Below are 144,179 nucleotides of genomic sequence, written 5' to 3' on the forward strand. Positions count from 1 at the left end.
TCAACGTGTGAAATTTTTTGTGAGGGCCCACAAGCCTTATTACACAACATATTTCTTAAAGGAGATATACAATACTTAAACCATGTAATAAGAATTAAGTTTTAGAAGCTGGGGGCAGGTCCACTTGAAGCCTTATAGTGGCTCTGCCCCTGGTTCTAAGGTCACGTTTACTAACATGGAATTGGAGAGAAAAGGAATTAGAGTGAGAATGAATGGGTGACAGAAGGAATTGGAGCGGGAAAAAGTCATTCTCATTAAGTTGTTTACTAATTAACCATCTTGAATAAGAATTAAAATGAAGTTGATTCACACTCCTATGTTACTAATGATCATGAATTTGAATAAAAACTTTTTAATTATGTTTGTACCCAAAAATGACATTTGGGTTATTATTGGCCATTTCTCATGTTGGCCATTTTTCATATTGGTCATTTCTCATATTGGCCATTTCTCATGTTGGCCATTTCTCATGTTGGTCGTTTTTTATATTGGTCATTTCTCATGTTGGCCATTTCTGATATTGGCCATTTCTCGTGTTGGTCATTTCTCATGTTGGCCATTTATTATATTGGTCATTTCTCATATTGGTCATTTCTATTGTTGGCCATTTTTTATGTTAGCCATTTTTTATGTTGGTCATTTCTTCATTGTTGGCCATTTCCGAGTAGTGGCCAAGGAAATTTTCTTGGCCCGTATACTCTTATTTGGTGGCCAACTCACTTTGGGGCCAATGGGTGTTTTAACCCACTCCTCTTTAAATTGTGGTTTAAGGGCCAATAATTGTTTAAGACTACTAGCCAATATAGCCCACGACCCAAAAGAAGTTTTTAAGGCCAGTAATGAGACTATAAAATGGATGAACTCGTCTCAATAAAGGGGCCGGTAGAGATTTCTACGGCCCATTCACATAACCAACTCTGAAAAATGAGTCCAAAATCACTAGGAAGCCAAATCAAGCAATGAGTCCAACTTTGGAAAGAATTCGGAAAGTTTTGCGAATAAGTCACCTAGATGGACAAGGAGTCAATACGATCAAGTAAAAGACTCCTACTATGGAAAGAATTTCAATCCTCATCAATGACAAAACTTGGCCGTCAAGAAGAAATCTCAGAAGTTCGAGTCCTACTAGGAGAAGGAAGATGATTTCGGGCCAGAAAATGGCCCATTATCTAGGGTAGTATCCTAGCACCCTTATAAATAAATGCATTCAAGAGAAGAGAGGAGGACATTCAGCATCCAATACACCCAGATACTCAAATCTCAAGAATCTCTCAAAGTTCTTTTGCTTTCAATTTCTTTTTAGTTGCTACCGTTCGAGGTGCTTTTAGGTTTCTCATAACTTTAGTCTCAAGATTATTAGGTTTGTAGCTCTGCCATTGTCTTCACAAGGATTGTGGTATCGATTTATTTTATGCACTTTAGTTTCATGCAATTGGATCATTTTTATTTTAATTATTGTTCAAGTTCTTTACTCAATACATAGATGTTTATTTTGTTCATTGTTCTTTTTAATATTGAAGTTGATTTAGTTGGCAATAATAGCATTGAGTTTCAGTATAATTTTATCGTCCATAGTTTCTTTTATCTTTTTGGCCAATTTCATCATTGTATTCACGAATTTAACAATACTGTTATAAGGAGGCCGAGACGTGACTCGGACTCTGATTCCGACTAAAGCCTAGCTTGTCCCCGAGGCTAGAAAAGAATCTAGGCCAAGAGTGGTTCCTAGCTTGGCCGCACAATCGTTAGATTGGATTTCAGATTTAGGCGCAAAACCCCAACATTACCATCCCAATTTCTATTGTGGCCTAGTTTGAGGCCCAATAGTGGCACGCCCCGCACACTCACATCCAAATGGACCAAAAATCACTTTTGGTCAACCTTGGCTAAAAAACTAGTGAAGGTATTTTTCACACTTCCGGTGGGACCTTATTTGTTGTCTTTACTAACGTTGCATGGTTGCTAATATTCGTGCATTTCCAAATCGTGATCAGGAGAATCTTTACCGTAACCCGGTTCCTTATCGTGATCCAATGACGAAGAATCAAGCCAACCCAAGCAACCAACCCGCTGGCAAGGCGACCGGTACTGTGAATCCAAGCAATCATCCCAACCTCGATTCTGGAAAAAGGCCTCAAGTTAGCCAACAAAGCGGGAACGATCACGTTCCGACCTTTGTGGACCAAGGAGTGGACCAAAAGAATCAGGATGGATCATATGATGAAGTTACAATTGAAGATGTACCAGAGAAAATCGATCCTCTATTTCAGCCAAATCTGGCTACTATAGAGGATGTCCAACAACTCATCAATTTGGTGAGAGAGGAAAGTCGGGTCACCCAAACTCATCTACAAACCGTGGCCATCCAGGTGAACACTATGTTAGACTGGATTGAACGGACTAATAATGTGATGGCCAACAACATTGCTGGTATGGGTACCCAAATCGGACAACACATTGTCCAAGCTCTTCAAGGGGGTCAGGGCCATAATCCACCCATGGCCAATCAAGTGCAAATCCCTGAATCCTATAGACCGCCACCTTTGGCAAATCAACCACGAGCTCATTTAGGTTTGGGGGGCAATGGTAACGGTCAGAATAATGGCCTGGCCCAAAACCAGGGGGCAACCATCAAGCGGTCAACAACTTTGCTGGGGGCATTCAGGTCGGACTTGGCCAAAACCCGGTGGGAATTGATAGGAATATGATCAAAATGACTTTAAAGTGGTAGGTACGCATTTTATAACAACACACCAACTCAAAGAGAGGAAATCATAGATGGAGACAACAAGGGTTTCAGATTTGGGGGAGTTTTTAAGAAGTAGTCAAAAAGAAAAACAAAAGGTGGGAGAGAACAAAAGGAAATAGAGAAGATAGGAAATAATCACCCATGAGGGTGAGGAAGACTCCATCGACTTTCAAGGGACGTGATCAAAGGTGAGAGTTAGAGCGAAGGAGGAGCTTCTCTCTCTAACCTCTCAAACAATTAGATTGACTACTGTCACTTGGGGAATGGGGTTCACCAATACAATCAACAATATGAGCGTCAAAACATTTCTTGAATTCTTCTTTTGATTTTTCATGTTTACATTTGTTAGCAACCCCTAACTAAGGGTGTAAATGAGCCAAGCCGAATACCACCGTGCTCAAGCTTGGCTTCTTTTAAATTTTTTGAACTTGAGCTTGGCTTGGCTTGTTTCTTATATGAGCCGAGCTCGAACGAGCTAAAAAAAATCGAATTCGATACGAACTCGAGCAGTATCGAGCTTATTCACATAATTTTATCGAAGATATTTTATTAGCTACTATTTTTAAAAAATATTAATTTCTATCGAACATTTTCTTCTTCAAAGCATTATAATATGTTAATTTAACTTAGAGTTAATATATATTTTTAATTAAATTAGATAGGCACCAAAGATTTCTTTAAAACACCATATAGATGAATATGGTTTCTATGAAATACAACTATACCAAATAATTTCATGTAAACATTGATAACTTATAACATTTGCAAAAATTCTCATTAAAAAAGAGACGTAAGGTAGTAAAAGTATAACCAAACAATACAAAAACAAAGTAGGAAATAAAAATAGCAAGTCCTCATATAAGCTATGGAAAATAAGGTATGAAACATATAAACTACAAAATACGAGTTGCTCACGAGCTTTTCGAGCCGAACATACTAAAGTTCAAGCTTGACTTGTTTCTTAAACGAGCGAGCATCGGCTTTGCTTGTTTTTTTTCGAGCTGAGTTTAATCTAACCAAGCTCGAACCGAACTCGATACGAACTCAAGCTGTATCAAGCCAATTTATAGCCCTACCCCTAACACACATTCCAGATTTTTAATATAAATTTGATACTTTATGACGAATTCATGTATATGGTGATAATCTTTTAAATCAATTGAAGAGGGTGAATGAACATGAGATGATAATGAAGGAGAAAGATAGAGAGATGGAGAATCTTCTGCTTGCGATATAACTTGGATGAGAATCATCCATCCCAATATTAACACGATTAGAAATCTCAAATGTCTTTCTTCCATTACTTCTTCACGCACTAATTTTTTTGTTTTTTAAATGTTTGTCATTTGAAAGGTTACTATATACTATACAGTTTTAAGGTACATACCATTTGACACACTTTAATGGGCAAAGAATTTCAAATTAATATAGATTTTTATGTTACTTTTAATTAAGCTTATAAAATTTTATATATATGATATGTTGTTTTAAACAAAGAATGGTATATTGACTTATAATATGTAGATTAAATATAAATTCAAAAGTTTTTTCAGCAAAACAATGCATGGTCACTTTTTTTTTAATGAAATTGAGAACATTATTCACCGATCAATCGACATTTTTACAGATCTTTCCGTAGTGTTTTGGTATATTGTAGTGTGACTGCCCTAGTGTACGTTAGGGTTGTTACTACATGAAATTCCTAAAATTTTAGGGTTTGTCAAGGGTTTAGGGCTTCAGTTTATAGTTAAAGGCAAAAACCCTAATTTAGTGAGTAGACACTAAAGTCTAAATAAACCTTAAAACATAATTAAAAAACTAGAAAAGAACAAATTAAACAAGTTGTGGTTGTAACTAAGTCAAAATATAGTGATTGTTATGCAATATTCACAATTCAGTTTGTAGATAATATGAAAGTTGTTTAATTGGGTGATTTATCGATCGATGAAACCAAATTTTCTTATTGGTATGCAAACTAATTAATATAACATAAACTTTTGGTATTTAAGATAAAAAAGTGGAGATGACCCAAATGACATCCTAAGTGAAGCGATAGGAAGGGAAGCTTATGCACAAGAAGAAGATGGTCAGGTAGCACAAGAATTGGAGGCACTGAGGAATAATATTGTTGCAAGTTTAATGAGTGCATCATCTATTAGACATTTTAATATATATTTATGTAGGAGTAGTTTAATTATTTTTATAAATAAATTTGCCCAAGATTATTTAATATTGATGCAGTATGTAGGATTTAGCATACAACATGGGTACGGTAAGCATTCAAGTTTCATTACTTATTCAATTAAAATTATGGTACTTCAATGTGCCATTGAAATTATGGCATTGTATTTGTACTATTAAATTTTAATTTTTTTTTGTTGAGAAATAAAATTATAATGGTTTCTTGCAATTATTTTTTCCAAAATTTTTTTGAAATGATGTGCCAAACATAATAAGTTCATTTGTGTATGGTTGATATATATATCTATATATATTTCTATATTTCTATATTTCTATAATTTTTTTTTTTCTTGCAAAGTGAAAGTTATGAAAAAATTTAGAAAAAAAATGTATAAACGTAAGTGGAAGTGGTTTTTTAACCAAACAAGTAATTGTAAAAAACTTTCAGCATTTTGTCCATTTTAGTCATTACATACAATCAAAACATTTTTAATAATAATATTTACCAAACATATCATAAGAAATCACTTTTTGTATCCACAGCACTTTTCATAATATAGTTTTAACAGTAATTATTTTCATAGAATAGCAATACCAACCAGCCCTTGATATTGTAAACCTGCACCCATACATGTAGGCCCCATCGTTTTAGCTTCGAGTAATATCATATTGCAAACAATGTTGAGCATTTGAGCAGGGGGTGACCTGTGAACAAAGGACGAGGGCGTCCTGGCTGCTCCTTATTCTAAACAAAGGAAAAGTTGATCGTTTGTTATATACTTATATCCACTCCTGATTTTAGTAGTCCTTCAAAATCCATAACCTCATTATCTTCTTATTCTGTTGCTTGTCACTAATTAGAGCCACACATCCACCCACTTCAGCTAGTTGTTCCCTATGGCCAAAATTATTGTAATTATATATAATCTTCCAGTAGATCGGGATAACTCTGAATCTCTCATCGATCTCCAACATCAAAAGCCAATATAATATTCTTCTGTACGTTTGCCACACAATATCCAATGTATGGGCCGTATGGCCCCATTTACGCACACACTAGCAGTATGGTAAAACAACCAACACTTTGAAGGTTCAAGAGGGAGATGATCATTAAGATTGTCTACCTCTATAAGCCTCCATGAATTAGTAGTACTACTTGAACCCAGTAATGTGAAAATCTTGAACATAAACATCAGATTCATACCCACTTCCGAAAACATTTGCACTTGGAGAACCTTATACTCATTTGTAAGAGGATTGAACCCAAAGTGGTGTGTAGGTGGAGCATGGGGAAGAATACTTTTCTCTCGAGTGGAGGAACGGAGCGGCCATCCAGTACGATTGATTGCAATCGAGGTATAACGGAGGTGAAAAACAGATCAAGTCATCGACAGTTTGTGCTTTGTAGAGGCTTTAACGGGGCGCAGGGGCATTGATACGAGGTGGGTGGCACTGCCTGCAGGTTTTGGACTAATTCCCTTCTTGGTTGATTTGGACAGAGAGGAAGTGTTGCTTCCTTGTGAATTTGTTACAAGTGTTGAGGAGGAGGCCATGGTGAGTGTGCTACTGCTTGTTGCACAAGTTTCTGTGGATGCTTAAGAAATAAGGGTTACGATGAGGCGGGACTGTTCCTAAGATTTCAGAGGCTTTGTGCAAAGTTTTAACAAAGGGATCCCCTTAAATTGTCTCATATAAAAAAAAATATATAACTGCACAACACCCAGAAGCCCTAAAATAAAGGGGATAGAAATTGTGTGGATTGTTCCTTGCTATAAAACCCTTAACAAAATCAAGTAAAGGACAAAGACTATAGAATTAGAGTGAATATTTTCGCCTCAAACTATGACTTCAATTTGGACTTGGGCATCATCATCAAGTAATTATACAAAAGAAAATTGTACTGAACTTAAAAAAAAAATAATAATAATAATAATAATTTACGGCCAAGAATATATATATGTTTAACCATCTCAATATATAGGTCTAGATGGCAGCTGGAATACAAGATCGATATTAATTGGCAAACTTGTAGTTTCTAGATAACCATGGCAATTAAACAATTGATCGATCGTGATGATGAATATATGCTATCATCACAGCTAGTAATTGACAACAATTGAGCATGAGCTGTAAGTAACCCAATGGGAAAAATAACTTTGCTCTTCCTGTAACTTTTAGTCTCCATATTGTAAAGAAGCAGCCATCCATGGTCCCTTGATTCTCTTGTATCGCAATGGAGCAGCAGCTCACCTGTGTGGACCATACACAAAACAACAGGGTATCCCAATTTCTTTATGTAATTATATCACTACTACAAAATAGCAATCAGACGACGGATTTTCACCGTTGTGTGAGTTTCTAATTTACCGTCGTCTAATCGATCGATGTCTATTCATACCCCAATAGACAACGGATAAAATCCATTGTCCTGGTGCACCTACACAACGGTTATACATGGACAACCGTTGTATATACACTCTTAAAAATCAATAATTTAGAGGATACCGTTGTTGAGTGCCAATCTACACATCGGTTTATATTTAATAACCGATGTGTGAATATATGTTAAACAACGGTTATCTTATGTAAAACATGAGTTTTACAACTATATTAGATAGAAACACGAAGGGATATACCCATTAAGACAACGGTTTAGGCATAATAATCGTTGTGTAGGCTATTGAAAATAGGTGTATTATCATGTCTATAGGTCTTTTATACTGCGGTGTTTACAAGAAACCGTTGTATAAATGCATTAAGAACATTGAGTTTTAATTATATAACCGTTGTATATACTTATTTGGTACATCGGTTTTATGTTATAAATTGTTGTATGAAGCCATTTAGCACAATGACTTTTTAAGATTTGTGTGGCATGCTTTTAGATTAGATAATGGTTTCTAATATTGAACCATTGTAAGTTAAGAATACAGACCACGCTTTTGATTGAAAAACTGTTGTATTATATGCATGTTTACATCTGTTTTAAGAAGCACCCAATTGTCTTTGCTATAATACCATAATGCAATTATGAACAAAATGCACAACCTGAGATTGGTTTTTTTTGGGTACATTCCTAACAAATATATATTCACAAATAACCATTTGCTCAAGTTTAAACTAATCCACAATATTAAAGGATTTTGGAATTTATAAAGTACCAAATCATATATATAAAGTATTTTAAGGTAATACTTGTATATTCATGGCAAAAAAAAAAAAAGCAGGTAGTAATTGTATATATATATCTAGCTTACTACATTTCTTAACCCAATGCCATATACAAAAAACCAGCCATGCCATACACAAAAACCCTCCATGCCATACAAAAAAACCAACCATAATCTATCTAATCACTAGCAAGCCTATCAATCATTAATATCCCCCAATTAAGCTAATCTAGTTAGCTAAACACATGACCTACAAAATCAAGTTCACAATGTTGTCATGCAAAAATCCAACATGTAAGTTTACATTTACTGCCCCAAAAAGTTTGCCCATTCAGCCCAGACATCGTCGATATCTTCTTGGATATATGTGTTGTCCTTCCTTCTCTTCTACTGAAACAAGGCAAAAATAGATAGAGCACTATATTTCAGAATAAACTAACAGAACAATCTGCCATACACAAAAATCAACAAGCTGAAATCAACAAATTCTGCCATACACAAAACTAAACAAGCTCAAATCAATACAAAATCAGCCAAGTTTGTCAAGCTGCCACAAATCCAACAAGACATGAACTTAATTCCAAAGCAAAATCAGAAAAAACTAGCCAAGATAAGAAACAAAAGCTGCCACAAAATCCAACAAGACATGAACTTCCTAAGAAAAAACAAGCTATGAACTTCCTAAGCAAATGCTTTCAACAATATGCCATATATGATATATATTCTAAATGCCATATTCTGTTGGAGTTTTTCAAATCAATCAAATCAGCAAAGAAACAAAAGCTGCCACAAAATCCAACAAGTCATGAACTTCCTAAGCAAAATCAGCAAAAACCATATGCCCCTAAATTGATAAGCTCAAATCCAGCAAGTTTTCCATGCCTGCACCCAACACCCTCATGCTCACCCAAAACAGAATACCCAAAGTTAATTAATTAGTTTCCTTTTATTCCCTTAGAATTTTCCAATCTTTCAGCCACCAAAATAATAAAAGCACATTATAAATTGCCACAAGACATGAACTTCCCTTACAAAGTGGATAACTTCCTCAATTAAAATAATGATTCAAGTACCATAGTGATCAATTTATGGATTTAAAGAGAACAAATAGAATGACATTTATTACTAATGAATACAAAGAGAAAATGTACAACATATGGGCATATATAGAGACACACACAGTAAAAAAGATCATGAGAAAAAGTACCTGGACAGTGAATCCTGCATAAACTTTATAGTAGTGATACCTTGTACAAGCTACTACAAAAAAAAAAATAAAAAAAAATATTACATCTTGACAAAAAAAATTACATCTTCAAGACTCCTACTCATGTACAAGCCATTTAATAATTTTCTTCAAGAGATTTGTAGATGGTAGCAGCTGTTAGAGGCCCAACAAAAATGTTTCTACAAACATATTTCTACAATATTGTTAAGGAGAAAGCAATTGAGAATTATAACCACCTTGCCAAACCATAATTTAAGAAAGAAAAAAATTACATAACTGCATTATGTATTTAGTTTCCCAATTCTGTAGAAGCAGAAAATTAATAAAAGAGAAAAAAAGTTATAAAATACAAAAAAGCAGAAGACAAAGAATGAATTGCAACCAAGAACAATCTGAAAGAGACCTGTTCAGCCATTCTTTCTCCTTTTTTCCTAGTCATATCACTAATAAAAGACTTGAGGCTTCAAACAGGTCCATTTAAAATTCTAATAGTGACTAATATAAGCTAAATGATTAATTTAGTACTTGGTTGACTAACTAGCTTTTAAATTTTTCTGCATTCAGCTTCCTCTGTGAGTGAAAATCATATGATACTTGAGCATCTATACCTGTACAAAAAAAATTATATTTGTCAGAACCTGGCAATTGGGCTCATGTAATAACTAGTTCTGGCCACTAGTTATTGAACCAAACCAATATTCACTTATAACTGTTGGAAGGACTATGCAAGATACAAAATAAAAAGATGGCTAAAATTTTTCTCAAAAGAAAGATACAAAATAAAATGTACAGCAGAGAACAAGGAATTAAATTATAAATGTGCATGGATTCATGAAGGCTTCAACAGTATTGCATCCATGTATCCTCTTACTGCCATACATGAGGTACATTGCCATTATTTCTCTCAATGCTATCATCCAGAATCCTATTCCCAACACTAAAAAGTGATCGAGTAGATGCATTCTGTAACAATGAATTGCAGCAATAATAGACTTGGGTTTGACTAAGATAAAGCAAGAATCTATGATATATCAAAGTACCCCTAACAAAATGTATAGCAAGAAACAAAATAGGTCAAGAGCTTACATATAAACTGGTTGATCTGATCGATTCCAAAGCCTTAGCATCAGAGAGATTAACATTAGTCCCTTGCTTCAATTGCTGTCCAAGATGATGTAATAAAGCAGCTGATGGATCTAAAAACAAGGAGAGAAAGGAAAACAAATATATTAACAATATCAACAGCTTATATGCTGGAAAAAACATGATAAATTAATTTAGAAGTTCAAACAAAACTTGGGTCCCTCATTCACTCAACACGTTAATATAAGAACAAAAGATAAAGATTAAAAGACTAGGAAAAGACTGTAAAACCTGAGAAACAATATACTTGTCAGCAACCATAAATTAAAAGGAGGGGGGCTGGGGAAAGCAGTGACAACCAACTTACAGTGAATGCATTAATTTCAACTAACACTACTAGGAAATACCCCATTAGATATCACTAAAAATATATCGGTTTTAAAAAAATTGATATTGTCAAAATTTTTTATATCAGTTGGATTTTTAGTTTTCTAAAAATGATGTCTAAATACATTTATATATCGCCAAGTTTTTAAATTCGATATCCAAATTTTTGGTAGAAATTAAAATTCTATAATAACCGATATCTAAACCATAAACTGATATTAATTGTTTCAGCTAAAAATCAAATATACAAATTTTTGCTACAACTTAAATGTTTTGACTTAAGTTAGACCCGACACTCCCCCCCTCTCAAACACAATTAACACAGAAACACTATAGCTCAGACACTCCTCTCACACTCCTCTCACCCTGAGCTCTCTCTCTCTCTCTCTCTCTCTCTCTCTCTCTCTCTCTCTCTCTCTCTCTCTCTCTCTCTCTCTCTCTCTCTCTACCCACGCCCTCATCGTCGCGTCGCCGTTCTCACAGTCCTGGTCATCGTCGCGTAGTTGACCTTAGCCATATCGTCGGCCCTCAAGAGCTTTCTCTGCCTCACTCATCGTCCTGGGTTGCAGCCAAAAGGTAAGATTAGTCATCGTCCTAGGTTCTCTCTTTCTCTCTGTCCTCGATCTTCTCTCTATCTCATCCTGGGTTCTCTCTTTCTCTATGTCCTCTTCTCTCTTTACTGAAATTAGGGTTTCAAAATTGGGCTTTTCTATTGTTTAGGTTTTTCTTCAAATTATGGATTTCTTAGCTAGGTTCGTATGCTTCATGAAATTAGGGATCTGGTGCATTTGTTTCTTCAAATTAGGGTTAATTTTTTGTGGGCTTAATGCTTCATTTGCTTCTTTTAATTAGGGGGTTATTCTGTGGTTTTCTTGGCATGATTGATTCTGTGAATTAACTTAGGAATTTTGGGTTTTTATTTGTGCTGATTATGGCTTTTGGTTTCAGCACCACAGGAGCTTTGGTAGGTGTACAATTTCTTTCGACTTGGGAGCTTGTGAGCCTGAGCGAGCTGCAGCGAGTGTATTGTGATAACGAGCTATATAAGGTTTGCCTTTTCTCTATATAGCTGCATTGTGATAACGAGCTTTTGTATTGTGTTTCTCTAGTAGCTCATTTCATTTCCTCTGCAAGTAATTCCACAGATAGAGTACTACAGTATCAGCAAGATCTCTGCTTTCATGGTTAGACCCTTGACACATAATAATTAATAAATTATAATTTAATTCATTACCCCTCCCAGGTTCAAAAAAAATTAAAACATGCATATATCAGATTCAAAATAAGGTACAACTTGACACAGCTAGCTGCAATATTATTTCATGCGGTTGAATTATGGAGATGTATTGTGGTTCATGTGGTCCTGACCCTTGCTAGCTAACAGTAGTCAACATATATATATTCCCTTGCCTTGTGTACAAGCTAGGATAGATTGATTGCGTGGTGGTGGTTGTATGAAGTAAATGGGTATTTACACTCTGCATTCAAATTTGGGGTCTAAAAAGCACAAGCAGCTAGCATGCACTCAATTAGCTGATCGACCAGCTATATAGCCCAGTTTAATTATATATGTACCTTATTAACAAGTACTGGTAACTGTCCCTCACTTAATGCCTAGCTAGCTTCTATGATCTGATCACATAGTGACTAAAATTAAGTAACTACTCATTCAAATGATCACTTCAATACATCTAGCAATATCATGATCATCTTGTATTCTGTGCACCAGCTAGCTGTTCGAATTTTGTTCAATTTCCAATGGTAATATTCAGCTAGCTTTATGAAACCCATATTTTTGTTTGGGTGCAAATATGCAAATACCAAGAAAACCCAACAATATATATCTACTAGCTAGATGAAATAAAATGAAAATTTGATTCTTTATTTTGCAAAAGTCACTGTAGTTTTGAAGATGAAAGAAGTATGAAACCAATATATATTGCTTCATTCATAATTCATATATGCATCCAATTAAGTTCCCAAAAATTAATCTAAGATTATGTATAGAGGCCAGTATATGGTACATACTACATATATATAGCATGGTCGATCTAAAACAAGCAAAACATATGGAAATTGGATGGTGCATGTTCGATGGGGTATTTCCTTGTAGTGTTACTTAATTTTTTTTTTTTTAAACATATTGAATATATATATATATATACATTTGTATATATTTGGGTTTGTGTTGCTTTTGTTGTACGTTTTACGAATATGGTTGTTTGTGAGGGTATGATTGGTAGCTGAATAGAATGGAGGAAAGAAGAAGAAAGTTAGTGCTCAAGTGTTTTTTGTTATTTCAATATGATGACTATTCTACACGAGGCTTGTTTGACTTCGTTAAAATGATAGACGAATCAAGGAAAGGCATACAAGGAATCGGGGGGGTACTTGGTTGATCAATGTGGGGTGAAGTAAATAATGAGTTTGTGGGGTAAATTAAGATACTAGAGGAAAAGGGTGGGTCTGATTGACTTCAAATTCGTGTTTGGAAGTACTTTGGTCTTTGGTATGATGTGGTTGGCTATTTCTTTTTCAGTTTTATTTTTGGGTTCATAGAATAGTTTTAGAGTCTAAGTGGATGTATCAGATACTGATACTTTCAGAAGGGATTAGAATAGTTTCAAAACATCTTCCCAAGAAAATGTTATGTTTGCAATCTCATATGTGTTTTCCATCTTTGGACTTTTTACAGATATCAGCATGGCGAAGTAGAGGATGTCTTCCTGTCGTGATTGAAGGTACAGCTTCGATTATTGAAATTCAGCAAAAAGATCCTCACTTTATGTACTATACCTTTTATTCTCAAATTTACAAGCTTACATTAGGCCCATTTGGTCTTATTGGTCTTATTGGTTGAGTTTGCTGAGATGGGGTTTTATCTAGGCTAGCTTTTGAATATGATATTGCAGTAAACTATATATTGCTATAACAAGTTTGTACTTGGTTTGATTGGAGATGTTTCTTTCCTTCATTAAGTAGGTAAATATAGCTAATTTTCCTTCATAAGGTATTTAATTCGGATGCTTGCAGTAATATATTGTTAGTTAAGAACTTCATTTTTTCATCATTGTATGGATGCTTCTTTCTTTTTCCCTGTTCTCCTTTCTTAATCTAGAATAAGTTTGATTAGTGAGGAATTTCTCAAAGTTTTTCCTCTTATTTTTTGAAATAGGGTTTTGAAATGTGGAGAGGGAATGGAGAGCTATGAAGCGTTCTCCCAAATCCCATCGACAACAACAACAACCACATGGATCACCATCACCACCACCACCACCACCACCACAATCCTCCTACTCTCAACCAATTCATTCATCCCTTGAAACACCCAGCACCCTTTGTTCTCTCTGTTTCTGTCACTCTCTCACTCCCTCTTTGCCTGATTCATCCTCTTGGTCATTATCAATTTCTGAGGTAAACCCTAACTCCCAATTTCTAAGGTAAACCTTAACTCCCAATTTCTGAGGTAAGTGATTTCTTGAATTCAACATTGTCTTTAATTTTAGGAAACCTAACTCCCAATTTCTCTAACTTCTCTCTCTACATCTCAGATCGAAAAAAATATTATAATCTTTCTCAGGTACTCTCTGACCCATTTTCGTTCTTCATTTTATTTATTTATTTGTTTTTACTTAATTAGGTATTTCCTTGTTTATGCTTTTGCATGTGATCTTAAATAGCTGTGAATGAATTCCTTCATACTATATTTTGAGAAGCCCATGGCAGGGTATCTGAATCTCCCAGTTTCCAGGACCAGGTCCACAATAATTTTGCTAGGAAGAATATATCATTTTCAACATCAACTAGGACTATACATTAAGTAGAATCTAAAGTAAAGCTCCCCACTTTTTGGGTATTTCGTACCTCCCAACATATTTTTGAGGCCATAATTTGTTTGATATTGATAATATATGGTAGAAGCTGAACATAGTTTTGCAAATTTATCTTTTTAAAACCCATCTATAGATCCCAGCAGAGCACCAGTAGCATCAAAACGCGAAACGCCCTAAATTTGCAGGGGAATATCAAATATATATGATTTTCTTTTCCTAGAAGTTTCATATGCAGCCTCCAAATAAAAGAAAAAAAAGTACAATCAGACTTTTCTTATTTGGATGTACTCCTAGTGTCAAAAGTTATGTGCATATTGCAGCCAAATGGAATTTTCCCCTCTCCTCCCTCTTATTAATGCATTAAAGGAGAAAATTGTAGTGGTAAGATTGAAATGGAATTCATTTTAACAAGAACACTAAGGCTTCAAAACCCAAGAAGGACTACAATTAAGTATCGTCATCGGTATGTGCAATTTCATCCTTACTAAATGGGCTATATGGTGTTTAATCAACAGGTTGGGTCAAGATTGAGGGTGCAGGTTCAGCTCTCCTAAAGGCAAGCCTAAAGACAGAGATAAGATATATATAAGTAAGGTGATTTACTTGTACAGTATTTGTTCATTGCTGGTATAAATTAGAGTCTTATCCTTGTTTTGTATCTTTGTTCTTTGTTTTTAATAGACATATGAAGATTAATCATGACAAGGTTAAATGTTTTATATAAAATGTATATAATTCATACGATTGCTTAGAAAGTAATTTTTTGGGTGTTTTTGGTGTTTAATTATTTTAGTTTTTGACATTCTCTCTGTATATGATAATTTTGTGGTATGCATGTTAGGGTAAATTTTTGTTGTTGTCAATTTTCATTAACAAAATGTTATGATGTGCTACTTGTCTTTGTTGATATCTGGAGCTTCTATCATATTTCATTTTTCCCTTATTGCTCAGATTTTCATTGGTGGAATTTCAAAGGCTCTTTCATCGAAAATGGAAATATGGTATGATGTTTATGATGCATTTATTTCTCTTTACTTACCAAAATCGCATCTTCTCTTTTAATTTTTTTTTCCCCTATGTTCATCAACCTCTCTATTGATTAGGCCTTTACATGGTAGGGTGTCAAGTGCACTTGACAGCTACCTTAGAGGACAGGTTGGCGCCACCAGCAGCAATACTCCACTTCCATGAGCCAGCTGATATGATCATAGTAAGAAAGTTATTTCTAGTATTTTGATTGGTATTTTAGTTCAATGAACATCCCCTTGAGGTGAAATTGAGTGAACTTGCTGCTTTATATTTAGGTGATGGTCTTGATATATAACATCAAGTTTGGTTAAAGTGATGTGTTCACTGTTTTGATCTGTCTACTTGGTTCCGTTTGGACCTTTTGTTTAGGGGAATGATTTTTAATATGTGATGTAATGGAGATGGCAGGCTGATAGGTCTAGTATGTTTTGGTCAACAAGTTTGGAACACTTGAGTATTTTATGGTATGTAATGGTTGACTTACAATATATAAATATGCAATTGGTTGTGGTTAGAAGTTTTTTTAGTGTTGCTAGTTGCTTTGGTCCTATGACAATTTTCAACTATGTGTGGATAATGTGCCAATGTGATGAGTTCTTTTAATAATTGCAGACTTTTGAGGAAGTTGAGCTCCCTAGGCTAAAGAAAGAGACCCCAAGTATTACACTCTCAATAAAAGGACATGATATGGAAATTGTGGAAGTAATCTTCAGAATTTTATGGACTAAGGAATATTACTGTATAGTTAGGTAACTTTTATCTATGTAAATGAATCCTTTTAATTTTGCTTATATTAAATCTGTATTGGTTTTGGATAATAATTATCAATTAGTCATAGGTGTGCATAATTTAGAACTAGCCATATATGCCTTATATTTTGTGTAGTTTTTTGAAGTTGCTTAGGGGTTATATATGGATTATGGTTATCCCTACTTGTAGAGGGATTTGTAATTCTTTTTTGTTAACTTGAATATGGGTTGAAATTGGATGTTGGAAATGTATGAGAATGTTGGATGAAATTTATGGAAGCATTTAAATTGCACAAATTGGCAGGAAAAATTAATATCTAACAACCCATTTTATTCTATTTTTTTTAATTCAAAAAAATTTACAATATCAGTTAAACACTGATATCTAATGTGTATTAAATCTGATATTTATATAGGTATATACATCGAAATAACAAATAACACCGATATATAATGTTATTTTTATTTCACATTCTAACTCAAACATGATGTTTAAAAGACTTATAATATCTAAAACAACGAACAAACAGATATCTAATGTGTACATATATATCGGTTTTAATTACAAATTCGATGTGTTAAAAATATTATATATCGCTTTGATAAAAAAAAAGTGATGTAACAACCTACCAAATATAGCTTTTGATGAGTTTATAATATCGAAAAATAGAACCAAACAGATATTTAATATACTTTTTAATGTCAGTTCTTGAAAAAATAATGATATTGAAAGTATATTACATATCGGAATCTGTTCATTTAGATATCGGAAACTTGAAAAATCGATATATATTATTTATTAACAATATCGGATATTTAACAAATAGGATGTCTAATTTGATATAGACATCGGTGTTCCACTGATATCTAATGGGGTATTTCCTAGTAGTGTAATTAAATGAAACACAGGCCCTTGCATGCCCACAAGCTCATCAAAGGGTACATCCTCTGCACGGCCATCTGCATCATCCAAACTATCAAACATCTGTTCAACATGAGTTTCAAGACGAATAGCCTGCATCTCCCACAACAACATTTTCTGCATCCACGTATAACTCATTAATGAAAAACACCTATATACTAATTAATTATTTTTTCTCTTAGATTTGCCTAGAGTGAGATTCAAGTAATGGAAACTTAAAGTAAATTATTAAGCACAAAACTAGTAGAACAAGTATTCAAAAGAATAGATTAGTCATTAGAATTACAAACTACTCTAAAAGCACTAAATAAGCAGAACAAAGAAAATTACCAAGTCCTCTAAAAACATAATTTGATAAAGAGTCTAGCTTAATTTGAGATTTTAGAATGGCATCGTTTTTTCTTTGCTCATAGAAACACATCCTTTATTAATTTCTTAAACATGCAAACTTTGATGGTTATACCACCCTCTCCATTCCCCATCCTCTCTCTCTCTCTCTCGATCTCTCTCTCACAGATACACAGACACAATATTCACCAACTCATGTATTACCACATATTAAAAAAAAAAATCAGAATGGGTATGTAGGTGGGAGGTGGGAGAGATGCATCAAAATGTAAGAAAAGAAATCCCAAACTTGAAAGAAAGAGAAAACTCATCATATAAAAGTGAATATAAGGAAAAATTACAGGTACCCAGTTGAAGAACTCACCGAAATTGAACAAAAGAAAAGAATCGACGAAAAGAGAAATTATGCTTTTCATAGAGGAGCTTCCTAGTATGAAACCCTAAATCCTAAATCAAGAAAATCAAATAAACATTAAAAACCCCCATCAGATAGGGAGGAGCTAGCTTCCTTGTATGAAACCCTAAATCGTATATCAAGAAAATCTAACCGACATTAAAATCATAATTAGATAGGGATGGGCTTTAGAGTTAGAGCGAAACCTTGTATGAGCTTTACTGGTGGGCTCCCAAATCTAGCCGAGAATGGTCAGTAGCAGAAATGGAGAGAGAGCGAGAAAGACACTGATAGATGTAGAGAGAGGAAGAGAGAGAGAGGGAGAAAATTTGGATAGTGCGGAAGGAAAGAGATCAAGCTGTGAGAGACTTCTGCGCGATGAGGAGTTGAGGACGGCGAAGATGGAGATCGAATGGGGCACGAGTATCTGAAAGTAGGTGAAGTCTCAGAGGGCTTTGACCAAATTAGACTTAAAGCGCGAGGACTGTTCATTAGCGCGCCTCCGCTTTTGGCGAAATACAAACACCCGCAAATTCTTTATTTTCTTATAACTTACCCAATACAACAGTTTTATCTAAAACTATTGTGTAATAATTTAAAAAAAATCCTAAGACTAAATACCATTGGATATTATATGATCATATAACGGTTTTTATAAAACCATTGTGTAATAAATTAAGATAACGGACAAAACACGAACCGTTGTCTATTTACCGATGTCTATTTATATTATTGTAGTAGTGTATTGGGAAAGAGGATACTCTCCTTAATCCATACCTGCTTATGATAATCCTTCAACATCCATAACTCAATCGAATTGTGTCCTGGCAACAATGGCATGTTGTAAGCAATTAGAGCCAAACATCCACCCACTTCAATTATGTAGCCACCAAAAGAAATATCATCATCATCAGGAAGTGGGATCACTCTAAATCTCTCGTCTCCCAGGTCAAAAACCACTATGACATTCTCATCCTCATGCATCCAATGTATTGCCCCATTTAGAGGCACAGTTTTTCTATCAAAAGTTAAGTTGCACTTTTGAGGATCAAAAGGGAGATGGTCCATGTCTATCTTTATGTCCCTCCATGAACTTGTACCCAATGTGAAAATCTTCAAGACAAAACCCGAGATCCTAGTCTGGCAAATTTGGAGAACCTTATACTCGTTTGTGAGAGGACTGAAACCAAAGTGGTGAGTAATGTGGCCAGCAGTTGTGTCCACGTCACCCTTTGAATTAGCATTTTCAACGCTAAAAAACTTTCGGGTGCTAGGATTAAGTATAGTAATGCTGGTGAACTTGGGTTCCAAGAAAGAAGATAGGTTACAAAAGACCAAGCCATTTATGCTTTGTGAACTGCACCAAACTTGGTTGGGCAGTCTCCGAAAGCTTAGGAGGGGGGTGGCGGATGCTGGATTAATGATCCCTTCTTGGTTGATTTGCACTGAAAAATAGTGTTGCTCACCTATGGTTTTGTCCATTGTGATGAGGAGGATGTGAGTGTGCCTATTGCAGCGGAATTTTTGGTTGGCGCTGAGAAAGGAAGGGTTGCTCGTGAGAGAGGACCAAGATTTGCAAACGCACTTGAATCGCATGAGGGACTTGGCTGGGAGCCTTGGGAGTATTTTAAGACATATGAGGTCTCTTGGTACCAGTGAATTAGCAGCTTCCATTATCAAAATCAAAGCCACACACAGAGTATTTCCCCGAAAAGATCAGCAGAAGATCTGGACATATAAAGAAAGCAAATAAAAATGGAATATGTTTGGAGAAGAAAGGCAGCAAAGGAAAAAGAAACAGAGAGCAGAGGTGAGCCAAGAGAGATAAAGTCAGTGGGTATATAAGAATAAAACAGAAAATCAGAGAAACAGATCAAATTAAGCAAATAAAATATGTATGTGAGATTTACCAAATCCCTCCTTTGTTGCCACCAGAATATATATACCTCTTCCTCCAGCCTTTGAAGCCAAACAAATTTCAAGATTGTTGAGCAAGATAAATTAAAGTAATGATCAAATTCACAGTGAGAAAACCAGAAATAAGTAACGAATTAATGAGTTGCAATGCTTTTGCTAGGGTTTCTATGGTCTTCCTATTGGCAACAATAAAACATATATATTGACACAAAAGGGAAAGACAGTTATCACCAAACAAAACACAAGGGAAAGAGTCCTAGTTATATGTAAATTAGTATCGAATTTCAGTTTCAAATGCAGTAATGCTACACTTACCACATTTTTATACCACAATTTCATACCATCTTACATGGCATTCATACATTGGACACTACAAATTAAAAAATAAAACCTAAAAAAAAAAAATATCATTCTAGTAAAGTAATGACACATCAGGTGGGATACAAATGTGGGAAAAAAAATGTGGGACAACTAGCATTATTGTTTCAAATGTGATCACAAAAGATATCATTAATTAAGATTTTATTTTCCAATTTAATAAATCTACAAACCTTGAAAATTTGATTTTGGATATGATTCAATATCTAATTAAGAAATAATTGCTACCAAATCCAAACAATAATTAGAGTAACTTTTCTATTTTTCCTTTTTTAAGGAAAAAAATATAGTGGAAATAAGGAAAATTAATAGAAAATTAGAATTAAATACTCTTTAATTCGTACATACTCTTTTTGTTTTTTAACGTGGGCATACTCATGTTTGTCTTTAAGAAAAGGCTGCCTTTATACCTTAAAACACTCTCTTAATTGTTGAAAGCCCTTATATATATTGCAGTACATTGCAGTATACGCATCCATTTATTAGTTTTTTCATTCTATTGTTATTAGGGTTTTTTCAGATCTACAAGCTTTAGTTCCATCTGGTCCGGTTGCAAAAAAATGGTACCCTGCCGGTCCACTGGCATCGGTCGGGAGAGGCAGCGAGAGAGAGAATGCGGGGGGAGGGGGATTGGGTTTTGGGGTTGGGGGATTGGGTTTCGAGGCTGAGAGAAAGAGGAGAGGCAGAGAGAGAAAGTGAGGTAGAGAGAGGATGCGGGGAGAGAAGAGAGAGAAACTGAGGAGAGAGAGAGAGAGAGAGAGAGAGAGAGAGAGAGAGAGAGAGGTTAAGGAAGAAGATGATGAGGGACACATATGCAGGAGAAAAAAGAAGAGAAGAAAAGAAGAAAAGAAGAAAAGCAGTAAAAAGAGAAAAGAAGAAAAGGAAAAAAGGGGATCTGGTGCCCAAACAGGCCTTGGAGACGAAATGGAAGAAGAAGAAGTTGATTGGCATTACTTGCTACTGTTTGGCAGTGGCAATCATTGTTTTGTCGGACAGTAACTATTTAAATTTCAAAAACACTCTATTAATTGCTACAGTTTGGTAGTAGCGCGCAATCATTGTTATTGTGGAACAGTAACTATTTAAATTGTCAAAATACACTATAGCAGTAGCAATCATTATTATTGTGGGACAATAATTATTTAAATTGCAAAAACACTTTATTAATTGCTACTATTTGACAGTAGCAATCATTGTTAGTGTGGAACAATAACTATTTAAATTGCAAAAATACACTGTTAATTGCTACTATTTGGCAGTAGCAATCATTGTTACTATGACAATTTGCTTAGTTTTCAAAAAAAAAAAAAACCATGGAAAAAACATAACGTGAACTTATTTGTATAAAAAAGTGGACTTATTTGTACAAAATAGACTTATTTGTCATTCAACTCTTTAAGTGGGTTTTTTTGTACAAAAGACTCTAAAAGTGGACTTTTTTGTAATTAACTGTTGTTATTATGGTTTCTGCATTATATATATAGTTTCAAATTTTTTTTAAGTATGCAGCTCAGTCATATTATAGATTTTTTTATTTTTTATTTTAAAGGTCATGAAGAGTTTTGTGATTGGTGTTAAGCTTAATTCTTAGTATATTTTATCTTTAAAAATCACACATTTTAGTCATTGTCTAAAAACATTTTTAGTAATTTATTTCCTATTTAAATATTTAGTTAACTTTTAGGTATTTTAATTTTTAGATTTTAGTTGATTTTAATGAATTTTATTTTCATTAATTTGTTTTCTTGTAGGCTTAATTGAGAGAATAACAGGCTCAAAAGAAATAGAAATAGAAGAAGAGCCTCAGCCCAATGAAGAAAAGATCGAAGAGATGTGCACTGGCCCATAACCCAGCCGCAGCAAATAGAAAAGTAAATAAAAGAGTAACTAGCAAGCAATCAAAAAATAGAAACCATTAGAAAATCAAGAAATAAGATAAGGAAACACTTAAAAATTAGAAAGCTAAGATTATTTCCGGACATAATTCTTACTTCTTAGGATAACTTGGTGCTTCAGACTTCCTCTTGGGCTTGATGATTCACTGGATGCTCATGCATCACAATGTACGTGTCCCTTAGATTAAAATGAGGACATCCTCTCTCTCTCTCTCTCTCTCTCTCTCTCTCTCTCTCTCTCATGTGTGCGCGTGCACAGTTCTAAGTGTACGTAGACGTCATTGGTTACAAGGACGAATCCAGGATTTCAAAGAGGGAAAAAACTCGACGATACGAATAAATTTTGTTAATAAAAAATATATATATACCTAGTGGAGGGACATAATGAGCCTTACCTCTCAAAATGCATATTTATACATAGATAAAATTCATATAAAAACAAAAGACAACAAAAGAACAATTAAACATGCATCAGTATTATAGATTTATAGAGACAAAAAATTTACCCCAGCAAGGCACTACATCTCAACAGCTAAGACAAGTGAGGCACTCAACAGATGACCAAAAAAGCAAATATTATATACAATAATCAAAATAATCAAATACTATACAATAATCAAAATAATCAAATCCTAATTTACTAATACATTAATCAAAATTAAGTCCTAATTTAATCATATAAAATAATTAAATCCCTAATTTTAAAATTTGAGAATTAAAAAAAAAAAGAACAAAAAAGAGAGGGCCAAACACTATCTAGGAGCTTGGAGTTGAGTTGTAGAGATTTTTCACCAAAAATTTGCAGAACTCATACTTGGATTGGAAGATGTGGTCCTAGACATTGAAGAGAAGAAGTGTCGAAGACTGAAGGGGACAGAGGAGAGAGAGAGCTGAAGAGTGAAGAGGGCTAATTTTTGTTTTGGATGCTAGTGATTAGTGAAGAATTTGGGTAGTTGGGTATAAGTGGGATGGGGTCAATATTTGGGGTGGACTTAAGTGTGAAACTAACCTTAGCAACTTAGTAAAAACAAAATTCCACATGGGCTAATGCCCAAGTAGCCCAGAACGTGAACTCATCACTGATTGGTTAGCAGTCAAATGATCATCATAAATTGTTTAGTCATTCAATTACCATCACCATAATTTTAGTTTTATGATTTTATCATACACAATTTTTTATTTGACTGTTTGCAGATATGATCAAAATGAATTCTCCCAGTTAATTAACAGTCCAATGGTGATAGTAGGTTAGCAGTCAGATATATATATATATATATATATATATATGTGTGTGTGTTCTATTTTTTAGAGGAAAATTTCATTACATAATCCAGGTTAATGTCAAATGTACTTTTTTAACCCTCCCCTCCAAAACTAACAATTATGACTATTTTTGTACGTTTTTGTCAACCTATTTTTCATATATTCATCTTTAAACACACTTAATTTAGATCTGGATTTTTTGTTCGTCATCTTTGTTTTCTCCCATTTTGTAACATATTTTTGTTAAAGATGACAGAGATGGCCAACAAGCAGCATATTAGCTAGCTAGCATGCTTACGTTTAAAAATGTTCTTTAGATAGTGACAAGCTTCCCTCTTGCTTTGAAAACCTTTTGGTGCCCTAAGGAATCCCTCGCGTTCAGACTTAAAAAAAGCTCAATATTTCCCGGAGAAATCTCCAGAGTCCAGACAATTAGTTTATACTACTTATAAGTTATAACTTGAAAGTCTTGAGTAGTTGATCAGATAACCACAAATTGGCGGCGTAGTAGGTCTCCTGCGCAGGTTAAACCTGGAGCAGTTTTGTCTAGACAATACTTTTGGGCCTTTAATTAATTATTAAATCTGGCTGCATCTGTTTAACCAGAACATGACATAATTTACGTTTGTTTGTTTGGTAGTACACTGATGAGAATCTGGAGTTCCATAACTTGCTTTTATCCTTAAAATAATAATAAAGGCACTAGTGTACTAATTATTATATCAATTTTTCAGATCCTAATTGATATGAAAATATTTCAATATTAATTTCATGTTGTTACAATAAACTAGTACCTTTGAGATAGTGGACCAATTGTAACATGTCTAGGATTTTTAGTCAAAGTGACAGTTGTCATTAAGGAGTTAGGAGTGAGTTAAGGCTTAAGCATTCTTATTGTACTTAATCCATTTGTAATATCAATTAAATATATAGATATTGTAATGATAATATTTTTTCCTCTCACGCTTTGTTATATAGAAAATTAGGATTAAATACCAAATCTTAATAATTTTTTGGTATAGCATGAAAACCATATAATATTTCAATTGAACTACCAAATTTAAATTTAATTTTTTAGATTAGGTTACAAACATGTTGGCCCATTTGATTTGAGCCTTTTCCATTTGACATTTTTGTCCTTTGGCCCACATATGATGGGTGTTAGTTAAAATTTATAAAGTTTTGACAAAATTATCCTTGAAACTTTTATATTATCTTGAAAATTGGCTAATGTATTCTCAACTTCACATTTAGTTGTGACTGTACGACACTCACAACTTCAAATTTAGTTGTGATTCAACGACAGTCACATCTAAGTTGTGAGACAATCACAATTAAATTGTGACTTAATTGAATTTTTTTTAGAAAAATTATACTACAATATAGTATAAATAGAGGTCAAAACAATACTTTTACTCAAAATAATACATAGTATAGTGGTGTGAGTTGTCTCTTTCAATTTACCAAGACAATCACAGTTAAGTTGTGACTGGATTAATTTTTTTTTCTTTTTAAATTAATATAATATAGTGTAAATTAATGTAATATTTGTGATATAATATATCTATTTTTTTTATAGTGACATGTGATGTAATATTTGTGAATTTAATACCTTTTATTCTATTATTTTATTTAACTTTTCAACTAATACTTAATCTAAAATACTATTTAATTTTGATATACAAACTAAAATATTATTGAAATTTAGTAATTAAAATTAATGAACCTTTTGTTATATTTTAGAACTCATGTTAATTATATGGCTTGATATTAAGAAGTTTGGATTAGAATTGGTACTCTAGAATTAGTCTTATCTTTATATTATACTAGTCTCTTTCACAGCGCGCTCATGCATGCGTCACATATATGTAAATTAATTTTTTAATTAATTTTTTAGTTAATTTTTTAGTATATCTTCGATTTGTTTGTTTATCAATTTTCTGACAAATAAGTTGTACTTATACTATTTTTGTTTTTTTTGAATGGTGAATGGAAATGGACAGAAAGTTGAGTGTAGAAGGTCTTAATCAAACAAAACAAAACAAAAAAAAAAATTGAGTGAAGAAGGTGGATTAACATTGATATTTTTCATCTACTTTTTAAAAGGTTAATTCGTTGACTTTAGATATTAAATTTCAATGTTATTTCGTTTTAACTAATAAAATATTTATATCATTTCATTTTAGACACTAAATTTTAATTTCAGTACCACCTTTAAAAAACATAGTTTTACCGAACTGTGATTGTTTTTTTTTTATAAAACAATAACATTGCATTAAAACAGCCAAAAAGGCAGACTTTTTATTGATTTGTTGTTTTTTCAATGTTTGTTTGCAAGGCTTAAACTTTAATGTTTAGTCTCTAGATTATAGGACTTCATCTCCCAAGCTTAAATAAAAAGCACTATACTCTTATAAATTTTGAATTTTTATAACTTTCAAATAGTACGTCATAACTGTGACTATTTAACAGTCACAATTGTATAGCAAACTGATTTATAACCTAATTCAAAATGTCTTGTTCTAGGTTAGTACCTAAACTAAAAAAAAATTAGTGTTTTGCTGTTTTGCTAAAAAACTATTGATATTTAGTATTTAATCCTAATTTTCTATTTTTTAAATGGATCAACATAGATATTATATAAAGAATGTGAATTTCTTTAGGTCCATTGATTTTACGTACCTACTAAATTTCAATAACTTTTTAATTTAGGTACCAAAATTAAATAGTATTTTAGATTAGGTACTAGTTAAAAAGTCAAACAAAATAATAAAGTAAAAGGTATTAGAATTTACAAATATTACACTACATGCCACTACAATAAAAAAATAAAAATAATATTACATCACAAATATTACATTAATTTATACTATATTGTATTTAAATAAAAAAATCAATCAAGTCACAACTTAACTGTGACTGTCTTGGTAAATTTAAAGAGACAACTCACACCACTATACTATGTATTATTTTGAGTAAAAGTATTGTTTTGACCTCTATTTGTACTATATTGTTGTATAATTTCTCTAAAAAAAAATCAATTAAGTCACAACTTAACTGTGATTGTTTCACAACTTAAATGTGACTGTCCTTCAGTCACAACTAAATTTGAAGTTGTAAGTGTCGAACAGTCACAACTAAATGTAAAGTTGAAACTGCATTAGCAAATTTTCAAGATAATATAAAAGCCTCAAGGGCAATTTTGTCAAAACCTTATAACTTTTAACTAACACCCATCATATGTGGGAAAAAGACAAAAATGTCGAATGGAAAATGCTCAAATCAAAGGGGCCATTTAGTAGTTTAATTAAAATATTATATGATTTTCATGTTATACCAAAAAATTATTAGAATTTGGTATTTGATCTTAATTTTCTAAATTTCTTTTGGGATGAACGTTCTTTAAAATACATATGTATTTCCTCAAAAAAAAAAAAAAAAATCATATGTGCCATATTATCTTCTTTTATTTTTGTTTATTGTCTTTTTAGACAAAAATTTGGTTCATGAACAATTTCTTATTGAACGTGGTTTATGTGTGTTTTTTTCTTAATTTTAAAATTTATTTTTCTTACACGCGAAGTTGATTGGCTAGAGAACACATTCTAATTGTACTTTGCTTATGGGGTTTTTTTTCTTAATTTTAATATTTATTTTTTTATCAAAACAGAAGTTGGCTCAGGTTCAACTGCATATGATTTTTGATTATTTTACGAATTAATCTCTTTTAAGAAAAATCTCTATTACATAACATTTTAATTAACTATTAGACAATTTTGGAAGAACAAATTGATTTCGCTTTCATTAACTGATGAGATTCTACATTACAACTTAAATATTGGATTGGTTGTTCAGAAACGAATATTATTGTCACCCAAAAGAAACGAAAGGAAATGAAAGGAAAATAAATTGGTTTACTAAAGCATATATCATATTACTTGATATTAAAAAGTTGAGATATATACGAATTGATATTCTGGAACTACTCTTTATCTTTATATATATATTTCGCTTTCATTACTGGCAATGATGATATTATTATAACTTAAATATTGGATTGGTTGTTCGATCAGAAACGAATATTAATTGTCATCCAAAAGAAAGGAAAGGAAAGGAAATTAAAGAAATTGGTTTACTAAAGCATATATTATAAACATCTGAGTATTAATATTCCTTTGGATGTAAACTTTATATGAATTCATGCATACATTAATTAGTAAATATATATTTTGGAGAGGTGTGGCAGGTACAGTGCATATAGGCAGAAACCTGCTGATCACATTGATATTTTATATATGTCAACCTTCTCAAAGAACAAAAAAAGCAAAAGAATAATTTTTTTTTTTTTTTGTATTGAAAAGAATAAAATGTTTGCTATATATGTCAACACATTGATATTAGTCTTTGCTAATATTTATGACCTATGCCTTATGGCTTTTATAATTTAAGAAGCTTCTTCCTTCACATAACTTTCAAATTAATTTCTTCGCTCCATATCTTTCTAATGGCAAAGTAGTTAAGTTTGCCAAACTACTTTGCCATTCATTATTTAAGAAATTCATTACACCAAAAGCTGAGTTCAGTTCATAAATTAATTAGCTTATGTACCGAAGAAGCAATTCATTACCCCCAACACCTTGAAGCAGCCATTCATATATTAATGATATGCCATGCATAACATTTGGTGGTCTGGTGGTCTGTTTGGCACTACTTCTTAAAAAGTGTTTTTATTTAATAGCATTTTTGCTGGAAGTACTTCTGCTCAGAAGTACATACAAATTTTCATAAAAATTCTAAGTGCTTTATGCAAAAGCACTTAAAAGTGCTTCCTGAGAAAAATCATGTCAGTTGCTTTTTAAAAAGTCACTTAAAAACGCTTTTATAACCCAAAAACATTCTTATTTATTTATGCCAAACGCTACAAAAAACACTTTGATTAGTAAAAGCGCTTTTGTCAAAGTCTAAAAACAGTGTCAAACGAGTCCTAAATTAAATTCATCAATTTTTTGCTACATCTAGCTAGTTTATATTATTGCCTATGATTGAAGATGTAATTTTTCAAAATTAATTGGGTATGTAATGCACGTTGATAAACCCTACATAGAATATTTAGGGTTGGATAATATATTCAGCGTATGAAAAATTATTCATAAAAAATTAATGACCGAAATGATTATCATTTTATTATAAACAAATTTCAACTGGATCATTGATGCAAATTTGTATAGTTATGAATATGATATCAAATGGATGAAAAATTCAAACAAGAAATAAATGTTGATTGAAATGGGTTTATAGAGGGCATCCCAGTTGATGAAAGTTTGCCTGCGTTTAGCTTCCCAAAATATGACCCAAATACACTCGCCATTAAATAAATAAATAAAAATATATATATATATATATAATACAGGAAGCTTCAAGTGTGAGATTCCATATTTAGTGTTAAATGTGGGATGAGGCGAATAAGCCCACTTCATGTAGTTTTTCAACAATCCGAAGATCATCATTACAAAAAATTAGCTCAATCAGAAATCATTTGCCTATTTAACTTTGATCAAACAAATAGACAGTTTTGTCAAAATTATTTGGTTCGTGTATTTGTTTGAGCAAAGTTAGATAGATAAATGATTTCCGATTTGACTAATTTTTTACAAGAATGATTTTTAAATAGAGACCTAAAGAATAAACGGTTCGGATCGTCATTTTGCATGATTTGGGAATTAAGCATTCACATGCAGTCAAATTATATTGTGACAATCAAGTAGCCATCCATATTGCATCAAATCCAGTGTTTCATGAAAGGACGAAACACATAGAGATTGATTGTCATTTAGTAAGTGAAAAGGTTCAAGAAGGAATGATCCAAATAGCTCACATATCTACATCAGATCATCCAGCTGACATTTTTATGAAAGCCTTGAGTTCTTCACAGTTCTTGACTTTACTCGGCAAGTTAGGAATTGTCAACATCCATTCCAACTTGAGGGGGAGTGTTAAAGATAGCAAAGTCAACCACATTAAATCTCTCCATGTATCATGATCGATCCTAGCTAATTAGTTTCCTTATTCGTAATATAGGCAATATCCTAGGCTGTAATATAGGATCTTAACTTACTCATGTAATTGTATAAATCTTGAAGGTTTGTATTAGGTGATTTATTTACCTAATCAACTTGATTAAAACCACAGTCAGTAATCGGATCCCAATTTTTGTTTATGTCATGACTCATGAACTAATCAAACAGACAAATATCTGAAGACACAGAGACAAAAATCTGAAGACACATATTGACATTTGTAAATCAAAATGCAACTTTTGTAAACAACACAAATCAAACACATCAACAGATCAACTGACAACCCATACACTCAGAGGACCCTTCACAGTAGGCATCCCAGTGTTATCCACAACTACAGTGGTGTATGACTAACTAAACAGTTCCATATGACATATAACAATATCAAGCATATAAATTCAATGCAGATTTGTGTTTAAAAGTTGAGTGAGACAATAAACATAACAATACAAAATGGAGACGAAGACACACAAGATGTTCTCCCAGAAAAACCAAAAAGGGTAAAAACTGGGGGTCTTTTTCAGCAAACCGGGCAATCCACTATATAGGAGGTTCAATACAAAGGGAGCATACAGCACACAAGCTCAATCACTAAGTCCTAAACTAAGTGGCAGCTTCTTATCCCTTTGTGCAACTTCCAAAAGCAAGGCAATCAGTCAATCATGAAGAAGGTAGCTCAAACTCCAAGCTCATCAACCCATGACACAAATTCATACCAAGCACAGCAGATTCTTCAATGTATGATCATGAAATGCAGATTTGGATTCTTTAAAAATCAGCCTTCTCAAGCAAAAGACATGAAAAGGCTAATGGAGAATCCTATATCTAAAATCTAAATGATAGTGTTTATGAATTTGTGAAAAGCTTTAGAACACACTCAAACACATTCAGATTTTAAGGGGTGAAAAACAAGTTAAGAAAATTGTTTTAGTTTGTGAAAATCAAAAGCATTTTCTTACTTGAAAAGATGAGCACACACACAAAACACCAAGCACTTACGCAGCAAGAATGCCTAGATAAAATTCACGTCACTACTTCAAGACCAAACCAAAAAAGCCCAAATATTCACGACGCACACCCACTGTCTACCCGTGCCACATGGAAGCTGAACAGTAGCTGTTCACAAGAGACAAATGAAGACATATTCTTTTTGTCTTATAAAGGAATCCTAGCACAGCTGTAGATAAGAATGTAGATCTGTAATCAATAAATTCCTTATTTTGCAAAATTCATAAAGGAGAATAAGATGAATAGTGTCGAAGAGTGTGTGTGAGAGGCGTGAAGACTTTGCTGAAAATAAAGAAACCCATGACCTGTACAGACTGAATCAGTGAACAACCAGTTCATGTGCAGTGCACATGCTTGTTTAAAGAAAGAGAAATGAGCTTTAATTTGAATGGTCTTGAAGAGCCAAGTCACGAAATGGGCTGCTGAACTGTCAACAATTATTCAAGTGATAAAACTGCAAGTGCAGTACACATGTGAAGAAAATTGTTCTTATGATCAGTGAGTGACTAGTCAAATAGACACCAAACTGTTTTTTCGTGAAATGTATAAAGTGCATTATACCTTAGATCTTTTTGCATTGCAATTTCATTCTTGATTTCTTCAACACAAGTGATCTTAACCTTAATTCTTGCCTAGAGCTTGTGAGTGAATAATTAAAAAATAAATATAATGATTTTGACAATGAAAAGCCAATTCAGAATCCTAGAAACTAACAAATCTCCATGTACAATTGGAATACAACTGAAATTATTCACTGAATACAATTTCTAATAGTGATAACCCCCTGGGCGCATGAGAGGTGGAAATTATGATGAACCCTAGCTAGCCTCATAAGGAGGTCTAGACGGGTTAGAACATCCAATGGGGTAAAGAACCATTCTCCTTCTCCAAATTGGGATAGAGTACTCAAAAAAGCTTAGGTGGTGTCGTGAGTCCTTAACAAGATGGGATTTACGGGAAAGAAGTATATACACTCAACAAGGAGTCCTCCCCATGGACTACAAGCTAAACAAGCTTACAGTCCTAAGGCGAAGGGAATTCTCCAATCCTTTATAAAAGCTATGCTCCAAGGTCATTTAAAGGTATGTGAAATCTAGATCTTTAAACCCACTATTTGAATTGGTGATTTGCTTGTTTACGGACTTGACCCCGTCAAAGAGGCTTAGACAGGCACCACACCAAAACTCTCTAACGTCCCGAAGGTTTGTTCGCGGTTGCATAATTTTTCTGAGTACATCTATTTGGTGAAATCACGTTACAACACTTTATTGTCGATTATACACTCTAAAATAAATATGAAAAAATCATGCATAAACAGTAGGCTACAAATTGGGGAACTTAACCACAACGTACATTAGTTGCAATTTGACAATCTTCCCTTATTGGTATTAGAACGTTCTAAACTTAATAACTATTTACTTGGATGATTAATTTTCTTTATGTTTTGTTATTTTTTTCCAACAATTTGACCTAAATATTGCAAAAAATAAGGGATAGGTTACTATCCAATTTAAGAATTTTTAATTAATGTCAAATCGTTGGAAAAAATAACAAAACATAAAGAATTTTTGGCATTAACTAGCAATTTGGACTTGTTTCTTTCTATTTAGGTAAATTACTAAAAAGTTTATTTTAGAGTCCTTTGCACAAAAAAAAAAAAAAAAAAAACTCACCTAAAATGTTGGAATAATACATAGGTCCACTTTATACAAATAAAGTTCCCGCTATGTTTTTTTTTATAGATTTTTTTTTAAACTAAGCAAATTGTCACTGTTGCACTGTCCGGCCATGCCGCCGGCAATGATTGCTACTGCCAAACAATGACAATTAATTAATAGAGTATTTTTACAATTTAAATAGTTACTGTCTCACATCAACAATAATTATTACTGTCAAACAGTGACAATAATATAATATTTTTACAATTTAAATAATTATTGGCCTACAATAACAATCATTGTTATGATTGTTACTAAACAGTAACAATTAATAATTAATTGCCGAAAGCCAGCATTACACTCCAAGCCGAAAATCAACCTGTCGTCACCTATGTTCCTTTTTTCAACACCTATGTTCCTTTTTTCAAGTATTTCAACCAAAGCATATTTAACTTGGCTTTCTCAATTGATTGGACCAAGCTTTTTTACTTTTTTCCTAGTATTTCAACCAAAGCATATTTAACTTGGCTTTCTCAATTGATTGGGACGAAGCTTGGTCGGTGTAGCCATTAAAGAAACCAAAGCCATATTCTCCACTCATCTTTCATTTCCTTCTCATCTCCACAACATCAGAACATCAGATAGAGAGAGAATCCGAAAAGAGTTGGAGTACATCCCGCAACCTTCGTCGTCCCTGACCTCGGCAACCTCCTCTGCCGCTATCGATCTCGGCTTCAGCCTCGGCAAGGCAGAGGTAGAGAGGGGAGAGAGAGAGAGAGAGAGAGAGAGAGAGAGAGAGAGAGAGAGAGAGGGTAGGCCGGCCGTCGACTATCGCGTCGTCCCTGCGCCAGGACCGGCTTGGTACCGATTTTTTGCAACCGGGCCGGGTGGTATACTGGGGTCTAGATCTGGGTTTTTGTTAAAAAAAAAACCCCGGCCCTTTTCCTAATCTATAAAATCTATAATGTAATATTGTGGGGAGCAGAACATGTCAAGAAGAGAGAGAGAGAGAGAGTCTTATCTATAACAGGGCCCTCAAAAAAGCAAAAGTAGTCATAAGAGAAGAATGCATGTCATCAATTGCTAAGGATAAAAAGGGAAAACACATAAGTTCGAGCGTAGGGATATTCCTACTCATAATAAACTTGTAAAGATAATGATACCAACTAATTTAAAACTCTGTCTATGCCTCCCCCAAATACACATTACATATTATGCCAAGAGGGCAAGAGATTGGTTAATAGAGAGAGGATAGGTGATAACTACAAGGTTATGCCAAGAATAAAAGGTTATTTAAAAACCACAGGTCAAAACTAAGGTCACCATCAATGTGTAAGAGAAACAATTCATATTAAAAACATCTGGAACCAAAAAAATTAATTATAATGTATGGATGAGAGGATCAAGGCCAGCTGCCATGCTCCCATCAAGACTATATATATATATATATATATATATATATATATATATTAAGTGCACAATGGCCTAGAAGATAGGCAGTCACTGATGCAAACAAAGTAATTAGCTCTCTCTTTCCATTCAAGGGTGAACCTTGCAGTAATTGTATAGCCAGCAACAAGAAAAAGAACAACCTGTGGCTATACACCATATAAGAATGAAAAGGAAGCTGATTATAATGGAGAAGAAATCAGAGATTAGGTCTGCCATTGAAGAACTGTCAGTGATGGTCAAAATTAAAGGTGTAGTGATGGTCCAAGCCGAACATCAACATGGTGGTGATGATAATCATGATGCTACTGCTGCTGCTGCCTTTATCAATCATGAGACTCCCCATATTCCCACTAGGCCTTTTCTTTCTCTCTGCAGCTTGTTGCTTCTTCAAGTTCTTGGTCTCTCTCTCTCTCTCTCTCTCTCTCTCTCTCTCTCTCACACGTAGTCACACACACACACACACACGCGCACACAATCAGAATACCTTAAACCTTACAGTTGCTCTCTTTCTTTCCCTCCTCTTCTTATTGCAGATAAAATAGGACCAACAATGGCTGTTCTAAGACAAGATATTCATCAGAATATTCAGGTAAGAACAAAATTAAGCATAGATGGAAATTTTTCTAGTTAAAAAATCTGATATATTATATTAATTATTGGACTGTAATTCACAGTAAAGGTAGATCATGTTTAAATGTGCAGTTATAAGGCATATTATATTGTCAAATTATAAATCATAATAAAGTGAAATCATATTTTTCTTTTTTGGCCGGGAAAGTGAAATCATGTTTATATTTGTGATTATTTATGTTTAATACGGAAATTCTCATATAAGCACCTAGATTGTGAGACTTGGTCCATACTCGAATATTCTATGGTCATACATAATGTCCATTATATATGAGAATATCCTTATACGGCGATACATGGTGTCCATCTTATGCATGCATGAAAACGTTTTCGTATGCTATAAATATCATGTATTATCATATAATATCCAAATCGGAATTTGGTCCTCACGAATAATTGGGTGCTCATGAGAGAAGAACTCATGTTTAATATATTTAAATGCGCAATTATAATCGGACACATTATATAATTACATTGTATGTTGATTTTGTTGCTTCTAGGATCTTCACGTTGGAATATATATACCAAGATGCTTGTATTATTATATATAATACCAAATGTGAAAACTTATTTCAAGTCCACCTCTACCTCTCTCTGTTTGACACTTCATTGTGGCAAAGACAACCCCATGATGTTTCCAATAAGTAATATTAGTTGCTCCACCTATATATGCATAAATAATTGACAAGGTATTAATAATGAAGTGATTAATGATTTTTATTGCTCACCCTTTAATGGCTTTTATTGTAGTTACTATATATGTGTGTTTTGTGCAGAGATTGGAAACGAAATATGAATCTGATCCTTCAACATATTCGGATATGGTTGAGATATTGAAAAAAGAGGCGAAGGAAGGCATGGCAAGAAATGTTACTAGTTGTAGTAGAGCCTTTGTTTGGCTCACCAGGTAATTTGCTTAGCTCGCCAGGTAATTAATTAAACATATATATGTTGTATTTTCTTTGTCCTTGACTAAGATATGAAAGCTAGCCTTACAATCAACAACAAAACTAATTAACCCTCAATATTCCAAATCTACTTGTGGTTAGAAGAAATCCTGAGCTCGAACCTGCCCATCACCATCCCCATTTATTACCTATCATGTTAATTTATTTTTGGATAAAAAATTTAAAAATGTGGTAATCAAATAATTGTCAATCGAAACGGCCTTGTCTCTAGTAATAAGAATCTAAAAGTTCAACATTTTCTATCATTCATAAGTTAAAAGAGTGTATACTCACTATTTAAAGTTTAGATTTTAAATTTTAATTATCAAGTTTTGTATGATAGTTCAAAAATAAGAGTCAAAATCTAAATGTAAATAATGAATGAGCGTTGCTTGATTTATGAGACACAATTTATATTAGCCAATTGACTGTAAATTCATCCGAAGCAATATCTGAATATAAATATAAAGATAAGAGAATGATTATATATAGTAAAAACTTAAGAGACTTTACCAAATATTTTCAATGAAACCGTTCATCTGTTTGATTAAATTTAGATAGATAAATGGTTTTCAATTTGATTAATTTTTTATAATGATAATTTATCAATGAAGATATAAAAAATGAACAGTTTAAATAAATACAAAACGATTCATGTGAGCCCATGTGAGTAGATTCCTCATTGGAAGGCCTATATATACACTTGATTTAGTTTATGGCTTAGATGACAAATCCAACGACGTACAGAGTGTCATGCAACACGCTTTTTTCTTTGTTTGTACTTTGTAGTACACGGCCAATTCTTTACTACTTTCGATCTTTCAACGTTTGATTTGAAAAATGCTATTTGCACTCCCCAAAATACTATTTGCGTACACAAATTTTTCTTATACTCCCCCTTAAGTTGCGTCACCAAGAGTTGGATTCGTACAATTAATATTAATATATTAATTGTATTTTTACAAAGTTACAAGTAATATATTCAGTGATCCAATAAGTAAACACAAACACACCCAACTTTTATTGAGTTGGTCGTTACATATGCCATCAAAATTGTCTTTTTATGTTGTATAAGAATATTGTTCATTTTTTTTTGTATTAAAAAAATTGGTTTGTTGTGCATACCCAGATCTCTGGAATTTACTGTGGCATTATTGCAAAATTTAGCAAGAAATCCTGGGCAGAACATGAAGCAGGCAGTGGAAGAATCTTATAACATCACTTTGAAGCCATGGCATAGATGGATTTCATCAGCTGCTTCCAAAGTATTACGTCTTTCCCTTCTTTTGGCTTTTTTATTTTTTTTATGAGCCCTTTAGAATTGTGAATTATAAATATAGACAAAATATATACTCATTACAAACAATTTTAAACGGATATTTTAAACTAATTAATTTAGAGATTAATTGTGATAAATTAGAACTCTGATACTGAGTTCAGACACAAGTCAAAAATCAAGGACCAAAGGTGAAAAAAAAAAAAACCCCTTTCTCTTTTTTCTTTTTTTGGGATATTGAATTAAAAATCCAGCAAGGAGATGCAATTTTATAGGTACCAAGTTCAGAATCTTCAAATTAATTATCTTCTTGGACTAACAAATATAGTGCTTTCTGTAGGTAGCCCTAATGCTGGTGCCTGACAATGAAACATTCATTAGTAGCCTCATGGCAAAAGATGAAAACTATGACAACTTCAAAGTGGAAATGGAGACCTTGGTTTCATTACTTGTGCCTTATCTCGAACAGATTCACTCCGTTCTGGTAAAATATTCAAGTTAACCTTTGCTAGATATATAATTTTGTCTGATTTTTTTATTCACTTTACATTATCGATCTGCTTATATTTTCTGTGCTAATATTATACTTATGTCCAAAACTACTTTTGTTTTACTTTGTTTCTTAATATAAACCTTAAATTCAAAACGTTTAACTCTAATTTTAAAAGTATAATGTTTTGGACATAAGTACAATATAAGCACCAAAGGTATAAATTGAGGGGGATTCTATTTCTTGTGTTATAATATTTATGTTTCGTTACATTTAATTTTGCAGAGATTGTATAAATTGGACAAGTTAAAGTCTAATTGAGTAGACATACACAACGAAAGCAGAATTTATGTACAGCTATGAGTCACACAGTTTCATGTTCCTATATATTTGTATAAATATATATATATATATAGAGACAAATTAAGTTTATCTGGTTTGTTAATGGCCAAAAAAAAAAAAAAGTTTATTTGGTTTGTTATGATACAAGGAAAGTTGTCTTCATATCCCATTTAATGTCTCAGCTACCAATGTATACAGGAAGGAATTGACCTCCAACTCTGGAGAAAGTCTTACATGGCCATGTATTATGGGCGTTCTTTCACAGTGAGGTGGAACCCATAAAGAGGACCCGCTCAATTTCAAGGCAAACATAAAATCAAAGTAAATAGCTCAAACCATCTAAACAATGGAAGAAAATCATTCAAACCATGCTTGATGCAAGAAAACAATTAAATGACATCATCAATTAAATCCAGGAAGTTGACAAGTCCAACGATGATACTCTGTTCGACTTTCGTTCAAATTCGTCTCTTCACCATTTTCCATACCTATAAAACATTCAATAAATAAAAAAAAAACAAATGTAGGGAGTAAATATCACATACAATCATAGTTTTCCCTCAGGAGACTCTAGCTAATTTGAAAACCACAAAACATTTTTCAGTGTAAATCATAGTGGAAATCAAGTCCATGTTGTGTTTGGCTCGTTGAAGTCCTAGTTGGTTTTAGGATTCCTAATTAGTTTAGGAAACTAGAGAAAAATGTGCACAAGTATTTCCTAGTAGCTTTAGGAAATAGTTCTCTTTAGTATTCCTAGTTGATTTAAGGTTAGATTTAGGAAAGAAAGTTCCTTTCCCTATTCTAGAAGGTTTAGGCTATCCTAATAAGTTAAGGAATGTAATCAGCAACTTATATATATATATATATAAATAGGCTTGCTGGAATTGCTTCAGAGTATATATAAGGGACAGAAACAAAGAAAGGCCAAGAGTGATAGAGAGAAGGGAAGCTCGGGTTTTGGGGATTAGTTAGGGTTTTCAATAGGTTCTTGTAATCTCTTTCTAATATATCTTCATAGTGCAGCTGTGATTTTCTAAAGATCACACGGGGACGTAGCCAAAGTTAGCCGAACCTCGATAACAAATCTTGTGTGTGTTTTACAGTCTTTGTTTTCTCTTATTATTTGCATAGCATCTAAGTATAAGTCCATCAATAATCAAGATCAAAGCACTTAGGGACATAATAAACAACAGTCCATAGACCGCCTAATTGACACCAACGAGTAAAATCTCCTTGTGCTTCAGGACCCCATAGTAACAACAAAGAGTGTGCTAAGCTATTAGCAGGGGTGGAAACCGCGGCGGTTAAGAAGTTACAACCTTCCAAATAGGAACTTGCTAATCCATGAGTATACCATGAAGTTACAAAGGTTGTACCTGTGAACCAACCCCCTAAAGCGAAATAGGCACAAGGAAAGAGCAATAGGCCAGACCAACCTACAAAAACGAAACGGTCCCTCCGTAACCAGTCATCCATAATATCAAATAAATCATTTTCGTCTTCTCTTGTTGGATCCTTAAATCATCAAAATAAGTTCTTCAAACTTTTCCTTTGAAATCCTTTCAAAATATTTTTGACTCGGCTGTATAGCAATATGATTATAAACATACAACTTCATAACAAATCATTCATACCTGATGGTCGATACACAATAGTACAACTACGGTCAGCTATTAAAATAAATAGCATCCATAGTGAGAGTGTTATGGATAGGAATTCGTGATTAAGATACCGTATCACTGCCACTTGATCAATCATGGGTCCTCGTTTCGCACAAGCATATGTATTGACTTGGCTAAGCTACACATAATGTACTGATAAATTCTTCTAGAAGGTTTAGGGTCTTAAACCCAAGGTCACGTACAGCGTTACCTCAACTCTCAACCCATCACAATAAACATAATAATCATAGCATGTCATAATAATCTAAAAACACAAACACACACAAAATCTATAGTCAGGAATATAGGATAAATCCACCTACCTAGAATCCAATGTTCTTCACATATTCTCTTACATAGCCTATGCATCCCCATCTGTCTCAAATCTATTGTCCTCTTGTCACGTCACAAAGAAATCATTCGGTAACTAGTATTCCTAGTGTTCCTAGTGTCCGACAGTACGACAACTTAGTCAAAAGTTAAGTTTAACACAATCTTGTTATGACATATCCTTTTAGGTCACACATCCCTAAAGACTCTAGTCCTAAGTGGATCAAACTTTACTCTTTAGGGTTTCTAAGTTTCAAGTTTTATTTTAAAATCAAACCACTTGACTAGTTGCTTTAATTCAAAACAATTCCAAAAATTAATTTAGGTTAGAATAAATCAAACCTAAGTACTATCCAAGTAGTTAACTTAATTAGTATTTTTTCAAAATATTCCGCTAATTAATCAAGCTTGAATAATAGCTTAAATCCAACTTAATCTCTACAATAAGACTTGCTAAACCTAGTATGTTATTACCATTAGATTAAATCTTAAAATTAAGGCTACAACTTAAGCATGCTTAATTAACCAAATAAATTAAGCAATTAAATTTCCAAAATAAAACTATGCATGCTTAATTAATAAATGAATCCTACTTAATTAATCTAAGCATGCAAGCTCTCCAAAGAAAACTTTTTAAACTATGATAATTTTATTCCATTTTGGTATCTCTTCTTAGAGAGACTCCCAAAGAACTAAGGAGTGAGTAACTCTAACTTCACTTGGTGGTGCAATTGAAAATGAGGTACAAAGGTCTTATTTGTAGGCACAAGAGGGTAGGAAGAAGTTGTAATATGGGACAAAATTCACTAAAACACACTAACACTAGTGTAGAAACCGAATCGAGTGTAGAAGGGAAACTGGGTTGAAGAAACGGATAGTTTGTGAGAGAAAATAGGTAGATCCGGCAGGTTAGTGGGAGAACTAGGTTAGGTCAACACGCAGGTCAAAGAGACCTGACTAGAGTGACCCGATCATCCAAAGGAACATACAATCGAGATTGAATAGGTTTAATGAGGCTGAACGGTCATGATTAAAACGTGATCGAGTGTTCCAGTGTGACGCGACTCATGCTAGGTTCGTGCAGCTGCACGCATTAGCGCTTATTGGGCGCCTCGTCAGCATGCCATGTGTAACGCCCCGAATCTCGGTCCCATAAACACACGGAAACCTTGTCATCTAAACCCCTTTTCAAAGAATGAGCCATGCACTTAACATAATAAATAAATACATTTAATAAATCAGAGTGTGAGCCCAAAAACATTTATGTAAAATCACTATATAAAACAATTACACAAATCAATATGGGTCTCACTGCCTCCTCAGCCTGCTTAACCTGCAAAACATCAACCATTACACTATATCCATGGTACACTGAGTCATTCAAACAAACAACCCGATAAGCTCACTATAGCTCGTATGAGTGAAAAGACCTAACAAATTATCCTCAATAATTCCTCAATTTTCATACTCAATAATAATTCATAATAACATCAAAACATAAATAATAATTATCCAATCACATAATATTTCATTCACCAATGATTCAAGTATCAAGATAATCATAATTCCTCGTATTCACATCAAATTCCACTAATAATAATAATAATTATTCTGGCAAATCAATTGCTTAATCGTTAACTATTAACCTCAACCTCAATCATTCACATCTTAATTAATAACCTCAAAGCATAATCACCATCATTTTCACCTTCATGATTCAAGCCTAAACTTTACCAAATCCTAGCAAACAATGCATACGAGCAATCAAGCAAACAATCAAACTATCTAATTTCACTCACTATGAAACCACGTGAAAAGACCGAAATGCCCTTCTTGGCACCTTTACTTGGATATCAAATCTGGCAGCATGACGGCATCGAGAATAAAATTTCCCGAGCCCGTGTACCCACAAGCTTTGGGTGACTAGACAGAGGCCAAAAACCAATAATTGGAGTCATCGGCACGACCACACACAGTGGGACCCGCGGTGGTCCGAGGTGGTCAACCTGCACAAAATTCCGAACTCAAAATCCGCCTAAACAAAATGCATAGGCATGAAGAAGACGTCGAGATGATCAACTTTTATACCTAGGTCGACGGCCAAAAGTTGCCGGAAAAGCCAGAAAATCTTCGGAGCAGCTGCGACTGTTTAGGCTTCGATCTGCCATCGTGGGACATCAGGTGGACGATCGGAGCACACCACCCTGCTCGGCTCGACGAGAGGAAAAGTCGAGTCACCGCCGGAGGCAATCGGGTCTACTCGAGTTCGCACGCCGTCGTCGCCACTTCCTAGGTGATCAGCTTACATGGGCAGCGAAAGAAGGAGAAGACGACTCCATTTCCGCTGGTCTTGTCGAAATCCGTCGCCGGAGGGCCGAGAAGTCGAAGAGAGAGAGTGAGTGATTGGAAAAGGAGTGAGAAGAGAGAGAATCGAGGGAGAGAGAGAGAGAGAGAGAGAGAGAGAGAGAGAGAGAGAGAGAGAGAGAATGAGAGAATGCGTGAGAGAGGAGAGAGAGGGAGATAAAAACAAAATTGTGCGTTTTAAAACCCCTCCACGCGAAATTACAAAAAAATGCCCCTTACTTTGAACGTCCGTAAAACTCAAACCTTAACTCCGATTTACTCGTGCTTCGTGTCTATGAACTCGTGGATTCGAGACCTTCCCAACAAACCCAAAGTCAAAATCAAAAGCCTACTAACTTTAAAAGTCAACTTTCGGGTCAATCCTAATTTAAAACAAAAATTAAAAATTAAACCAAAACCCTTTTAATTTTCCCAATAAATTCCCAAAATGATCAAAATATTTAAAATAAATCTTTGAAAAATACAAGGTCTCACACCATGTGTGTGCTGTCAGTCCTAGTCAGCACTTTTTTTTTTCTTTTCCTATTTTCCCATTTCTCCAACTTCGACAATTCACAAAAAATAGCTCGGGACTCCAAATAATTCTCCAAAAAATCCTCTGGACTCGTATCAATTAGTACTAGTTTTCTATAGCCTCAAAATAACAATTTTTCTCTCAGAAAAATTATGAAAAAATCCTCCTCTCATAATTTAAACTTTCTTTGCATGCTTCTTAATAAAATTAATTCATTTTAGTAATAGCAATTCTATAATCCAATTTGATTTATATAATTAATTGATTATAATTAATCCAACTTTAAACAACTAATTATGTAATTAAATCTAATTTGGACATGATTAATTAATTTAATAAAACCAACTTAACTAATTAATCATACATAAAACCTTAAAGAGAAAGTAGAGATTAAATACCAGATTGTAAATCTCTTTAGCTTAATCTCCACAAATAGAATTGCTAAAACAAAAATTAAAGCCTAATAAGTAATTAACCTCAAAATAAAATAACTTAACCGAGCTCAAGAGTCTTACCCAAAGACTTTACCAAGGCGAGCAGAAAATTTGACAGAGTTTCCTCAAAATTTGCCAAAATTATTTGTAGATATTCCTAGGTGCAAAATCCTTAAGGGCACCCAAGAAAATAACCCAAACAAATATTTTAAACTTAAAAGACTCTCAACTAGTGGTTTGTCTCAAGAAAGCTTTGGAAGTGTCACGAAACTTCAGGTGTGAAGAGGAATGAGGGGGTGGTCCTCTATTTATAGGCTTGTGCATAGGAGTGAAAGGTTCTCTTATTTCTTTAATGTTGGACAAGTTCCCACTCACAAATCAGCTAAAACATGTGAAATAGAGGTGCTGGAGGTGAACCGGGTCAAAAAACCCCACGAATCGGCGAGCGGGTAGAAAACTGTGAGAGGAAATGGGCGAGCGACCCGGCTTGGCGAAACTGGTCCAGTTCCTTCTCTTTTTTCTTCTACCGATTTTTCAATGGACGGCCACGATCGAGAGGTTTTAATGAAGGCGGACGACACAGATTAGATCAAGCACATGAGATCTAGTGCAACGCAGACTATGCTGCTTCCGTGCAGTCGCCCGCTAGGCACTTCGTCAACGCATCCAGCCAACCAGTGCGCGCCACGAGGCGCTGGCAGTCCCAGTCAGCGCCGACATGTATTTTATTTCTCTTTTCCAATTTTTTTCTATTTTCTCCAACTTCAAAAATTCACCAAAAATACATCCGAGCTCCGAAAAATCTCCCAAAAATTTCTTTGGACTCATGAGGCTAAATACTAATTTACTATGGCCTTAAAACACTATTTTGATTTCCAGAATTTTTGTGAAAAATCAAACTTCTCCAAATAAAATTTTGAAAAATCAAATAATAATCTAAAACAATTATCCAACTTTGAAAATCCGTAATTCCTTTGTCCGAACTTTGATTTCGACGAACCAAATGTCTTTATTCTCAGAAAAACGAGCTCTACACCACCAAGGTCTAACGATAGACACTTGGACTTCAAAAAAATTAGTCAACTCTAAGAATTAAACCAAATTCTATTTAAACAAACCGAAAAATTAAAATACGGTAAATTCTAAGGTCTTACAACGACGGCTGGAAATGACTGAGAAGAAGACGATGAGGTACTGACGTCACGAATCATCTCATATCTCATGCCGCGTATCTTCCTACCGGGCCTAACACCGAATGTGTCCATTAGAATACGAAGGTCAGCATAGGGATCAGGTTGGATCGACTCCAACAGAGTGTCAGGAGGGAGCTAGCTGGCCTCTTCATCCAAACACCTCACCCTCTTGACCAGCATCTTAGCCTTCAAAACAGGATAAACAAGTTAGAAATTAAGAAATTAAATATAAATATAAAAAAATTGTGAAAAAAATTAAAAGATAAAAAATTAACGTGCATCGCCCTAGCTGCATCACTGCCGCCATGATTGCAATAGACATCTTCATAGGTGTCGATCTCCAGAATTGCGAACCCGCCTGAACAAAAAAATAATGTTGTCAAAAATTAAACATATATGATGTTCAATCCTTGTCGGCACTTTCAGTTTTTCACATTGGCGGTCGACTTCTTCTATTAAATAAGAGACAAATTGTAAATGTATTAGTGCATATACAACAAAGGAATGGAATAACAAAAAAAAAAATATTTTGAAGTCTTAAAATGATATAACGTACCAAAAACGTAGGAGACTCGAACTCCGTGCACATATTCTGCCACTGCTTAAGCCGATCTGCCAACTCCTCAGGGGGTTTAACCAATGGCTTAGCTGGCGACGCCCATCCTCTTGTAGTACAAGTGCAGCTTGTGCTTCCACTCCTTGAACTTACTCTTGCATATATCATCCAAATACTTTGTTGTGTTGACATCCTCCCACACGTTAAAGTTTACCTAAAAAGAATAAATATTATGTTGTTAGGGTTAATCAAATTCATCATTTTGTATTAATCGAACTATACTCACTGAGATTAAGGTCCTGATTCTCTCCTTATGGGCGGGATCAACATTTTTCCATTTGGCGATAAGCATGCGGCAGTAATCATGAATAAACGCCCCAACGTCGTGCACAAACATACTATGGGTCTCCGGGTCGGCCGGTCATCGTTCCCCTTCCAAGCACAGAATGGTAATTCTCGTCTTCGTCGTACGCGTGATTTTTGACAATTTCAACCCTCTACATGGCCCCCTTGTCACTTTGGTACCTACAAAAGCAAATATAACGATTATAATCACTTTAATCTTAGAACATCTAAGTACAGTTGAATCTAAACACAATCGGTATGAACATTTCTCTTACCCTGTCCGAGTTGCAACGAAGATGAGTTGGTTGCATCATCAACTTGACCACGTCTGCTATGGGATCGACGAGCCCTCTGTGCCACAGGAGCTGACCCGGTACTCGAGTTGGGCATTGACAGTAGCATGGGGTCCAAGGTGACCTCTGGTTGGACCTAGGTGACCTCGGACTGGTCCTGGACAGACTGCATAGACATAATTCCTCGTGCCCTCATTATCATACCGGGACGCATTTGCACAGTTCAATAAATATTTATATTAGTTAGAAATATATTAATTACGTACCATTTAAATATATGAACTTAAAAGATATAAATAACAAATCAAAGTAATGACTTACTAATCTGAATTAACTAGAAATACTAATTTCTTCGCTGTTTGAGCTACTTGTATACACCACTTGATCATTTTCATCGATACCATCACCATCGTTGCCATCATTATCATCATCGATGAAATTATCAACATCAATTCACACAAGAAGCCCGAGATCAATTGTTACGGCATCAATCTCAATAAGAGGAACGTCATGAATCTCAATAGGAGGAACGTCATGAATCTCGACTTGGTATATGATATCATCATTGTTGCGAGCAACACATGGATTAGGTATGTTCGAAGAGGAATCCTCTTAGTAGGCCTCGTCATCCTGATTTTCCTTTTCAGAAATATCCTATATATTTCGAAGATGAATCTTTTGAGCTACTTTCCAAACCTCACCCGCCTTAAGATCATCCAAATAAAATACTGGTGTCGCCATGGCAGCAAGAATATAGGGATCATCCTCATACCACCGAGTGTTTGTGTTCACAGATATTAAGTCATAATCGCATTTAATATTTGTCGAGTCTGTATTAAACCAATCACACTTAAATAACACAACTTCATAGCGTTCTTTATACAATATTTGATGTATACTCGTCAGTTTGCCGTAGAAATCCATCGTGGTAGTGTCGCAGTTCCTCGGCACACAAACCCTACGCACTATTTTGAGTGGTCAAATTATCATCTCGTTTCGCAACAAAAAACTTAACTTCATTCACAATACATCTGGAGTATGTTTCAACCTTAAGAACGCCTGTTGCCAAAGCCATTAACTTCTTGTTGTACAAGGGCGAATGATTATCTTTCAACTTTTACATCTGTTAAAGAACAATGTAATTATAGATATTACCAAAACGATTACAAACAATCATTCATACTAATAAACATGTACATTAATCACTTACATGTGCCTTTCCGAAAACAATTCTTTGTGATTTTCCTCTACCTTCGAAGGATAGTTGCTTTTCATCAGCTCCTTATGTTCTTCGAGCAACGATGCAACTTCGTCGCAATTATTAAGAATGAGCCAATGAATTACCTTCATGTCAGCTTTGGAGACCTCACATGTATGGGCGCCAAAATGTCGTGCGAGTTGAGAAAATACAGAAAGTGTCATTTCTATCAACATCGTTGTCGTTGCGTTCGGGCCGATTGAATGACGTCTCAACATTACGGAGATTCATTGCACAATAAGTGAGGAATTCATTGGCAATGTATTCCTCCACTATAAAGCTTTCGGGCTGTGCTCTGTTCCGGACGTACCTTTTGTACGTAACTAGCATTCTGCAACAAAGAAGTACATAGTGAGACAAATTTTTTTAATTAAAAACTAAGAAGAACATCAAGCTAAACTTGAAGAATATTAACAAAAGGGTTTATGAACTATTACCTTTCTATTGGGTATATCTATCGATAATTAACTGGGCCAACAAGAGTTGCTTCATACGGCAAATGTATCAGCAATTGAATCATTATATCAAAAAAGGCCGGTGAAAAAATTTGTTCGAACTTGCACATGATGTACACAATCTCATTCTTCAACATCTCTACATCCGACACACACCGTTGACTTGGTGCATATTTTCTGAAAGAAATTCGACAAATGAATAATTGGTTCAACTACCTTTTTTAGGCAAAAACCTCCTAATACCGACCGGGATAAGTCGTTGTAATAACACATGACAATCGTGACTCTTCAGTCCCGATATTTTGGCCGAGTTGATTTTCACATTTCATGATATATTTTCCGAGTATCCATCTGAAAATTTGACAGATGCATGAAACTTTAAGAATTCTTTCTTACCCCCGGGCTTCATTGTAAAGAATGGATGCTTCTTTTGACTTTTGTCACCCTTATTCTCTAACCACAAATGTCTCTATATGCCCATTTCTTGCAAACCTTGTGGGGCTTTGATTATATCCTTTGATTTTCCCTCGATGCCCAAAATTGTCTCTACCAAGCTTTCACACACATTCTTCTCAATATGCATTACATCAAGATTGTGTCTGATTTTTAACTTTGACTAGTATTCCAACTCAAAGAATATTGACTTGTTCGTCTAATTTAGATATTTAAGTGGCCTCGACATATTTCTTTGCTTGTTATCAGGGTGTTTGCCAATTCGACCAAATTCTATGTTGTTCAATTGACTCAAGATTTCATCGCCTGAAAGTTCTTTAGGTCTCCTGCGCATCTATGTTTTTACATCAAAAGACTCTGTTTCTATACGCCAATCATGACCATTGTATAACCATCGTAGGTGGCCCATATAACATACTTTTCCACCGTGCCAAGCAGATGTTGTATCCTGCATACAAACCGGGCATGCCCTATAACCTTTTGTGCTCCAGCCTGACAAATTCCCATAAACTGGGAAATCATTGATTATCCATATAACTGTTGCACGCAAGGTAAACATTTTTTCAGTCGACTTATCATATGTCAACACACCATTTTGCCACAAGTCTTTCAACTCATCAATCAACGGCCGCAAATACACATCAATCTCCTTGCCATGAGATTGCGGTCCCGGAATTAATAGCGACTTCATTGTAAATTCTTTTTTCATGCAACTCCAAGTAGGCAAATTATAAGAAACCACAATGACCGGCCAAGTGCTGTGGGATGTGCTCATATTCCCATATAGATTAAATTTATCTAACGCGAGTCCCAACTTGACATTTCGAGGTACTGCTGCAAAATCGAGATATATTTTATCAAATTCTTTCCATGCGCTTCCATCTGCAGGATGCCTTATCACATCGTTATCAACCCGCTTATCTTTGTACCATCTCATGTCACTAGCAGTATGTGTCGACATATACAATCGTTGCAATCTTGGCTTAAGGGGAAAATAACGCAACACCTTTCTCATAATCTTTTTATTTCCATGTTTAGACTTATTCTGATATCTCGGCTCATTGCATACATGACATTTATCTCTCCCTTTGTTTTCTTTGTAAAACAATGCACAATTATTCTTGCAGGTGTGAATTTTTTCATACCCCAATCCAAGATCTTTCAACACCTTGTTTGCTTGATAATGAGTTTCAGGTAAATAATTGTTCTTTGGAAGCATCCGTTTAAAAATCCTTATCAAGTAATCATAACCCCGATTCGAATGCCCAAACATGACTTTCCAACACATCAACTCCATAACGGCAGTTAGTACCGAGTACTCTTTGCAACCAGGGTACAATTCTCGCTTGTCTTGATTCAACAATCTCTCATATTTATCAAACTCTTCACTTTGAACATTTACTGGCAATCCATCATCATTTTCAACGCCAACTTCCTCAAAGATAGGTTGACCTTGATCTCGTGACGCGTATAGATAAGCATCGTTTATTATACCCATCACCTGGTCATTATCATCATCAACAAATTTCGTAGGTTGCTTCCTTTTCCAAGCATTCGAGGAAGTCAAAGCAGCCACCATCTGTTCACTATAATGATACCATGTTGTATAATTGTCTGACATCCCATTGTCTAACAAATGACATTGTACTTCATGTAATGTCTTCGAGTAACCGTTGTTACATTTCCGGCACAAACACCTTACAAGATTCCAAGCATTGACATGTTTCTTTGCAACCTCACTAACATAATTCAGATTATGTATCCACTGCCGATCCATAATGTCTGTTTCCATATTATATGACAATTAGACAAAAGATGTGTCTCGTCTTCTTTTGCCTCTGGTAAGGGCCCTATCCCATTCGAGAATGCACAATTATGAGTTATGGTTAGTGGTTCGCGTGATGTGGATTCGATCAGAGAAAATTTCGACAACATCTCCCAATGGTTCTCCAAGTGCACGACGTAAATATTAAAAATCAATATCTAGTATGCACTCGAAGAACATTAGGAAACGCCAACAAAATTTCCTTGATCAAAACCACGTCACGTGAACCGCTAACCACAACACATAATTGTGCACTCTCAAACTGTCCATGGATAAATTGAACAATTCAAGAATCAATATTGGAGCGCAGTCACACATTGCATCCACGCGCACGTCCAACAGACTCTCGAACGAGTCTAAGGTGTATTTAAGTTGAACGCATTGGACAAAGTTATCCACTAATAACTTTGCACAACTAGTTGAATATATAGATATCTAGATAACTTTGCAATTCTTCCTCACCATCCCAATAAATATATATATATTTCTACCCCAAGGATATACATTTAATAAATAAAATAAATTTCAAAATACAACTAAACTAAATTTAACATACAAACTAATTAATAAATTTTACAATTAAAAACATACAAACTAACAAATAAATTTTATAGTTAAAAACATACAATCTAACTAATAATTTTTACAATTAAAAACATACAATCATTATAATAAATTTTATAATTACTAACAAGCATACAAACTAATACATTTTAACAATTAGGAAACATTAAACAATTTACCTTAAAAACTCCCGAATTCTTCAAAACTCCCGAATTCCTTAAATCAAAATTCCGCAATTCCTCAATTCTTATAAAAAAATTTATCAAAATGCGAAAAATCATAAAATTACTCAATAATTGCAAAACCCACAAATGAAAATGGAAAAAAAAAAAAAAAAAAAAAAAAAAAACAACCCCAGAAAAAAGCACAAATAAAAAAAAATCAGAAAAACCCACTAATTGCAATGGGGGTTTGCTGCATGTGGGTTTTCTATGGTGGGGTGGGTTAGGGTTTTGAATTTTTTGTGGGTTTCGGGGATTTTGGAGGGGCTGGGGGTGACAGATCAGAGATGAGAAAGAAAGAGAGGAGAGAGATCAGAGAGCTGGGAGATCGGAGAGAGCTAGTGCGATTCAGGTGAGTGTGTTTTGGGGGGGGGGGGGCTAGGGATGAGAGATTGAGAGAGATGAGAGAGAAAGAGAAGACGGAGAAATGAGGTGGGCAGGTTCGGGCTAGGATGAGATAGGATGGGATTAGGGATGGGAGATAAAAGATGAGAAAGCTTTAGAGAGATGGAGTCACATAGCAAACTAGAAAAGAAAAGGGAAAGCAGGGATTAAAAATCCCGAAAGTTTTAGGCGACGAAATAGAACATTCGTCGCCTAAATTAGCTTTGGCCGACGAATAGGTTTCGTCGCCTAAGGTGTTGAAATTCTAGGGCACCGTTTCATCCTGCCAACATTTCACACTTTGGGCAACGGACCATTTCGTCTCCCAAAATAATATTTTCCTTGCCTAAATACCTTTTAATTAGAAAAACCACAATCGTTTATAAATTCGAGCTTCGATACCTTACTTCTACATCTTCAATTGACCTGATTATTTGGAGAGATGATCTTTGAGTGAGGAACTAACAAATGAATGGTTCAGATCTTTGAAAACACGATAAATATGTGACCTTTTACATATAAATGAATAGTTTCAACACTTAAAAGTATAATTCTATGAACTCTTTCATTGAAACCTTATCGTTTCAATAATTGTGAAGACCACAACAAGATTTCAACGATCGAAGCCGTTTATTTTCTTCATTTGTACTCAAATATCATCCCTGAAAAAAATTGGCCAAATCAGAATTCATCTACATGTTCGATTATCATAAGAAAAATCACGATCGTTCATTAATTCGACTACCAATACTTAATTTCTACATCTCCGATTGATCTAAATTTTTGCAGAGATGATGTTTGAGTGGGGTACTAAAAAATGAATGGTTCGGATAATTGGAAACACGATCGAGATGTGAGCATTTACATATAAATACACTTGAAGAGTATAATTCTTATAACTTTTTCATTTAACCCTAGTCATTTCAATAATTGTGAAAACCACAACGTTATTTCAACGATCGGAGCCGTTCATTTTCTGTGTTCATACTCAAAGATCATCTCTGCAAAAAATCGACCAAATTGGAATTCATCTACCCGTTCGATTATCATTAGAAAAACCACGATCGTTCATAAGTTCAACCATCATTACATAACTTTTACACATTCGATTGGGCCGATTTTTTGCAGGGATGATCTTTGAGTGAGGAACTAAAAAATGAACGGTTCGGATCGTTAAAACATGATTGCATCATATGTTTATACATAAATATAAATGCACATGGAAAGACATTGGGCAATTTAGGCGACGAAGGTCATTGTCATCGCCTAAGGGATCTTTGAGTGACGAAGGCTATTTTCATCGCCCAAAATACCCTAGGGCGACGAAATTATGCGTCGCTCAAAGCGTTTTTAGGCGACGAAGGTTATTGTCGTTGCCTAAGATATCTTTGAGCGACAAAGGTGTATTTTCGTCGCTCAAAATACCTTAGGACGACGAAGCTGATTTTACGTCGCTCAAATTTGTCGCTCAAAGAATAACGTTGGGGCCATTTTGACGGTGAAGTTTAGGCGACAAAGAATTTTCATCACATAATGTAACTTTAGGCGACGAATGTAAAATTCGTCACCTAAAGTTACCTTTGGCAACGAAAAGTTTCGTCGCTTGAATGGTCATGAGTTTAGGCGACGAAAGTTAAGGTTTGTCGCCTAAAGTCACCACCTTAGGCGACAAATTTTGTTTCGTCGCCCAAACATAATTTTCTTATAGTGCCAAGACTATCGCCAAGAGGACAATTCAGAGATGCTGAGGATGAGGCGTTATTCCATGCAAACAATAATCAACCTATTACTATGGCCACGGTGAAAAATCTCCTCCAGGAGTATATGAGAGATCAGGGCAGGCGCCCAAGACCAGCATACAAATTGCCGTTCACAGCGGCAATTTTGAACCATGACTACCTCAGAAATTTTAGGCAACCTGAGTTCACCAAGTTTTCGGGAGAAGATGATAGGGTATCTTCTATTGAGCACATCGCAAGGTTCTCGGCGCAATGTGGCGAACATGTCAGGGACGAATCTTTGAAAGTGCGGATGTTTATCTCATCTCTTACTGGGGCTGCATTTTGGTTCATGACTTTGCAGCAACATACAATTGGCTCTTGGAGAGAGATGAAGGATGTTTTCCATGAACAATTCTATCACTATGAGGAGGAAGTGTTGGTTGCAAACTGGAAAGTCTTTACCAAAGGGAGAATGAGTTAGCCTCAGCACACATTGCAAAGTTCAGAAGGGCGAGGATGAACTTCCGAGTTGCTTTGGCCGAGAAGGAATTCGCCAAGCTCGAATATAGGAAGCATTTTGATGGAGTCAACTTTTGGGACCTTTATGAGTTAATAGATAGGGTGGCTCGTTTAATTAAGGAAAAAACTCAGAAGAGGGCCGCGGCCAGAAACAACCCTCATAAAGGCGCGGTCATGCACTTTATGAATGCTGATGAAGAGCAATCTCTGGAGGAAGCTGACATTTCTTTGGCCGAGATCATCATCGACAAGCCGTACGAATGCTCGGCATTAGCAAAGCCACCTCTGGCAAAACCCGGGGTTACTGGCAGGTAATTTCTTATTAGGTGCAAGGGAACACCCTTAGGCTAAACGTGACCAAACACTACGAGTTCGATTTGTCGAAGGCAAATCAGATTTTTGATCAAATGAGGGTTGATAAAGTAATTAAGCTCCCGGTGGACCACATTATCCCGCCGAAGGAAGAACTGGCAGGAAAAGCCTTCTGTATATATCATGCTAAGTACACTCATGCCACAGGCATGTGTGACTTATTGAAGAGGGGAAGCTCAAGTTCCCTCAAAAAGACAAACAACAAATGAAGATTGATACAGAGCCATTCGGCGAGGTATCAATAAATAGTTTTGTTGGGAGTGCCGAAGCTGGCAGACAATCATCCCAGAACCAGGGTTGACCGTGGAGGAGAGCTTCACCAAGTTTTCTTCATCGCATATGGCCGTTGCATCAAGGATCACCAAAGATTTCAATGTCTCAATACATGAGATTATGGCTAGAGCTGTAGGGGTGAATGAAGCTTTGCAGGCGGAGAAGAAAAAGAATCCAAGAACTCTGCCATCTCAGCCTCAATCTCTGGCGTAAACTGCAAAGGGGGGCATATAAAAAAAAAAAAAAAAGTCAATACAAAGCCATCAAAAATGTCAAAAGTGTTGCTAAACTAAAACAAGACCTGCTCTAAGGGTACATTCTTCGGGGAAACGACCTTTTGCCGAAGAAATTCAGGCATGAATGAGCTAATGGGCTTCGATTAGAGATAACCCCTAAAATAATTAGCTCCTGGCGGAACCCGCCAAGAGTGACCGATTGGGGGGTTACTGTCCATACTTGAATCAAAAGAATCTGAAGAAATATGTTTTCGCCATGCATCCTTGTTTTTCTTTTTTTCAAACCATTTCTTGGGGTTACGGCGAAAATGGTCTGAATCCTGGTGTAAAGTTGTGACGCCCCGAAACTGGCCATGTCACAGCGGCACCCATTCTAGAAATTCAGAGAATATAATACTTCTACCACTAAGTATTATATCTCAAAGCTTCCTAAAACAAGATAAGCTTTTTTAAAATTCGTTCGGGTTGGATCAGAATATAGAAATTACAGCGAAATGTATTTCTGAATAATACCTCGAAATATTATTATTAAACAGAAATATAAAACTAACCCGTGAGGGTCATGAGTTCCAAAATATAGATAACCCTACTAAAGCATTAAGTAGATATTCATAAAACAAACAGCAGAGATATCTCAACCCATATTCAGAGTGATTTGGCGACTAATGAAGTAGTGCTAAAGAGATTGGAATTTTGGAATCTGCATGTGTAGAACACCTATTGCAAAAGAAGGGAGACGCCACCACTGATCCAAAGAAAGAATCTAAACCAAATAGACAGGAAGCTAAAACTGACATGATATAGATGCCACTCCATCGGCCTTATTCCAAGTCATTATTCATTGGGAGATCTACACTCACAAGAGTACAGTAGGGGATAAGCATCACATACGATCATTGCTTCCCCTCGGGGGAAATCCCAAGTTAGGTTTGAAAATGATAATGAAGGTATAATATATATATATTCTTTCTGCCAAGCATCACATACGATCATTGAATATATATATATATTCAATGAGAGGAAAACCAAAGTGAAACAATGCAACACAACAGAATATCCACAACAATAATCAGTGAGTAAAACCTTTGCATGTTGTCACACATCTTTTGTGAAAATCTAACACGTGTCAAGTTCAGAATTCTTACCTGCCAACACAAATGGCCAACTACCCATACCAAAATCCAATCAATCATCGATATGGTAGCGAGAGTATCCATTCCTGGTGAATACCACATACGCTAGCCTCCCCAGAAGGACATTCAACTAGCCCATCCGTAAACATCGCCTTAAGAGGTTTAGGGGATCGAAACCCAAGAATACCACACTGGGCCTTTTACTCTCAGGTCGCAATGATAATTACAATAAAATCCATACAAGTATGCCATACAAAATCCATGCAATACTTAAAAACAATTTGATAATATATAGTATTAACAAAATACGAGAAAACCCTATAACCGGGACGTGGTGTTTTCTCCCTACCTATTACCAATGTGGAAGCCCTGCCTGTCTCCATGTCTACTTTGTCCTTGCATACCTATTAGGAAAACTGGAGTTCCAAATCCAACGACAGCTATTAGGAATGTACAAACCGTACCCCGGACCTTGTCTGTTAAGACTAGGTAAAATTTAGAGTTTCAACACTAGTGTAACTGTTAGGCTTCTATAAATTCTTGATCCGGTATGACCCTGCTCCCCGAGACAAACAATCATGTCAGACCGTTTGGTTTCTACTTAGGTTCATTTTAATTTAAATGGAGGAGATTGATCAATGTTTAACCTACAATGTGTCCAGTTCAATGCATGAGGAAACTGAGGGAGCTCTGGCCCAGTCTCCAACGCATGTATGCTCATGGCCTGCTCTTAGACAACACGTTGTTGAGTTACCACATATATGGCCTCAATATATTATTAATCTAATTTCAGTTAAACAGTTAAGTATCGTGTCATCTAGAACCACAACTTAAATAAACAACTGTTAAAGAAGTTGGGGTACGAGCTTACCTGTAGAAGACGGTGCACAGGCAAAACCTCGGTACAACTAGACTAGCAAAATAACGGAATAAAAGAATCTAATTAAAAAAAGTATAAATCAAATGAAATTTCAGCAGAAATCCAACAAGGGTTGAAGGGGCTGCTAAAGGCTTCAAAATGAAATTCCTAATTTATGTAGAATTTCAACTCTGGAAGGTGGGGCTCGGCTCCACGAACATGTAGGCGAAAACGGCTTGCCAATCGGACTTCTAGAACTCAAGCTATAATCAAAATACAAAAATTTATATTTAATCAAGAGAGAGAGAGAGAGTGTGTGTGTGTGTGTGAGTGAGTGAGTGAGTTTCTAGAGAGAGAAGCTCTAGAAACAAGCTTTTGGTGTGAATGAAGATGATGGAAGTGGTGGGGTATTTATAGATGAGTGGTGAGTGAATGGATGGCTAGGATTAAAAGGGAATGTGTGGCTAGATTCTGACTGGGGAGGAGACATCAAGGATAGACGATCCACCACTAGATCTATTGTCTATTTTGCAGGAAATCCTGTTTCATGGCAGTCTAAGAAGCAAGGTATTGTTGCTAGAAGTTCTACAGAGGCTGAGTATAGGGCTTTGGCCAACACTGTCTTAGATTTTTCTTGGTTGCGTAATGTGCTTAAGGATTTACATGTATCTTTGCCTTCTCATCCACTCATACGCTATGATAATGTTTCAACTCTTGCTTTGGGAACCAATCTAGTCTTCCATTCTCGTATCCAGCATCTTGATACAAATTTTCATTATCTCAGAGAGAGAGTTCAGTATGGTGATTTGGATTTGGAATATGTGCCTACTCTGTACAATACAACAGATTTTTTGACTAAGGGTCTTCATAGCCCTCTGCATTTTCAACATTGTTGCAACCTTAGACTTGGTCCCCTTACTGAGGTTGAGGAGGGATGATAGACAGTTAGTATTTTATTAGTTTGTTACAGTTGTCTACAGCTAGTTTCCACGTATATGTAGTTGATTGGCTTAGTTAGTTAGTTTGGTTAGTATAGTCGGTGGCTTTCATAAATGCATATATTGATTGTAATATTCAGTTATGGGTTATTATGATGAATAATACGATACAAAGCTTTCTCTCATCTTTCTTTGGTTTCAATACTTTGATTCTCTATTTTCTTGCTATTGTGAACAGATCCTCTTACTGTTGTTGTTTCATTAATTGTTGTTTGCTGCAGGGTTTTCTAGAGCTAGGCTTGTTCTAGCTTAGTTAATTTGTTTTCTTTTTGGGCTTTGGCCCCCCTACACAAAAAAAAAAAAAAAAAAAGTGTTGACCAATAATATTCCAAGCACTACAACTTTTATATGCTTAAATGGGCACAAATTATTGATACCAGACATACATGGTTTATAGAAAATAAAGTTACAAAAATTATTGTATATGATTGTAACGTCTCATGGCATGTTGACATGGTATTACTAATTCACTCAATTTGTAATACGTATACAATTTTAAATGTATTGTTTAGGGTGTAGAGGTTTTAGATACTAATAATTATGCACTTGTCTTAATTAAAGTGAATTAGTAACACTATATCAGTACGTGTTACGATGACACACAATAGTTTCTCGTAAAGTTATAGATAAACTAGTTACTACCATGTACTCCTTAGGATCAAGGTTGAAAATATCAAAAATTTCTTAAATATCGATCCTCAAATTTATATATATATATATATCGATATCGAAAAATATCGGTGTTAGTCAATAAAAACATATGATTTTTAATAAAACTCTAAGAGATATATGTATTAAACAAATAAATTTCATAAACTAGTATATGTATAATAAATATATGATATGTAGGTGGACATCAGGAGAATCAAGTATAAAATATCTAAATATAATACCCAAATAACATAACCCTTAATTAACCTAAATAACATAACTCATATCACCAAACTCATAGTTTATATTGAGTGAGAAATTCTTAAATATGGCTACTTCACCGTATTAAACCACTAAAATATTACATTAAAAAGCCCCATTAAAGTAAATCTATTGCCCATAACCTAATTATACTGACCCACATTATTAACGCACCCACAATTACAAACAACTCACTGGCCAATATACCAGCCCACCATCAGCAGTAGCCCACATTATTAACCTTGCCCACAAATTAATTAAAACAACAGATGTGGCAACAGAGTAATAGAGAGAGAGAGAGAACAGAGTAATAGACAGAGAGATAGAGAGAGCGATGTCGACAAGAAAGGGATCCAAATTGCCGATAGCTCTCCCATTTCTCCGATAGCTTGCCACTCTGTCCGAGAACTCACCGGCTAATATATCGGTGAAATATCTTACATGCCATTTAAATATCAACAACTGAAAAAGCTGATATCTTGGCGGAAATATTGCCGATATGGTCGATCTTTTCATCCTTGCTTAGGATAGGGCAGCTTGAAGCTATCTCTTTGGAAGCAGTACTCAATTTTGCACCCTTCAAGAGAGCTCCAAGTAGTTGTCCAAGGTCATAAAAGAACTCCACCTTCACGATTTTGTTGTGCTCGTCCACCTGTTAGTTTGGTCCAAATAAACAGGCAGAGATAAAACAAATAACATTAGTTGTATTAAATTTTTAGGCGATAGAAAGGAAAATAATCTATATATATATCTATATATCTATATATTATATATATATAGAAAATTAGGATTAACTACCAAATATCAATAGTTTTTTAATAAAGCAGCAAGACACTAATTTTTTTTAGTTTAGGTACTAACCTAGAGTAAAACATTTTGGATTAGGTCACAAATCAGTTTGTTATACAGTTGTGACTGTCTAACAATTACAGTTGTAATTGTCGAACAGTCATAGTTGTGACTATTTAAAATTTATAAAAAATCAAAATTTTTAAGGGTTTCATCCTTTTGATTTAGGTTTGGGGGATAAAGTCCTATAACCTAAAAACTAAATATTAAAGTTTAAGCCTTGCAAATATTGAAAAAACAATAAATCAATAAAAAAGTTATGACTGTTAGACAGTCACAGTTCGATATAACCATGTTTTTTAAAATTGGTACTTAAACTGAAATTTAGTACCTAAAGTGAAATGACATAAATGTTTTAGTAGTTGAAATGAAAAAACATTATAATTTAGTACCTAAAGTCAATGGACCTATATATATATATGTAATCTTTTTTGGTCCATTAAATATGTAATCTCATAATTTAAATTGTTCATTTTTATGCTGCACTTCATAGATTTTCACAAAAAATCAATCAAATCAGAATTCATTTATATATGTAATTGTTGTTGCATGAAATCGGACCAACACTCACCCAGCTCCCAATTCAAGCCAGAACTGAGTGTATTTTCAACGTATTTGAATTGGCAAAGAAGGCTTAGAGATGTGGAAAGAGTTTTCATCCTCTGCTAACCTTGACCAACTCGCTTTAAACTTTTATCATCTCAGACGAGGCCGTTTTGAACGAAAGCACAAAAGAAGAACTAAATAAATAGTAGATGATTTAGTTTAATTCCCAAATAGTTGGATTAGAGTAATGTATGCAATCTAATACTATCTGAGGGAACTCAGGGAAGAGTCATTCATATAGGTGTATATATATATATATGTGTGTGTGTGTGTACGTGTGGCGCGTATATATATACACAAAGAAATGAGTCACACATTAATATCGACACATTGGATGACACAAACAGCGCATTAGCCCATATAAATCTGTGAAAGCGTATGGTGGGACTCATCAACTAGCTTTAATTTGCACAAGCAGAGGGAGAAGTACCTCAAAAATGGCCATTCCATAGACTTCCACAAGTTCTCCAGTTGGGGCATGGCCCTTGAAAGGGCCCTCCATGTAACCCCAGTGCCTGAATTTGTACACAATCTGTGGTGGCCCATAATAGACTTGGAGGATCTCCAAGGCAAACCCACGAGGGAATGTTGTTGTGAAAGCCTTATGAGATGACTCCGCTGTTTCCTTATCAGGATTATAGCCCCTCAGATTCTCGGGCAGTGAGGTCTGAAGCAAGGGGTTATAGCCCCCTCCAAGTTTGCCTATTTCTTCAAGGGTTATGCCTTTCTTTCCTGTCCATTAATTAATAATTTTCAATTTAATAATTAATTTTTATTGAAACCACTTAATAATTATCTAATTATTAAGAACAGAACTTTGATCACTAAATAATAATTAATAATATTACCATTTAGGCTGAAAGTGAAATTGTTGGGATCAAGTGTCTTGAAATCTTCAAGGCTGGCCTTATGGAAAAGCTCCATTTTCCACGTCTTTACAAGGTTCTGCACCTCTTCTTCTAGTGACCCAGATGGCCATATCTTCCATCAATAAAAGTTTCACATATTAAATGATTAATTATGAAAATATAACATACACTAACGTAGCCAAAAAGCAAAAAGACGTCACACTCTCACACACATAAAATTATACACAGAGGAGCAAATTGTACCATTGGTCAATTTTTTTTTCACTTAGTTCTATATTGGCCGGTCTATGTTATTTTTTTCATTTTATATTGGTCTACTAACTTTGTGACGTGTTCCATTGTGATCAAAATCGTCAAATTAGCACAAACGGCCGTCTATTTTAGTCATGTGTCGCGCACGTAGGAGCTCTATTGTGAACCAATATGGAACTAAGTGAAGAATTAGTAAACCAATATAGAACTAAGTGAAGAATTAGTGTACCACAACAGCTAGTGCCTTATGTGCACAACATATAAAATATACGATCGTTTGTGCTAATTTGACGGTTTAGATTACAAATGGAAAACGTCACAAAGTTAGTGGATCAATATAGAACGAAAATAAGATCGTGCACCAATATAGAACTGTCTAAAGAAAAAGTGGACCAAAGGTGCAATTTCTTCTATATATATATATATATATAGAGAGAGAGAGAGAGAGAGAGAGAGAGAGAGAGAGAGAGAAAGAGAGACCTTGGTTCTGCCTTCTTCAAAACGCTTGTTAACAACATCATAGTTGGGAGGGGCACCAAACTTCCACTTAGTGCTCTTTTCTCCTTCACCAGTCAAATAGGAACGGTACTTGTCTCCCTCAACACTTGAAGATGCCATAATGCTTATATGGTATAGGAACCAGACTGCTGGATCATATGTTTTAAGTACTTGTAATTATATAGGCAAAAGAAATTATTACGGCTAAGATTAAAAATTAATTTACCTGCCACATCATTTACAGTAGGTATCATAGTACCACACACGTGTCATCTATGACCAGTGCCAGCTAAGGCCCAAGGCGACCAAGGCACAGGCCTAGGGCCACAAATTTTGAAAGGCCTCACATAGTCTGATAGTCGACTACTCTACTATTAAAAAAAAAAATTTATAATGGAACTATGGAAGCCTAAAAGCCTCCATCCTTTTCTCTTTGAAACAAAAAAAAAAAAATTTAGGCCTAATGTATTAGTGGAAGCCTACTAGCCTTGTAGCCTACATGCCTTATGCCTATAATTAATGTTGCACACGGCACCTCTACAATTAATGTTGATTGAGTGATTGCTGTACTTGCACAGTTGCACGCCTACAATTAAGCATTAGACTCTACATTTGTAACTTGTTGTCTATTCCTTATTCCCATCAGACTCTCAAGTTCTCGTCTCTCTCTCTCTTCTCTAAATCTCTTAATCTCTTCTAGTCTTCTCTATTCTCTTTGTCTCTCAGTCCCTCTCATCTCTATTCTCTAATAGTCTCAACTCTCAATCTTCAAAGTTCAAACTCAATAGTCAAGACTCATTGCCTCATTGGATAACTGGTAAGTTTTTGCTAATTTTTTATATTTGTCATTCGATTTTTGGTTTTTGGTTGTTCAAAATTGGTGTGTAAATGTGTAATAATATGATTTTTTATACTAATCAAGATTGTTTTCTTCAAAATTGCAGAGCCATTTACTTGTTTTATTTTTTTTCAAATATTTGGATTGCATATAAAATATTATTGACAATATCTGTAACTGTCGCTTTTGCAAAACGAAGCTTTTCAAAATTAAAACTAATAAAAACTTATTTACGGTCAACAATGTCACAGTTATCTATTGAAAAAAAATTGGTAAAACAACTTGAATATAAAAATTTAATGCTCAAGTACATTTACATCCACTAACTATAGGGTCCATTTCAAGTTGGTCCACGAACTATAAAACATATCAAATTTTCCAATTAACTATAAGGTTCATTTCAAGTTGGTCCATGAACTATAAAACATTTCAAATTTCCCCATTAACTATAGGGTTCATTTCAAGTTGGTCCACGAACTAACAAAAAACATACAAAATGGTAGACATGCAAAATTGGGTTGACAAAAAAACCGAACCGAACAGGATTATTTATATATTTTATTATATATTTATATTATATAAAAGTTATATATATTGAATAAAAAAGATGTAAAGTGTTTTTTGCACATATTGGGATTCGAACTCATGACTTTGTGAGAAGAGTTAAAGTATGAATTTCCACTACACCACTTAACCACTTATGAAATTCAAGTATATGCAATATATTTATAGGCATACAGATATTTGAAATATAATAATTTATAAAATTAAATATATTTTATATATTATTTCTTTTTTTTAAGATATTATTTTAGGTCTCTATTTAAATATTATTATTGCAAAAAGTCTAAAAATTTTACTAGTTTATATTTTATATAATTTATAGTTTCTATATTGTAAGCATATTACTAAAAGTCCAAAACTATAATTTATAATTTATATTCTAAAATTATTAGAGTATAGGGTTAATTTTTAATGTATAAGGTTTCAGACTTTATGGTTTAGTGTATAAGGTTATAGTGTAGAATACCAATTATAATTTTATAAATTATTATATTTCAAGTATCAGTATACCTATAAATATATTGCATGTACTTAAATATCATAAGTGACTAAATGGTGTAGTGGGAATTTATACTTTCATTCTCCTCAAGTGGTCATGGGTTCGAACCCAGCATGTACGAAAAACACCTTATACCTTTTTTATTTAAAATATATAACTTTTATATAATAAATAAAAAATAAAAAAATATATATAAATAATCTGGTTCGGTCGATTCGGTTTTTTTGTCAACCCGATTTTGTCTACCATTCTATATGTTTTTTGTTAGTTCGTGAACTAACTTAAAATGAACCCTATAGTTAATGAAAAAATTTGAAATGTTTTATAGTTCGTGGATCAACTTGAAATGAACCATATAGTTAATGAGGAAATTTGAAATATTTTATAGTTCGTGGACCAACTTGAAATGGTACTTATAGTTGGTGGATATAAATACAATAATGCTAGTTGTCCCACATTTGTATTCCACCTGATGTGTCATTACTTTACTGGAAGGGTATTTCCTTTTTCTTTTTTAGGTTTTATTTTTTAATATTTAGTGTCTAATGTATGAATGTCATGTAAGATGATATGAAATTGTGGTATAAAAATGTGGTAAGTGTAGCATTACTGATATAAATATACTTGAGCCAAAATTTAATCACTAATTTTGCATCTCAAAAAGCAAGAAGATAGATTTTTCAATTATTTTTTTTTAATATTTTTAAATAATATATTTGAAAAGCCTTGCCTTAGGCCTCACTTTCTATTGAGCCGCCGTCTCTGACATAATTAATGAGTGATGCTACATGCACTTGGGCTGTATATTCCAGTTTAATAGTGACAAAATTATGGCAGCTCCTTCGATTTTTTATTTATTTATTGTTAAGACCAATTAGCAATCCATAGAAAAAAAAATTGAAAAGGTCATTATGAATTTATGATTATCAAAATAATGCAGTTACATTAAAGTTCTTTCCAAAGGTCAAATCGTTCCCTTTTTCTCTTATGATTAATTAATCAAAACATATGACCCTTGGAAAAGTCTAGAGTGTATCTATGTATCAATACTAAATTAATCAAAAACTTAAAAAAAACATGAAGAGTTCATTATGACTATAATTAATGCGGTTACGTACATTAAAGTTTTTCCAAATTAAGGTCAAATTATCTCCCTTTTTTCTCTTAATTAATCAAAATATATATGATCTACCCGTTGATAGAAAAAGCTTACATCTAAATTATAAGTTATGTCATAGTGGTGTATCCGTGTATAAGATATTGAACTCTCTTCATTTGTTATCAATTAGTTTGAGTTAAATGCTTCAATTCCTTCACTGTTTGTGGGAAAATCCACATCAATCCGAACAGCCAATCACGGCTCGACACGTGGCTGGTCAACACCCACCTCGGAGTTGACTTTCTATGGTCAAACTTTGACCTCCACATCATCACTGGTCAGCATTTCCTCTGCCAGCTCAGATCGAATTTCCACGCCGGGCCCACCATGTTCGGTCCGAGCCGAACCGATGATCTTTCAATGGACCGAGTGTCCATCTCACCACGGTCATTCCGGTTCGGCTCGGCTCGGCACGGGGCACGGTCTCTTTTCAAGTTCTGGCGTCAACCAGTTAGGGATCGGAAGGGTCCCAGTCTACTGGATCGGCTCGGTCTTGAATCCCATGCCCGATCCGATCACACATGGACTTTATGTCTACGCATAAGAACATGTGCTTGTATCGGCTCGGCTCGGCTCTCCGCCACCATTCCCGGGAAGATCACGCTGGGACGAACCGCCACACTTAAATGCACCTGACACAAATCTTCTGACAGAGGGGATATCAGGCTTGCATTCATGACTACTGGAGCAGTCTGCCTGAACCTTCCAGCCTTGCATTTAATGGAGCATTCAATGCAGCGTTGAATGCTGAAGAAGCAGGCAGCTGAGCATGCAACTAGGTCTGACCAGGTACGTGGGTCTCTGGCAACCATTCATTCACATGCAGGTATCTTACTCATTAAGGTTTCCTTTGCTTATATATATCAAGTCATATGTGCAAAAACGAGGACTACGCAACCACACAAAAAACACTTATACAAAAATTTCCACTCTCCCAAGAGCATGCCCAACTTGCTGAGAATAGCCCAGAACATTTGCCTTGTTCTTCCCATTCTCCCAAAGTTCTTCCTTTGTTCTTCCTCATCCACCATCAAACACCACCACTGACTTCATCATCGGAGCGTGTTTGGCTGGTACCACACCGGTCCATCTCCCTTGACCTTGTTTCTCTTGCAGGAAGATCTCAACCAGCATCCACTTCATCATCCAGCAAAGCACCTGATCAGCCAGATCAGCTTATCTAAGTTGTTGCATCTACCTTACGAGAATTTGCATCAACAGATTGGCGCCGTCTGTGGGAAGTGACTTCAGCCGTTGTGTTCATCACCGCAAGCGCTAAGCTCTTCCTTCACGCGAGTCATCATGACTACCATTTTTCGGGACACCAGCTCTTCCTCAGGAACATCTCAGAATGATGAACAACATCAGCCTGAGACGCCTGAGAAAACGAGGGGAGCACAACTCCCCAGGACATCAAAGTCCAAAGGTCCCTCGAAAATCCGAGCTGCTCATAAATTCCTCAAGGTGAGCCGGCGACATCTAGCCGCAGAGAATGCACTCCTGAAGCAGAATAATGAGCTGCTTGCAAAACAGGCCGAGCTGGCCGGCGAACTTGCACGCCATCGTGCTCAGCTCGAGAACAGCGGGGGATCGGGTTTCCGATCGCGCCGAACCCGAACCGAGCAGGAGGTCCTTTCACCATCTCCTTCTCGGCAAAGCACCCCTGCTGAGCCGAACGACCAGACCGATCGGCAGGACTCGGATCACGTCTTCCCGGGCTTCGAGGACATGCCCCCGGCTGAACAGGCCGAGTGCCTGAACGCCCACCGTCTTCTTCAACGAAAACAGGCGGCTTTCGGGAAACGTGTCCTCAGGAATTCAGACGGAGACCGTGCCGACCCGAATACAAACCAACGACCCCCGGCCCAATCAAGGTTGGGGACCAACAGTCCAGTCGGTTCGGCTGAAGCCAGGGTCCCGATTGGGGATAGGCTCGGCCCCATCATCAGCCAGGATCCTTCCCCATCAGGAGCTCACTCAGGGAGGCGATCGGTGAGCGACCGACTGGGATCGACTATGATCATGTCGGATCGACGACCGGTCAGCGAGAGGATCACTCGCCAGCCGGTGAGTGAGAGACTCGGTAACCAGGCCGAATGCTCGGGGGAAAATGCGGCCGAGCCGACCCCGCCCGACGTGGAAAATCTTGTCCGGACTCTGGTCCAGGACCAAATCCGGAGCGTCCACGATCGGCTCGGCCACGTCGAGGTCTCCAGGGGGTACACTGGTAGGGCCGACCACGGAGAGGAACTTCCCCTCCCGTACACCAGCAGAATCCTGGATGCTGAGGTCTCCCGCGACACCAAACCCCCCAAGATGGATCAGTACGATGGGACCAAGGATCCCTACGACCATCTTGACAGCTTCAGATACGCCATGGAGGCTCGCCAGGCATCTGAAGCCACGAAGTGCAGAATCTTCCCCTCGACCTTGAAGGGCTCGGCTCGGGGATGGTTCCGAACTCTCCAACCGAACTCCGTCGATTCTTTCTCCGACCTCCGAAGGGCCTTCCTGGCGAGATATCGGGTTGTATCCGAACGACTCTACAACTTGAACGATATGTCGCTCGTTAAGCAGCAAGAAGGGGAGAGCCTCAAGGCCTATCTGATCCGCTTCAACATCGAGTATACGAAGTGCGACGATTGCGACGATAGGTCAGCAAAGAATGCCCTCATGCAAGGTCTGCATGCTGGGGGACTCCGCTCCCACCTAATGAGGAATCCTCCCTCCACTTACGATGAGCTTTCTGCCGAAGCCACTAAGTGAGCGCGGGCTGAGGAATGGGATGCTCAGGTGGAGGCCCTGAATCCCAAGCCGACCCCGACCAAGAGAAAGGAGGGAGAGGTTGCAAGTCCCAAACCCCAGGTCCAATCCAAGAAGACCAGGACCGAGGAGCCACGCCAACTTCTGGGTAAGGGACCCAAGTTTGTCCAGTACACGGAGTACACTCCCCTCAATGCCGGTCTGGAGACAATCTACTCCAAGGTCAAGGACCAACTCCCAGTTGCAAGGGAGATCAAGGGACCCCCCCCAGACAAAATCAAGGAGGGCGTCTTCTGCAAGTACCACTCCAATCACGGCCACGTCACGGGTGATTGCTACGCCCTCCGCGACGGAATTGAGACTCTTGCCCGGGCGGGTAAGATCAACCAATTCCTGGCCGGCGGGCCTAGAGTACCCAAGGCCGCGCTGAAGAAGCCCACCAACACCATCGAGGTCCAGGATGCTGCAATCGGATCGATCGGCGGAGGGCCAACCTTCGTGGGAAGCTCGAACCGATCCCAGAAGGAGTATGTCAGACAGGCGGCTCAAGCTCACGAGTCCCTGTCGATCCAGGCAGGTCAGCCCAGCACTTCCAAAAGACAGCGGAAGGACTGGGCGCCGGTCACCTTTGAGTCGAACGAGGCAAACGAGATCATCTTCCCCCACTATGATCCGGTCGTCATAGTGGCTGAGGTGGCCGGGACTACCATTGCGCGCTCCTTCGTCGATGGAGGGAGCTCAGTCAACATCCTCTACCACTCTGCGTTCGCGCAGATGGGCATCGGCGAGGATAAGCTGGAGACCGATACACCTGCCTTGGTCGGATTCGGGGGAGAAGTGGTTCAGCCCCTCGGACACATTTACCTTCCCCTTTCGCTCGGGAAGGGACCGATCAAGAAGACCTGTATGACGTACTTCATTGTCGTCAAGCGGCCGTCAGCCTACAACATCATTCTGGGCAGACCGGCTCTGGTCGACCTCGACTGCATCGTCCATTACGCCAACCTCCTTATCAAGTGTCCGGTGGGCGACGACTGCATCGTCATTCAGGGAGACCAGTGCTTGGCTCGGTCTTGCTACGCCGCTTCGATCAAGCAGAAGGGTCAGCTGCCGAACTCACAGGAACTCGACTCCATCGCTGATTCGGGCAGGTGGCCGAGGGCGGAGACGTTCGATTTCACTTCCGAGCCGAACCCAGAATCTCGGCCCCTTCCCGCCGAGGCCTGGGAAGAAGTGCCGATCTCGGCCGAGACACCGGATCGGCTCGTCCGAGTGGGGACTCAGATCAGCCCCGAGCAACGTTCTGCCATCATTAACTTCCTCCGTGCCAATGCGGAAGTGTTCGCCTGGTCTTACGATGACATGCCAGGCATATCGTCTGACGTGATCACCCACAGGCTGAACACCGATCCGGGATGCAAACCGGTCCGTCAGAAGAGGAGGTCATACGATCCGGTCCGATACGCTGCCATGGCTGAAGAGGTAACCAAATTGCAAAACAACGGATTCATCCGGGAGGTCAACTACCCCGATTGGCTTGCCAACGTGGTCATGGTGAAAAAGAACAATGGGAAATGGAGGATGTGCGTGGACTTCACCGATCTGAACCGGGCTTGTCCCAAGGACAGCTTTCCCTTGCCCAGGATAGACCAGCTCGTCGATGCAACAGCAGGACATCAGCTCCTCAGCTTTATGGACGCCTACTCTGGATACAATCAGATCCTGATGCACAAGTCCGACCAGGAAGGCACATCTTTCATAACGGATCGCGGCATGTACTGTTACAAGGTCATGCCCTTCGGCCTCAAAAACGCCGGAGCCACCTACCAAAGGCTGGTCAACCACATGTTCAGATCTTCCATCGGCAAATCCGTAGAGGTTTACGTGGATGACATGTTGGTCAAAAGCATCAAGGCGGACGATCACGTCAGGGACCTCTCAGACATGTTCGGGGTCCTGAAGGAATATCAGATGCGGCTGAACCCAGCCAAATGTGTCTTTGGGGTTCGGTCAGGAAAGTTCCTTGGCTACCTGGTCAGCCAACGGGGGATTGAGGCCAACCCGGAAAAGATCCAGGCCTTGATCAACATGAAGTCTCCAAAGACACGCAAGGAAATCCAGAGTCTGACTGGAAGAGTCGCCGCCCTGAACCGGTTCATCTCAAAATCCACCGACCGGTGCCTCCCTTTCTTCAAAGCCTTAAGGGGAGCAGGGAAGGGCATAGAATGGACCCCCCAATGCGAGCAGGCTTTTCAAAATCTGAAAAGGCACATGGGGGAACCTCCCATCTTATCCAAACCAGAAGAAGGTGAAGAACTTTTTCTCTACCTCTCTGTCTCTGACTCGGCTCTCAGCTCAGTTCTAGTGAGAGAGGTCGGCGGTGTACAACACCCCGTCTTCTATACGAGCCGAGCTCTCGCCGATGCCGAGACCAGGTATCCAAAGTTCGAGAAGATGGCTCTCGCCCTGGTCAGCTCGGCTCGGAAACTGAGACCCTACTTCCAGGCTCATTCAATCGTTGTCTTGACGGATCAGCCGCTCAGACAAATCCTGGCAAAACCCGAGACTTCGGGTCGGCTCATCAAGTGGTCAATCGAGCTCGGCGAGTTTGACATCATCTACCGTCCCAGGACGGCCATCAAAGGTCAAGCCATGTCGGACTTCATCTGTGAGTCGACCACCTCGACGGAGGATCCACCTCGCACCGACGCTATGCCAGCGGCGTCTGATCCGAACTCAAACGGCGATCACAGCCAGGTTGACCTCCTCACCTGGACCCTCTATGTGGACGGATCTTCCAACACCATGGGAAGTGGAGCCGGGCTTGTTCTGATCTCCCCAGAACAAGTTGTGATGGAGTATGCCCTTCGCTTCAGATTTCAAGCATCCAACAATGAAGCAGAGTATGAGGCTCTCATCGCCGGACTCAGGCTGGCAAAGGAGCTCGGCGCGACCAAACTGAACATCTTCAGCGACTCCCAACTCATCGTCAATCAGATATTGGGGGAGTATGAGACTCGAGAACCTAGCATGACTGCCTATCTCGAGAAGACTCGTCTGCTGCTTGGGAACTTCCATGAGTACAAAATATCCCAAATCCCGAGGGCAGAAAACTGCAGAGCCGACGCCTTGGCACGTTTGGCTTCGGCCACAGACACCGGATCCGCTAGACACGTTCCAGTTGAAATCCTGGACAGACCTAGCACCGCCGAAAACGAAGTCACCGTCATGCAGACTGAGACCGAGCCGAACTGGATGACGCCGATCATCAATTACTTGGTCTCCGGGATCCTTCCCCCGGAGAGAGACAAGGCACGTCTCATCAAGACGAGGTCGGCTCGGTTCAGCATGATCAATGGTCAGCTCTACAAAAGGAGTTTCTTCCTGCCCTACTTGCGGTGCGTCACTCCCCAAGAAGGTCAGGATGTGCTGAGAGAAATCCACGAGGGGATATGCGGAAACCATTCTGGAGGAAGAGCCCTTGCCTACAAGACAATCAGACAGGGTTACTTCTGGCCAACGCTGAACAAAGACGCAGATCATCTCTCTCGCGCTTGTCTCAGATGCCAGCAGTTTGCCGCGGTCCCCCATCAACCTCCCCAGGTTCTGACCTCCATATCCTGCCCCTGGCCGTTCGCGCAGTGGGGACTCGATCTGATCGGTCCTATGCCGAAGGCGAAAGGGCAAGTCACTATGGCCGTAGTAGCAGTCGACTACTTCACCAAATGGGCCGAGGCCGAGCCCCTAGCCACAACCACAGCCGAACGAATGGAGACCTTCGTCTGGAAGAACATCATTTGCCGATTCGGCATGCCGCACACCATCATTGCGGACAATGGCAAACAGTTCGACTGCAAGAAGTTCAGGAGTTTTTGTTCGCGTCTGAACATCAACTTGCGCTTCACCGCGCCTTACCATCCGCAGTCAAACGGACAGGTCGAGGCCATAAACAAGATCATCAAGAAGACCCTCAAGACTAAGCTTGATAATGCTAAGGGAAATTGGCCTGAACTCTTGCCAGAGGTGCTTTGGTCTTACCGAACTTCCTATCGCAATTCTACGAAGGAAACACCTTACGCATTGGCATTCGGGACTGACGCTGTTGTCCCGGTCGAAATGGGGACTCCTTCATTCCGGACCGGCACATACAATCCCGAGACCAATGACACCGGACTTCGGCTCGGCCTGGACATGATCGAGGAAAGGCGAACCGACGCAAACCTCTGCCGAGCCGCTTACCAGCAGAGGGTAGCCAAATACTACAATCAAAGGGTCAGACCCAGAAGCTTCGGATTGGGCAGTCTCGTCATGAAGAAGATTCCCCTTGCCATCAAGGAGAGTTCGTTCGATCCGAACTGGACCGGACCATACAGAATCACAGGCATAATCAAGCCTGGCACTTACAACTTGGCCACTCTGGCTGGGAAGCCTCTCAAGCATAGCTGGAACGCTGAACACTTGAAGACTTATTACCAGTAAAATGTGGTTAGGATCGGGGACTGTCCGACCTAACACCCATTCCAATCAATGAAGAGATGAACACATTTTGACTCATTTCTTCTTATTTTTTCGAAGCGAACACTGGGGACTCTACTCCTATACACTTTCAACAAAGAGGAAAGATCTAAGCGTTCCCTCCGAAAAAATAACAAACCCATGTGCCGAGCCGAAGTGCCATTTTCGGCCCGACGCTCGGTACATTACAGACTCATCAGGTCTATAAACTCATGTGTCGAGCTGGCGCGCCATTTCCGGCCCGATGCTCGGCATATTACAGACTCATCAGGTCTATAAACTCATGTGTCGAGCTGGCGCGCCATTTCCGGCCCGATGCTCGGCATATTACAGACTCATCAGGTCTATAAACTCATGTGTCGAGCTGGCGCGCCATTTCCGGCCCGATGCTCGGCATATTACAGACTCATCAGGTCTATAAACTCATGTGTCGAGCTGGCGCGCCATTTCCGGCCCGATGCTCGACATATTACAGACTTATCAGGTCTATAAAAATCCCTGTCCGAGCCGAAGTGACTTCCTACAGTCCTAACGTTCAACAGGATATTTCTAAAAGAAAAATATACACCCCAATCAAAACTTTCATCGTGCATGCCGAGCCGATCTGAAAGGAGGTTTGAATATTTTTCTCAAAACAAAAACTGCATTCCTAAATATCTCAATGGGTATGCCGAACCCATCCGGGATCACTAGGGTTGTTAAATTTTTACTTATCTTAGTTATGCTTATCAAGCTGACCCTAAGACAAGTTCTAATTTATCATTACCATTCATTTTCATTGCGATCGGCATGTCGTGCCGATCCCAGAATGTCTTGGTTTTCATTATTGTCACTTTTATCACTTTCATGTGTTATTAGTTTTGTCTTTTAGCTTAATTTCCGAGCCGAACTGACAGCAACTTGTATCATATAAAGACAATATTGATAAATAAATAACATAAAACCAAATACAAATTGTTCCAAAAACAATTAAACCCGAGCCACACTTCGGCTCGGGAACAAAAAACAAAAACAAGATAACATAAAAAACAAAATAAAGCCATCATGCAGATCGCTCGGCAGGGCCCTCCAGGATCGGCTCGATGGACTCCTCGGGCGTCTCCTCACCGAGCTGCACCACCTCAACCCCGCCGATCTGCATCTCAGCGTTGGGATCGGATTCGGGGGCCGGGGGGATCGGGGTCGGCTCGTACGCGGGCAGTGGAGGATCTTCAGGAGTTGGCTCGGCTTCGGCCGGGACTTGGCGATCGGGAGGAGGAAGCTCGTCCTGGTGACTCCCCTGGGTATCCTCCCCCTCGTCATCGGACTCGCCAAGGAATGAGACATCCCAGTCCGGCCTCTTCGACTTGATCTCGTCCAGAAGCTCCTTATACCCCTCGAAGTGGGCATCGGTAAGTGCCTGAGCGCTCGGCATTTCAGCTCGACGTCGAAGCTCGGCATTTTCAAACCTCCGTTCGGCCGCCTCGACGTCTCGCTGGAGATCGCCGACATAGTGCCTCAAGTCAGCCACATTTTGCTCCGAGGACGCAAGCTCCTTGCCGAGCCGAGCGACCTCCTCCTCCTTCCTGGCCAGCCTGGATTGCAGACCCTCCGACCGTTCGCGCTCGGCATTGACCGTCCGCTCGGCCTCGGCCAACTTCTCTTTCAGCTCTACGACCCGTGCCCGAAACCTCTCCAGTTTCGCCTCGGCATCGACGGCGGCCTTAGCAGCTTCGAACTGCCTCATGGCGAGCTGCAAGAAAAACATATCTATTACTAATCCGAACCGAGCGGATAGATGAAATCCGAAGTAAAAGAGACTTACCAACATGGCCTGGCGGGATGCGATCAGAGCCTGGTGGCTGAAGCCCGGCTCGCCATGATCGGCCCACAGCCCCTCCTGCACCCTCGCGGTCATCACGCGCTTAAGGCCCGTGACGAACGGCTCGAGGCCGGGGTCTACCTCCACCGCCTTTAGGGGCGCCGAACCAGATACTCCGGCACCAGAACCGCCGGGTTCGGCCCGAGCCCTCTTCTCCACCGGGGCCTCGGTCTGGGGAGCTTTCCTCTTCTCTGCTTGCCGAACCGGTCTCGGCGCAGGAGATCTAGGCTGAGCTGCCGCTGGGGCAGGAACCTGGACCGGCTCGGCGGGGGCCCGTCCTGCGGCCCTCCTCTGGACGCTCCGAGCAGCCTTCCTCCTTAGGCGAGCCTCCAGTTCGGTGGGCGCCATTCCCCTTTCTGCCCGAGGATTCCACCTGGGTACAAACCAGGAGATCCCGCTCTGTCTGATCTGGGTTTCCCCGAGCAGAAACTTGGTTGACAAGTATTCTGCTGGTGAGTCCCTGATCGCGGCGATCTGGTCCTTGAGCTCACCCCGGAGCTTGTACTTGCCCCAGCTGACTGCAAAGGCGAAACCAAAAGGAGTTAGACAAAAAAAAAAAAAAAAAAAAATGCAATTATTACAAGATGTAAGCAAATTATCCTCGGATCGGCCCCAAACTCCCAATGCCCACCTGGAATCCTAAAGGCCCTGGGAACCCGAGCCGAGGTCATTCTGTTCGGATCGGCGAACTCCCAATCCCCAGAGACAAAGAAATATCTTTTCTTCCATGTCTTCTGGGAAGAGGGATTCCCACCGAAGAGTGGCCCCGAGTACGCCTGAAGGTTGTAGAATCCGAGCTCGCTCTGCTTCGACCTCAGCGCGTAATTACAGAACAGGATGTCCTTGTGTGGCACACACTTGTGCACTTTGTGCCACAAGATATGCATAGACAGGATGATCCTGTATACGTTCGGGTTCAGCTGGTGTGGCGCCGCGCCGATCGTCGCGAGCCAATCCTGCAGGAAGGCGTGCAGGGGGAGCCGAACTCCATTCTCAAACATCTCCGGGTACATGGTCACCCATCCTATCGGAGGTCGGCTCGGCCTCTCCCCCTCGGTCGGCAACCTCATCAGCACGGAGTCGGGGACTGAGTACCTATTCCTCAAGTCCCTGAGATGGTATTCGGTCATCTCGTTGGGGATCTGATCGGCCTTCCACGCCAGTTCCTCATAGAAGTCCGGGTCGACCGGACTCCCCGTCACTCCCTGAGCCGAGGTCGACGCCTCGTGACCCCTGTCTCTTTCATCCGAGCCTGAGGTGAGTCTGCTCGGGATGGTTGCGATCGGCTCGACGTCAAGAGGCTCTTCGTCGCCTCCTTCGGCCGTCCCTTGTTCCCGATCGGAACTCAGTATCTCGGGATTCTCTTGGTCTCCTCGGGCTCGGCGCTCGCCACCTGGGTTACGATTCAATGCCGAGCCGGCCTCGTCCAACTCTTCGGACAAACCGTCCCAACTCGCCTCACCCGCAGGTGGGCTTCGGCTCGGCTCGGCCTCACCCGCAGACGGGCTTCGGCTCATCTCAGCCTCACTATCTCCTTCAAAGGCTTCTCCCGAGCCGAGCCGGCCACTCGAGTCAGTCTCAGACATTACAAACACCTTCTCACCTTTCTCTCTCTTGCTTTTTGAATCAAAAAGTGGTTTTTCTCAAGAACTCTCAAGAACACACTCCCAAAACCCGAAAATGCAGAAAACTCAAAAAGGAGGAGAATCACTTACTGGTTTTCCTCCGCCCAAAGTCTCCGCCCCTAACACACTAGGAACCACCTCGCCCACGACCGTGTCTGGTCAAAGTCGGGATCGGACAACCTCTCGGACGGCAGTGAGAGATTGAAATTCGCGGCGAGAGAAGGAGGTTTCGCAGAGAAAGGAAGAAACTGAAGATGAAAGTGAAGAGGCAGAGAGAGAAAGGGACCTTTTATATCCCATGCAAGTCTGATCTCAGCCCTTCATTTCTGGCGCTTCACATGCCAGATCTTGACACCTGTCAAGCATTCAAAAATACCCATAATGAGGTGACCCTTACGTTCCCCCATGCAGAAATCAAACGTCCCTTCACCTGCCCCTGAGATATTTTGCCCAACCACAAGTCGTCTTGTGTTCGGGTCTTCGGGAACATGGACCTGTGGGGATCGGCTCGGATCAGGTAACACATTATCTTTGGAATTGTCCTTACACTTCAACTTCCAATCCACCGCTGCCCGCTCGGATCGGAAGCTGGGGGACTCCTGTTTGTGGGAAAATCCACATCAATCCGAACAGCCAATCACGGCTCGACACGTGGCTGGTCAACACCCACCTCGGAGTTGACTTTCTATGGTCAAACTTTGACCTCCACATCATCACTGGTCAGCATTTCCTCTGCCAGCTCAGATCGAATTTCCACGCCGGGCCCACCATGTTCGGTCCGAGCCGAACCGATGATCTTTCAATGGACCGAGTGTCCATCTCACCACGGTCATTCCGGTTCGGCTCGGCTCGGCACGGGGCACGGTCTCTTTTCAAGTTCTGGCGTCAACCAGTTAGGGATCGGAAGGGTCCCAGTCTACTGGATCGGCTCGGTCTTGAATCCCATGCCCGATCCGATCACACATGGACTTTATGTCTACGCATAAGAACATGTGCTTGTATCGGCTCGGCTCGGCTCTCCGCCACCATTCCCGGGAAGATCACGCTGGGACGAACCGCCACACTTAAATGCACCTGACACAAATCTTCTGACAGAGGGGATATCAGGCTTGCATTCATGACTACTGGAGCAGTCTGCCTGAACCTTCCAGCCTTGCATTTAATGGAGCATTCAATGCAGCGTTGAATGCTGAAGAAGCAGGCAGCTGAGCATGCAACTAGGTCTGACCAGGTACGTGGGTCTCTGGCAACCATTCATTCACATGCAGGTATCTTACTCATTAAGGTTTCCTTTGCTTATATATATCAAGTCATATGTGCAAAAACGAGGACTACGCAACCACACAAAAAACACTTATACAAAAATTTCCACTCTCCCAAGAGCATGCCCAACTTGCTGAGAATAGCCCAGAACATTTGCCTTGTTCTTCCCATTCTCCCAAAGTTCTTCCTTTGTTCTTCCTCATCCACCATCAAACACCACCACTGACTTCATCATCGGAGCGTGTTTGGCTGGTACCACACCGGTCCATCTCCCTTGACCTTGTTTCTCTTGCAGGAAGATCTCAACCAGCATCCACTTCATCATCCAGCAAAGCACCTGATCAGCCAGATCAGCTTATCTAAGTTGTTGCATCTACCTTACGAGAATTTGCATCAACATTCACTATCTTAGTTTTTTTTTTTTTTTTTTTTTTTGGTCTAATTGACCAATTCCTTCACTATCTAGTTCATCTACTTTTCTTAATTTTTAATCTAAAATTTTATTACAAAGTTAAAGTTAATCTTCCATTTTGGAGTTTTATTGTTAAACTCTAAATCATAATGGAGGACTTTAAATTTGTGATATACAGTTTGAATTGAAAGTTTAAGCACCAACTCAATCCTGTAGATAGTAGGTGAATGCTAAAAACAGTACGCGGTTCACATTTACTCAGATGATTGTTAGGAATTGGAAAATCGATTCTCAATCATACTTGCCTTTTACTTACTTCAATCTCAGTCATACATTTGTAATAAAAGTAGTTTACATTTGATCATATGCATATACACAAGTTTTATAAATACATTCTTCTATTCTAATAGTTTTGAACTCAAGATCTGTTTTTAATAAAAGAAAAAATTGATGTTATCTACTAAACAGTCTAAACCAAATACAATACATTATTTTTTTATTCATACACTTTTTATGTTTATAATACATGGTTTAAAACTCAAGTACAATAAAACACATAAAAACCCAACAAAGAATTCGAATCTCAAAAATTGACGTACGTGGGTTCCATAATGAATACACAACAGCTCCAAAACAAAGCTCATGATCAAAGTCATTAAGTTAGCGAGTGTTTTTATTTTATTTTAATGTTTTTGTCTGAGTGTTTTTATTTCCTTTAATTTTTGGCTAACCAATATGTTAGGCTCACAACAGAGTAGCTTCCTCTCTTCAAATCTCACTACTGCCTATTGCTGTCTAGTTTTCAACCTAAGAATTAACAAAATATAATAAACGACCTTTTTTGTTTTTTTTGGTTTACAGACGGGACCACAGTTCCAAACACAAAAGAAAACTACACCCCTTAGGGTCTGTTCGTATGACTAATCATCTAAACATAACAACAAGTCACATAAGGCTTAACATCATGTCATTTGGGCTCCTAGGCACTGACTTCCTAAGCCCAAAGATTAAGCCCTTCCTGGGCTCCTAGCCCCTGACCTCTTAGGCTCCGGCCCTCTAAGCTCCGGCCTCGTAGGCCCTGACCTCCTAAGTTCTGGCCTCCCTAGGCTCCGGCCTCCCAAGCTCCAGCTTCCTAGGTCCCAACTCGTGTCAACTCATTCGGATCCTCGAAACAGGTGACACGTGGCGCTCCTATAGTTCGAGTTGTTACAAGGGACACGTGTCATCACCAGATTGGTTGACACTCTTCCAAAAGTACTATAAAAGAGGTACTTTCTTGTTATAAAAGGGGATTCAATCAATATTATACTATTCACTCACTCTGCTCAAAGATTCTCTTGACACTGACTTGAGCGTCGGAGGAGGTTCGGTCGGTACCACGCCGGTGCCCTTCCTGCTCACTTTTGTGTATTTGCGCAGGGTACTTCGGATACTATGTTTTCTCCACTATTCATTAGTCGGACCCAGCTACTGGTTGCTATTCTACTTCGACGTGGCATCCTTTCAGTGGGAGGTCAACGGGTCTACGTGGTTTGACTTTGACGTTGACTGCTCTACCATTTTTAAGCATCAACAGTTTGGCGTCATCTGTGGGAAAGTTACAACTTTTCCCCATTTGATTCTCTACCCTCAGTTGAGGTGCAAAAACCTTTCGACCTTCCGACCCTCGCAATGTTTGATGGAGGTCCTATTTTCGACCAAGTCGACAACACCCCACTGGGTGACAAATGAGGCAAGAAGGCTGCCAAACCTGATCAGGAGGCATACATCCAACGGTTGGAAGCTCAACTCCAACGAACCCAGGAACAGCTCGACCTCTAAAAAGACACAACACAGCTGTACGAGCAACTTCTTCACGACAGGGAAGAACATACCACTCTCCGGGGTGGTGAGTGGAGGAACCCTCAAAGGGACCGAAATGTTCCGCGTCAACTGGACGAAGGGCAAACTAGCCGCCCACCCCCAGGTTTCCCAAAAAGACTTGTCTACCCGGTCGGCCGAGCCCGATCTGGCGAGCATCCTACCCGCTCTGAAGAGTTCCACATTTATGGGGACTGCCGTCATCTGCTCTACGACAACTGTTCTAGACTTGAGGAGCAGCGGACAACCCGAGGTGAATCCAACCCACGTCCCCAAGATTTTGAGGAGGAGGAGGCTATTCGTCCTAAGCGACGACGAGGAGAAGAGCAGGCTTTTTTGACTGGACGCCATGCAGGAGATGATGCTTTCATGGGAAGTCGTGGAGGGGGGAAGTCGTGGTGGACACCCATCTTTGGAAACAAGGGAGCTACCTAGACCTTTCACAGCTCGCATCCTGTCCATTCCCCCGGTTGGCGATGTCCGACCTCCTAAAATAGCTCTGTACACGGGGAAGGAAGACCCATATGGTCACCTTATGAGTTTCCGGTCAGCTCTGGAGTCCAAGGGTGTCGATGACATTAGAAAGTGTCGGATCTTCCCTTCTACTCTCTCTGGCACTGCAAGGGATTGGTTCTATCAACTTCTTCCTGGCTCAGTTGATTGTTTCAACGAGCTCCGAGAGCTCTTCCTAGGCCAGTATATCTTCCAAACCGATAGAATTTACACCACAGATGACCTGATGCGGGTCAGTCAGGGCAGCAGGGAATCCCTTCGGGAATATATCACTCGTTTTCAGCTAGGGCGATCTAGGTGTCACGACTGTGATGAGAAGGTAGCCTTCGCTACTTTCAAGGGTGGTCTCCTAGAGAAGGATTTCTTGTTTGAAATCAACCGTCGCAATCCGTACACCTACAAGGAACTCATGCAAGAGGGCATTGCCTATGCTACTGCTGAATTCAAAACGTATAGGAAGAAGCCGCCTACCATGGACCGTCTAAGTACCGACCAGACCATCATAGTGCCACCCCAGCCCGAGCCCTACTCGGGTAGCCAGTATGGAGGGTCCGGGAAAAAGTTCAAAAAATTCACCAAGAAACACTTTGGTGATGGTAGAGGTGGAGGACAACGAAAGGTGGAAAATTATCAGACATCCTATGCCTCCCGATTCAAGGTCTATACCATCCTCATTGTCACTTATACAAAATTGTATCCCCAGATCAATGACATACTTCCTAAGCTCCTACCCCGCTCACCACAAACACGGTACCGGGTTAACAAGAACTTTTTTTGCCTTTACCATGACAACCATGGCCATGACACCGAGGTATGCAGAGCCTTTAAGGAGGCAATAGAGACTTCGGTACAGGCAGGAAAGTTGGATGGTTTTGTGGACAAGAAGGCCACTGAGAAGGCCAAGGCCGAAGGACAACGACGGGGGCGAGTTAATACCATATGTGGTGGCCCGACCCTCGCTGGCAACTCCAACAGGGCTAGGAAGGAATACGCCCGAAGTGCTCAGCATTGCTCCGGCATTATAGCTGTAGATTTCTACCGTGGCAAAAAGACTCCTAAGCTCGGGTGGTTGCCCATATCCTTTGCTGAGGAAGAAAACGTGATTTAATTTTTCCACACGATGACCCTTTGGTCATTGAGGCCACCATAGCTAATTTCGATGTGGCTCGGATCCTTGTCGATTGTGATAGCTCCGTCAACATCCTCTTCACCTCAGCTTTCACAGCTCTTAGAATTGACCAGGAGAGGCTTGACCGGTCGATCGCTCATTTACTCAGCTTTTCAAGCGACATGGTCACCCCTCTTGGTGGGATGTACCTCCCACTCACCCTCGGGAGGTATCCTTCGTCCGCTACCACAAACACTCAATTTTTGGTGGTCGACTGTCCCACGGCTTACAACGTTATCCTGGGATGACCGGCCCTTAACCAACTCAAGGTTATGATCTCCACCCACCTGCTTTTGATCAAGTTCCCGACTCCATGCGGAACAGGGGTAGTCAAAGGCAATCAGGCATCAGCCAGGTCATGCTATACGACTTCCGTCAAAAAGGAAAAAGAGGCCAAGCCCTCTATGGCTGTTTATGTCTCCCCCACCTGTCCCACCCCGAATCCTCCTGAAGATCCCCGTGATGTGTCTTTCAGGGCTATTGCCCAACCAGATAAACAAGACAATTGTGTAGAAGAAGTTCCCATTTCATCTACCTACCCGAACCGCAAGGTTCGGGTCGAAACCCAGCTCAACGTTGGTCTCCGAGAAGAACTCATCCACTTCCTTCGTGCCAATGCCGAAGTCTTTGCATGGTCCTTTGATGACATGCCCGGGATCTCTCCAGAGGTAATCTCCCATCGATTGAGTCTTAATCCACAACACCGCCCCGTCTGACAAAAGCGTAGGCAGTACAAGCCCGAAATCTATGTTGCTATAAAGGACGAAGTCAACAAGTTACAGAAAATTGGTTTCATCCGCGAGGTTTCCTACCCTGATTGGCTCGCCAAAGAGGTTATTAGACAACTTAGCTACATGTCCTTAAGCCGAAACGCTACCAATTAGCAAACCAACTCCTTCAATCGCTAGTCAAAGGCCCCATTTGGCCTTGTACAAGGAGGAGGAGAGCTTGGTCACTTCACTTGGTGGGTGCGTAAGACTACTATGTACTTAATATTCCTGTAGGAGGGTCCAGGTCCATAGCCCTTTATCGAAGATCCATATTCAGTTGATGCCAGACACATGTTATTTAAGAGCCACTTTGCCAAGTTGTTTATCCCGCAATAGAATAAATAACGTAGGCGGGGCAGCACCCCTCCGATTATATAGCCAATATCCCTACCAGGTTGGTATGGGCGAGGAGACAGCGCCCAGAGGGGTAGGAGCATTCCTAGCATCAGAATCCATCCCCCGACCTCGCACCATCATTATCACCAATAGAAGCAAAGTAAGAGCGATTTAAGCATTCACAAACTATAAGCTATGAGGACTTCCTTACTCAACTAGAATAGAGACAGTAAAGAAGTAAAGCTACCATCCGAAAAGACTCTCAATTAGTTCGTCAGGTATGAACACCCAGAAGGGGCAAGCAACCTTACTTACTTGTTAGAGTAAGGGAACTCAAAACTAGCTACTAGGGTAGGAACGGACGAAAGAGAACAAAGGATGAGAAAGCTATCGTCCGCTCTCTAACAACCTAGCCACTAGCTACCGAATGCCAACAACTAACTAACAAGCTACCTAGCTACTCGGACTACTTCCCTCAGGAAATACCCTTCTATTTGTTAGGTAGTAAGACCCTCAATAGGATAGTAAGCAAGCTGCCTTAAGAGCTTTCAGGCTATGAAAGGTATTCTGCTACTAGTCCATGCATACAATAGATATTTAAGAACAAGTATCTCGGATGGTATCTTCAAGCCAACCCCCCATTTCAGAAGAAGTTTTGGCGCAGGTGCCTTTGAATTAAGACTTTCCTCCGCTCATTAGATCTGAACCGCTGGTGAATTTGTCGGATAGAAAGATCTTTGCGAAACCAAATCAATTGCTTGGGTGATCGCCCTTTATCTTGTTCTTTGACGAAAAGGACTCCCATAAGTTGTTATAATGGGTCAAACTCTCTCCTGGTAAAGGGGTACTGGAGTCATAGCGGCGGCCATAACCCTTTCTTCTTCATGTTGTGCTTCCCCTTTTTCCTATGCACAGAAAGAAGTTGAATCAAAGAAATGAAAGCTTATGCTACCTTCTTTCGTAGCTCTTTCTCGTCGAACCTTTGTTGCCCCCCTCGGGTGGACATAATTGGTACACTAATTCTTTGATTTGGAGAGAGGAGATCATTAACTTACCAATCCATAAGTCATTATACTCCGCGGATTAATGTGAAAGAAGTGGGGAATTATTGGACTCCCACATCCTACTACCAAATGGAGGAAAGGACCCCACCTCGATAGTTAATTGGCTTTGAAAAACCAACGCGCGCAGAGGAATTAGGAGTAGAGCATAGTGGAACTAGGAATAGCAGTAGGAAAAAGATTCCTTTGTCAGGAGAGCTGGCATTAACTAATAAAGAAATGATGGTAGAGTTGGTTGGCCAGTTCCGGCTTGCTCCGCCCTATGACTCCTGCCCCACAAGCCGTTGCTCGAACGAATCAAAGAATTTCTCAGTTCGCCAGGAAGCAGAATGCTCTGTAATTGAAGCTGAAGATAAAGAGTCAGCGAAGGGAGAAAGATTTGAAACCTACCATTTGGGCTTAGTTGCCGAGTCTAGTTCCCAGGGAAAAAAGAAAGCCAATGATAATTGTTTTGGTGCCGCCTAAAGGTTCTGTTCTGGATTTGGTTGTAAAGAACCTCACTTAAGAAATTTTTGTTATTGTTATTCTATCTTAGAAGTAGTTCCTATATTGGTATTGTCTTTTTGGCTAGCTCAAAAGCAACAGTTAGCGCACCCGTTTTATCGCTGGCTTAAAGCATCATTCCTTAACTAGCTAAGTAAGGACTTTAGTGCTTAATCTACTATTAGCTGCTAAAGGATTCTTTCTCGTACTCGTGCGGGGAAACAAACTTCATAGCGTTTATGGAGGAACGCAGAAACTGGCATAAGTAAGCTAGTTTAATAAAAAATACGGAGTTTTGACAAGATGTGACATTCAAGTACCACTTTTAGAGGGAGTGAAAACAGGCTCGACCGAAGGGTCCTAAACAAACCCTCCTCTTGTGGGGAGTCAAGTATCCCTGAGTCCTTCTTCCTTGGCTCAAGTAATTTTAATAAGAAAGAAATGAATAGGGGCGATCTAACTTAACTGAACGTCGACTTATATGTAACATCAAACTTCTATCAATGCTAAGGTATATAGAGAGTGTCTCTCCGAATGCCAAGGTACGCGTTCCGGTTAAAGCGCCTTCTCAACAAGCAAAGAAAACTGCATTCCTCTGACTCCCTACTCTGTGGATTCATTCTATAGGGCAAGCTAAGGTTATGGAAAAACTTCGTCGAAGAAAGTGAGATCTTGGTTATGAACGTACGCTGTGGAGATTACTAAGGAAAGGTAGTAGGCCGAGCTAGCCAAGGCTAAGGAGCGAAGCCCCAACTCTCTTCTAATGTCAAGCATCAGTGGCGAAGCCGTCAATTACGAACTAGTCTCCACTAAGGTAGCGAAGCTGCCGAGTCTACCGAGGCAGTTTGTACTATAGCTATAGCTTTAGACTAAGCAGTGCCATGAGCGTTTGCCAATTATGTAATGTAGTCTGGCTATTAGAGCTGTGTAGTAAAGACTGATCTACATATTCTAGTCGTTTGCCCTTATCTTATCAGCGGTAGCCTTCGTCAAAAATAGGTGGCTAAGACGGGCTATTATTCCTATTTAACATATTGACTGATCTACATATTCTAGTCATCTTGACTCTTAGCTCTGCGTCTTCTTGAAAGTGAGATCACTAGGTTTGTGGTGATAGACAGACCAGACAGAATTAAAAAGGTGCCTCTATATCTACATCTACACAGGAGGACGGAGCGACTCACTATGAGTAATAGAGTATGCAGACTTAATGGTGAATAAGCTCGCCTAAAGAAAGAGGTATTTTGATGGTCAAGAAGTCTAATGGCAAGTGGCGGATGTGCGTGGACTTCACCGACCTCAACAAGGCCTGCCCCAAGGACAGCTTTCCCCTTCCACGAATTGACCAACTGGTTGAAGCCACAGCAGGCCATGCACTCCTTAGTTTCATGGACGCCTACTCCGGCTATAACCAAATCCTTATGCACAGCCCCGACCAGGACAATACGGCCTTCATTACTGACAGAGGCTTATATTGTTATAAGGTCATGCCCTTCAGACTCAAAAATGCCGGGGCCACCTACCAGCGCTTGGTCAACTCCATCTTCTCAGAGTATATCGACAAGTCCATGGAGGTCTATGTGGACGACATGCTTGTCAAGAGTGTTTGGGCGGAAGACCACGTCCACAAACTTTCAGAGATGTTTTCAGTGCTCAAGAAGTATCAGATACGCCTGAACCCTGCCAAGTGCACGTTCGACGTATTTTCGGGAAAGTTCCTTGGCTTCATGGTGAGCCAAAAGGGGATCGAGGCAAACCCTGAGAAAATCAAAGCCTTAATCAATATGCAATCTCCCAAGACTCAGAAGAAAGTCTAGAGCCTAACAGGCCGGGTCGCCGCCTTGACGCGATTCATATTTAAGGGCACCAACCGTTGCTCCCCATTCTTCAAAACCCTCAAGGCTCGGACAAAATATATTGACTGGACTCCGGAGTGTGAGAAGGTCTTCCAAGACCTTAATAAAGAGTATATGGGACCTCTACTCTCTAAACCCGAGCCAGGGAAAGAGGTACTCCTCTACTTGTCCGTTTCCCAGACAGTCACCAGTTCAGTCCTAATTCGACTAGAGGATAAAGTCGAGCACCCGGTGTACTATACCAGCAAGGCCCTACAAGATACTGAGACCAGATATCCGGAGATAGAAAAATTAGCTCTTGCCTTGGTCACATCAGCCCGGCGCCTCTGCCCATACTTCCAGGCTGACCCTATCGTGGTTCTGACCAATCAACCATTCAGGCAAGTCTTGCAGCGACCTGAGGTCTCTGGCTGGCTCATCAAATGGTCGATTGAGCTGAGCGAATTTGACATTTCCTACCGCCCATAACCGGCCATAAAGGGACAAGCCATTGCAGACTTCATTTCAGAATCTACATTCCTACCCGAGGCTGAGCCCTCCTTCGCCACTATATCGACCACCGACCCACCTACTTCTTCAACTCCAGCAATCAGGTCGGATCACCCAATCTGGTTTTTATATGTTGATGGATCTTCCAACCAGCAAGGCAGTGGTGCCGGACTTGTTTTGATTGCCCCTGACCAGACAACCATCTAGTATACTCTTCGATTTGGCTTCCAGGCATCCAACATTGAGGCTGAATATGACGTCCACCTTGACGGCTTATCTCTGGCACTACACATGGATGTTGAGCAACTTAGAATCTATAGCGATTCTCAACTTATGGTGACCCAGGTCACACGGGAATACCAGACAAAGGGTGAACGCATGGCAGCCTACTCCACCAAAGTCCAAAGCCTACTCAGTCAGTTCTCAGCATACCAACTCATACAAATTCCTCGGGCAGAAAATGAGAGGGCGGACACCCTAGCTCGCCTTGTCTCGGCTGTTGACCAAACCTCTGGGAGGTCTGTCCCAGTCGAGTTCCTACCTCAGCGCAGCACTGATCCTATGGAGGTCTGCCAGTCTGAGCAACAAGCTAGTTGGATGGACCCTCTCCTCACATTTCTTAAGCATGAGAACCCACCTGCAGACAAAACCGAGGCTCGGCGCCTTCGCCATTGAGCCTCCCGGTATACCATTATCAACAATAAATTATACAAGTGGGGTTTCTCCATGCCATACTTATGATGCCTTACCCCCGAGCAAGGCGACTGGTCCTCCGGGAGATCCATGAAGGGGTATGCGACAATCATGTAGGGGCCCAATCCTTAGCCCACAAGGCCATTCGCCAAGGCTACTATTGGCCGACCCTCTGCGTTGATGCAAAGAAGATCACCCAAAAATGCATAAAGTGTCAAAAATTTGCAACTTTTCCGCGCCAAACACCCGAGCCCCTGACTACCATGAACAGTCCTTGGCCTTTGCCTAATAGGGCATAGACTTAATCGGACCAATGACAGAGGGGAAGGGAAAGTCAAAATGGCAGTAGTCGCAGTGGACTATTTCACTAAGTGGGCAGAAGTCAAGCCCTTGGCAAAGGCAACCACCCAAACCATCAAGAGCTTTGTATGGAACAACATAATTTGCCGTTTCGGTCTCCCCTACACCATTATCACTGACAACAGCAAACAGTTTGACAATAAAGAGTTCAAATCATTTTGCTCCGTATTCAACATCAAGCTTTTCTTTGCCTCTCCCGGTCATCCTCAGGCCAACGGACAGGTTGAGGCTATCAACAAGACCATCAAACATACCTTGAAGACCAAGTTTGATGCAAAGAAAGGAAAGTGGCATGACCTCCTACCCGAAGTCTTATGGTCCTACCGGACGACTTGTCGATCCTCGACCGGAGAAACCTCCTATTCCTTGGCCTTTGCTTCTGAAGCCGTCATCCCAGTTGAGCCTCGACACATTTCAGCCTGAGTAAAATGCTGACCAGCTAGCCCTAAGTCTCAACCTTGCTGAGGAGCTTCGGACCCAAGCTGAGCTACACAAGTATGCCTACCAGCAACGGGTCACTCGATACTACAATTCTAAAGTTAAGTCTCGCCACTTCCGAGTGGGGGACTGGGTCCTGCGCAGCACTACCTTGGCCAAGACGGGTGTTCTGAAACCTAATTGGGAAGGACCATATGAACACATTGAGGTCGTTCGTCCGGACACAAACAGGCTTCGGGCCACAACCGGTAAAGAACTCGGCCACCCTTGGCATGCCGAGCACCTCCGCTACTTTTACAAGTAGACACATGTTGTACCCCCCGGGGACTTTTTTCAAGTTCATTTATCTTATATCGCTTTAATAAATGAATGTCCTACCACAGACACCTTTTTTCCTCATTTTCCATTCAAAGTGTTAATTTTTTGTATGGACCCCCAAGCCATCAGACATCCGACCCTACCCATATCCGTACCATGCATTCAAGGGAAGCTAAGTACCATGCATTCAAGGGAAGCTATAGACCATGCATTCAAGGGAAACTAAGTACCATGCATTCAAGGGAAAATAAGTACCACGCATTCAAGGGAAAATAAGTACCACGCATTCAAGGGAAACTAAGTACCATGCATTCAAAAAAAATTTCACAATACTATGTATTAAAAGGAAGGGCATCCTACCACATATTGGGTCGGATACCCTCCAATTCATCCACATATCATCAAGTACAAACTTAATAATCAAAAGAGTTTACAATTCGGTACGGGCCACATCCGACTCGACCATATAACTCAACAAAAATAGGGTGATGGTCCGCCCACCCCTGCCTCCGGGCCATGTTTGCTTCAAACATTTATTTGGGATTCTCTTCTATGTCATGCTCCCCACATGTGGATGCTCCGTCCTCGGGCTCTACCTCCTGGGCACCTCCCTCCGGGACGTTGGCATGCCTATCATTACTATCAGCCCCTAGCAGACCACGCACGCGGTCCCAGTCAAAATCAGAGCACATCTCCTCAAGCTCTAATTTGCAATCGCCAAAGCCAATTGCATAGCCGCTATTATACTCGTTGTCCAACTCCTGCCTAGCTTGGCTCAGCTCCTGCCTGGCTTGGCTCAACTCCTGCCTGCACTGCTCCAACTCTTGCCTAGTCTGGTTCGCCTCCTTCTTGGCCAACTCCTTCTTGGCCAACAGCAGCTTGGCCTGCAACCCATTATTCTGGTCGACCAGGGTACTGACTTTCTCCTCAGTTGAGAGCGCTCTGTCCTTCCACACCACGAAGCTCGACATCTCGTCCTTCATCTTCTCCACCATGGCAAGGACACTAACATGTGCCTGATAAGTAAAAAACAATGCCTGCTAGGTCGAATGTCACGAAAGTGTTATCACATGCTATAAAATCTAACTTTGGACATCTCATAATGATGTACCACCCTCCCTTACCTGGGACTGCTTAGAAAAGGCCCGCTGCAGAACAGCTAGAGGCTCAGCACCATCGCCGATCACCCGATCATCCCTCCCCTTCTTCAGAGACCCTCCAAAGTCTGTCACCGCCTGCTGTACCAGACGATCCTCTTCTAGGACCGAATCAAGCACATTAGCTGCCCTCTTACCCTCTCTTCCGTGCTTGGCCGCATCTACTCCAATCTTCATTTTCTTCCCAGGAGAAGTAACCTTTGGAGCAAGGACGTTGGTAGACCCACTATGCCTTATACTCCCAGGCACCGGCGCACCTCTACTTGTATTCCCTTGGGACAAGCCACCCCCGGCCAACAGCGCCCCCATCATCAGCCTCCTCTAAGCAGGCGGGGCAGGACCAACAGGTCTACTTGTCTTCTTCGTATTGGCCATCTTCACTGTAAGACCAACACAACCAATGAGCACAAGTTATTTTCTCATCAACCAACACTTTAAAAGGGGAAGTATAGAAACTCACCTGGGGCTCCAAAGCCGTACTTGGCCAAATTTTCAGAAGACAAGAGGTATGCGGCGCTCAACTTTCGGGCAGGTCGACTAAGCACTTTCCGCACCTCTTCCACACTCTCTTCCGACAATGGAAGCCTCTCCTACTCACCCCCTACAAAAATAAACAACCACATATTACTATTAGTACAAGCACATCGTCAGCTAATAATCAAAGTGTACAAAGACTAATGCATCGGCTCAACCAGACAACCTATTATGTGGAAATTCGTCGACACTCTATTCATGGTCACCCTCTCACTCCGGCCGAATTCCCATGCTCCACTCGCGAAAAACCATTTTTTTCTTCTAGTCCTTGTGAGCATCTGGGTGGCCCACCTGTATTTGGCGAATCGTGCCATCGGTGAACTACCCGTTTGGCAATTGCGAGCAGTACACCCACCCTCGCAAATTAGGACTTGACTTAATTTCAAACAAGTGTGTGAATTGAGCCATACTCGGGGCACCATACCCTTAATCTCGGAACAATGCATACAACCCAATTAATGTCCTCCAACTATTGGGTGTTAGTTGAGCCGGCACAATTCCTAACTTTCTTAAAATGTATTGGAAGTAGGGATGGAGAGGAAGTCTAAACCCATGGTGAAAACTTTCGGTAAAACACAAAATCTGCCTCTTCGGCAAGTCACTCAAGACATCACCCTCTCCTGGGAGGCTCAGATGGATGTAATCGGGAATTTGGAACTCCACCCCCAATTTTTCAAGCTCCTCTTTCATCATGTTCTCACACAGCCCATTCATGGACCAGTATGTCATAGGCACCATGTGCCTATTCACATCACCACCACTTGTGAGCGTCTCTCTATCCTCATTGTCCTCACTACCAGTATCTTTTCCTTCACTTTCTATCACCATGGACAAGCTCTCTTGAACGGTTTTGAGCACTTTTCCTACCCCCTTGTTTCCACACCCCATTCGGGGTCGAGGAACACTTGGTCTCGTCGGTGTCCCATCACTTGTGGACGCCTGGTCGGACTCCCCCTCATCCATGGAATTGTTCTCTCTTAATTAATCGTCCGAGAAAGCCGTGGAATGTCCGACCCCAACACACCTGCCCATCCAAGACAAACCACAAATCAAGATGGGAAGTGCTCGGAATACCAAGACAAACACCATGGACATATTAGATCAATACTGGTTTCCCACCCCTCATATGTGTTTTTCCACCCCCAATTTGACAACATTCACCCTATCACTTTATCTCATGTTCAACCACCAATCATGCATTCATATCAATATTCACAAAATCAATTCAAAAGGAAGAGCAATCACAACCCAAGCCTTACCTGTATTCCGCGGCTTCAACAGCTCAAACGAATTCCGACCCACTTGTCTTAGCTCCTATGTACCTGGTCAACAACAACAAGATACCCAATAAATTCCAATGGTCCACAAAATTGAAGGCATTTCACCAAAACTTTTGCTCGAGCCGGCATCTTCCCCATTTAGATATCAAATATACATAGGGTCGGCACAAGCACCACTCCACCAACAGATGTCCGACCCCTGTTGCACAGCTTCAACATTTATTTCATCAACATTTCTCAAGGAATTTAGAAACCAAGGCATTCGGACTTACCAGTGCTCGGACGAACCAATGATGTTCGAATGGCTTCACACCAGCCCCGCACACCACAGCCCGAGCTGCTGCCACCAGCTCCGGCCCGAGCCCATGCCCTCCGAGCAGCCCCCCCTGCGCAATGTCCGAGCAGCCCCCCTGCCTGCACAACGTCTGAACAGGCCCCCCTCTGTGTAACGTTCGAGCAGCTCTTCCCCTCTGCGCACCTGTGCGAGCCCAGCCCACTCAGGTTCCAGCCCAAGCCGAGCAGTCGAGCAGCCCCCCAGCCCCTTCGAGCCTCTGCCTCGCGCAGCACCCTTCCGGCCCGAGCCCCCCTCCGCAGCGCCTCCGAGCCACAACCAAGCCCAGCCCGACCCTAAGTCTCCGACCACCGCGTACCCCTCAATCCGAGCCTACAGCCCGGCGATCCCAAGTTTCGACCCGATCTCAAGCTCTGATCCCAAGTGCCAAGCCTCAGCTCCTCCGCTCCGCGCCGCCGACCCGAGCAGATCCGGGCTCTCCTGCTCCTCCGCAGACCCGAGCCCCTCTCCCTCAGACCTGAGCACCTCACTTCTCCCTCCGACCCGAGCACCTCACCCTCCCACCTGAGCCCTTTTTATTTTTCTCTGTTTTGTTTCCACACACACAGCTGCCCTTCTCTTTGGGTTATGTTAATATCCACTCTCTCTTTCCAAAATACTTACACAGTAACAAGTGTGAGATTTGGGATGAGTTTTTTATATTTGGGTTCTACCATTTAATTCCAAAATCTCATTTACAAAGGGCAACATCCCACCATTCAATTGGACGGGATTCACCGGGATTTCGCAAAGCATCTACGGCTCGGAATACAGAGTGATCAAAATTCAAAAAAAAAAAAAAAATGTTACGATCGTACATATCTAACCCCCCAAGCTTTCCTACAGTACAGCTTTTCTTGCTAAGGAACTTGGGGGACTTCTGGACAGTATCTTAAGCAGGAACAAGTATGTGGTCGCTTGTCGTTCTGCTCGGACTTCTTTGTGTACAAAGTTCCCAACCAAGAAGTACCTTTTGCTCGGAAACTTGGGGGACTTCTATTCGTATGACTAATCATTTGGACATAACGACAAGTCACATAAGACTTAATATCATGTCATTTAGGCTCCTAGGCACCGACTTCCTAGGCCCAAAGACTAAGCCCTTCCTGAGCTCCTGGGCTCCTAACCCCTGACCTCCTAGGCTCTGGCCCCTTAGGCTCTGGCCTCCTAGACCCTGACCTCCTAAGTTCCGGCCTCCCAAGCTCCAGTCTCCTAGGTCCCGACCCGTGTCAACTCATTCGGATCCTCGAAACATGTGACACGTGGCGCTCCTACTATGCGAGTCGTTACAAGGGACACGTGTTATCACCGGATTGGTTGACACTCTTCCAAAAGTACTATAAAAGAGGTACTTTCTTGTCAGAAAAAGGGATTCAATCAATATTATACTATTCACTCACTCTGCTCAAAGATTTTCTTGACACTGACTTGAGCGTCGGAGGAGGTTCGGCCGGTACCACACCAGTGCCCTTCCAGCTCACTTTTGTGTATTTGCGCAGGGTGCTTCGGATACTACGTTTTCTCCACTATTCATTAGTCGGATCCAGCTACATGTTCCTATTCCACTTCGATGTGGCATCCTCTCAGTGGGAGGTCAACGAGTCCACGTGCTTTGACTTCGACGTTGACTGCTCTACCATTTTTTAGAATCAACAGGGTCCATTTGGCACTGCTTTTTAGAAACGCTTATAATCAATAGCGCTTTTTGCTATAAGCGCTTCTGCTCATAAGCACATACAAATTTTTATAAAAATTCTAAGTGCTTCATGCATAAGCACTTGGAAGTACTTTTCAAAAATTTATTTAAAAGCACTTTTATAATACAGAAGTACTTTTATTTACTTCTGCCAAACACAACCAAAAACGCTTTTATTACATTAGTAAAAGCGTTTTTACCAGTTCTAAAAACAGTGTCAAACGGACCCTTAATCTAACCCGAACAAAATTAACCCTAAAATACTAGACAATAGAGGCAGGGGGAATCAAAAGTGGTTAGGCCCAAATGAAAATTATCCCTAAAATACTTTTTAATTGTTAATATGTAAAGTTATATTTATGTATAATGTATTATAATTCAAGAATTTACATTACATGGTTAAAATAAAAACAAAAAAGTAAAAATAAGAACAAGCAAAAAATCCAAAAAATTATTGATTTAGATACGTTGAGTAACTTAACAATTCAATTAAGAGATTGAAAGATATATCCAAGTTAATTCGATAATAACTTTCTATTTTTTAAACATAGGTTCTTACTTTTTTGTAAATAAATTGTTTTGTCACTTCTACCACATGACAAAAACAGCTCCATACCAATTTTTCTCGATCCTCTGATCCTCTCAATAGATCCTCTATATTTTCCAAGGAATAATGTATCAGTTTTAAAGTAATATTATGTAGTCCTACAAAACATATATAATTCACCAAAAAAATATAATTTTTATTAATGGCTCCCTGATACAAAGAAACATAGACATTCAATAATGTGTTGACCGATAAGTACATACATGCACAACTTATTGATACGCCAAACAAGACTTATAGAAAGGTTGAAGCTACCCTGTACTCCTTAGGACAGGGCAGCTTGAAGCTGTCTCTTCTGGAGAGGTATCCAATTTTGAACCCTTCAAAAGAGCTCCAAGTAGTTGTCCAGGGTCATAAAAGAACTCCACCTTCACGATTTTGTTGTGCTCGTCCAACTGGTTAATTTGGTCCAAATAAACAGGGAGAGTCAAAAGAAATAGCAGTAGCTAGTTAATTATATTAAATTTTTAGGAGATGGAAAGGAAAATAATATGTATAATTATTGATGCATGAAACTGGACCAACGCTCACTCATCTGCCAAGACCGGAACTGAGAGAGTTTTCAACCTATTTGAACTAGCCAAGTAGGTTTAAGAGATGTGGGAGGAAAGAGTCTAGATCCTTAGTTTGCTGATCCTTGACTAAATCGTTTTTCCTGACTTTTATTCAACTTAAAGGATGTCGTTTCGGATATAAGCAGAGAAGGAGAGTAAAAAAAAAACCAACAAATTAATGATTATAATAAACACAGAAAATGTAAATTAAATGACTTTTGGAGGCTTTAGATTTGGTTTTAACTCTAGAATTTTTAGCTTTGACAAACCACGTTCCAAGTGCCTTTAAGTAAAACACTGGACGGCACAAATAGCTAAACTATATATGCCGAATATCGACATGCAGTGTAGTGTATATGTAAATCTGTGAAAGTGTATGATCGGACTCATCAACCAACTTTTGCCCAACAAGATGGAGGGAGAAGTACCTCAAAAATGGCCATTCCATAGACTTCCACTAGTTCTCCAGTTGGGGCATGTCCCTTGAAAGGGCCCTCCATGTAACCCCAGTGCCTGAATTTGTACACAATCTGTGGTGGCCCAGAATAGACTTGGAGGATCTCCAAGGCAAACCCACGAGGGAATGTTGTTGTGAAAGCCTTATGAGATGACTCCGCTGTTTCCTTATCAGGATTATAGCCCCTCAGATTCTCGGGCAGTGAGGTCTGAAGCAAGGGGTTATAGCCCCCTCCAAGTTTGCCTATTTCTTCAAGGGTTATGCCTTTCCTTCCTGTCCATTAATTAATAATTTTCAATTTAGTTAGTATGGAAAACATTGAATAATTATCTAATTATTAAGAACTTTGCTCAAAATATAATTAATATTACCATTTAGGCTGAAAGTGTACTTGTTGGGATCAAGTGTCTTGAAATCTTCAAGGTTGGCCTTGTGGAAAAGCTCCATTTCCCATGTCTTCACAAGGTTCTGTACCTGTTCTTCTAGTGACCCAGATGGCCATATCTTCCAGATATAATTCCATTCATCAGAGTTTCGCAGATTAATTAGATGGCTATATATGAAAATATCAAAAACACAACACCACAAAATAAACGTACGTATATGATCCAACAAAGAAAATGATATATATCCAAAGACACACCACAAAAGTTGATACTAATGTAGCCTAAAAACAAATTGATGTCACAGTCACAAACATATAAAATCATAGAGAGAGAGAGAGAGAGAAACCTTAGTTCTGCCTTCTTCAAAGAGCTTGTTAACAACATCATAGTTGGGAGGGACACCAAACTTCCACTTAGTGTTCTTTTCTCCTTCACCAGTCAAATAGGAACGATACTTGTCTCCCTCAACACCTGAAGATGCCATAATGATTATGTGGTGTACACAAGACTACTGGATGATCAATGTGTTTAAATGCTTGAAATTTTTCTCGCAACAGGGTCTTAATTATATAGGCAAAAGAAAGTAATTATGGATAAGAATAAAAGTTAATTTACCTACAGCATCATTTACAGTAGGTATCATTAATTGTACCACACACAAGTCATCAATGACATAAGTAATGAGTGATGCTACTCTGGCCGGCTGTATATTATAGTTTAGTTAGTGACTAAATTATGGCCGCTCCTTACATTTTTTCTGTTGTCAAGACCAATTAGTAATCCTTAATTAAAAAAAACATGAAGAGGCAGTATATGATTATCAAGTTAATGCGGTTATTTTCAAGCTATTTCTATTGTGTTTACACCACGCACTTGTACGTAATGTTGTGGCCTAATCAATTAATTTTTCTTTGAGTAGCTAGTAGTCAATCTTTTTTCTGGGAAGAGGTTGGCCCTGTTTGGCTTAATTCTTTCCTCATCATGTTTATGCTTGGTTGAACTCAATTCAATAAAGATGGCTCTATTCCTTGATAAAAAATAAAAAAATTAATGCGGTTAAAATATTATTAAGGCTTCTTCGCGCCAATGCCCCCTGAAAGTAACTTCGATTTTCAATTTGCCCCCTGAAACTTCATTCTTCCCACTTTGCCCCCCGAACTTTACAAAATACTATATTCCGTCATGTCCATCTATGGATCCGTCAAAGCAGCTGACGTGGCGCTTACGTGGAAGGGCATTTTGGTGTGTAAGACGCCAAGTGTACAAAAAATAAAAATAAAAATAATTTTAAAACTCAAATGGTTTTAAAAACTTAAAACAAAAATTAAAACTTATTTTTAAATTTTCAGATCCCCCATTGGCAAAAAAAAAAATAAAAATTCAGATCCCCCACCCAAACCCAGTCGCTAGCCCCACCACCGGCGAGTCCTCTTTCCGGCGCAACACCCCACCCAGCCATCAGCCAGCCTCTCATCCCTCTCTCTCTTTCCCTCTCTCTTTCTCTCTCCTTCTTCTTCCCTCTCTCCTTCTTTCTCTCTCGTTTCTGCCCCAGATCGAAGTTGATCGGAGGTCGGCAACTTCCATAATCGGCGACTTACCCGAAGGTGAGCTACTTTGGGTTTTTGGCGACTTTGGGTTTCTAGCGACAAAGAGAGAGAGGAAGAGAGAGGAAGAGAGAGAAAGATGAGAGAATGGAAGAGAGAGAGAGAGACAGAAAGAGGAAAGGGAGGTTGGCCGGTGTCTGGGTAGGGTGGGGTGGTGCGTCAGAAAGAGGAGCTGCTAGTGGTGGGGCCAACGGCTGGGTTTAAAGGCTGAGATATTCAAAAGAAGTTTCAAAGGGAAGAGGAAGAGAGAGAGAGAGAGAGAGAGAGAGAGAGAGAGAGATATATTCAAAGGGGTCCCACTTAATGCTGATGTGGAGCTGATTTGGCATCTTGTCAGTCTGATTCAGCTTTGCGTCAGGTAAAAGACCTAATTGCCCCTCCACGTAAGCGCCACGTCAGCTGCTTTGACGGATCCATAGACGGACATGACGAAATATAGTATTTTGCAAAGTTCGGGGGGCAAAGTGGGAGAAATGAAGTTTCAGAGGGCAAATTGAAAATCGAAGTTACTTTCAGGGGGCATTGGCGCGAATAAGCCTATTATTAAAGTTCTTCCAAAGGTCAAATCTTACCCTTTGCTCTTTTAATTAATCAAAACATTTGTAATCCTATAAGCTGTTCTACACTTTTTAATTAATCAAAAAGTCGTTCACTTAATTTGAATCTACACTCTTTATTAAATTAAAACTGTAAAGCTTTTCTTCCATTTTTGAGTTTTGTTATTAAACTCTAATCATAATGGAAACTTTAAATATTTGGTGACATATGGTTTGAATTGAAAGTTAACCACTAACTCATGTAGAATTTATATCCTGCCAAGAAAGGATAGAGTCATAGTAGGTAGATCTGGCAATATCCTATCGACCTGTTAACACAACACGAAACGACACGAAAAAAATCAGTTTTTAAGTTAAGGCTTATCATGTCGTGTTGAAATCGGGTGAACACGTTAGTGACCTATTAATTTTTATGTCGTACTCGTGTTAGCCCGCGAAACCTATTAGTGACCCGTTAAGAAATAAATATATTTAATTTGATTTTTTCTTATGATATTAATCATTTAATTTGCACATTTTTTCGATTTTTCTTATGTGTAACGTTTAAACTATACATTTATGGAATAAAATATATTTATTTATGTAATAAAATGTATTTACTTATGTAATATAATATATTTGATTTAAATTTTTTTTGAAAAAATGTATATTTTTTTTCTTAAGGGGTGAAACGGGTCGTGTCGAGTTTACTAGTTATTTTCGTGTTGTATTCGTGTTGGAATTTTTTTCACCCATTGACTTAACGGATCGTATCGTGTTCACCTATTAACTTAATAGGTTGTGTTGTATTTGACCCGAACTTGCAAAAACATGACTCGGTGCCAGGTCTAATAGTAGGCACTAAATGTTAAAAGATAGTGGCCCACACGCCTGAGCAGATGATTGTCAAAAGAAAAGAAAAAAAGAAAAAAAGAAAAAAAAAGGAAAAAAAAGAAAAGAAAAAAGAGGAAAAAAAAAAGTTTATTGTTAATTGGGATTTGGGGCGTTTGGACAATTGGAAAGAAAAAAAAAGAGTTTGAGATTTCGTTTAATTGTTTTAAACCATAAACCCTAATACATTTATAGATAAAAATAATTAAAAATACTTTAAAGGGCCTAAACCCTAATATTTTAGTGTGTAGATTATAAAGAATAAAGAGTATTAGAGTATATATAATATATAGGATTTAATGTATGAATTATAAAATATGAATATATTAATTTCATTTATTCATTGTAATAATTTTATTTAACAGTATTTGCCTCCAGCGCGCATTATATTCATCACATATCACATGAAACCTATCATATAATTTGGTTTCTTCAATATTTTTTATCAATGTATTAGATAATATGTTAAATAAACATATAGTAAAGTTTCATTCAAAATTTCTATATTTTGATAGCAATTTCCATCGTTTCCGTCGAATTTTTGTCGAAATTTAAAAATCTTCGAAATTTCCGTCGAAATTTCCATCGAAATTTCCTCGAAACCCGAAATTTTATTCCTTGGTGGGTGGTGATGCTTTTATTGCATGGTCTTACTATTATTGCTGAAGCTATCTTGGTTGCCGAAACTGTTGTTGAACGAGCTCCATTATTAAGAGTTGAGGGGACATAATGTCACATCCTGAATTTCGAGTATATAATAGAGATGTTTTTTTTTAAATTTCAAAAAATTAATATTAACAAATTGGCATTAATCTCCTAAAACACTTAAGAAAAGTTGATTTTTTTTTTTGTTGCCCGAGAGTAGATGATTGTCAAAAATTAGAAAATTATTGTATTTATTGGTCAAAAAAAAAATTTATTGTATTTATTTTTACTTGTTTCAATCTTAATTATATATTCAAAATTTAAGAATTTCATGTACATTCAACAAGTATGTGGCTTCCATAGAGAATTTCATATTCATCTACTGCTCCAAAACAAAGCTTACGAACGTAATTGAACCCGCCCCCCCCAAAAAAAAATCTCACTACTACCTTTGCTGTCCAAGTTACAACCTGAGAATTAATAAAATATAATAAATGATCTTTCATTGTTTTTCCAAAATATTATCTTTCATTATCTTTTGGATCGATGAGAACCATTAAAATTTCAAATTTGTCGCTTCCCTAGAATTTTCCTTTTTTCTATTAAAAATGAACCACGACAAATCAAATTGTTCTTACTTGTCAAATAAATGAAGATGGAGCAAATTACACATGTTGCATGTGATAGTGTTCATGTGATACAACTTCGGATTCCGAAAACATGGGTATTTTGGGTATGGCCAGCAGTACGTATCCGTAATCCACAAATGAAAGTCAAAGATGTGCACCAATAATAAGCATTCATATAAAACGTTTCATTGTATATATTCAAAGCCTTTGACCACAAGAAAAAAAGTATATCTTCAAAGCTATTTTAGTTGGTCTGTCTTTTCAAACAGTGTAATTTTTGTCGGAATGGCCAACTTGCTTCATTAGAAATAAATGTGATGTTGCCAATGAATAAAATTTCAAATTTCAAATTTCGAAAAAATTTCAATGAAACTTTTGATAAAAATTTAGAAGATTTTTAAATTTCAATAAAAATTAGACAAAAATTACTATCAAAATAAGAAAATTTTGAAAGAAACTAAATTATATAGTAGGTTTCATGTGATATAAGATGAATATAATGTGCGCTCAGGGACGGATCCAGGATCCCCAACCTGGGGGGTCATGGTTAGGTAGAGCTTTGCGCCGCGAAGCGGCGCCAAAATTTTTTAGGGACCGGGCACTGTAGCAGGGGCGACGGCGTCTCTGTAGCCCAGCCCCCTCTTCAGCCTCTTCTCTTCTCACTTTCTCTGTTTCTCAATTCTCTGTTTCATGGCGTTTCATCACCTGGAAGGCTGGAGGCTGGAGCAGTAGTTGAACCCAGAAATACTTAGTGCTGGCCAATTAAGATTGAAGGATTTGAGCCATGAGCAGTAGTTGAACAACCATTTGAGCCATAGTCACTGCTACTACTAACAATCCCACAACTAGTTTCTTCCGCCGTTTTCCATTTCAAATATTGAAACTTAAATGTAGTGACCAGAAGACGCATCTTCTCAAGCGCAGTATTTACCTCTTCCATATCTGAATAACCTCCAACGGCAGGTACTTGAAGGGTTCAAGCTCAAAGCTCAAAGGGTTCAATTATTCTCTGTTTCATGGCGTCTCTGTCGCCTTCTGCATGTCGGGTCGTCGGGGTCGGGGGGTCGCCTTCTTCACGTCGGGGGGTCGCTGGTGTCGCCGTCCAGAGGTCTAAGCCTGCGTGCTCCGCCGTTCGGGGGGTCGCCCGACCCCCCAAGGTTGGCTGTGCGTCCGTCCCTGTGTGCGCTGGAGACAAATACTGTTAAATAAAATTAGTATAATAAATAAATGAAATTAGTATATTATTTATACTCTATAATCTATACACTAAACTCTATATATTTTATAATCTATACTCTATATTATTTAGGATATGATATATGATATTAGGGTATTTTAAATTATTTTTTATATATAAATATATTAGAATTTACTGATTTAGGGTTTAAAAACAACTAAATGAAACTCCAAAACGGCCAAACGAAACCCCACACCATTTTTTTTCTTTACAATTACCCAAAGGCCCCAAACCCTAATCAAGCCTTTTAATTTTTTTCTCTTTTTTTTTTTTCTTTTCCTTCTTTATTTTCTTTTTTCCTTTTTTTTTTTTTTTTTCCTTCCTTTTAATTTTTTTCTCTTTTTTTTTTTTCTTTTTTTCTTTTCTTCCTTTTTTTTCTTCCTTTTCTTTCTTTCCTTTTTTCTTTTCTTTCCTTTCTTTTCCCCCGTTAGTCTCCACTCTCCAATTCTTTTTTATTCTTCTTCTTCTTCTTCATCCCCTCTCTCTCTCTTTCTCTCTCTCTCTCTCTCTCTCTGCATCTCCATCACTAACCCACCCTTACCCTCACCCTCACCTCCACCTCTTTATCCCTTCTCTCTTTCTCCCTCGATCTCCCTGCTGCCACCCCCTGCTGCCAAAACCATCTTTTTCTCCCAAAACGCAGCCTCTTCTCCAAAAACCCAGCCTTCCAAAACCCAAAACCAGCCTCTTTTGCTCCCTCGATCTCACCCAGAATTTCGGCGAAATTTCGATAATTTTGACGAAATTATCCAGAAAAGTTAACAAATATGGGTTTCGATTTCGACATCCTAGAAAATCAAAATTTTAGGCGAAATTTCGCCGAAAATTTTGAAATTTAACACCTTGGATGTTGCTAAAAGTTGGTGGGTGGTGATGCTTTTATTGCATGGTCTTACTATTATTGCTAAAACTATTGTTGAACGAGCTCCATTATTAAGAGTTGAGGGGACATAATGTCACACCCTGAATCTCGAGGATGCAGTAGAGGCGCTTTTTTTGAATATTTCAAAAAATTAATATTAACAAATCAGCTTAATTTCCCAAGATATATACTTTATAAAGAGACTAGAATTTTGGAATCTGCATGTCTAGAACACCTATTGCAAAAGACGAGAGACACCACAACTAATCGAAATAAAGGATCTAAACCAGATAGACAGGAAGCTAAAACTAAAACTGAAACTGACATGATACAGATGTCACGCCACCGGCCTTATTCCAAGTCATTATTCACTGAGAGATCTACACTCACAAGAGTACAGTAAGAGGGGTAAGCATCACATACGATCATTGTTTCCCCTTGGGGGAAATCCGAAGTTAGATTTGAAAATGATAATGAAGGTATAATATATATATATATATGATTTCAATGAGAGGAAAACCAAAGTGAAACATTGCAACACAACAGAATATCCACAACAATAATCAGTGAGTAAAACCTTTGCATGTTGTCACACATCTTCTGTGAAAATCTGACACGTGTCTAGTTCAGAATACTTACCTGCCAACACAAATGGCCAACTACCCATACCAAAATCCAATCAATCATCGATATGGTAGCAAGAGTATCCATTCCTGGTGAATACCACATAGGCTAGCCTCCCCAAAAGGACATTCAACTAGCCCGTCCGTAAACACCGCATCAAGGACACTACACTGGGCCTTTTACTCTCAGGTTTAGGGGATTGAAACGATGAGGTTTAAGGGATTGAAACCCAAGGACACCACACTGGGCCTTTTACTCTCAGGTCACAATGGTAATTACAATTAAATCCATACAAGTATGCCATACAAAATCCATGCAATACTTGAAAACAATTTCATAATATATAGTATTATCAAAATACGACAAAACCCTGTAACCGGGATGTGGTGTTTTCCGCCAACCTGTTACTAATGTGGAAGCCCTGCCTGTCTCCATGTCTACTTTTTCCTGGCGTACCTATTGGGAAAGCTAGAGTTCCAAATTCGACGACAGCTATTAGGAATGTACAAACCGTACCCCCGACCTTGTCTGTTAAGACTAGGTAGAATTTAGAGGTTCGGCACTAGCGTAATTGTTAGGCTTCTCTGAATTCTTGATCCGACATGACTCGATCTGCTCCCCAAGACAAACAATCATGTTAGACCGTTTGGTTTCTACTTAAGTTCATTTTATTTTAAATGGAGGAAGTTGATCAGTGTTTAACCTACAATGTGTCCAGGTCTGTACATGAGGAAACTGAAGGAGCTCTGGCCCAGTCTCCAACGCATGTATGCTCATGGACTACCCTTAGACAACACGTTGTTCAGTTACCACAGATATGTCCTCAATATATTATTAATCTAATTTCAGTTAAACAGTTAAGTAGAGTGTCATCTAGAACCACAACTTAAATAAACAATTATTAAAGAAGTTGGGTTACGAGCTTACCTGTAGAAAACGGTGCTCGGGCAGAACCTCGGTACAATTAGACTAGCAAAATAACCGAATAAAAGAATATAATTAACAAAAGTATAAATATAATGAAATTTCAGTAGAAATTCAACAAGGGTTGCAAGGACTACTGAAGGCTTTAAAATGAAATGCCTAATTTATGCAAAATTTTGACTCTGGAAGGTGGGGCTTGGCTTCATGAACATGTAGGCTAAAACGGCTCGCCAATCAGACTTGTAGAACTCAAGCTATGATCAAAATAGAAAAATTTCTATTTGATCCCTAGAGAGAGAAAGAGCAACTATAGAGAGAGAGTGAGTGAGTTTCTAGAGAGAGAAGCTCTAAAAACAAGCTTTTGGTGTGAATGAAAATGATGGAAGTGGTGGGGTATTTATAGATGGATGGTGAGTGAATGGATGGCTAGGATTAAAAGGGAATGTGTGGCTAGATTCTGACTAGGGAGGAGACATCAATGATAGACGATCGACCACTAGATACACTGTCTATTTTGCAGGAAATCATGTTTCATGGCAATCTAAGAAGCAAGATATTGTTGCTAGAAGTTCTACAGAGGCTGTGTATAGGGCTTTGGCCAACACTGTCTTAGATTTGTCTTGGTTGTGCAATGTGCTTAAGGATTTACATGTATCTTTGCCTTCTCATCCACTCATACGTTGTGATAATGTTTCAGCTCTTCCTTTGGGAACCAATCCAGCGTATCCAGCATCTTGATACAAATTTTCATTAACTCAGAGAGAGAGAGTTTAGTATGGTGATTTGGATTTGGAGTATGTGCCTACTCTGCACAATACAACTTATGTTTTGACTAAGGGTCTTCATAGCTGAAAGTTTAATTTAGGTGATCTATTCACTCAATTAACTTGATTAAATTCACTTTCAGTGATCGGACCCCAATTTTTATTTTATATGATCATTCAGGAACTAGTCAAACAGACACAACTCTGACGATGCAGTAACTAAAATTTGAAACTCCAGATTTACTTGTAAAATCAACCAACTTCAGTAAATACCACAAGTCAGAACACACCAAGGAATTGAGTGACACCATATGCACTCAAAGGATCCATCAATGTAAGCATCCCAGTGCTATCAACAACTAAAGTGGTGTGTGGACAGATTTAACAAACTTTCATTTAGCATTCATGGTCTAAGTTAACATGCTAAAGTGAAGTGTGTGATCTTGTGAAGTTATTTTCGAATTAATAATCAGCAACACATAGAAAACAAATCACAAACAAGCCACACGATTGTTCACCCAGAAAACCACTAACGGTTAAAAACTGGGGGTCTTTCCAGCTGACCAAGCAATCCACTAAAGAAGAAGTTCAATACAAAGGGAGCATACAACACACAAGCTGAATCACTAAGTCCTAGACTAAGTGGCAGCTTTCTTACCCCTTTGTGCAACTTCCATAAGCAAGGCAATTGGTCATTCATGAAGAAGGCAGCTCCAACTCCAAGCTCATCAACCCATGGCACCAATTCACACCAAGCCCAGTAGATTCATCAATGTATGAACATGATATGCCAATGTTGGATTCTTAAAAAGAAGATCAACCTTCTCAAGCTAGAGGCATGAAAAGGTTGATACTGAATCTTTCAACTAAAATGTAGAATGAATGTGTTTGAAAAATATATAAAAAGATTTAAACACTCAAGCCCATTCATAATTTTAGATGAAACAAACAAGTTCAGAAAATCATTTTGATTTTTAAGAATTAAATGAACATTTTCTAACTTGATAAAAATGAGCACTCACCCCGAAAATACCCAGGCATAAACACACGAAAATACCCACTGAAAATGCTCATGGATGCCCCCTGAAAAGTCTGAACGGAATACATCATATACCCGTACACACACACACCATTTCCATGTTTGCCCGAGCCACTTGGAAGCCAATCAATGACTGTCCACAAGAGACGAATGAGGGGCATATTCCTTTTGTCCTAGAGGGGTATCCTAGTATTACTAAGGATAGGAATGAGGAGCTGTAAAAACCAATATTGCTTTATTTTTCAAAAATCAGAAATGGAGAAGATGATGAATAGTGCTGATGTGTGTGTAAGTGTGTGGCGTGAATGACTAAGATGCAATCAGATCTGATTGATACAGTGGGGGAACCAAGTCATGTGCAATGTACATGTATGTTTAGTAAAAAACAGAAAATGGGCTTTCAATGAAATGGGCTTTAAAAGAAAAACCCGAAATGGCCCCACTGCAGTGTCTGTCACTGTATCAACCACTGTACGTGAAAAACATTGTTCTTTATGACTAGTCAAATGGACATAAAAATGATATTTTCATGAATTGAATGAAGTTCAGTATACCTTGAGTCTTGTTCATTCTTGACTTCTTCAATACAGCTGAACTTGTCCTTAATCTAGCCTAGAGCTTGTGAGTGATTAATAAAATTAAATACAAAGGTTTTGACAAGGAAAATAGCCAATATAACAAATCTTAGAAACTAACAATAGCCCTCTGCATTTTCAACATTGTTGCAACCTTAGACTTGGTCCCCTTGCTGAGGTTGAGGGGGGATGATAGGCAGTTAGTGTATTATTAGTTTGTTACATTTGTCTACAGCTAGTTTCCATGTATATGTAGTTGATTGGCTTAGTTAGTTAGTTTGGTTAGTATAGACGATGGCTTTCATAAATGCATATATTGATTGTAATATTCAGTTATGGGTTTTCACTACAAGAAAAACCTTAATATATATCAGTGATAAACCGATATCTATTTAGGTTTCCAACCGATATATTGAGTGCTGATATCTATTCTCCCATATTACATATCGGTTATACACTGATGTCTATACTATATTAGATATCGTATTTGTTTGATAATCTGATATGATATACCACCATCGTTATCAGAAATTAATCATTTCTGATATCTTAAAAACTGCATTCAGATATGTAAGATAATTATGATATCATTAGTAATTTTGAAACCGATATAAAAAATGTATTCAATATCGTCTTGGTACTTAAAATCAGATATAAAATGAGTATAGCATATTGGTTTTGTAATTAAAATTGGATATAAATGGTGTATCACATATCGATTTGGTACTTAAAATCTGATATAAAAGGTGTATAACATATCGGTTTTGTAATTAAAATTGGATATAAAAAGTGTATAATATATCGATTTTGTACTTAAAATCGGATATAAAAGGTGTATAACATATCGGTTTGGTACTTGAAATCTAATATAAAAGTATCCTTTAGATATCAGTTTTTTGTTTTTTAAATGATGTTGAAACATCATTCCTTATCGATGCATTTTTACATAATCTGATATGCAATAGGCTTCTGATATTGATAAAAATTAATTGGTAAATATGCATCCACGCAACAATTACTAAGCTTCTAAAGTAATCCAACTTAAATTCTTCCATTCATATAAATAAATCCAACATCCAAACTCAGTAATGAAGTTAACAAAATAAGATTACAAATCCATATAAAAATATGGATAGCCCTCATCATGTATACCTCAAAATCACTTGCCTATCTCCATAACCTTCACAAAATCCATCTCTAGCTAGCTAGATCCTAATTAAACACATGCCAACATGTACAAAAATAATGAAGGCATGACAGTGCAATTCAGCTAGGCATAAATTCTGCCTATACAAAAGATTTGAATGTGAACTAGCTAGTATATATCTTCATATTTACAACAGAATGCTCAAAAAGGTACCAAAAACATGCATGTTAGTCTAAATAAAATTCATGGAAACATAATCTTCCCATTCAACCCGGACTTCATCTATTTGTTCATGTGTGTAACTGCTCTTCTTGTTCTTCAGGTGACTCCACTGAAAACAAGAAAGAAAAGTGCATTAATTAATAAGATTGCAGCAAGGATCCCAAAGTATTGAAAAGTGCATTCAGCAAGGATCCCAAAGGGCATTAAGAAAATATAGGCCAAAAGCATTAATAAGATTGCATCAAGTATTGAATTTAGATGGCTGCACATATATATGATTTAGATGGCTTTCAGATGGCCTACATTTCTTGCATTCAGCAAGGGCTTTCAAATGGCTGCACATATATATGATTCAAAAAATGGATCATGCAAGTATAAATGAGTAGTCACAGTATCAGCCTAGAGTTCAGCAATAATGCAAGTTAAAAATAATGGTAATAGAAGAGAAATGCAGACCATCAACCCAAACACACTCTTTAATGCACACAGCACCAACCCAAACACACATACACAAAAAAAATTAAAAAGATGCAAAGCCAGAAAACAAAGTCTTAAAAACCAGCAACAAACTAGTATCCTAGCTAGGCCATCCCTTCCTTCTGTAATTCCCTTTTACAAGTTTCCTAAGTTAGAACTGTACAAAGGATAGCAAAATATACCAGTCAACTGCCCTAATAGGAGTAAGTATTCTAACCTGCGACTCATATGCAAGGGTTGTGTCCTCAACTATTTCCTTCATGTACCTCATGACATAATATCCACATTCAACACCACCCGGTTGTTTAGGACACTATAGACAAGCAAAGGAAATTACATAGAGTTATACTTAATTAAATTAGTCCAATGTGTAAGACATAAGAAACTTAAAGACTTAATTAATACATAGACACTTACATAGAGATGCTTCCAAGTTGGTGATTTCGGCCCTTTCCTTCCCGTAACCCCATTAAATTGTCTAATAGCACTAGTTTAGACAGAATATCAATTTAAGTTATATATCACAATTTAATATACAATCCATATTATGTAAGATGGTACATATTAATATACAATCCATATATATATATACTCATGAATGGTTCAGAAATAACTGTATTGATATGAAAGAGCAAGATACCTTTATCTAGTTTATCCCACAAATAACAATATAGGAAACACGAGTAATTTGTGCCACTTACACTTTTTTAAACCCATAAGAGCTTTAATTTCCAGCAAAAGAGAACTTATAAATGCACCAATGTTCCACATATACTCCTCTGTAAAGCTTACCTGAAAAGAAAGAATAGTGATGAGAATAGATAGGACTCTATTTGTAATATTGTCTAACATTTGTCTCTCTACACGCCCCAAATAGGCAAACATGATGATGAAAAATAGTGCTAGCAAACCAGACAGAAGTAGAATAGCAAGCATTCCCCTCCTTCTGAAGAAGCCTCATGATTTTTTGGTATTCTCAGCTGCAAGTGAGAGTGAAAAAAGAAAAAAGGAACACCATGACAAGAAGAACTTACATGTAAACCGTAAACCAGAACCAGTAAATTTCACCAATTCTACAAATGTTGTGAGTGAGCCTCTGAAATTTGAAGGGAAATTAAAAAGAAACCAAGTGTGTCTCCATCAATCTCTTGGTGTCCAAACAAATCTGCAATCAACCACGATCATCAACACCAAACAAATTTCTCAAAAAAAAAAAAAAATAAAACATAAAGCATTGAAAAGCGTAAGAAAAATAAAACATAAAGTTTGAAAAATAATCCGCCAGGGCAAAAGTTCCTTCAGAATAGCATACGACAAATATTACATAGCAATATCCCAACCAAACCCCAACTCATGATAACAAGGCACCAAATAGAAAACATAGCAATCTATAGATAATAAAGTCAATCATGATTTAGCATGTGCATATAAACAACTTATGCATAAGAGAGGAAAAAAAAACCAATATAACCAACAGATTTAACATCCAATCACTATCTCCCCTAATTTAATCACTATCTATTTATCAGGCAAAAATCCAATAAAAACAATAGAAACAGAGCCAATAAAAAGTTTCAAAGTATTCAAAATTATTAAAAGTTTTATAATTCTGAATACTTTGAAATGCCTTAGGAAATCTGTGGCTACCCATATGCAATTTTTTCTATACAAAGCCACTAAACGCATATGCCTAAGTGGATTATGTTAAGGAAGAAACTTAGAATGATATAGGACCAACAAATGGAGGAAGTACTCACCCAAGAAAGTAAATATCTGCTTGTTCATTTGTACAAAATCTGAGACAAAATTGGAGGAAATTTAGCATCAAAATCACTAAATCAAAATGTAACTTGGAAACCCTAACAGAGAACATAGAAATCGAAACCCTACATCCTTAATCCCAAAACAGAAACCCAAATTAAAAATTACTTAAATCCCTAAACAGAAACCCAAATTAAAAATTACCGAAATCCCTAAACAGAAACCTAAATTAAAAATTACCTTAGATTGGCGATGGGTGACTAGGTGAGAGTCGGGACGGACGATGGGTTATAAATAGAGAGGATGGTGGTGAGACAGAGAGATGGAGGCCACGATGAGATAGAGAGAGGATGGTGGTGAGACGGAGGGAGGGAGACGACGGTGATGGCGATGGCGATGGTGATGGCGTCGGCGACGGCGACTGCATGAGACAGAGAGATGGATGAGACGAGAGAGGATGCGGCGAGAGAGAGAGAGAAATAGAGAGAGAGAGAGAGAGAGAGAGAGAGAGAGGCTGAGGGTCGAGGGAGGCGTGCGATGCGAGTGTGAGGGAATGTGTGTGTTTGATCGAGAGGCCAGTGAGGGATATCGTGACTTGGGTTAGGAAACTCAGCCAAAATTTTTAAGTTGGGGGAAACGTGTTTTTTAAGGTGAAATATAGTTATCAGTTATGATTTTTACATATCAGTTTTATCTATTTGTTAATCAAAAATGTAAAATTAAGATATCGAAAAAAAAAATGGTAATATGTTAATGAATTAAGACATCGTTTAAAAAATTAACTGATATCTAAAAATTTATAATATCGGTTTATATAAAAACTATTATTAAAATAGTGATATGTATTAAGGTTTTTCTTGTAGTGTTTTATGATGAATAAAACGATACAGAGCTTTCTCTCATCTTTCTTTGGTTTCAATACTTTGATTCTCTATTTTCTTGCTATTGTGAACAGGACCTCTTACTGCTGTTGTTTCATTGTTGTTTGCAAATGCTGCAGGGTTTTCTAGTGTTAGGCTTGTTCTAGCTTAGTTAATTTGTTTTCTTTTTGGGCTTCGGCCCCCTTACACAAAAAAAAAAAAAAAAAAAAATTGTTGACCAATAATATTCCAAGCACTACAACTTTTATATGCTTAAATGGGCACAAATTATTGATACCAGACATACATGGTTTACAGAAAATAAAGTTACAAAAATTATTGTATATGATTGTAACGTCCCATGACATGTTGACATGGTGTTACTAATTCACTCAATTTGTAACACGTATACAATTTTAAACGTATTGTTTAGGGTGTAAGGGTTTTAGATACTAATAATTGTGCACTTGTCTTAATTAAAGTGAATTAGTAACACTACATCAGTACGTGTTACGATGACATACAATAGTTTCTCGTAAAGTTATAGATAAACTTGTTACTACCTTGTACTCCTTAGGATTAAGGTTGAAAATATCAAAAATTTCTTAAATATTGATCCTCAAATTTATATATATATATATATCGATATTGAAAAATATCGGTGTAAGTCAATGAAAACATATGATTTTTTTTCTATCGACCGGACTAAGAGTAAAAGAAGGTTTAATAAAACTCTAAGGAATATATGTATTAAACAAATAAATTTCATAAACTAGTATATGTTTAATAAATATATGATATGTAGGAGGACATTAGGAGAATAAAGTATAAAATATCTAAATATAATACCCAAATAACATAACCCTTGATTAACCTAAATAACATAACTCATATCACCAAACTCATAGTTTATATTGAGTGAGAAATTCTTCAATATGGCTACTTCACCATATTAAATCACTAAAATATTACATTAAAAAGTCCCATTAAAGTAAATCTATTGCCCATAACCTAATTATACTGACCCACATTATTAACCCACCCACAATTACAAACAACTCACTAGCCAATGTACCAGCCCACCATCAGCAATAGCCCACATTTTTAACCTTGCCCACAAATTAATTAAAACAGCAGATGTGGCAACAGAGTAATAGAGAGAGAGAGAGAACATAGTAATAGACAGACAGACAGAGAGAGCGATGTCGACAAGAAAGGGATCCAAATTGCCGATAGCTCGTCCATTTCTCCGATAGCTTGCCAATCTGTCCGAGAACTCGCCAGCTGATATATCAGTGAAATATCTTACATGCCATTTACATATCAACAACTGAAAAAGCTGATATCTTGGCAGAAATATCGCCGATATGGTCGATCTTTTCATCCTTGCTTAGGATAGGGCAGCTTGAAGCTATCTCTTCGGAAGAAGTACTCAATTTTGCACCCTTCAAGAGAGCTCCAAGTAGTTGTCCAAGGTCATAAAAGAACTCCACCTTCACGATTTTGTTGTGCTCGTCCACCTGTTAGTTTGGTCCAAATAAACAGGCAGAGATAAAACAATAACATTAGTTGTATTAAATTTTTAGGTGAAAGAAAGGAAAATAATATATATATATATAGAAGCGCTCTCAAGTTAACCAGTTAATTAGATAATACGAGATTTATTATCTTTTTTGGTCCACCAAATATGTAATCTCATAATTCAAATTGTTCATTTTTATGCTGCACTTCATAGATTTTCGCAAAAAATCAACTAGCTTTAATTTGCACAAGCAGAGGGAGAAGTACCTCAAAAATGGCCATTCCATAGACTTCCACAAGTTCTCCAGTTGGGGCATGGCCCTTGAAAGGGCCCTCCATGTAACCCCTGTGCCTGAATTTGTACACAATCTGTGGTGGCCCAAAATAGACTTGGAGGATCTCCAAGGCAAACCCACGAGGGAATGTTGTTGTGAAAGCCTTATGAGATGACTCCGCTGTTTCCTTATCAGGATTATAGCCCCTCAGATTCTCGGGCAGTGAGGTCTGAAGCAAGGGGTTATAGCCACCTCCAAGTTTGGCTATTTCTTCAAGGGTTATGCCTTTCCTTCCTGTCCATTAATTAATAATTTTCAATTTAATAATTAATTTTTATTGAGGAAGAAGACTCTAAGTGATTGACATCCCTTGAATGTAGGGATTTTATGTATATGGGATAGAAATTATAGAGAATACGTTTCCTATTCTAAGTAGACGTGTTGAACAAGAATAGGGTTGCTATTGTATATAAGGATGTAATCTGTCTTTGAATTTGACATTATTGAAAATCACTTTCAACCATAATCTTTACATGGTATCAGAGCAAATACGCTCTTGAGACCTGGAATTCTAAAAACCCTAGAGAAACACAAATCTTACCCCAATGGCTGAAGAGGATGCATCCAAAGCCGTGATTCAATCTGAGTCGCAGGGATCAAAGTCCAAAACGCCTTGGGAAAATTCGAATCATCCACTCTGTATCCTTCCTTCGGATCAGCCAGGGACTGTCCTTGCTGAAATTCTGGAGGGAGATAACTACGTGACATGGGAGAGTTCGATGCAAATGGCTCTCGTGATTAAGAACAAGATGGGGTTCATTGATGGATCCCAAGAGAAACCAACTCACAACCCTCCCGAGCAGCTGCAATGGGAGAGATGCAACACACTGGTAAAATCTTGGCTTATAGTTGCGATGTCAAAAGAAATTTCAAAAAGTGTGATTCATTGCAAGACTGCCAAAGCTGTTTGGGATGAATTAAAGGAGAGATTTGCTCAAGTCAATACAGTCTCTCTTTATGAACTGGAATCTTCCATATATACTTGTGAACAGGGAACGAGCTCCGTAACCACATTCTTTACGAAGCTTAAAGGCCTCTGGGATCAAAAGGAGGCGCTCTGTAAACTTCCAACTTGCACTTGTGATGCGAATGAAGCTGTGAAGAGTTATGTAGACACTCAGATGACATTGAAGTTTCTAATGGGTTTAAATGATAATTTTGCTCAAACCAGAAGCAACATTATAGGAATGGAACCTTTTTCCAATTTAAACAAGGCATATTCTTTAGCACTGCGACATGAGAAGCAACTGGAGGTATCAGGTACCAAGCCAACTGCTGCAACTGAAAGTACTGCGTTTGCAGTCAAGAAGTCTGGAGGAGAAGGGAATCGGTTCACTCAAGAAGGCACAAGGGCAAGAAGATGGTGTGAAAAGTGCAAAGTGGACAACCATGATACTCAATACTGTAGAGCACACATAACGTGTACCTTATGTGAAGGAACTGGTCATTCCTACAATTTTTGTAGGCGGAGAAAGAAGCTGATGGGGGAAACCCCAAATAATGGGAAGCGAGAAGGACAGAACTCTAAGTCCAGGGCCAATTTCGTTGGTGACGGAAAAGAAGGAGACATGACTGACTTTCCTCTTTCACAAGGGGAGTGTCAACAAATGATTGGGCTATTAAACAAGATCAAGAATGGGGCTGGTAATTCCAATGAAGGCAGACACCTATTGGAGATGCTGAATTCATCAACTTCTTCTTCCACAAATCTTGTCGGTAACATTCCAAATTATGAGGAGATGTCAGGTACAAGCAGTTTCACAAAATAATAAGCAAGTAGTATGGATATTGGATAGTGGTGCCAGTGATCATGTGGTATGCAATTTTGATTTACTCACCCATGTTAAAGCGGTGCATAACCGCAGCGTGCGTCTACCTAATAACACCAGGTTGCACGTGTCACATATTGGGACAGTTCGTTTTTCACCCAACTTCACACTCCACAACGTCCTATGTGTTCCCCTATTTTACTTGAATCTCATATCTGTGAGCAAGCTAGTATTGGATTCTTTTTACGTGACTATATTCATTCGACGAGTTTGTTTTGTACAGGACCTTCGCTCGGGCGCGGTGATTGGGACGGGAGCTGAACGGGAAGGGCTTTACTGTCTTACAATGCCTAAGGAAGGAACATGCAACGTCGTCCACACCAAACAACAAGAACCTTGGCATGAATGATTAGGCCATCCATCTCGCAAAGTTTCATCGTTATTTCCCTTCTTGCATAATAAAGCTTGTGATTCAAGTCGTTGTTCAATTTGTCCTCTAGCCAAACAAACTTGCAATCCATTTCCTTTGAGTACTTCTATTAGTAATAGTTGTTTTGAATTAATTCATGTTGATATTTGGGGTGGGTACCATATTTCCACTATTTCTGGTGCTAAGTATTTCCTCACTATAGTTGATGATCACACAAGGTGCACTTGGGTTTACCTTATGCATAACAAATCAGAAGCTAGGCAGTTACTCATTTCTTTCATTTGCATGGTCGAAACACAATTTGATACCAAAGTTAAAATTGTTAGGAGTGATAATGGTCCGGAATTTCAATGTGTTGATTTTTATTCTTCAAAGGGAATTTTGCATCAAACAAGTTGTGTTAACACACCACAACAAAATGGTATCGCTGAACGCAAACATCGTCATCTTCTCAATGTAGCTCGGGCACTCCTCTTCCAATCCAATCTTCCTAAAGAATTTTGGGGTGATGCCATACTCACTGCTGCTTATCTGATTAACCGTACCCCATCGTCCGTTTTACAAGGACAAACTCCATTCGAAAAACTCTTCCACAAAGCGCCTACTTATACCCATTTGCGAGTTTTTGGATGTCGCTGTTTTGTTTCCTCTCATCCACTCAAACTGAGTAAATTTGACCCTCGGTCAAGGGAATGTATTTTTCTAGGATATCCTAGTAATCAAAAGGGGTACAAAGTCTACTGCATTGAAGAACAGAAAACACTAGTTTCTCGGGATGTCATATTTTTTGAGCATGAGTTTCCTAGTCCAACTCCAAGTCTATCTTCCGCATCAGTTCCACATAAGAATCCCCTTCGGTTTACTCCTCTCCCATTGCCCCTCAGTTCCCACAACCTTCCTATTTGTGAGGACGATGCTCCTGAGCCCACTCCTGAGCCAACTCCTCTCATTTCTGCTGACATACAAGCCGATCTCTCTACACCTTCTTCTTCTACTCCACACGCACCCATCACTGCCAACACCCCATCACCAGACATCTCTCCATCAACAGTCATCTCTCCACATCCTCCTGCGCCACCACCAAATACTTCCGCTCCTGATCCGCCTCCCCGACGGTCCAGCCGCGCCACCACAGTACCCACTACGTTGCAGGACTTCCATATTGAGGCCAAGCTTCCTTCCCGCTCCCCATCGTCACCATCTCCGAGCACCGAAGGTTCCTCTGGTACGCATCATTCTCTTGCTCAGGTTCTTTCTTATGCACAACTTTCACAGGATCATAGAAACTTTGTGGCTAACATTTCCCTTGTCAAAGAGCCTCACACTTTTTCTCAGGCTGCCACTGACCCCAAATGGCGTGAGGCCATGAACAATGAGATTGCTGCTCTCCAACTCAACAAGACTTGGAGTATAGTTCCTCTTCCACCCGGGAAGAAGGCTATTGGATGTAAGTGGGTATACAAGGTGAAGTACAACCCTGATGGAACTGTTGAACGGTATAAAGCAAGACTCGTCGCGAAGGGCTATAGTCAAGTGGAAGGGATTGATTATCACGAGACATTTGCACCCGTCGCAAAATTGACTACAGTCCGGGTCCTTCTCAGCTTGGCTGCCATGCAAAATTGGCATGTACATCAACTAGACGTTAACAATGCTTTCCTACAAGGTGATCTTTCTGAAGAAGTCTACATGGAAGTTCCTCCTGGTTTTGGACGAAAGGGGGAGAACAATTTCTGCCGTCTGCACAAGTCGTTGTATGGACTCAAGCAGGCTTCCCGCCAGTGGTTCTTGAAACTTTCTGCTGCTCTTCACACCGGTGGCTTTCGTCAATCTTGGGCAGACTACTCTTTATTCGTCCGCAACCAGCAGGGAAGGTGTACAGTTTTATTAGTATATGTGGACGATGTGATTGTGGCAGGAAACAATTTAGAAGACTTGTTGAAGACAAAGCATTTTCTTGCAAAGTGCTTCAAGTTAAAGGACTTGGGCAAACTCCGATACTTCCTTGGCATAGAAGTGGCACGGTCGGACAAAGGGATGGTACTCAGCCAACGCAAATATGCATTGGAAATCCTAGAAGACTCTGGTTTCTTGGGAGCTAAGACTTCGAAAGCTCCTTTTGACCAAAATTTGCAACTGACACATGAAGAAGGAACTGAGCTTGCTGATGCGTCTTAATACCGTAGACTCGTGGGTAGGCTTATATACCTAACCATAACCAGGCCCGATCTTGCATATTCAGTGCATGTCTTGAGTCAGTACATGCACAAACCTCGGAAGCCGCACCTAGAAGCTACGCACAAGGTATTACGGTATGTCAAGCATACTCCAGGGCAAGGAATTCTCTTGCCTTCCTATGGACGGTTGGAACTAGAAGCTTTTTGTGACGCTGATTGGGCACGTTGCAAAGATACTCGAAGATCCACCACGGGTTATTGCATTTTCTTTGGCAATTCTCTTGTTTCGTGGAAGTCAAAGAAGCAGAGCACGGTGTCCAGGTCCAGCGCTGAAGCAGAATACAGATCGATGGCCACCACAAGCTGTGAAGTAACTTGGCTTCGCAGCTTACTTTGAGACCTATATGTTCCACAGAGCAAACCCACCAGGTTATTTTGTGACAACAAAGCAGCAATTCATATCTCATCAAATTCGGTTTTCCATGAGAGGACTAAACACATCGAAATTGATTGTCATGTTGTAAGAGAGAAGGTGCAACGTGGAGTAATCAAAACGCAGTACATTCGAAGCAGTGAGCAACCAGCAGATCTCTTCACCAAACCACTGATTTTGAAACAGTTCAAAATGCTATTACGCAAGTTGGGTGTCATCAATATCCACTCCAACTTGAGGGGGAGTATTGAGGAAGAAGACTCTAAGTGATTGACATCCCTTGAATGTAGGGATTTTATGTATATGGGATAGAAATTATAGAGAATACGTTTCCTATTCTAAGTATACGTGTTGAACAAGAATAGGGTTGCTATTGTATATAAGGATGTAATCTGTCTTTGAATTTGACATTATTGAAAATCACTTTCAACCATAATCTTTACAATTTTTATTGAAACCATTTAATAATTATCTAATTATTAAGAACAGAACTTTTATCACTAAATAATAATTAATAATATTACCATTTAGGCTGAAAGTGTAATTGTTGGGATCAAGTGTCTTGAAATCTTCAAGGCTGGCCTTATGGAAAAGCTCCATTTCCCACGTCTTTACAAGGTTCTGCACCTCTTCTTCTAGTGACCCAGATGGCCATATCTTCCATCAATAAAAGTTTCACATATTAAATGATTAATTATGAAAATATAACATACACTAACGTAGTTAACAACATCATAGTTGGAAGGGGCACCAAACTTCCACTTAGTGCTCTTTTCTCCTTCACCAGTCAAATAGGAACGGTACTTGTCTCCCTCAACACTTGAAGATGCCATAATGCTCATATGGTATAGGAACCAGACTGCTGGATCATATGTTTTAGGGTTAAATACAAAAATGGTCCACGAACTTTACAGTGAATTTCAATTTGGTCCACTATCTATAAAAAGTGTCAATTTGGTCCACGAACTTTGTAAGTTGTATCAAAGCAGTACAAACGTTAACTTCCATCGAAAAATTTAACGAAAACTGGTCATGTGCACAACAAATGACCAAATTTTCAGAGGCATTTTCGTCCGTTCCTTACATTTTCATGTGACCAATTTCGTTAATTTTCTGATAAAAGTTAGCGTTTGTACTGGTTTGGTACAACTTGGAAAGTTTGTGGACTAAATTGACACTTTTTATAGTTAGTGGATTAAATTGAGACTCATTGTAAAGTTTGTGGACCATTTTTGTATTTAACCCTATGTTTTGAGTACTTGTAATTATATAGGCAAAAGAAATTATTACAGCTAAGATTAAAAATTAATTTACCTGCCACATCATTTACAGTAGGTGTCATAGTACCACACACAAGTCATCTATGACATAATTAATGAGTGGAAAATAACTTACCTATCCCCGTGTTAGGGGATAGGTGGTATCACAAGAGAGAGAGAGAGGAAGTGAGAAAGAGAGAGAGAAAGGAAGAGAGGGGGGGCTGGGGATAGCAGCTGGCATCCCTTAGGATGCAGGTAAGTTCTTCTCTTAATGAGTGATGCTACGTGCACTTGGGCTGTATATTCCAGTTTAATAGTGACAAAATTATGGCAGCTCCTTCGATTTTTTTTTTTTTTTTTTAATTGTCAAGACCAATTAGCAATCCATAGAAAAAAAATTGAAAAGGTCATTATGAATTTATGATTATCAAAATAATGCAGTTACATTAAAGTTCTTTCCAAAGGTCAAATCGTTCCCTTTTTCTCTTATGATTAATTAATCAAAACATATGACCCTTGGAAAAGTCTAGAGTGCATCTATGTATCAATACTAAATTAATCAAAAACTTAAAAAAAAAAACATGAAGAGTTCATTATGACTATAATTAATGCGGTTACGTACATTAAAGTTTTTCCAAATTAAGGTCAAATTATCTCCCTTTTTTCTCTTAATTAATCAAAATATATATGATCTACCCGTTGATAGAAAAAGCTTACATCTAAAATATAAGTTATGTCATAGTGGTGTATAAGATATTGAACTCTCTTCACTTGTTATCAATTAGTTTGAGTTAAATGCTTCAATTCCTTCACTATCTTTTTTTTTTTTTTTTTTTTGTCTAATTGACCAATTCCTTCACTATCTAGTTCATCTATTTTTCTTACTTAATTTTTAATCTAAAATTTTATTACAAAGTTAAAGTTAATCTTCCATTTTGGAGTTTTATTGTTAAACTCTAAATCATAATGGAGGACTTTAAATTTGTGATATACAGTTTGAATTGAAAGTTTAAGCACCAACTCAATCCTGTAGATAGTAGGTGAATGCTAAAAACAGTACGCGGTTCACATTTACTCAGATGATTGTTAGGAATTGGAAAATCGATTCTCAATCATACTTGCCTTTTACTTACTTCAATCTCAGTCATACATTTGTAATAAAAGTAGTTTACATTTGATCATATGCATATACACAAGTTTTATAAATACATTCTTCTATTCTAATAGTTTTGAACTCAAGATCTGTTTTTAATAAAAGAAAAAATTGATGTTATCTACTAAACAGTCTAAACTAAATAGTTATTAACAATACATTATTTTTTTATTCATACACTTTTTAAGTTTATAATACATGGTTTAAAACTCAAGTAAAATAAAACACATAAAAACCCAACAAAGAATTCGAATCTCAAAAATTGACGTACGTGGGTTCCATAATGAATACACAACAGCTCCAAAACAAAGCTCATGATCAAAGTCATTAAGTTAGCGAGTGTTTTTATTTTATTTTAATGTTTTTGTCTGAGTGTTTTTATTTCCTTTAATTTTTGGCTAATCAATATGTTAGGCTCACAACGGAGTAACTTCCCCTCTTCAAATCTCACTACTGCCTGTTGCTGTCTAGTTTTCAACCTAAGAATTAACAATATATAATAAATGACCCTTCCTTTTTTTTTTTTTTCCTGGTTTACAGACGGGACCACAGTTCCAAACACAAAAGAAAACTACACCCCTTAGGGTCCATTTGGACTGCTTTTTAGAAACGCTTATAATCAATAACGCTTTTTGCTAGAAGCGCTTCTGCTCATAAACACATACAAATTTTTATAAAAATTCTAATTGCTTCATGCATAAACACTTGGAAGTGCTTCATGCATAAGCACTTGGAAGTGCTTCTCAAAAAATTACTTAAAAGCACTTTTATTTACTTCTATCAAACACAACCAAAAGCGCTTTTATTACATTAGTAAAAGCGTTTTTACCAGTTCTAAAAACAGTGTCAAACGGACCCTTAATATAACCCCAACAAAATTAACCCTAAAATATTAGACAATAGAGGCAGGGGGAATCAAAAGTGGTTAGGCTCAAATCAAAATTATCCCTAAAATACATTTTAATTGTGAACATGTAAAGTTATATTTATGTATAATGTATTATAATTCAAGAATTTACATTACATGGTTAAAATAAAAACAAAAAAGTTAAAATACATTAAGAATTTATTATTGATTTAGATACGTTGAGTAACCTAACAATTCAATTAAGAGATTGAAAGATATATTCAAGTTAATTCGATAATAACTTTCTATTTTTTAAACATAGGTTCTTACTTTTTTGTAAATAAATTGTTTTGTCACTTCTACCACATGACAAAAACAGCTCCATACCAATTTTTCTCGATCCTCTGATCTTCTCAGTAGATCCTCAATATTTTCCAAGGAATAATGTATCAGTTTTAAAGTAATATTATGTAGTCCTACAAAACATATATAATTCACCAAAAAAATATAATTTTTATTAATGGCTCCCTGATACGATACAAAGAAACATAGACATTCAATAATGCATGGGTTGACCGATAAGTACATACATGCACTACGGCCTTTGTATGACTAAGGCCCGTTTGGGATTGTGGTAGAAGACCCAAAGACTGTTGTGGATGACAATTTTCAATCACCTATAACAGTTTTGGTGTTTGTTAAAAAAAATTAAAAACTGCTTTTCTCCACAATTCTCAACTTCCCACAGCAAAAACAGAAAGCAGGTTTCTATATGCTTTTGAAAACTACAGTGAATCACAGTAACAATTTTTAGTAATTATACATAGCCATGACACTTTTACATTAACATTTACCAAACACTTTGATACTTTTTTTTGCACTCACAGCATTTTTGAAAAATAGTTTACCAAATATTCAACTATTTTACTTTACAGCTGACTTTACTTTACAGCTGTTTTTCATCACCGCAATACCAAACTAGCCCTAAATGGGGCACAACACTACACCATTTTCCTCTTAAATCCACTATTGGTTTATGTTATCTATTGATGCATTAGCAACTAAAAATTGGTTTGAAGGATTAATAGCTACCCTGCAGTCACTCTTAGGCTGCTGGTTGCAGAGAAAGGGGTGGCAATGTGGCTACCCAAACCAAATTTTTGGAATGGTGGAGTTTGGAGACCAACACTGCTGACAATTTCTGCCTCCACCAATGTTGCAGGCAGTTGCAAATAGAGGCTCACCATTTTGCAAATAGTTGCTGTATTGGTGAAGAGCAACTTGGATTAAAAGAATGCCTCCATGGACTTTGGTGACTAAATAATTAATGGATTCAAAATGCATTTTCCCACCAAATTAAAATTGCAGCTATTTGAATTGCATTTTTTCAGTTCTGGGCTATTTGCAGATCATTTTAACCCTATTATTTTCAAATGGTGTTTGCTGAAATTTGTATTGTAGCAAGAATTATGCAAAAAGTCAGACCACATAGCAATAAGTCATTTGAATCTTACATTACAGAAAACAAACAGAAAGGTGCATATTTATATATTTAACTTCAATCCTTACATAGGAGGAATTTCACAAGTGTTCCAAACACTGATTTAACAAAGATCATAGCTATCATTCAGCTATCTATATTACTCACACATTCCCTAATATATTCTACTGATCTCAAAAGATTGGAAGTATCTTACTCGAACTCAAATCACCCTGCTCATGGATTAGTTGACCTCTGATAATGAGCATATAACAAATACATAAATCTGCAAGAGAACCAAAAAAATCATATTTCAGAGTTAGAAACATGCCATTATCAAAGTCAAAAGAGTTGCTCAGCAAACATTAAACCAAATCAAAACGTTTATATAAAAAAACATAAATGAAAATTAAGAAAACTAAATAGAGAAACTCAAACTTTAAAAACAAAAAACAAAAGACAAAGAAACCTGTTTGTTTTTGGGCTTAGATTGAGTAGATCTTGCAAATTGATGTCGTCAAAAATGGAGGAGAAGAGTCGCGGCTGTTAGGGTTTCGAACCGCCGCCTAGGGTGGTCGTCAAGATGATCTGAAAGAACCCATCAACTCAGAGCGACGAGCAGGTGAAGATGAGAGTGGTTTGACATGCCTCCATCGCCAGAATAGTGTAATCGCTGGCGAAAAAGAGGTTTATGTGTGACTTTAAATCATGTCGATGGCTGGGTGTTCGGGTCGACGAAGACCAGAGGAGGAAAGAGGAGAGGGAGATGAGCATTTTGGTGGTGGTCTCGTCACCATTGGAGGCCAGACGGAGGTGGAGTCTCCGGAGAAGACTCCCGGCAGAGAAGAGGAAAGTGAGAAAGAGAGGGAGAGGGTGCGGCTGTGTTTAGAAGGAAAAGAGAAAGTGACTACTGTAGATGAGTTTTTAACTTTTTATAATAAAACCCTAGGTTGCGAAATTACAATTATAACATCTCACAAAAAATTTTAATAAAATATGCAGTAGGAAAGAAATTTATAATTTTCTAAATAGATTTTCAGAAGTTTTGAAATTCCACTATGTTTCCAACGTTTTAGTATAGGTGCAATTGCAAATTCTTGGCAAAATAAAAGGTATAGGTGCAAATTCTAACTAAATTTGGTGAACATTCTATTACCCACTCCCACTAATTTTTTATTTTGGTTACCATTTTTGTTTAGCTACTTATTAGTCAACCATTGTACAAATTAGTGGATCCTAATGCAACTATTAACTCCACCAAAATTTTTAAAAACAACTAAAATATTTATTGGTGACTTAAAAAAATGTCATTTGTCACTAACTTCAATTTAGTTTCAATTCAAGGTGGCTTTAAGCCATATTTGTTGTAGTGCAACTTATTGATACGCCAAACAAGACTTATCGAAAGGTTGAAGCTACCCTGTACTCCTTAGGACAGGGCAGCTTGAAGCTGTCTCTTCTGGAGAGGTATCCAATTTTGAACCCTTCAAAAGAGCTCCAAGTAGTTGTCCAGGGTCATAAAAGAACTCCACCTTCACGATTTTGTTGTGCTCGTCCAACTGTTTAATTTGGTCCAAATAAACAGCGAGAGTCAAAAGAAATAGCAGTAGCTAGTTAATTATATTAAATTTTTAGGAGATGGAAAGGAAAATAATATGTATAATTATTGAACACTCACTCATCTGCCAAGACCGGAACTGAGAGAGTTTTCAACCTATTTGAACTAGCCAAATAGGTTTAAGAGATGTGGGAGGAAAGAGTCTAGATCCTTAATTTGCTGATCCTTGACTAAATCGTTTTTCATGACTTTTATTCAACTTAAAGGATGTCGTTTCGGATATAAGCAGAGAAGGAGAGTAAAAAAAATCAACAAATTAATGATTATAATAAACACAAAAAATGTAAATTAAATGACTTTTAGAGGCTTTAGATTTGGTTTTAACTCTAGAATTTTTAGCTTCGACAAACCACGTTCCAAGTGCCTTTAAGTAAAACACTGGACGGCACAAATAGCTAAACTATATATGCCGAATATCGACATGCAGTGTAGTGTATATGTAAATCTGTGAAAGTGTATGATCGGACTCATCAACCAACTTTTGCCCAACAAGATGGAGGGAGAAGTACCTCAAAAATTGCCATTCCATAGACTTCCACAAGTTGTCCAGTTGGGGCATGGCCCTTGAAAGGGCCCTCCATGTAACCCCAGTGCCTGAATTTGTACACAATCTTTGGTGGCCCAGAATAGACTTGGAGGATCTCCAAGGCAAACCCACGAGGGAATGTTGTTGTGAAAGCCTTATGAGATGACTCCGCTGTTTCCTTATCAGGATTATAGCCCCTCAGATTCTCGGGCAGTGAGGTCTGAAGCAAGGGGTTATAGCCCCCTCCAAGTTTGCCTATTTCTTCAAGGGTTATGCCTTTCCTTCCTGTACATTAAATAATTATTTTCAATTTAGTTAGTATGGAAAACTTTGAATAAGTATCTAATTATTAAGAACTAATTTTCTCAATAATATAATTAATATTACCATTTAGGCTGAAAGTGTACTTGTTGGGATCAAGTGTCTTGAAATCTTCAAGGTTGGCCTTGTGGAAAAGCTCCATTTCCCATGTCTTCACAAGGTTCTGCACCTGTTCTTCTAGTGACCCAGATGGCCATATCTTCCATATATAATTCCATTCATCAGAGTTTCGCAGATTAATTAGATGGCTAGCTATATATGAAAATATCAAAAACACATGCAAAACCACAATATAAACGTATATGATCCAACAAAGAAAATGATATATATCCAAAGACACACCACAAAAGTTGATACTAAGGTAGCCAAAAAGCAAATGATGTCACAGTCACACACACATAAAATCATAGAGAGAGAGAGAGAGAGAAACCTTAGTTCTGCCTTCTTCAAAGAGATAGTTAACAACATCATAGTTGGGAGGGACACCAAACTTCCACTTAGTGTTCTTTTCTCCTTCACCAGTCAAATAGGAACGATACTTGTCTCCCTCAACACCTGAAGATGCCATAATGATTATGTGGTGTACACAAGACAACTGGATGATGTGTTTAAATGCTTGAAATTTTTCTCTCAACAGGGTCTTAATTATATAGGCAAAAGAAAGTAAGTATAAAATAAGAATAAAAGTTAATTTACCTACCGCATCATTTACAGTAGGTAACATGGTGCTGAGTGATGCTACTCTGGCTGTATATTATAGTTTAGTTAGTGACTAAATTGTGGCCGCTCCTTAATTTCATTTTTTCTGTTGTCAAGACCAATTAGCAATCCTTAATTAAAAAAAAAAAAAAACATGAAGAGGCATTATGATCATCAAGTTAATGAGCTCATTTTCAAGTTAATTTTATTGTGTTTACTCCATTCACTTGTAATGTTGTGGCCCAACAATTAGCTCCTTTTTCTTTGAGTTGTACTCAATCTTTTTTCTGGGAGAGGTTGGCCCTGTTTGGCTTTATTCTTTCCTCCATGATAATGTTTCTGCTTAGTTGAACTCAATTCAATAAAGATGGCTCTATGCCGGCCTTGATCAAAAAATAAAAGTTAATGCGGTTACATTAAAGTTCTTCCAAAGGTCAAAACATACCCTTTTCTCTTTTAATTAATCAAAACATTTGTAATCCTTTAAGCTCTTCTACACTTTTTAATTAATCAAAAAGTCGTTCACTTTGAATCTACACTCTTTATTAAAAACTGTAAAGCTTTTCTTCCATTTTTGAGTTTTGTTATTAAACTCTAATTATAATGGAAACTTTAAATATTTGGTGATATATGGTTTGAATTGACAGTTAAGCACTAACTCATATAGAATTCATATCCTGCCAAGAAAGGATAGTCTCATAGTAGGTAGATCTGGCAATATCCTATCAACCCATTAACACGACACAAAATGACATGAAAAAATTCAATTTTTCAGTTGAGACTTATCGTGTCGTGTTGAAATCGTGCGTGTGGACTCGTTAATTTGTTTCGTGTTTGTGTTAACCCGCGAAACTCGTAAATGACCCGTTAAGAAATAAATATATTTATTTGATTTTTTCTTATGATATTAATCATTTAATTTGCACATTTTTTAAATTTCTCTTATGTATAATGTTTAAACTATACATTTATGGAATAAAATATAGAAATAATTAGGCTTTGGTCCTTTAGAAAAACAATTTTTAGATAGAGACCAGAGGTATTTTAAAATTTATAAGAAAATCATTTTAATTCATAATAAAGTCCTTTAATTTATAAGAAATTTTTAAAACATTCATAATAAAGTTCTTTTAATTTATAAGAAAATTCTTTTAATTCATAATAAAGTTCTCCCCCAATTTGAAGAGTATTTCCCCCAATTTGAAAGGTATTTCTCCCAATTTGAAGGGTATTTCCCCTCCTAGGGTGTAGAGTGGGCTTTGTAAAGACTGCATGTTAGGTTTTAACTCCGAAATTTTGGGCTCCATAAAACCGTCAAAAAAGAAAAATAAAAGGACTTGATTAAAAACTCTAAATCACTACCGGTTTTAATCTAAAAAAGACTCATAAAATGGACTAGACTCTAAGCCTCCCTAAAATATATTTATTTATGTAACAAAATGTATTTACTTATGTAATATAATATATTTGATTTAAATTTTTTGTTGAAAAAAAATGTATATTTTTTTCGTAACGAGTAAAACGGATCGTGTCGTGTTTACCCGTTATTTTTCATGTCGTGTTCATGTTGATATTTTTTTCACCAGTTGGCTTAACGGATAATGTTGTGTTCATTCGTTAACTTAATGAGCAGTGTCGTGTTGAACCTGAATTCGCAAAAACACGACCTGTTGTCAAGTCTAATAGTAGGCACTAAATGTTAAAAGATAGTGGCCCACATGCATGAGTAGATGATCGTCTTTTTTTTGGCCAGAGAGTAGATGATGATTGTCAGAAATTAGAAAATTATTGTATTTATTTTTACTTGTTTCAATCTTAATTATATATTCAAAATTTAAGAATTTCACGTACATTCAACAAGTATGTGGCTTCCATAGAGAATTTCGTACTCATCAACTGCTCCAAAACAAAGCTTATTACGAAAGTAATTAGTTTAGTGAGTGTTTATATTTCTTTAATTTTCGGCTAATCCATATATTATGCTACAGAACTCAGTAACATCCCCCCTTCAAATCTCACTAGTACTGCCTTTACTGTCCAAGTTACAACCTGAGAATTAATAAAATATACTAAATGATCTTTCATTGTTTTACCAAAATATTATCTTTCATTATCTTTTGGCCTGATCGATCAGAACCATTAAATGTCAAATTTGTGGCTTCCCTCGAATTTTCCTCTTTCCTATAAAAAATGAACCACGACAAATCAAATTGTTCTTATAGAAAATTAGGATTAAATATCAAATTTCAATAATTTTTTGGTATAGCATGAAGACCATATAATATTTCAATTGAACTACCAAATTTAAATGTAGTTTTTTAGATTAGGTCACAAATATGTTAGCGCATTCATTTGATTTGAGCCTTTTTCATTTGACATTTTTGTCCTTTGGCTCACATATGATGGGTGTTAATTAAAATTTATAAGGTTTTGACAAAATTGACCTTGAGGTTTTTATATTATCTTGAAAATTTGCTAATGTAGTCTCAAAACTTCACATTTAGTTGTGACAGTACGACATTCACAACTTCAAATTTAGTTGTGACTAAACGACAGTCACATCTAAGTTGTGAGACAGTCACAGTTAAGTTGTGACTTAATTCAGTCACAGTTAAGTTGTGAGACAGTCACAGTTAAGATGTGCATATAGGCGCGCAGAAACCTGCTGATCACATTGATATTTTATATATGTCAACCTTCTCAAAGAACAAAAAAAGCAAAAAAATTCAATTAAGTGACAATTTAATTGTGACTGTCTCACAACTTAGATATGACTGTCGTTTAGTCACAACTAAATTTGAAGTTATGAGTGTCGTACAGTCACAACTAAATGTGAAGTTTTGAAACTACATTAGCAAATTTTCAAGATAATATAAAAGCCTCAAGGCCAATTTTGTCAAAACCTTATAAATTTTAACTAACACCAATCATATGTGGGCCAAAGGACAAAAATGTCAAATGAAAAAGGCTCAAACCAATGGGCCAACATATTTGTGATCTAATCTAAAAAACTACTTTTAAATTTGGTAGTTCAATTGAAATATTATATGGTCTTCATGCTATACCAAGAAATTATTGGGATTTGGTATTTAATCATAATTTTCTATTATTTTAATAGTTAAAGCCCATATTTAAAAAGGTCCATTGATTTTAACTACTAAATTTCAATAACTTTTTAGTTTAGATACCAAAATTAAATAGCATTTTAGCTTAGGTACTAGTTGAAAAATCAAACAAAATAATAAAGCAAAAAATATTAGAATTTACAAATACTACATCACATACCACTACAATAAAAAAATAAAAATAATATTACATCACATATATTACATTAATTTATACTATATTGTATTAAAAAAAAAAAATGAATCCAGTCACAACTTAACTGTGGCTGTCTTGATAAATTGAAAAAGATAACTCACACCACTATACTATGTATTATTTTGAGTAAAAGTATTGTTTTGACCTCTATTTATACTATATTGTAGTATAATTTCTCTAAAAAAAATTCAATTAAGTCACAACTTAACTGTGACTGTCTCACAACTTAAATGTGACCGTCGTTTAGTCACAACTAAATTTGAAGTTGTGAGTGTTGTATAGTCACAACTAAATGTGAAGTTGAGATTACATTAGCAATTTTCAAGATAATATAAAAGCCTCAAGGGCATTTTGTCAAAACCTTATAAATTTTAACTAACACCTATCACATGTGGGCCAAAGGACAAAAATGTCAAATGGAAAAGACTCAAATCAAAAGGGCCAACATATTTGTGGCCTAATCTAAAAAACTACATTTAAATTTGGTAGTTCAATTGAAATATTATATAGTCTTCATGCTATACCAAAAAATTATTGAGATTTGATATTTAATCCTAATTTTTTATATTTAAAATTATGATCCACGTAGAATAACAATATTCCATTAGATCTCTACTATTTACAAATTGTCCCATTATGTAATTAATAATTGTTTTCAAATTGTGTCACTCTTTAATTGCCATTAATTCTCCAATTTTCCTAAAAATGAATCCCCTAAATTTCATTAAAATACTTAATTTAAGGCACCTTATATATATATATATATATATCTTCTCCTTTGATCAATAATTAAGTCAAATATCTTCTTATATATATATATATATATATATATATCTTCTTGAGACCCTAATTAAGTCAAATAAGAAACCTACAACTGAGATCGAATTGTATGTAAGTTCATTATAATGTAGGTATTTTAATTCATATAGCTAGGTTCATTAATTTGTGTAGGTTATTTATCACTAAAAAAGAATTGTATGTAGGTTTATCAGTTGTTGTAGGTAATCTATTTGTTAATGATTTAGTTCATTAGAATTTTGTGTATATGTTCATTGTATTTATATAGATTTTTTTTTTTTTTATGTTCATTGTTTATTTATGAGAATAATTTGTAGGTTATTTGTAGGTTATTTGTAGGTCATTAATATAATTTAAAAGAAAATATTAAACACAAAAGATACTTAGCATTAAAACAACCATAATTAAGGGGAAATTACAGCCGTTACAAAGAAAAAAAAAAAAAAAAAAAAAAAAAAAAAAAAAAAAAAAACCTAAAGAGTCAACTACAACAAAACGTCTATTAGGTGATGAAAGGGCATAAAAGAAATTTAGAAAATCTTATTTTTTTAAAATGCTGACTAGAAAGTGGTTGAGTTGGCAGATAAGTTAACACATGAAAATAAAAAAGCATAGGTTTAAATAAGAAAAACTGAGTTTGATGGTGACATCCCTAATTTATTAATAAATTAATGAAGATGGAGCAAATTACACATGTCGCATGTGGTGGTGTTCAAATGTGATACAACTTCGGATTCCGAAAACATGGGTATGGCCAGCAGTACGTATCGGTAATCCACAAATGAATGTCAAGAATGTGCACCAATAAGCATTCATATAAAAGGTTTCATTGTATATATTCATAGCCTTTGACCACAAGAAAAAAAGTATATCTTCAAAGCCCATTAAAAGTAAAAGGTGTGTGTTAGACTAATATGTGTGAGATCCTGAAAAAGTGGAGTCGGTAGAATTGTTTAAAGACAAACTGAGTGATCAATTGGCTTGATCACTTCAACATCTCATATTTAATTTATGACTCTCTCTCTCTCTCTCCTGCATGCAACCAAAAGTCTAGCTTTCTTCCATTTCTTTATTTTCTCTCAAGTTGTGATTGGATTAATCAAATGGAATGGCTTGATTTGTGACGCCCTAAACCTCTATGCTGGAAGATTCGGTGCATTATAGCGCCACACTGACCATTCAGCTCTAGATGAAATTACCAAGTTCAGCAACTCGCATGTAAAACTGAACAATCAATGTAAGACTGAGTTTAAAAACAAAATACAGGGTTGGATCAGAATGCAAATTACACAGCGAAATAAATAAATCAAATAACTTGATTAAAAACCAACCCACAAGATTACATAAATAAATAGTACCCTTGTATAATTGTTTCGAATATTAATGAGCTGAAGTAAATACAAACCACTCTTTACAAAATAAAAGAGAAAATCACTTATGGATTACTAATTTCTACATTTCCTCCACGTTGCTTTCTCAGTTTTACTTAACCTGTAAAACTAACCGCTACACCATTGAATGATGCACCGTGTTAAAGAATAAACCCAGTAAGCTTTCGCAAGCTCGTATGGGTGAACTAGCTCATAAGCAAACAAAAACAATTAACACTTAGCAGTATATTATATAAAAATACCCTGCAACACCAATCCTGTAATCAACATCTAGGTTATCACATACATAAACAGTGACAACAACCATCATAATTCAGCATGAAGTAATATCAAAGCTAAATAAACAACCACAAATAGACAGTGACTACAAATCACACAAATCACGCATCTCCAAGTATTTATGTACTCAACGTGGTACCAACACTAATCATTAATCTCCAAAATTAATCATCTCACTTATATGGCCGATCCAAATTAGCCAATTACCAATATCAACAATCTCACGACCGATTCAACGTAAAAACTTAACTGGTAGAGAGAGTGACCAACTCTGATTGTAAACCTTGCCACTTGCTACACATACTCCATGCACATTTGTACGATCTGGCAACAACCATGTACAATGGCCCACAGTAATGTCTGAGCTACCTGCTACATCATACAATCACACTAGTGTCTCAACCTACCCAATTCACTTGTTACTCTCAGGTCGTGTCAAACCACAGTATCTTGACTAACCGGTACACTAATCTCAAATTCGGTTAACCTGGTCATCACAGATATCCTCAAATCACAATTAAGCAACTCAGCCTAATAGATCACAACTGCCTATTCACAAGCCTAATCAACAACTATTAACCTCAATAGCTCGTATCACAAAACAGATACTAAAATATTCTCATTAGGTTCTCACGCTCACAATTATCCTATTAAGCCAACAAGCTTAAAATCATCCTCGAATCACAAAAAGGATTCAAATCCTAGAATTAAACCAAATTGTAGTACACAAGCAATTAATTGGAAAATAATACAGTTAAATACCACAAAACAAATAACAAGACCAAGATAATAGATCACCCACAAAATAAATACACAAAGTCCACCCACCTGGATTCTGTGCATCCTAAAACACTACGAGTACTTCACCATCTAACAACCTCCACGGGTGAAGGAAAACCAAAATAAAAAACTTTCAACGAAGAGAGAGAACAGAGAGAAAGTGAGAGAGAGAGAGAGAGAGAGCTGCGGATGCAGAAATGAGAACAGGGGGTATATATAGAAAAGCCACCGAGTTCTCGCCGGCCTGCCGAGCCCTCGGCATGGCTTGTCGAGCGCTCGCCGCCTCGCCGAATGATCGGTGGCGGCTCCACCTAACCCTCGGTGAGAAATTTCTACAGGATTCCACCAGCTTCTCCTTTTTTCGCATGGTTTCCTCCTTTGCCACCAACTACTGCCACTTGTCACTGTTAGTTTCTAGGATTTGTTAATGTTGGCTATTTTCCGTGTCAAAACAATTGTATTAATTTGTATTTATTCACTCACAAGCTCTAGGCTAGATTTAGGACAAGGTCTACTGCTTTGAAGAAGTCAAGAATGAACAAGTCACAAGGTATACTGCACTTCATTCATTTCATGAAATTAACAGATTTTTGTCTATTTGACTAGTCATTCACTGATCATAATGAACACTGTTTTTCACGTACAGTGACTGTTACTTAAGTCACAGTTGCTACAGTGGGTCATTTCGGGTTTTGCTTTTTAAGCCCATTTCTTTGAAAGCCCATATTCTGTTTAGTATTAGACATGCATGTGCAAAGCACATGACTTGGTTCCCCCAATGTTTTCAAATCAGATCTGATTCATCTTTCCCATTCACGCACACACACTATTCATCATCTTCTTCATTCTGATTTTTAAATACAAAATTCCTTTTGACAGCTGCTTATTTCTATCCTTAGTAAATACTAGGATACCCCTCTAGGACAAAGGGAATATGCCCTTAATCCGTCTCTTGTGGACAGCCATTGATTGGCTTCCACGTGGCATGGGCGAACATGCCTCTTGCGTGGGTGTGTACGGGCATAAGTGGGCTGGCTGTTCAGATCTTAGTAGTGCGTTGATGAGCAATTTCAGAGCGTGAATTCTTGGGTTTTTTCACTGCTGGGTATTTTCCATGTGAGGTGCTCATCTTCATTTTTTTTTCAGAAAATGGTTTTTAATTCTTGAAAAATCACATAGAGTTTTTCTGAAATTGTTTTTGTTAAATCTGAAATTCTATATGGGTTTGAGTGCTTAAATGTCTTCATACATACTTCAAACACATTCATTTTAGATTTAAGTTGAAGGATTCAATATTGATCTTTTCATGCCGATAGCTTGAGAAGATTGATCTTTGTTTGTGAATCCTACATTTGCATATCATGTTCATGCATTGATGAAACCACTGAGCTTGGTGCGGATTGGTGCCATGGGTTGATGAGCTTGGAGTGGAGCTGCCTTCTTCATGAATGACCATCTGCCTTGCGTATGGAAGTTGCACAAAATGGGTAAGATAGCTGCCACTTAGTCTAGGACTTAGTGATTGAGCTTGTGTGCTGAGTACCCTCTTTTGTATTGAACTTCTGATTTAGTGGATTGCCTGGTCAGCTGGATAGACCCCCAGTTTTTACCCTTTGTGGTTTTTCTGGGTGAACATCTTGTGTGTTTCTGTCTTCCATATTTGTGTTGTTATGATTACTGACTCACTCATCTTTTAAACACAAATCTGTACTGGAGCTATTTGCTTAAAATTGATATATGACTTATATAACTGTTTAGATAATCACACACCACTGTAGTTGTGGATAACACTGGGATGCCTATTGTGATGGGTCCTCTGAGTGTATAGGATGTCACTTGATCCTTGGTGTGTTTGATTTGTGTTGTTTTACTGAAGTGATTTTTTTTTGGTTTTTAGAAGTCAATGTGGAGTTTCACATTTTGTTACTGGACCGTCAGAGTTGTGTTTGGTTGACTAGTTCGTGAGTGATCACATAAACCAAAAATTGGGGTCCGATCACTGAAAGTGAAATTAATCAAGTTAATTGAGTGAATAGATCACCTAAATTAAACTTTCAATTGGTATCAGAGCGCTACTCTAAAAGCAAATAGAGAGATCCTAGGGTGTCGTTTGTTTTCTAGGTGTGTCTAGATGGAAAGAGATCGTGTTGCGGGATCTTGCAACTCTCCTCCATTCTTTGATGGCAGCAACTACGCTGCTTGGAGAGAAAAATTTGAAATTTTTCTTGATGCCTATGATGAGTTGGCATATGAGTATCTCAATGTTGAGTGGATTCCTCCCACACGGATAGTTGATGGGATTGAAACTCCTAAGCCTAGGTCCGAATGGTCTTTTGCCGAAGTCACGGCCTCTAGCTCCAACAAGAAGGCTAGAAATGCTATTGTCACTGCACTGTCTTCCTCACAATTTGCACACATACAACATTGTGTCACGGCTAGGCAAGCTTGGAACAAACTTAGGGTTGTTCATGAGGGGGACAAACAAGTTAGGTCACTTAAGCTTCAAATGGTACATGCCAAATTTGAAGAAATTAGGATGAAAGAGTCCGAGTCATTTTCCGAGTTCTATGAAAGGTTGGAAGCCCTGACAAATGAAGCCATGTCCCTAGGTAAACCTTATGAGGAGTCTACCATTGTCCAAAAGGTTCTTAGATCTCTACCTAAGAGATTTCAATCTAAGAAGCATGCAATACAAGAAGTCCAAAATTTGGATGAACTCAAAATTGGTAAATTGGTAGGAAAGCTTAAAACCTTTGAGATGGAACTTGAAATGGATGAAAGGGATAGCAAGAAGTCAAAAGATATTGCTTTGCAAAGTGTCAAAGAGATGAGTGAAAACTTGAGTGAAAAATCATCAATGTCCGATGATGAGGTTGCCCTTTTTGTCAAAAGATTTAGACGAATTCTTAGAAATAAAGGGAGAGAAGCTAGAACTAGTGGTAACAACTTTAAGGAGTTCAAATTCAAACCTCAAGGAGAGAATTCATTTGAGAGAAAACAAGAGAGGAAGCCTAACTTTAAAGAAGGAATAACAACCAAGAGAGATGTGAAATGTTACACTTGTGGTGGAATAGGTCACATAGCAATTGAATGTGCAAACAATAGAAAGAATCATTCTTCAAGTAAGAATAAAGCCATGAAAATCACTTGGAGTGATAGTGAGAGTGATGACTCAAATGATTGTGAGTCTTCTTCCGATGTTGAGGGTGATGAAGTTGCATTTGTTGCATCAATCAAGGAGATTGATCAAGTAGATGGTGGGTCTGACTCAGAATCTGTTCCTGATGATGAGTCTTACACTGCACTTTGTGATAAGTATGACTTACTTTTCACCGAAACTCTTAGCATAAAGGAAGAAAATCAGAAACTAAAGAATGCTAAATTGAAATTGTGTGAGAAGATTGAGTCATTAGAGAGTGAATTAGAAAGTGTGGCTATCTTGAAACAAAATTTTGAGAGTCAAGTCAAAGTGCTCAAGGAGAGCAACATCTACTTTAAATCTTTGAATGAAAAGCTTGAAAAAGAAGTTCATGAAGCAAATGAGAGCATTGTTGAGCTCACCATTGGGGCTGAAAAGGTTGATAGGATGCTTAGGATTGGAAAGCTTCATGGTGACAAAACCGGTTTGGGTTTTAGTGAAAATAGTCCTAGTGTATCCAACACAAAGACCATTTTTGTCAAGTCAGAATCTGATCATAGTGTCAAAAAGGGTCTAGGTTTCATTGACATTGGTCAAAATGCATCTCATTCTAAGTCAAGTCAAGCCACATCAAGTGTCACACAAATTGATTGTTCTACTTCACTTAGAAAAACAAAGTTTGTCCCGGTTTGTCATCATTGTCATGTCAAGGGTCACATTAGACCAAATTGCAACAAACTTAGAGGAAAGAAATCAAGTGAACCAAAGAGAAATATTTCTCTACAAGAGCAAGTGAACAACCTACTCAAGGAGGTAACCAAAATTGCCTTACTTGTCACCCCACTTCCCAAAAATAAGCCAAGTCCACATCAAAGATGGGTTGTGAAGAGCTCCACTAAATGTCTAGTAACCTTGAATGCTTTTTCAGCCACTAAGAGGAACATTTGGTACCTAGATAGTGGGTGTTCCAAACATATGACGGGAGATAAGGAGGTCTTTACCTCTCTTGCTACTTATGATGGTGGGAGTGTGACTTTTGGAGGAGGAGAGAAGTCCTATGTGAGTGGAAAGGGGGTTGTACACATACAAGGTATACCCGAATTGAAAAATGTGAGATTTGTTGATGGGCTAAATTCTAATTTGCTTAGTATTAGCCAACTTTGTGATGAATGGGGTGGTGAAGTGTGTATGTCCAAGAGTGGATGTAGAATTGTTGACTCCCAAGGAAGGGAGATCTTGAATGCCCCTAGGTCTAGGGATGATTGCTATGTGTTTGATGGCAATGTTGGAAAAATTGAGAATACTTGCAATAGAGCTATTGATGACACTAGCTCTCTTTGGCATCAAAGACTTGGTCACATTAATGTTCATGACCTTTACAAGTTGTCTAAGCATGAGGTTGTTAGAGGTCTTCCAAAGATAGGAAAGCCCGAAACTTTTGTTTGTGGTCCATGTCAAATGGGGAAGCAAACCAAAGAACCACACAAAAGAGTCAAAGACATAGGCACCTCTAGGACACTTGAACTAATTCACTTGGATTTAGTTGGTCCGGTCCAAACCTTGTCAATAGGTGGAAAGAAATACATTCTAGTCATGGTAGATGATTTTTCTAGGTACACTTGGGTGTCATTTCTTAAGGACAAGTCGGAGACATTTCATCATTTTGTCAAGATTGTGAAACTGCAGAAAAGTGAAGGTATGTCGAGTCTGTCAACCCTGTCCAGAATCAGATCAGACCATGGTACTGAGTTTGAAAACTCTCAATTCGATGAGTTTTGTTGTCAAATGGGTATTAAACATGAATTCTCAGCTCCAATAACACCCCAACAAAATGGAATCGTTGAGAGAAAGAATAGGGTTTTGATTGAGATGGCTAGAGTGATGTTGAATAGCAAAAATCTTGCTAAACATTTCTGGGCTGAGGCGGTAAACACGGCATGTTACATCATAAATAGAGTCTATCTTAGGCCGGGAACCAAAAAGACTCCCTATGAACTGTGGAAGGGTAGGAAACCTAAGGTTACACACTTTAGAGTGTTTGGGAGTGCATGTTACATCCTTAGGGATAGAGAACATTTGGGAAAATTTGATTCCAAGAGTGATGAGGGTCTGTTTTTAGGCTATTCATCCAACAGTAGAGCATTTAGAGTCTTCAATATGCGAACAAATTCTATGTTGGAATCCATAAATGTGAAAATAGATGATCATGATGCATCTATTGAAATGGCTGCAGATAAGGATGGATTGTTCCCACAATCTGATCCTAAAGAGGTTAGTTTGATTAAAGAAGAGTCCAAGTCAGACAGTGATGAACCTACTGATGACTCAAAAATTGTTGAGTTTGACAAGTCAGAGAGCGAACAAAATGACAAAACACTGAGTGACAGATCTGAAAAACCAAGATGGGTGAGGTGTAACCATGGTGAAGATGTAATTCTAGGTTCTTTAGACCAGCCAGTTAGGACTAGAAAACAAATGGCCAATGAACTTGCTCATGTGTGCTATGTTTCCATTGTTGAACCTAAAAATGTCAAAGAAGCACTCAATCATGAGGAATGGGTGAGTGCAATGCATGAGGAATTGAACCAATTTGAGAGAAACCAAGTGTGGACTCTTGTAGAGAGACCAACCAACACAAATGTCATTGGAACCAAATGGATATTCAAAAATAAATCCGATGAATTTGGGAATGTAGTTAGAAACAAGGCTAGGCTTGTTGCTCAAGGGTACTCCCAATTAGAGGGTATTGATTTTGATGAGACTTTTGCACCCGTTGCTAGACTTGAGTCCGTTAGGTTGCTTTGTGCCATTGCATGTCATCTTAGGTTCAAATTGTATCAAATGGATGTCAAAACAGCATTTTTAAATGGTTACTTGAATGAGGAAGTTTTTGTAGAACAACCAAAAGGTTTTGAGGATCCTCACATGAGAGATGGTGTCTATAAATTGAGGAAAGCCTTGTATGGGCTGAAGCAAGCTCCAAGAGCTTGGTATGAGAGACTCTCTCATCACTTGTTGTCCAATGGGTATCAAAGATGGTCTGTTGACAAGACCCTATTTGTAAAAAGGTTGAAAAATGATGTTTTGATTGCTCAAGTTTATGTGGATGATATTGTCTTTGGTTCAACTTCAGATTTTCATGTTAAGAGATTCATTGATGTAATGTCTAGTGAATTTGAAATGAGTCTAGTTGGTGAAATGAATTTCTTTTTAGGGCTTCAAGTCAAGCAAGTAGATAGTGGGATATTTATCTCCCAATCTAAGTATGCTAGAAACTTGGTCAAAAAGTTTGGGCTTGAGTCTTCCAAGGTGGCTACTACTCCAATGAGTAAAAGCTTCAAACTTCATAGGGATCCAAGTGGTAAGCAAGTGGACCAAACCTTGTATAGAAGCATGATAGGAAGTCTCCTCTACCTCACAGCTAGTAGACCGGACATATCATTTGCGGTAGGTGTGTGTGCTAGGTTCCAAAGTGATCCCAAAGAATCCCATTTATTTGCAACCAAAAGAATCATCAAATATGTAAGTGGGACTCTTGACTATGGGTTGTGGTATACCCATGATACCAACACTAAATTGGTTGGATTTAGTGACTCCGATTGGGCTGGGTGTAGTGATGATTTGAAGAGCACCTCGGGTGGTGCTTTCTATGTTGGGAATAACTTAGTGTCGTGGCATAGCAAGAAACAGAATTCTGTCTCTTTGTCGACTGCTGAAGCTGAATACATAGCAGCAGGGAGTTGTTGTACACAACTTATTTGGATGAGGCAAATGTTAGCCGATTATGGAATTGATGAGAAAACTTTTCTCATCTATTGTGATAACATGAGTGCTATAGATATCTCCAAGAATCCGGTGCAACACACTAGAACCAAGCATATTGACATAAGACATCATTTCATTCGAGATCTTGTGGAGAGTGGAACTCTTACTTTGACTTTTGTTCCTTCCGAACAACAACTTGCAGACATCTTTACAAAAGCTCTAGAGAATCCAAAGCACATTAGTCTTCGGAAGTCAATTGGCATTTGTACACATGCATGAGTCTTTGTAGTTAAATGTGCTTCATTGTTTAAGTTTCTTTTATTTGGTTAAGTAGTTTTTTTTTTCGTTTCAAGAAAATAACCACCTTGAAAGGTCTTAACATTATGTGTCCCACTCTCATTGATATTCAAAAAGGTTCTTGCATAACATGAGTCATGTCAATAAGCATAATCCCTCCTTCTTGTCAAATGTTAGACTTGAGATTTTTTTTTAACTCTTTGTCATAATCAATCAAACTTGTTAAATGCTTTTCAATGACAATTTGTTTGAGGATGCAATTTAACCTTTCAATATAATTTCTCCTTTGTGTCCCATCTTTAGCTAAAATTTTCCTCATTTGAACAAATGTGCACCATACACAAACATCAAAAAAAAAAGGAAAGAAGTGTGACCAAATAAGTCACGGCCCTATGGAGAAACAAGGTGTTTTTATGGTGTTCTAGGGTAAAGAGTCGCAAAATTGGACCAATTCATTGCACTTAACTTGGGATGTGCCTAAACAAAAAATGAAAATAATTTTTGAAAAGCCATTGTCATGAGTTGAAAAACATTGCCTTCAAGATTTGTTCCCAAATTAGAAATTCTCTTGAGTGGTTAAATTCTAATATCTTGTAGTGGATGAAACTTATTTAACCTCTTTGATTGTCATTGACATTGTTTTACCATTTTGAACAAGTCTTGCATGCTAGCATTGACCTCCCTATATCCCAAATATGCTTATTTTCTTGCACAAAGTTTGCAATCTTCATTTTCCATATCTATGAGAGTATTGACATTGGTGGATAATTCTTTTCAATTGTGTTTGTTGTTTATGTCACATTTGCTTTGTCAAAAATAAATTCCCTGAAGCACATCTATCTCATAGATTTTCTTTGTGTGTCATTGCTTCCAATTCTCTAAGGATTCCTCTATTTTTTTCTGCTTATGCTCCAGTACGCAGTTTGTTCATTTTGACTAGTCTAACAATCGTCAAATACAGTCAATTTTCACAGGACCATTCTGTACCTTGGATTACTGTTCATTAAAGGGCATTTCAGACTTTTCTGCATACCTATGTTCTTCTCTAGCTGTCCCTCATATTACATGTCTATATTCTGCAAGCCCGGTATCGAGATGTTGCATTTAGGGGGAGTTTGCCTTTAGGGGGAGTTTGTCTTTAGGGGAGTTAGCATTTAGGGGGAGTTAGAATTTAGGGGGAGTTAGAATTTTATGGAATTTACTCTTTAAGCATGTATTTTTCTATTGCATTTCGCTCCAATTTTCTGTGCTTTTGAACTGAATTTTCTTTTATGTATGACCTTTTGTCTTTCCATGACAAAAAGGGGGAGAATGTATTGGTTGTTTAATCTCCATTGCTTGCTGCGTTTAAACTGCATACTATCATACTTTGTATTGTGCAAGTACTTCTTCTTGCAGGTACATTATAACAAGTGTTGGGCTGTGTGTTGAGAGTCTTGTGAGGTGAATGGGTTATTGTTTTGTCAAGGAAAACCAAAGGGGGAGATTGTTAGTTTCTAGGATTTGTTAATGTTGGCTATTTTCCGTGTCAAAACAATTGTATTAATTTGTATTTATTCACTCACAAGCTCTAGGCTAGATTTAGGACAAGGTCTACTGCTTTGAAGAAGTCAAGAATGAACAAGTCACAAGGTATACTGCACTTCATTCATTTCATGAAATTAACAGATTTTTGTCTATTTGACTAGTCATTCACTGATCATAATGAACACTGTTTTTCACGTACAGTGACTGTTACTTAAGTCACAGTTGCTACAGTGGGTCATTTCGGGTTTTGCTTTTTAAGCCCATTTCTTTGAAAGCCCATATTCTGTTTAGTATTAGACATGCATGTGCACAGCACATGACTTGGTTCCCCCAATGTTTTCAAATCAGATCTGATTCATCTTTCCCATTCACGCACACACACTATTCATCATCTTCTTCATTCTGATTTTTAAATACAAAATTCCTTTTGAGAGCTGCTTATTTCTATCCTTAGTAAATACTATGATACCCCTCTAGGACAAAGGGAATATGCCCTTAATCCGTCTCTTGTGGACAGCCATTGATTGGCTTCCACGTGGCATGGGCGAACATGCCTCTTGCGTGGGTGTGTACGGGCATAAGTGGGCTGGCTGTTCAGATCTTAGTAGTGCGTTGATGAGCAATTTCAGAGCGTGAATTCTTGGGTTTTTCACTGCTGGGTATTTTCCATGTGAGGTGCTCATCTTCATTTTTTTTTCAGAAAATGGTTTTTAATTCTTGAAAAATCACATAGAGTTTTTCTGAAATTGTTTTTGTTAAATCTGAAATTCTATATGGGTTTGAGTGCTTAAATGTCTTCATACATACTTCAAACACATTCATTTTAGATTTAAGTTGAAGGATTCAATATTGATCTTTTCATGCCGATAGCTTGAGAAGATTGATCTTTGTTTGTGAATCCTACATTTGCATATCATGTTCATGCATTGATGAAACCACTGAGCTTGGTGCGGATTGGTGCCATGGGTTGATGAGCTTGGAGTGGAGCTGCCTTCTTCATGAATGACCATCTGCCTTGCGTATGGAAGTTGCACAAAATGGGTAAGATAGCTGCCACTTAGTCTAGGACTTAGTGATTGAGCTTGTGTGCTGAGTACCCTCTTTTGTATTGAACTTCTGATTTAGTGGATTGTCTGGTCAGCTGGATAGACCCCCAGTTTTTACCCTTTGTGGTTTTTCTGGGTGAACATCTTGTGTGTTTCTGTCTTCCATATTTGTGTTGTTATGATTACTGACTCACTCATCTTTTAAACACAAATCTGTACTGGAGCTATTTGCTTAAAATTGATATATGACTTATATAACTGTTTAGATAATCACACACCACTGTAGTTGTGGATAACACTTGGATGCCTATTGTGATGGGTCCTCTGAGTGTATAGGATGTCACTTGATCCTTGGTGTGTTTGATTTGTGTTGTTTTACTGAAGTGATTTTTTTTTGGTTTTTAGAAGTCAATGTGGAGTTTCACATTTTGTTACTGGACCGTCAGAGTTGTGTTTGGTTGACTAGTTCGTGAGTGATCACATAAACCAAAAATTGGGGTCCGATCACTGAAAGTGAAATTAATCAAGTTAATTGAGTGAATAGATCACCTAAATTAAACTTTCAGTCACCATCCTGGCCATTAGATCAAAATAGGTCAACAGCCAAGATCTTTCTACTCAACAAACTTTAATTTCTAAAATTCCTTAACTTCGAAAATTAACCAAAAACACTTCGGGACTTAGAAAAATACTACGCACTCGTAAAAACAAATACAGAGTTCCTATTGGTTCACAACCAACCTTTGATCAAATCAAACACCAAAATTTTCCAGGGCCTCACAATCTACCCTTCTTAAAAAGAATTTCGTCCCCGAAATTCCCAACAACAAACTGCAACAAACAAGTTCTAGCAGTTTACAAGGGAAAAACTAACCTTCTCAAAACTCTGAGGAACAGGCGATGAGATAGCAATCAATAGGTATCCAGTCTGAAAACAGTTTATAGCTCATTAATCCAGTTCGAAAACATTTCTAAAAATAATCCCAAAATCATTTTAAATTTCCACTCCATAAATTTATACTCTGATCCCATTTTTCTTTTCAAAACCCACTCCAGAATCCATGCTCTGATACTATTTTGTGAGAATGATTTATTTATTTAATTGTGTAAGGTAAGGTTACCTTACTTGACCTATAATTTTAGTGATGGTGTGTGAAACCTTAATTTTGTAAGTAATACCTTATTGTTTATGACAGTGAACTGTTGTTGTTCAACTAATTGATATCATAATTAGAACGGTACACAAGTTGATTGTGATGGCACATCTAGATGCCGATAATGCTCGTTTGAGCTATTTATTTGATTGTATTGTTGTTAGCCATTGGTTTGACAATTTACTTGTCATTTTACAAGTAGAGGAAATGTTGTTAATTAAAATGAATTAGGGAATTCTTTAGTGAATTCACATAATCTGTTTGATTGTTGATAATTGATTGGTTTGTTGCCTATTGCATGATGAATTAGTACGGCAATTGAGCATGATAATCAATAAATAATAAATTGATTATGCAGATGATTATTAGATATGCTACTTGAGTGCATTTAAAGTTGGCATGGCATTGAGTATATCAAACATTATTAATATATTGATTACACTAATGATATTGAAGTGTTTGGACCACTAACTTGAGATGAAGAGTCACATAGGGATGACCTTGGGTTCGATTCCCTAAATCCATCGGTGGGGTTACCTAGTGAGCTGCGGCTCCTTAGAGACGGTTGTTGTAATGTATACAACCGTGTGGTTACTACTTTTAAGAGTAAGCTAGGTTGTTTTGATCTGAAAATCAAATGGTTTGGACGTCTCACTACCCGTACAATTTTTACTGACAGGGAGGTAGTTGATACATTTGATAATCAGTTAGTGTGGGTCAACTGTCATTTGTACAGGTATACAGGTGCTGCCTCTTCTACAGGCCAGGTACGCATGCATTGGTGTGCATGATATATAATTCATATGGCATTATAATCATTAAAATGTGAATTTGATTATGAGATGTTGATTAATAGTTAAATTATTGATTAACTATTAAACTGAATGGTGTATGCATAATTTGTAATGAACTTGAAATGCCATTACGTGTTTATTGTTAATGATGATGGTGATGGTTTACCACTATTTAAATGTGGTTGTTTATTCAGCTTTGATATTACTTCATGCTGAATTATAATGATTGTTGCGACTATTTATGTCTATGATAACCTGGATGTTGATTCCAGGATTGGTGTTGCATAATATTTTTATATACCATACTGCTAAGTGTTAATTGTTTCTGTTTGCTTATGGGCTGGTTCAGCCATATGAGCTTGCGAAAACTTACCGGGTTTGTTCTTTAACCCAGTACACTATTCAACAGTACAGCAGTTGGTTTTGCAGGTTAAGTAAGACTGAGGAAGCGACGTGGAGGAGATGTGGAAATTGGTAAATGCATAAGTGGTTTTCTCTTTTATTTTGTAAAGAGTGGTTTGTATTTACTTCAGCTCATTAATATTCGAAACAGTTGTACAAGGTTACTATTTATTTATGTAATCTTGGGGGTTGGTTTTTAGTCAAAGTATTTGATTTATTTATTCCGTTGTGTAATTTGCATTCTGATCCAACCTTGTAATTTATTTTTAAACTGAGTCTTACATTGATTGTTCAATTCTAGATGCGAGTTGCCGAACTTGGTAATTCCATCTAGGGCTAAATGGCCAGTGTGGCGCTGTGGCGCATCCAAATCTTCCAGCATGGGGGTTTGGTATATGCATCTCCCACCTAGATACGGAATCCTAATGGGTGGACTTTGTGTATTTATTTAGTGGGTAAACTTTATAGTGTATTTGTTTTGTGTTATTTAACTGACAGGACCGCCCCCAGATTCCATCCTGAATCTCGGAGAGGTCCTATGGGAATCCAAAATCAAGGAAAATCCTACCGAAAATTCGGCAAAACCTCTCCTGAAAATGGACTAATTAACCCAAAATTTATTAACCTGTAAAAACTTCTAAAAACATTAACCGCCTCTACCACAACCAAAAAGGGTTTCAGACTCACTCACAAAGCCAAAACAATAAGTTCTTATTCACCAAAGCACAGGATAATCAGAGCATAACTAAATTTTCATTACAAAATAAAAGTTAACTCCTCAACTTAAGGGAAATGATGCCAAAGATCTGAGAGTCATGCCTCGACGTGGTACGGCCCAACCTCAGCGATCCACAATACTTGGGGGAAAATGTCATAAACAAAATAAAGAAAATGTGAGATAACTCTCAGTGAGTGGACAAAATATAGAAACAAAACATTTAAGTTATTCATCCTTTCAAATTCCATTAAAATCAAATCTTCTCTAAGACCTCACGTCACTTTTTGAAATCTCCCAGTTTTAAAACTATCTTACGATCTTTAAGGACGTCATAAAACTATTTAAATTCCAGAAATTTAAATAAATCAAAATATAACTTCTCAATAAACAACCTTCTAAAATAAAAGAGTCATAAAAATATTATACAAAAATCTTGATAAAACTCAGAAGGAAATTCTTAATCAAACTCATATTTAATAACTCCTGAAAATAACAATTAAATCACACCATGCTTATACCCTGAAAAACCTGGCCATACACTTGTGCAGAATTCCTGCATCGCACAGGCAGGCAATCTTTTGGCCATACACACGCGCTGAGTAAAATCTATACACGTGCAGACAATCCTGACGATACCTGCACGCAGAGCAGCCCCCAAAGAGCGAAGCATCCCGACACACAGCCCAAAGCCTATATGTGTGCAGTGATGGGTCTCAAAGACCTATCCAAATCTGATAACCTGGAGGGTACTGCAAGAGGGTGGATTTTGAAAACCATTTTCATAACCAAATCATAGATCCTTTTTCCACCGAGAATAAATATCCTTGTACTTTTGCAAAAAGAAACTTTAAATTCATATGCCAACATGCATAATTCAAATCAAATTCAATATACATAAATCAAAATAATACTTTTCGACAAAACGAAATATTAAATGAACCATGTATATAAAGATGAGAAACTAAATTCCTTTCCCAAAGCCCAACAACTCACTAAAACCAAGGAATGAAATTTCGAAAATTTCGGCGAAATTTCGCCGAAATTTTCGTTTTTTTGAAGTCCCGAAATTTTATCACGAATCCATTATTTTTCGGTATAATTTCGGCGAAATTTCGCTTAAATTTCGCCCGAAATTTTGAACTCGGAATATGTTTATTTTTGTAAAATTTCGTCAAATTTCGTCAAAATTTCGCCGAAATTTGACGAAATTTGAACGAAATTTCGCCTAAACTCAGCCCCAAATCTCCCCCAAACTCAGATCAACCCCAAATCTCCCCCAAACTCAGATCTCTTTCTCACTTGGGAGTTGAGGCCGTGGAGGGAGGAGGAAAAGAAGGGAGGAAGAGAAGAGGAGAGGGGCTGGGTTTTCGGTGGGTTTCGGCGGCGGAGGGTGGCGGCAGGGGCGAGATGAGGGTGATGGTGGGCTGGTGATGGGGATGCCGAGAGAGAGAGAGAGAGAGAGAGAGAGAGAGAGAGAGAGAGAGAGAGAGAGAGAGAGAAAAGCACGGGGTGGAGTTTGTGGAGAGAAAGGAAAAGAAGAAAAGGGTGGTCTGGGTGAAGTCTGGAGAGAAAGGAAAAGAAGAAAAAAAAAACAAGGAAAGAAGGGGAAATGGGGAATGGCCAAATGGGGGAGCTGGAGCCTAGAGCATGCTTTACGGAAAAAAAAGGAAGGAATGGAGAAATGGGGAAGTAAAACTGCAGAGTTACTTTTACAAGTCAAAAGGCTATAAGTCTATAACATATTTGCTATTATTGACAATTTGACAATGCACCTTGTAGGGCTAGTGCATTATCTCGAACCTTACACATTAAAATAAGAAAACCTTATTCATCATATGTGTTATTTTTTTTGTTGGGTTTGCTTTACATGGTTGTTTTTAAATTTATTTAATTATATTTATATGACAATTAAATTATTTTCAATCCTATTATTTTTTGTACAAGTCTCAAGACTCAAAACAACTTTTTTTTTTTTGGATACAATATTAATTCACAAATTTTTTTGTTTTATATATTAAGGGGAGGGAAGGAATTTGTTTAGGGCCTTGTCCAATGTTCAGATACCCATTAAACGCTCATTTGAAGGCTCACTCATTTTTCGTTAAAAAAAAAAAAAAACAATTGTATATGACAATTACACAATTGTGACTATATGCCAATTACAACTTACTTTTGATAATACTTGAGTTCTATTTACAACATAG

General features: G+C 37.9%; 9 protein-coding genes and 1 long non-coding RNA gene across 12 annotated transcripts; 4 read left to right on the forward strand and 6 right to left on the reverse strand.

Moving 5' to 3' along the window:
- Positions 1-11,247: 11,247 nt before the first annotated feature.
- On the forward strand, positions 11,248-16,530 carry LOC147277819 (uncharacterized). 3 transcript variants are annotated; one of them, XR_015123900.1, is made up of 9 exons: positions 11,248-11,374; positions 11,747-11,846; positions 13,494-13,539; positions 13,974-14,264; positions 14,350-14,378; positions 15,147-15,225; positions 15,583-15,632; positions 15,750-15,841; positions 16,273-16,530. It is a non-coding gene; the product is annotated as an uncharacterized LOC147277819 (long non-coding RNA). The 3 variants fall into 3 exon arrangements; XR_015123899.1 differs by having other exon boundaries at positions 15,147-15,220; XR_015123901.1 differs by having other exon boundaries at positions 13,974-14,212; positions 15,147-15,220.
- A 711-nt stretch (positions 16,531-17,241) lies between these two features.
- Positions 17,242-19,747, reverse strand: LOC147277820 (F-box protein At1g30790-like). The gene is made up of 2 exons (XM_086255729.1): positions 18,851-19,747; positions 17,242-17,448 (listed from the first exon to the last, which is right to left on the reverse strand). Exons 1-2 carry the CDS (start codon positions 19,745-19,747, stop codon positions 17,242-17,244), a joined length of 1,104 nt encoding a protein of 367 aa, XP_086111855.1.
- A 14,137-nt stretch (positions 19,748-33,884) lies between these two features.
- Positions 33,885-37,433, forward strand: LOC147277821 (glycolipid transfer protein 3-like). The gene is made up of 6 exons (XM_086255019.1): positions 33,885-34,119; positions 34,255-34,310; positions 35,128-35,258; positions 36,428-36,563; positions 36,915-37,058; positions 37,350-37,433. Exons 1-6 carry the CDS (start codon positions 33,885-33,887, stop codon positions 37,383-37,385), a joined length of 738 nt encoding a protein of 245 aa, XP_086111145.1. The 3' UTR covers positions 37,386-37,433.
- Positions 37,434-47,596: 10,163 nt separating this feature from the next.
- LOC147277822 (uncharacterized) lies at positions 47,597-49,054 on the reverse strand. The gene has a single exon (XM_086255730.1). The coding sequence runs from the start codon at positions 49,052-49,054 to the stop codon at positions 47,597-47,599; it is 1,458 nt and encodes a 485-aa protein (XP_086111856.1).
- An 8,673-nt stretch (positions 49,055-57,727) lies between these two features.
- Positions 57,728-60,473, reverse strand: LOC147277823 (pathogen-related protein-like). The gene is made up of 4 exons (XM_086255731.1): positions 60,336-60,473; positions 59,583-59,715; positions 59,165-59,466; positions 57,728-57,931 (listed from the first exon to the last, which is right to left on the reverse strand). The coding sequence occupies exons 1-4, from the start codon at positions 60,471-60,473 to the stop codon at positions 57,728-57,730; spliced, it is 777 nt and encodes a 258-aa protein (XP_086111857.1).
- Positions 60,474-78,061: 17,588 nt separating this feature from the next.
- On the forward strand, positions 78,062-79,333 carry LOC147277824 (uncharacterized). Its single transcript, XM_086255732.1, has one exon. The coding sequence runs from the start codon at positions 78,062-78,064 to the stop codon at positions 79,331-79,333; it is 1,272 nt and encodes a 423-aa protein (XP_086111858.1).
- Positions 79,334-84,013: 4,680 nt separating this feature from the next.
- Positions 84,014-85,063, forward strand: LOC147277825 (uncharacterized). Its single transcript, XM_086255734.1, has 2 exons — positions 84,014-84,301; positions 84,620-85,063. Exons 1-2 carry the CDS (start codon positions 84,014-84,016, stop codon positions 85,061-85,063), a joined length of 732 nt encoding a protein of 243 aa, XP_086111860.1.
- Positions 85,064-92,021: 6,958 nt separating this feature from the next.
- Positions 92,022-93,697, reverse strand: LOC147277826 (pathogen-related protein-like). Its single transcript, XM_086254762.1, has 4 exons — positions 93,546-93,697; positions 93,185-93,317; positions 92,785-93,086; positions 92,022-92,197 (listed from the first exon to the last, which is right to left on the reverse strand). The coding sequence occupies exons 1-4, from the start codon at positions 93,681-93,683 to the stop codon at positions 92,054-92,056; spliced, it is 717 nt and encodes a 238-aa protein (XP_086110888.1). The 5' UTR covers positions 93,684-93,697; the 3' UTR covers positions 92,022-92,053.
- A 15,615-nt stretch (positions 93,698-109,312) lies between these two features.
- On the reverse strand, positions 109,313-115,494 carry LOC147277827 (pathogen-related protein-like). The gene is made up of 4 exons (XM_086255735.1): positions 115,381-115,494; positions 115,186-115,318; positions 109,785-110,086; positions 109,313-109,516 (listed from the first exon to the last, which is right to left on the reverse strand). The coding sequence occupies exons 1-4, from the start codon at positions 115,492-115,494 to the stop codon at positions 109,313-109,315; spliced, it is 753 nt and encodes a 250-aa protein (XP_086111861.1).
- Positions 115,495-120,815: 5,321 nt separating this feature from the next.
- Positions 120,816-122,433, reverse strand: LOC147277828 (pathogen-related protein-like). Its single transcript, XM_086254701.1, has 4 exons — positions 122,296-122,433; positions 121,932-122,064; positions 121,528-121,829; positions 120,816-120,959 (listed from the first exon to the last, which is right to left on the reverse strand). The coding sequence occupies exons 1-4, from the start codon at positions 122,431-122,433 to the stop codon at positions 120,816-120,818; spliced, it is 717 nt and encodes a 238-aa protein (XP_086110827.1).
- Positions 122,434-144,179: the final 21,746 nt, after the last annotated feature.

Source organism: Dryas octopetala, chromosome 8, assembly GCF_963921425.1.
Source record: "Dryas octopetala chromosome 8, drDryOcto1.1, whole genome shotgun sequence".
Taxonomy (NCBI): domain Eukaryota; kingdom Viridiplantae; phylum Streptophyta; class Magnoliopsida; order Rosales; family Rosaceae; genus Dryas; species Dryas octopetala.

What these genes read in the sequence shown, in the direction of transcription:
- LOC147277821 (XM_086255019.1), top strand. Translation starts at nt 33,885, where the DNA reads ATGAAAAGGAAGCTGATTATAATGGAGAAGAAATCAGAGATTAGGTCT. An exon ending in GTTGCTTCTTCAAGTTCTTG is followed by an intron (nt 34,120 to 34,254) that starts GTCTCTCTCTCT and finishes TTCTTATTGCAG; the next exon opens with ATAAAATAGGACCAACAATG. An exon ending in GCCTTTGTTTGGCTCACCAG is followed by an intron (nt 35,259 to 36,427) that starts GTAATTTGCTTA and finishes GTGCATACCCAG; the next exon opens with ATCTCTGGAATTTACTGTGG.
- LOC147277822 (XM_086255730.1), bottom strand. Translation starts at nt 49,054, where the DNA reads ATGGAAACAGACATTATGGATCGGCAGTGGATACATAATCTGAATTAT.
- LOC147277828 (XM_086254701.1), bottom strand. Translation starts at nt 122,433, where the DNA reads ATGGCATCTTCAGGTGTTGAGGGAGACAAGTATCGTTCCTATTTGACT. An exon ending in GTACACTTTCAGCCTAAATG is followed by an intron (nt 121,830 to 121,931) that starts GTAATATTAATT and finishes TTTAATGTACAG; the next exon opens with GAAGGAAAGGCATAACCCTT. An exon ending in ATGGAATGGCAATTTTTGAG is followed by an intron (nt 120,960 to 121,527) that starts GTACTTCTCCCT and finishes CAAATTAAACAG; the next exon opens with TTGGACGAGCACAACAAAAT.
- LOC147277820 (XM_086255729.1), bottom strand. Translation starts at nt 19,747, where the DNA reads ATGGAAGCTGCTAATTCACTGGTACCAAGAGACCTCATATGTCTTAAA. An exon ending in TGAAGGATTATCATAAGCAG is followed by an intron (nt 17,449 to 18,850) that starts GTATGGATTAAG and finishes ACGTGGATGCAG; the next exon opens with AAAATGTTGTTGTGGGAGAT.
- LOC147277826 (XM_086254762.1), bottom strand. Translation starts at nt 93,683, where the DNA reads ATGGCATCTTCAGGTGTTGAGGGAGACAAGTATCGTTCCTATTTGACT. An exon ending in TTGAAGAAGGCAGAACTAAG is followed by an intron (nt 93,318 to 93,545) that starts GTTTCTCTCTCT and finishes TATATCTGGAAG; the next exon opens with ATATGGCCATCTGGGTCACT. An exon ending in GTACACTTTCAGCCTAAATG is followed by an intron (nt 93,087 to 93,184) that starts GTAATATTAATT and finishes ATTAATGGACAG; the next exon opens with GAAGGAAAGGCATAACCCTT.
- LOC147277827 (XM_086255735.1), bottom strand. Translation starts at nt 115,494, where the DNA reads ATGGCATCTTCAAGTGTTGAGGGAGACAAGTACCGTTCCTATTTGACT. An exon ending in ACTATGATGTTGTTAACTAC is followed by an intron (nt 115,319 to 115,380) that starts GTTAGTGTATGT and finishes TATTGATGGAAG; the next exon opens with ATATGGCCATCTGGGTCACT. An exon ending in TTACACTTTCAGCCTAAATG is followed by an intron (nt 110,087 to 115,185) that starts GTAATATTATTA and finishes ATTAATGGACAG; the next exon opens with GAAGGAAAGGCATAACCCTT.
- LOC147277824 (XM_086255732.1), top strand. Translation starts at nt 78,062, where the DNA reads ATGCAGGAGATGATGCTTTCATGGGAAGTCGTGGAGGGGGGAAGTCGT.
- LOC147277823 (XM_086255731.1), bottom strand. Translation starts at nt 60,473, where the DNA reads ATGGCATCTTCAAGTGTTGAGGGAGACAAGTACCGTTCCTATTTGACT. An exon ending in TTGAAGAAGGCAGAACCAAG is followed by an intron (nt 59,716 to 60,335) that starts GTCTCTCTTTCT and finishes TATTGATGGAAG; the next exon opens with ATATGGCCATCTGGGTCACT. An exon ending in TTTCACTTTCAGCCTAAATG is followed by an intron (nt 59,467 to 59,582) that starts GTAATATTATTA and finishes ATTAATGGACAG; the next exon opens with GAAAGAAAGGCATAACCCTT.
- LOC147277825 (XM_086255734.1), top strand. Translation starts at nt 84,014, where the DNA reads ATGGGACCTCTACTCTCTAAACCCGAGCCAGGGAAAGAGGTACTCCTC. An exon ending in AAGTCTTGCAGCGACCTGAG is followed by an intron (nt 84,302 to 84,619) that starts GTCTCTGGCTGG and finishes TTTGGCTTCCAG; the next exon opens with GCATCCAACATTGAGGCTGA.